This window comes from Oncorhynchus masou, chromosome 13, assembly GCF_036934945.1.
Source record: "Oncorhynchus masou masou isolate Uvic2021 chromosome 13, UVic_Omas_1.1, whole genome shotgun sequence".
Classification (NCBI taxonomy): domain Eukaryota; kingdom Metazoa; phylum Chordata; class Actinopteri; order Salmoniformes; family Salmonidae; genus Oncorhynchus; species Oncorhynchus masou.
Window position 1 is genome coordinate 54,381,820 of NC_088224.1, and position 144,179 is coordinate 54,525,998.

Genomic DNA, 144,179 nt, shown 5'->3' on the forward strand with positions numbered 1-144,179 from the left:
TCTTACTTGCAGGTTCCTTCTCGACAATGAAACAACAATAAGAAATAATACAATATAAAGGACTACGAAAATAAAGTAAATGGCTCAGTAGAGGAAACAAGTGGTGCTCTGTTCTACAACATACATACATATTCATTTCCTGCAACTTCACAGATAGGGAAGCACCAGGCTTTTAAGAAGACTTTATATAAACTCTCCGTTTAACTCTTGATTATCTTCATCAAATCTAAAGGCCTATTCTATTTCCCGTTATTGATCACTTCCTCATTCTAGGAGTTGTTTGTTTATGGATTAAATGTTTTCTAATTTTGTCCTCTTTTACCTCAGAAATCCACAGGCAGTGGCTGGCAGCCTCTCTGTGTGGGAGATGTCCCAGTGGAGATCGTCACAGACAAAGGCTGGTTCATGAGCACCGCCAGAACTGATGCCATGGTCTGGTTGGCCGACGAAAGGACTACTCTAGCAGGCAAGGGAGAGCAGGAAGAAGGAGAGGACAGAAGGACGAGTCTGGGCAGTGGGGATTGCACTAAATCACACATTTCTGGGAATGGAAACGGAAAGAGCCCGGAAAAGCAAGAAGACAGTGGCTGTGGAAGCCTGGGAGCACCAGAGAGTGCCATCAGCAGCAGGAGTGGAACTGGAGAGCCCCCCCTGCTGGATAGGAGGATTAACATAAACATCAGCCTGAAAGAGGACAGTGGGGTGGGGCTGGGCTGCCAGTTAGGGTGTGCTGGGAGTCTACAGGGGGACGACTGTGGAATCTTGCCTGGGATGGTAATGGTCACAGGGGATGGCTACCGGAGCCAGAGTCCCTCTTCGGTGGACTCTCATTTTACTGAGACAGAGCAGAGTTTTCAACAAATCTCATGTGAAACAATTATGGCTGATCCTGTTGTGGGATACAGGTCAGGTCACATGGCATGTGTTTGTTTAGGGGCAAGCCAATGTGTTTGGTGCCAGACAAGAAGACACTGTGAGGAGAGTGTCGGTGGACAGTCTGTAGTCCTGTTTAGTTTGACAGAGGAGCAACTAAACCGCAGCAGTCTCACAGGAGACATGTGTGAGATGGAATCTCCATGCTCCAGCTATAAAACGAACAATCTCCACATAGAAACGGTGGTGAACTTGGAGGACTCAGTAACCTTTTCCCACCTGCCTACATGCATCGGTGAATCCTTTCCACTCCTGACGGCTTTATCAGAGTTGCCCCCGGCGGAGGGAGGACTGAACTGCAGCGTGAACACTATGCTTCCTTCTCTGGGTGATTTGGAAGTGACATTTGGTTGACATGGTCCACATATGGAGGACACTGTGTGACACACAGAAGAGTTGGTTTAGCAATACAGATTGTGGGGAGTCATGCAATATGTCTACAAGCCCTTTGTATGCCATTTCAAGTAAACAGTCCTTTTCCTAACTGAAAAAAGAAAATCAGCAACCATAATTCTAATTGTAGCTATTTAAATATTTTTTGGAGCCTTTTTTGTTACCTTTTGTGAATAAATTACCATGTTTCTTCACTTTAGTTAACTCTGAGGAGTCACTTAAAGCAGTCACTGACATTGTCAACTATTATTGACAAAGTTCTGTGCGGCAGAAAGAACTTTGGTTGAGCTTATTTTCAAAACAGCACACAGCTGTTGGCTGCTGGCTGCCGCTATTTGGTGGGTCTTTAGAGATTTGAGCAGGAGATGGGAAACCCCCCTTCTGACACCCCTTCACCCATTTCAACTGACAAGAAGCATTTCACCAGAAGTGAAACAAGTGTGGGAGGAAAAAGGAGGGAAACGGTTTTGTCTCGGCAGATGGGGCGACAGGGTGGATTATAACAACATTGCAAAGGTCATCATCATAAAGGATTCTACAAGCTCTCTGTGAAAACAAGTTTTATAAGTTAAAATGTTGAGATATTTATCAACGTTGGTCAGACTCATCTGGTGAGTTTTCCACAGAAAGTGCTCACATTTGACCACATAACCCCCACTATAGATAGCTACAGCGTAGAAAAGGGGAGCCAAAACTGCGTGCACCGCAACCCGAGAGATCATTTGATCAATTTACAAAGAAAACAACCATATCTCTTTCTATTGTGTGGTTTATAGGTCAATTATTACTAATAACTGCAGCTACTGAAAGTCAAACAGAATGTCGTTTGGATCTAGTCCGCTGACGATAGCTGTGAAAATGTTTTAACTGTGACTGGGTTTTCCTATATTTACTGGCCTTTGGACTTCCCAATCCTGTGTTCATTACACGTTCTACATATTTACACAAATAATGTATTTATGAACTGTGTTCATCTGAAGTCACATTGTATTTTGTTTTGTGTTCTTTTTCTGAGTAAGGATCTGATAGTTTCTGTTTATTCATCTCAGTATGTAAAGAGCATACAGACAGTGGTTGAATGGGGGTAAACAGATACACAGTATGTGAATGCGGTTAAACAGACATACAGTATGTGAATGGGGTTAAACAGACATACAGTATGTGAATGGGGTTAAACAGACATACAGTATGTGAATGGGGTTAAACAGACATACAGTATGTGAATGGGGTTAAACAGACATACATTATGTGAATGAGGTTAAACAGACATACAGTATGTGAATGGGGTTAAACAGACATACAGTATGTGAATGGGGTTAAACAGACATACAGTATGTGAATGGGGTTAAACAGACATACAGTATGTGAATGGGGTTAAACAGACATACAGTATGTGAATGGGGTTAAACAGACATACAGTATGTGAATGGGGTTAAACAGACATACAGTATGTGAATGGGGTTAAACAGACATACAGTATGTGAATGGGGTTAAACAGACATACAGTATGTGAATGGGGTTAAACAGACATACAGTATGCGAATGGGGTTAAACAGACATACAGTATGTGAATGGGGTTAAACAGACATACAGTATGCGAATGGGGTTAAACAGACATACAGTATGTACGCTATGTGAAGTAGCACTCAATATCTGTATAATATACAGCGGAGCGAAAGTATGAGTCAGTCAAAATGATGAAAAAGGACAGAGTGGGACGGTAGATGAAACCTCCTCCAGCATGACATGGCATATCACAGAGATACAGCAGGAATTCCACACATGCAAAAATAATGATACTGGGGAAATTCTGAATTCGATGAGCGGTTTTCCAAATTAGATTCTCAACTAGATCAGCGGTTGCACAGAATAGATAGACACTTCCTCTTTCGGTCTCCCCCTAAGTCTCTAACACTACTCATAATGTTTTTATCAGGGGAACACCTTATCAAATGACAAGCAGACAACTCCTACTATATTAATTCACCAACATACATACAACACCCTTTACACATTATATCATAGTTTTATTGAAATAGAAAAGATCAGAATTGAGTACAGGTATTTGGACCATACATTTCAGTTGATGGCATTCAGTTGTACAACTGACTAGGTATCCCCCTTTCCTATTTGCACTTTCTCACTAAAATCAAGAAGACACTTGACATTACCACTTGACATTACCAGAATTAATGTAGTCCTCACATGCTGAATTTTAACTGTCATTTCACATGTATCAAACATATGGAATACAATTTCTACATACTGTGACACATCGCCCTGGTGGTACACCTATAGGCCCTATCTGTGACCTGTAGAGCAGCCATGAGGGTGAGGAGCTATTGTCTGCCCTAAAAGGGAGAAGAGATTTTAGATTACTTGGTATATCAACTGTTATGGTAAACACACTGCCTTAAACTCTCACCACCACAAGAATAACACTCCAACTCGCTTAACCACAGATACAAAAAGCCTAACTTTTCTTTTCAACGTCTAATAAGGTTCTTTGAAACTCCCACAACACCTCCGCCAGGTTTCCAAAATTGCTATGGGTTTCACAGAAAACAGCAGGGTCGAAGGGGGAAATGGGCAGATTAAAATACATCATGCTGTATGTATGGCATTGGGAAGGACCATTAGTATGTAAACATATTGGTGACATGTACAGTAGTGCAACATTTCCCAAGAAAAGCTGCTGTATATCAGAGACCCTCTCCCTCGTCCGAGCAAACTGATGATCTGCCTACTGTGAATATATTAACCCTGATTATCAACATAGATCCAGTGTTCTATGCAATTCTGTACATGTAATGCGCTCGTCGATCTCCGTTCTGTCACACACACACAGGGGAAAGGCCACAAGGTCTTAGAGGAAGATAGCCAGTCAATATCAGAAAGGGAAATATTTTCAATATATGTCAACTACACCATACTGTATAAGAAAACCAAGGCTTCAACGAAATACGATCCACTTTCTTTTTTAAATTACTTTACCCACACACAGTCACACATTTATTTACAAATGAGCGTTATCTGTCATTAACAGATACACTTGATACCAGAACAGAACGGGTATGGAAACATATACAGTGCCTTGCGAAAGTATTCGGCCACCTTGAACTTTGCGACCTTTTGCCACATTTCAGGATTCAAACATAAAGATATAAAACTGTATTTTTTTGTGAAGAATCAACAACAAGTGGGACACAATCATGAAGTGGAACGACATTTATTGGATATGAACTGAAAAATTGGGCGTGCAAAATTATTCAGCCCCCTTAAGTTAATACTTTGTAGCGCCACCTTTTGCTGCGGTTACAGCTGTAAGTCGCTTGGGGTATGTCTATCAGTTTTGCACATCGAGAGACTGAAATTTTTTCCCATTCCACCTTGCAAAACAGCTCGAGCTCAGTGAGGTTGGATGGAGAGCATTTGTGAACAGCAGTTTTCAGTTCTTTCCACAGATTCTCGATTGGATTCAGGTCTGGACTTTGACTTGGCCATTCTAACACCTGGATATGTTTATTTTTGAACCATTCCATTGTAGATTTTGCTTTATGTTTTGGATCATTGTCTTGTTGGAAGACAAATCTCCGTCCCAGTCTCAGGTCTTTTGCAGACTCCATCAGGTTTTCTTCCAGAATGGTCCTGTATTTGGCTCCACCCATCTTCCCATCAATTTTAACCATCTTCCCTGTCCCTGCTGAAGAAAAGCAGGCCCAAACCATGATGATCACCATGTTTGACAGTGGGGATGGTGTGTTGTGGTTGATGAGCTGTGTTGCTTTTACGCCAAACATAACATTTTGCATTGTTGCCAAAAAGTTCAATTTTGGTTTCATCTGGCCAGAGCACCTTCTTCCATATGTTTGGTGTGTCTCCCAGGTGGCTTGTGGCAAACTTTAAAAGACACTTTTTATGGATATCTTTAAGAAATGGCTTTCTTCTTGCCACTCTTCCATAAAGGCCAGATTTGTGCAATATACAACTGATTGTTGTCCTATGGACAGAGTCTCCCACCTCAGCTGTAGATCTCTGCAGTTCATCCAGAGTGATCATGGGCCTCTTGGCTGCATCTCTGATCAGTCTTCTCCTTGTATGAGCTGAAAGTTTAGAGGGACGGCCAGGTCTTGGTAGGTTTGCAGTGGTCTGATACTCCTTCCATTTCAATATTATCGCTTGCACAGTGCTCCTTGGTATGTTTAAAGCTTGGGAAATCTTTTTGTATCCAAATCCGGCTTTAAACTTCTTCACAACAGTATCTCGGACCTGCCTGGTGTGTTCCTTGTTCTTCATGATGCTCTCTGCGCTTTTAACGGACCTCTGAGACTATCACAGTGCAGGTGCATTTATATGGAGACTTGATTACACACAGGTGGATTGTATTTATCATCATTAGTCATTTAGGTCAACATTGGATCATTCAGAGATCCTCACTGAACTTCTGGAGAGAGTTTGCTGCACTGAAAGTAAAGGGGCTGAATAATTTTGCACGCCCAATTTTTCAGTTTTTGATTTGTTAAAAACGTTTGAAATATCCAATAAATGTTGTTCCACTTCATGATTGTGTCCCACTTGTTGTTGATTCTTTACAAAAAAATACAGTTTTATATCTTTATGTTTGAAGCCTGAAATGTGGCAAAAGGTCGCAAAGTTCAAGGGGGCCGAATACTTTCGCAAGGCACTGTATATGAGAAAGATACGTGGGACAAAGATTAAAACAAATATGATGTTTAAACGATCAATCTGACCTAAAATTAGACTTTAGAGGAACTTTACCTCCAGCTTATGAGAAAAATGACGTGTGAGTTTCTGTGGTTAGCTTGTTGACTAGCCGCCAAGGCACCATTCTCCTTTCCGTCATCAGTACTCTTTCCTCCACAACCATCCTCTGAGTTTCACACTTCTCCGTGTTTTCCGCAATCTATAGAGACACCCTAACCCGCCATTCTTTCTTCATCCAGAGAGGACAAACCGTGACAGTTGAATAGTGGTTACATTTCTTATTTTATTTTCTATTAAGAAAAAAAAACAAATGTGGTATTACAACAAAGTTAAAATCAACTCCCCTGTCTGTATTACCTCATGTTTAAACGTGGGCCGGAAGAGAGAGTGAGTTGTTTGAGGTTTGTGTGGTGAGATATGAGTGAGAGAGAGAGCATTAAACTTTGAAATAACTGATATGCTCTGTCTTATGTGAGCGTACCAGAGCCATACTCACGCTCCTCCATTACTCTGCATCAGCCTACAGTGACATACTCATGCGACCCAAAGGCTATGCTATGTAAGTATAAGATAAGATACATTTTATTGGTCCACACGAGATAGACATTTGGGTCTCCCGGTCGCGGCCTGCTGCGACACAGCCCGGGATCAAACCCGGACTTGTAGTGATGCCTCTAGGAACTGCGATGTAGTGTCTTAGACCGCTGCACCACTCGGGAGGCCAGACCTCTTGACTTTTTTTATAGCCTTATTCTAAATTGTATTTAAAAAAATTAAATCCTCAGCAAAATAAAAATCAGAAATACCTTCTTTACATAAGTATTCAGACCCTTTGCTATGAGTCTCGAAATTGAGCTCCGGTGCATCCTGTTTCCATTGATCATCCTTGAGTTGTTGAGGACAGAAGTCGACCTGTGGTAAATTCAATTGATTGGACATGATTTGGAAAGGCTCACACCTGTCTATATAAGGTCCCACAGTTGACAGTGCATGTCAGAGCAAAAACCAAGCCATGAGGTCGAAGGAATTGTCCGTAGATCTCCGAGACAGGATGGTGTCAACGCACAGATCTGGGGAAGAGTACCAAAAAATGTCTGTAGCATTGAAGGTCCCCAAGAACACAGTGGCCTCCAACATTCTTAAATGGAAGAAGTTGGTAACCACCAAGACTCTTCCTAGAGCTGGCAGCCCGACCAAACTGAGCAATCGAGGGAGAAGGGCCATGGTCAGGGAGGTGACCAAGAACCCAATGGTCACTGACAGAACTCTAGAGTTCCTCTGTGGAGATGGGAGAATCTTCCAGATGGACAACCGTCTCTGCAGCACTCCACCAATCAGGCCTTCATGGTAGAGTGGCCAGACGGAAACCACATGACAGTCCGCTTAAGACTCTCAGACCATGAGAAACAAGATTATCTGGTCTGATGAAACCAGGATTGAGCTCCTTGGCCTGAATGCCAAGCACCACGTTTGAAGGAAACCTGGCACCATCCCTACGGTGAAGCATGGTGATGGCAGCATCATGCTGTGGGGACTAGGGGACTAGTCAGGATCGAGGCAAAGATTAATGGAGAAAAGTACAGCAAGATCCTTGATGAAAACCTGCTCCAGACCGCTCAGGATCTCAGACTGGGGCAAAGGTTCACCTTTCAATAGGACAATGACTCTAAGCACACAGCCAATACAACGCAGGAGTGGCTTCAGACAAGTCTCTGAATGTCCTTGAGTGGCCCAGCAAGAGCCCGGAGTTGAACCAGATCGAAACATCTCTGGGGAGACCTGAAAAAAATGCATCAACACTCCCCCATCCAACCTGATTGAGAGGATCTGCAAAGAAGAATGGGAGAAGCTCTCCAAATACAGGTGTCCCAAACTTGTAGCGTTATACCAAAGAAGACTCGATGCTGTAATTGCTGCCGAAGGTGCTTCAACAAAGTATTGTGTAAAGGATCTGAAATCTTATGTAAATGTGATATTTCAGTTTTTTTATTTGTAATTTAAAAAAAAGATTCCCATAAAAAGCTGTTTTTGCTTTGTCATTATGCAGCGTTGTGTGTAGATTGATGAGTAAACAAACTAATTAATACATTTTTGGATAAGGTTGTAATGTAACAAAATGTAGAGAGTCAAGTGGTCTGAATACTTTAAGTGATTGTATATACACACGGTTGGAGAGGCTGGAGCAGAGGGCACCGGCAATGCATAGCCCAAAATAACAGTTTAGGGGGTTAAGTTCCAAAGGAACATTAGCACTATAACGTCGAGGCTACTGCTGCCCTCTACAGAGACATACTGCGCTATATTCACAGGGGACAGAGTATTACGTTCAAATACATGACTGTTAGATCAATATCAGAGAGCAAGAGAGGGAGAAAGAAAGAGAATGTAATCAACAGAGATGTTCTCCTGTGTGTTGCAGGTTCTCTACTTCAAACAGCCACTGATGGAGAAGGGAGGGGGAGACTTCTTTTGGCCAAACTTCCTGTAGACACACACATCAGATAATTTAATAAACAACACAGCTCTCACACACAGCTCACACAGAGGTAGTGCAATTCTGTAGAGGAACGATTTACCACCATTACCATCCCCATTTAGTTAACTGGTTGTCAACACACTCACGTAAGCACTTTTTCTTTCAGTGATGCCTCTGGAGAGAGAGAGAGAGAGAGAGCGAGAGTGAGAGCAAGAGAGAGGTGATTATTTTGGGCTGTCAATCATTGCAATCAGATAAGTCACAGGTGCCAGCTAGCCAGCCAAGTACTGGCCTTTGTATGTGATATTACAGGTGCACACAGGAACAATAGATTCACACTGGATTGCTACATGACAGGTGTGTGAGGTCACCAGACAATTCCCAGACAGTGTGGCAGGCAGTTGTCATAGAGGTGATCTCTTTTAAAAAGGGCAGGTGTCTTGGGTGCATGACAGAGTTCCCAGGTAAAGCTCAGGTACAGTCTGGTGAGTGACGTAGACGTACCATTTCTCTTGCAGCGTTTCCTGCATTTCTTGCAGGATCGATTGCAGCAGAACTGCACAATGCCGATGACGATGAGGAGAGCAAGGAAGGTGCATCCCACAGCCACCCCGATCGTCACAGAGCTTACTTTGGCCTCTGTAACACGGCCAGAAGAAACATTAGGGCCACAGTGAGGCAGTGAGGTTACAGCCAGTACCGCAAAGCCAAGGTCAGGAGGATGTGGTGAATCCCACATGGTTATGACATGCTTGTAGCCAAAGAGCCAGAGAGTCTCATGGAGGATGTTCAAGTCACAGTCAATAATAAGTGTATTATTGACTGCTCACACAGTACTGATCGCAAGCTCAATTCAAGGTCATGGATCATTTTTTCCCCCCTGGCCATCCAAATCGTCACCTGCTGTCTTACTGATTCAGTATTAGCTGTCTGAGGAAGTTGCGTTGGAAAATCAAATCATTTGCAATGTGTTGAGCAGACACACACACACGCGCACACACACACACACACACACACACACACACACACACACACACACACACACACACACACACACACACACACACACACAACTCCCGTTTAAATCTGGTTGGAACTATTTGGTTAGGAAGACCAGCAAATTGATTCCCAAAACACAACCATCTTCGTAGCTCCCATCAGTGTCTGAGGGAAGAAACACTGGACAGTTAATACATTAACAGCCCAACAACAGTAGATGGGGAAGGACTCGAAGGTGCACTCTGAGTTACACTTTACTTACACTGTTTACTCACTGTACCTCACAGGAGTCCCTCGGGGTTTCCCCTATTGACTTTTAGATGAAGAGCTGAATGAGCTAGAGAAGTGTTACATTAGCCGACGGGAGCTAAGAGTTTATGCTAGCGTTAGCAGTTAGCTCGAGACTGAGTAGCTTCTAAGGCTAACGCGTCACAGACACAATAGCAGCAGCTCAACCAATGGCTGTGTAGTCCCGGAGACCTGGCAAACACAGGTAAAGCTTCTGTGCTCCAGCGATAAAGAACAATTAGCCAACAATCTGAATCTCTCATTAAAAGTGCAAAAACGTGTGTGTGGTGGAGGTTCTCTCTGCCGCTCTACAGGTATTACTAAACATGTGTAGAGTTGACAATTCAAAAGCAGTAAATCACCAACAGTATCCAACAGTCTTAGAAAACAATGAGCTCAACCTTTTAAGAGTGGCAAAGCTAATGTTAAATATATTGGGCACTTTAGGCTACATACTGCAGCAAAGGAAGTGAACACACACCAGTCAACATTTGAACCATTACGTTCCTTTAGTAGAAGCAGCGGTTTAGTGTTTCTTACCCTCCATCGCTGAATTGCCCGGCTTTAATCCTGGATGTCCGCCTCTCTCCTCTCCTCTTCCGTGAATGTTCTGTCAGTCACTTGATTCGTGTTGGCGTGTCTTTAGATGTTTGCCACCAGAAACGTCTCCACTCTCGCTAATGTTCTATCACGTGTCTTTCGAGTTCTTCCCAGCTCTGCATAGCTAGGATTCCTCTGGAAACTGGTCCATCTTCATTCTTGTAGCTGTTTATTCTCTGTGAGGTTTACAGCCTACGTACCCTCCATGTCTTTCTTTAGCACCACACTCAGACGCTCTCTCTTCTCTCTTTCACTCTCATTATTTGTCTTCTCGCAGTGAATGGGTAAGCAATGGCTACGGCAGTCATTACCACACGGTAGATGTTCAGTGAACTTTTCTCGGTCCTTTACACACGTTTCACTTTTATTTCTTGAGCACCACAAATTCACGTCACAGATCATCGCTGAAACAGAAGTATTGACACGGCAAAAGCCTTGCAGCCGCCTTGGAGCCTTGAGTAGCCTTCAGACATAGGCCAGAAGCACCTTACCTACTCTAATTTGAACATTACACTTGTGTCTTGAAAATTCCCTATGCATCTATTCTCTCAACATAGTGACATCCTCTTCACATATACTATTTGTCTTAAGCAGGGGCGCAACTTTGGTTTTAGAAGTGGGGGGGGGGGGCATAATTATATATATATTTTTTATCCAGTCGGATAAACACTTCAAACAGCCTACCCGATCGCTCGGAGGCGTCCACATGGTCCTAAAGCACATCGTTGCCCCGTTTTGTATCACATTCCAATGATAAAACTGGGGGGGGTGAAATGTTGCCTCCGTCCCCAGTGAAAGTTGTGCCCCTGGTCTGAAGGGCAGAACAGAATTATGTGTCATTCATTTCCCACTCTGTTGACAACAGGCTTCAATGGTCGGCCTGACACTCAGCTCTATACCTTCCACCGGTAAGTGGGGACTCCCAGTCTGCTGATAGTGAAACTGCATGTTGTGCACGTTCATCTGTGATTTGATGTTGGAATTTCCATGATGGCATCCCAATAATCTCTCCTTTCTCCTGAAGTGTGCAATTGTTCACTACGCCCCACAAAGTTAAAAGCATTGCATAGACGTAAGCCTGGGCTAAAGGGAGTTTCCATATACCTGTCATTTCCTGTCAAACCCACGAAGGGGAGAAAGGATAGATTATTGGAACGTTTGAGGGTTTTCCCAAGGAGGAGAGGGTTTTAAGTTCCATTGCTGAACAGACACACACATGCATTTTGGACCTCCCAAATACAGCGGAGTCAATCACCACCTTCCGGAGACACCTGAAACCCCACCTCTTCAAGGAATACCTAGGATAGGATAAGTAATCCTTCTCACCCCCCCCCTCCCCCTTAATGATTTAGATGCACTATTGTAAAGTGGCTGTTCCACTGGATGTCAGAAGGTGAATTCACCAATTTGTAAATCGCTCTGGATAAGAGCGTCTGCTAAATGACTTAAATGTAAATGTAAATGTACATTTCATACATGTGTTCATGAGCTTGGTTTTTACCTAAGATGTTGTTTTTTTAACCTTGAGTTATGTCTTCACAGAAACTTTGTGTCACAAACCCCGACTCACCAAACCCATTAAGCTCTTGAGAATCAGCCTCTATGCTGTGTAATCATCACCTTTTTCCTTCTGCATGTGAATCACTAGTCACAAACAGACACGGCCCAAATGATTGAGTAATCCTTGCACAACATCATGGGAAAGAGTTGGAAAAAAGTCATTCATATAATTTTATGTTTATTGCCTTTGTGTATCTGTATTATCCGTTACAACCACTGCGTGTAACAGCTGTCTCTACCAATATGAGCTGCTTAGTCGGGCACAGTAGCAGCATAGATGTAGAAAAGAGGGAAGGAAGGGTGAAGAGATGAGCTTGAGAACGAGGGAAGAGTTCACCTCAGGAAGAAGCTTAGGCTTCATGTTAATAGTCAGAGCATTTCCCCTTCTGCCTCATTTCTGGGTAAGGCTGCCAGTAAAGGACAATAGTGATTTACATCACACCAGGAAGGAACATTTTTGGTGAGACGTACAATAATAATGGAGAAAGGTGGGTTGAAGGACACATGGAACCTAGGTTGTCTGATGAATGGTTTCTATGAACTGGTTACCGTCAACAATTAAAGAAATGTAAGTTGAGAAAAGAAACACAACATACAGTGTATTTGGAAAGTATTCAGATCTTCCACATTTTGTTACGTTACAGCCTTATTCTAAAATGGATTAAATACCCCCCCCCCCCCCCATCAGTCTACACATAATACCCCATAATGAAAAATCAAAAACAGGTTTGTAGAAATTTTTGCAAATGTATAAAAAAAAATGAAATATGACATTTACATAAGTATTGACCATTTACTCAGTACTTTGTTGAAGCATTTTTGGCAGCGATTACATCCTCAAGACTTCTTGGGTATGACGCTACAAGCTTGGCACACCTGTATTTGGTTAGTTTCTCAACACTGGGGCCCCTCAGGGGTGTGTACTTAATCCCCTCCTGTACTCCCTGTTCACCCAAGACTGCGTGGCCAAGAACAACTCCAACACCATCATTAAGTTTGCTGACAACACAACAACAAGTTTGCCTGATCACCAACAACGATGAGACAGCCTATAGGGAGGAGTTCAGAGAACTGGCAGTGTCGTGCCAGGACAACAACCTCTCCCTCAATGTGAGCAAGACAAAGGAGATAATCGTGGACTACAGGAAAAGGCGGTCCGGACAGGCCCCCATTAACATCAACAGAGCTGTAGTGGAGCGGGTTGAGAGTTTCAAGTTCCTTTGAGTCCACATCACCAACGAATTATCATGGTCCAAACACAGCAAGACAGTCGTGAAGAGGGCACGACAAAACGTTTTCCCCCTCAGGGGACTAAAGATTTGGCATGGCTCCCCGGGTCCTCAAAACGTTCTACAGCTGCTCCATCGAGGGCATCCTGACCGGTTGCATCACCGTCTGGTATTTCAACAGCTCAGCATCTGACCATAAGGCGCTACAGAGGGTAGTGTGTACGGCCCAGTACGTCACTGGGGCCAAGCTTCCTTCCATCCAGGACCTATATAGTAGGCGGCGTCAGAGGAAAGCCCATAAAATCGTCAGAGACTCTACCCAAGTCATAGACTGTTTTCTCTGCTATCACATGGCAAGCGGTACCAGAGCGTCTAGGACCAGAAGGCTACTTAACAGCGTCTACACCCAACCAATAAGTTTGCTGAACAATTAATTAAATGGCCACTGGACTACTTACATTGACCCCCCCAATTTGTTTTGCACACTGCTGCTACCCACTGTTTATTGTCTATAAATAATCACTTCACCCCTACCTACAAATTATCTCAATCAACCTGTACCCCCGCACACTGACTCGGTACCGGCACCCCTTGTATATAGCCTCGTTATTGTTATGTTATTGTGTTACTTTTTATTATTATTTTTTGCTTTAGTCTATTTGGTAAATGTTTTTTTTAACTCTTCTTGAACTCCACTGTTGGTTAAGGGCTTGTAAGAAAGCATTTCACAGTAAGGTCTACACTTGTTGTATTCGGCGCCTGTGACAAAGTTTGATTTGATTTGATTTTTTACAATTCTTCTCTGCAGATCCTTTCAAGCTCTGTAAGGTTGGATGAAAATCGTCACTGCCCAGCTATTTTCAGGTCTCTCCAGAGATATTCGAAAGGGTTCAAGTCCGACCTCTGGCTGGGCCATTCAAGGACATTCAGAGACTTGTCACAAAGCCACTCCTGCATTGTCTTAGGTGTGTGCTTTGGGTCGTTGCCCTGTTGGAAGGTGAACCTTCACCCCAGTCCGAGATCCTGAGCACTCTGGAGCAGGTTTTCATGAAGGATCTCTCTGTACATTGCTCCATTCATCTTTCCCTCGATCCTGACTAGTCTCCCAGTCCCTGAAAAACATCCCCACATCATGATGCTGCCACCACCATGCTTCACCGTAGGGACGGTGCCAGGTTTCCTTCAGATGTCGCTCTTGGAATTCAGGCCAAATAGTTCAATCTTGGCTTCATTAGACCAGAGAATCTTGTTTCTCATGGACTGAGAGTCCTTTAGGTGCCTTTTGGCAGACTCCAGTGTGCTGTCATGTGACATAATCCTGTCTCAACCTCATGGCTTGGTTTTTGCTCTGACATGCACTGTCAACTGTGGGACCTTATATAGACAGGTGTGTTCCTTTCCAAATCATCCAATCAATTGAATTTACCACAGGTGGACTCCAATCAAGTTGTAGAAACATCTCAAGGACGATCAATGGAAACAGGATGCACCTGAGCTCAGTTTCGAGTCTCATAGCAAAGGGTCTGAATACTTATTTAGATAAGGTATTTCTGTTTTTTTTAATCTTTAATAAATGTGCAGAAATGTCTAAAAACCTGTTTTCATTTTGTCATTATGGGAAATAGTGTGTAGATTGATGAGAAAAAAACAATGATACATTTTTAGAAGAAGGCTGTAACGTAACAAAATGTGGAAAAGGGGAAGGGGTCTGAATACTTTCCGAATGCACCGTATATAACACAACGTCCTATGTTATCTATTTTAGCCTTGACGTTAAATAACATGAATAACATGAACTGTTCCCTTATATTGAATACCCCTTATATTGATTACCCCTTATATTGAATACCTCTAGCACACATACACAGGTGGTGGGTAATATGAGAGTGAGGTGACACAACATACTGACCAGAAACTAACCTGAATATGTTAATAATTTCCCTGGATTCGTTCTCATTCAACCAAGTCAAAAAAACAAACATAAAAAACACAGAGGGGAGAGAGAGAAGTGGGATCACATTAAATGAATACGGTGAAGTCTGCTCCCTAGGGAGGCAGGCTTGAGCAACACTTCAAACCGAGAGAGAGGGAAGGAAGCAGGAAGAGAGGCTAGATTCTGGGATTGAAAACGTGTGTATTTAACAGTGTAGGGACAGAGGGAAAGGCAACCATACTCAAAGCTCACAGCTACCTCCGCAGTCTTACTATAAGCATCCAGGTTGATCGCTGAAGACCACCAGGCAAACACTGACCCCAACAACCAGAGACCACCTGATCAGGACTGAGGGTAAAGGACTGACAGGCAACAGGGACTGCTTAACCTCATGTAAGTGACACATTTTGGTCATGTTAATGTTGTCACATCGTCTATTGTTGAGTATGCTAGTGTCACGAAATCACGTGGGGGGCACCATTGCTTGTGCAGACTTGACCTTCTTTCTACATGACAGTCTTGAGATTGAACGAGCTGTTACACAGCATCCAAGGGGTTAAACGGTTGTTGAACCTCATCAAGTTTGGTGTGTCTGTTTAACAGAAGCCAAGCCAGATTGCTAATATAATCCGCAGTAATAGGTTGGTCAATGCCCCCTTTCAAAATGAACTTGCAATGAGATCCAAGATACTGTTTGTGAGATACTCAAGGTTAGGCATTGTGTTTATTGGGATACAACAATAAACAACTCCACAGATTTAACTAGAGCACAGAGGGTAACATTAGTTCAGCTGTATCAGTATGGTTAATATTTAACCCATCTCAGAGAGTCCAGTACAGACTATGCGTACATAGTGTCCTTGAAAAATGCACCCCAACGCCCCCCGAATCGACCTCATGGAAAGTGTGTCTGTTGTGATGGAGAGGAGGGGATTTTTGACAGTGAAAGAAGCTATAGTTTGACAGATTGTGTCAATGCTGTAGTTCACATCTCTATTTTCTTCCTTCGCACGTTTGTTTTACGAATCCCTCACTCACTATCTCGGTCTCCCTCCTTCCACACTCTCTTTTTCAGCATCTGAACATTTTAGTCACATTGGTGGGTGACAATAACATGGACAATTAATGGCGATATGTTGATTACACTGTACTGTGTATCACCCATTTGTTATCTATTGCTGACATAGGGCGGCGCACAATTTGCCCAGTGTCGTCCGGGTACGGATTTGGCCCGGGTTAGGCCGTCATTGCAAATAAGAATTTGTTCTTAACTGACTAGTCTAGTTAAATAAAGGTTCAATAAAAATAATATTATGAATGTATTATTCAATAGATATCTTGGCAGGAGTCAGGCTCATTAAAGGAGGCCATGCCCTACCTAGTGAACTTTAAAACCAGTAGAACTCTCGGCAACTGCATTACTTCCTCGTTCTGAAGAGGGAAGAAGTAGTGTGGTGAGAGGGTCAGGGGTCACAGCCCTTAACAATTTGGATCATCATAGATTACAATCAGCTTCTGTTCTCAACAGAGGACCAATCTCTTTTATCCTGTCCCCCTTCTCTCTCTCTCTCTCTCTCTCTCTCTCTCTCATATATATATAGTGCTCTGACAATACAAAACCACATAGATTCTGCAAAGTAAACCAGGCAATTTGCACGTGCATAGACTGTTTTTACTGTGTTGACTACTTGAGTACATTGTATACCTCCGGTATAACTCCTCTATCCTTTTTTAATAGGATGACTGCAAAGCCACAGATCTGTATTGAAGTAAGAGATCATGTGTTACTAGCTCGGAAAAGTCTAGCAATTCAGCATGGTTCAAAACTGGCTCATAGGAAAGTAGGTTATTGAGTTATGAATCACTAACAGTATGTAATGGAGCCGTTAGTTGAAGAGAAGCGGACCTACTGTATTGTTGACCATTGACTGGAAGGAAGGAACTGTTGAGAATCCAGTACAAGGAAACTGCCCGATCCTTTACTCCACTGGCACAATCCAAACATTTACAGGAATTTCCTCCATGTACCACATATAGCCTGAGGGGTGGGGTGGGGGGTATTGTAGAAAGCTTTTAGCAATATGACTGTCAAATCCCCTAGTGAGGAGGGTTTCAAAAAAGAGGAGTTACAGTATAAACAAGTTTCTGTCCCCAAAATATTATTGTGATCACGTATCCCATTCCTGGGTTAAGAAGCATATGTCCTCTGGCTCAGAGAGCAATGCCAGACTGGAGCTCCAACTGATACCAACAAGACAGGACTGGCCCACGACCTGACCTAAATGGTGTGTGTGTGCGAGCGTGCGTGCGTGTTTGTCAGTCTGTGCTCGTGTGACTGTTCCTGTGTGTGTGTGTTTTTTGTTCTCATACATTCATGAACGAGAGGTAGAAGAACTGAAAAGGACAGCGCTAGAGCTACAAGGATCCACCGAATCAGGAAAGGATGTTTGTGGGAGGAGAGAGAGAGAGAGAGAGAGAGGGAGAGAGATAGAGAGAGACACAGAGAGAGAGACAGATAGAGAGAGAGACAGCGCAATAGAGACAGAGTGATAGAGACAGAAACAGAGACAGACAGACAGAGAGAGAGAGAGAGAGAGAGAGAGACAGAGAGAGAGAAAGTATGCAGGTAGAGAGACCAAGGCATTAGGTGTCCTATTACAGATACTAGTTTGGTGTTGTTTTGTCAGCAGGGGCTGGGTCATCCACAACAAGTCCATGTGGATTTCAGCAGCACAGATACACACAGAAACACACCGGCAGTCATTAATACAGCAGCAGATTTTTACCGCAGCCGGACAAGTTAGGCGGCCTGCACGATAGATTAAGTTTCACTGCCTGTGAATTGAGGGACAGCGAATAGGGTACGAGAAGGACGAGAGAGAGAAAGACAGGGAGAGAGAAGAACAGAGGGAGAGAAGGCACAAGGCAAAGGGGAAGGGAGAGACTGTGGAAGGGAGTTCTACTTGCTCCAGAGACCGAAAGACAGTGCATCCTCTGTACCCTGTGATCTGGGCCAGCTGAGAGGGGACTTCTGCACCATGGATGTGAGTAGAGATGGAGACTACCGTCTGGGGAAAATAGGAGATCAGGCTATTCACTTGTGGAGTAGTATCGGTCACCTGTCACTCAGCTCTTACTGTGGACTCGTACAGCAGTGGTTTACAAGATCACAGTGATGGGACTTTAGGGAAAACATATGGGATAACATGCCCATGTTTACCTGTGTAATAAATGTACGGTCTGTGTGTTTAGTGAACAATTGTTATATATGCAAATAGTCCCTTGCAAAGCAAGCGATCCTCAAGTGCATTTGAAAGTGTTACCATGTTAGTATTACTGTGTCTCTGCTGACAATATCACATTTTTGTGAGTTCTACACTATTAGTCAAAGGTTTTATAACACCTTCTCATTCAATGGTTTTACATTGTAGAATAATGGTGAAGACATCAAAACTATGAAATAACACGTGGAATCGTGTAGTAACCAAAATATTGTTAAAAGTTCATTTGTAGAATTACTTTCCTTCTTCATGCGTTTGAGCCAATTCATTGTGTTGTGACAAGGTAAGGGGTGGTATACAGAAGATGGTCCTATCTGGTAAAAGACTAAGTCCATATTATGGCACGGACATCTCAAATAAGCAAAGAGAAACAACAGTCCATCATGACTTTAAGACATGAAGGTCAGTCAATATGGAAAATGTGATGTTTTGATGTCTTCACTATTATTCTAAAATGTAGAAAATAGCAACAACAAAAAAAGACAAACCCTTGAATGAGTAGGATGTGTTCTAAAACATTTGGCCGGTAGTGTAAAAGTGGGAAATAGACATAGATTAGTGTTCTTGTGATTGTACACATCTGTCGTGGGTGGCAGAAATGCTAAGTGACCAGTGTTCAGTTTGTGTAGGAAACTGGTGTGTGTTTGTGTGTGCATGTATGGCTGTATGTGATCATGCAAATATGTGTTGTTGGAGAACCCTGCCTTTGATTACAACTCAAGTGTAGCTTCTCTAAAGGTATTTTTTGCTTTAAAAAAAATATATATTTATTTTGGTTGCTTTTACCAGGTAAGTTGACTGAGAACACATTCTCATTTACAGCAACAACCTGGGGAATAGTTACTGGGGAGAGGAATGGGATGAATGAGCCAATTGTAAACTGGGGATGATTAGGTGACCATATGAGGGCCAGATTGGAATTTTAGCCAGGATACCTGTTTCACGTCCCACGTCCCATGTAGGGTGGTAAGCTGCTGGCACTCTAAAATACAATCCACAATGAAGAGAGAGCACCTTTTTATACACTAAAGCGAAACATGCCAATTGATTTTATCGGTTATTAAACCTTCTGTGAGCCAGTTCTGCTTCCCAAGATGCTTTCTCAATGCAAACTGGGTCTAGTCCCATTGTTCACTATCCTGCATGGGCCAAACAACCTGAACACACCTCTGTCTCGCTCCCTCACACAAAGCATAGACATTTGCATACCCCCCCCACCCCTCTCTCTCTCTGTGATTTTATTCCACCCATGTTGTAAATTTATGCCAACTGTCTGTCAAAGTGAATTCTTGCACTGAGGTCATTGACATGGATTGTGTGATTCAGGTTTGAGTTGTGTCTCTGCCATTATATAATGTTGTTTTTAGATATCTTGTTGCAAAGTAGGCGATCCTCAAATAATATATTTGAGCAAATGGATGTGTGCGGCCTGCAGTTAGTGACCTATAGTTTTTATGTGGTCTACAAATCACTCTGAGTCCCTATTTTCGATAGTTTGCTATGTATTGTATGTATATTGCTGGTCAACTTTGATGTATATTGCTGGTCAACTTTGAAACATTGCAGGTATTTTGGTTATGTTTGGTACTGGTCAGTCAGCTGTCAGCTGGCTGACCTTCCTCTTCTCCCACCACTGTACTCTACCATCCATTCTTTCTTTCTCTCCTTCTCTCTTTGTAACCATATTTCATTTATCTCATAGCCTGCTCATATTGACCTAGATTAGTTGACCTAGATTAGTTCCTACATCTACGTGGAGAGTTCCACCAACCAGCAGCATCTCCATGATGCAAATCATACAGGATCTTTCTCTCTCTCTCTCTGTGTGTGATTCAAATGAACACTTAGGTACAGTGAGCACTGTTCCCTCCAAATTGCGCGCGTTCGCGGCCGCGAACCTCCTGCAGGACTACCGCACAGAGGAAATGCCATGTAGCGCAGAGACAGACCCAAGCGATTGAACTTCACTGAGTTCGCCCTATTAGTTTGCACTATATTATAGATCAACTTTCCCCCCCCCGGTGATCGAATCAACATTATATCAGACACTCTTCAATGCACCAAACCAGAACAAGTCTAACTTTGCAAGATTAGGTCTTTGATTTTGTGTAAGGCAGAGTCAGAACGCAATGGGGAAGATTTAAATTGGTGGGTGTAGCCCGCGAGCGGCGTTTCAATCACCGGCGGGTGAACGCGTGTTTCAGATCAGACCGCAAAGCAGCAGTTAGCGAGTTGTCGACCCTTTCCTAGATACATATACGTCAGCAATGGGGAGTTACTGCTTCCGACAAAAGGTGTAGGCTACACGTCAAGCCGTATTTGAAAAGCCAGTCCGGTAAAAAGCTTACAGTAGGTCTTGTTTTTCTGTTGCTTTAGCACCATATAGCTGATACCCCCACCAAAAAAATCAACGTTTGATGATGAGTTGGTTATTTGAATCAGCTGTGTAGTGCTAGGGCAAACAACAAAATGTGACCCCAGGGGAGTGTTTTTAACTGTTTCGGATTGTAGTCAGTTAAATGAACAGTATATGTATATCTCACTTCCCCCTTTCTCCGAAACTGTGGTTGTTTGGCTATTCTTCTCCTCCGAGTTGCCAGAACCCTCTGTTTTAGTTTCCAATATTAGACCAGACTGTCACCATGGAGAAGAGACAGGAAGACTTCACGCAGATGAAGGGATTTCACTCGCAATTGAATTGTTCAAGTGAAATTACGGGACATATATATTTATTTTAAAATAACATTTGAGAATGTCTCACTACCGTATTGCTTCACGTCAACACATACAGACAAGCCTTTGATTTTGGGTTATATTTAACAAAGGTTAACATATTTTGTTTCTGTAATGGTAAATCTGTGAACAAAAGCACTGAGAGCTTTAACTACAGAAGACCAACAGCCGTTTTTACCCAGCCACCTAAGAGCCCTGTCCCTCACTATAGCCACCAACTATCTTGTCCATCCATACAGTATAACCCTCCATATCTGTGTATTGTGTGGCGTTGTCCATATTAGAGCTGCCTCCGTCTCAAAAGGACTTGGGTTCGCTGTTGGTGAGTGTGTCAGACAGTCCGTAGACTGTGCATGGAATGTATTAGTGACAGATTTGTATAGTATTTGTGGACCAGTTGGCGAGATCGGACAGAATAGCCGATACTGTAGATACCTAACAGACTGTTTGAGACACGAGTCACTGGTATTTTGGGATGTTGTTGTTTTTGGTCCTGATGGCTGTTTCACCAGTGAGCAGGTTTCGTTCACTTGAAGCTATGACTCATGACAGTTATGATGGCGGGTACTTGTGCTTGCTTTGCACTTGAATGTGAAAGCTGGGGGGGCAGAGCTGTCAATGACATAACTTGAATTAAGTGGTTTATAGCGTGCATGATTAGAGTGCTGTGTTTATAGCATGCTCCACCATTCAAGATCTATTGTCCTTTAATGGAGTGGAATAACACTGCATAAGGCAACTACACATTGAGCAGAGTACCACACCTGGCGATGTGTCATACAACTATCTCTGTCTTTGTGTCAGACGGGCCTGGGAACTGTGCTCACAGCATTAGGCATGACAGTCACACACAACTTTGATGGGAGGCACGCTGTTCCGTGTGCATGTGTTCTTGATCCAATCTGTCGTGCCTCCCCTCTCCAGGCCCTAGAACCTCACAAACTCTTACCCAATGGCCCACGTTCTGCACCAAGCACAGTATAATCCCCTTTGTCTCATTCAGTCCTCTCTCTCTCTCTCGCCAGACTGACACCAGCCTTGCTGAAGAAAGCAATATACCATTAAATCCTAGGCAACAAGGTAAGCCATTGTAGTGGAATTGATTCATTTTGCAATCACATTGTACAAGTATTACTTAATATGCAATAATTTACTGTCCAATTATGCTTTAGTTCCATGTGTCTATGTGTTTAAATAGCTACAAAATCCTGGTTGTTCCTCTCCCCCAGTTGAAGTACGGCCTGGTATGAAACGAAAGCTCATGACGGCTCTGAACTCCCAGAAAGAGATGTCCTCGTCGAGGAATAGGGTCCTGATCACTGTGATGATGGTACTGGTAGTGCTAGGGATCCTGGCCATGGCTGGCTACTTCAGTGAGTCCAGCTTCGAAACCCATCATCTCTGCATCCCAGACGGCACCCTTCATAGTGCACTGCTTTTGAACAGGGCCCATAAGGATCAAGAGTAGTGCAGTCAAAAGTAGTGCACTATGTTGGGCATAGGTTGCCGTTTGGGACGCAAACCCACCTCTACACCCTCTCCTCCCCCTTAGGTAACACAAGACATACTAGTACTTCTCCCCTGTACAAATACTCAGTGATTCACAATGAAACCATAGCAACATTATGGAATTTGATTCCACAAACTTTTTTTTTTTAATAACCTGTCTTCTGTACTCTCTCCTCCTTTCATCCCTCTTTCCCCTTTCCTTTCTGTCCTCAGTCGCGCAGCTGATCAACAGTAAGTACTTCTTCTGCTCCCGGTCGGTGAAGTTCATTCCCCTGGACAAAGCATGTGATGGGGTGGTGGACTGTTCAGGAGGAGAGGACGAGCTCACCTGTGTGGCCAGCATGACGGTCAACACTACCTTCCCAGGTAAACACACACACACCACTCCATCTATATATCTTTATACATCTGTCTCTGTCACTTCTATATGTTCAATCTCATTCTTATTCTCTCTTTTTTTCTCTCTCGGTCTCTTTCCTTTTCCTGTCTCTCTCTCTGTGATGCGCACCTCTGCATCCTCTCTCTCTGTGTGTTTCTCTCCCTCTCTGTCTCTCTCCCTCTCTCTCTCTCTCTCTCTGTCTTTCTCTCTGTCTCTCTCTCTCTCTCTCTCTCTGTCTCTCTGTGTCTCTCTCTCTCTTTCCGTGTCTCTCTCTCTTTCCGTGTCTCTGTCTGTCTGTCTGTCGTTCTGTCGTTCTGTCTCTCTCTCTCTCTCTCTGTGTTGTCTGTCTCTCTCTCTGTGTTGTCTGTCTGTCTCTCTCTCTGTGTTGTCTGTCTGTCTCTCTCTCTGTGTTGTCTGTCTGTCTCTCTCTCTGTGTTGTCTGTCTGTCTCTCTCTCTGTGTTGTCTGTCTGTCTCTCTCTCTGTGTTGTCTGTCTGTCTCTCTCTCTGTGTTGTCTGTCTGTCTCTCTCTCTGTGTCCTCTCTCTCTCTCTGTGTCTCTCTCTCACTGTCTCTCTCTCACTGTCTCTCTCTCTGTCTCTCTCTCACTGTGTCTCTCGCTCTCTCACTCTGTGTGTGTCTCTCGCTCTCTCTCTCTGTGTTTCTCTCTCTCTGTGTTTCTCTCTCTCTGTGTTTCTCTCTCTCTGTCTCTCTGTCTCTCTGTCTCTCTGTCTCTCTGTGCAGTGCGTCTGGTCTCTGAGCAGAGTGTTCTCCAGATCTACAGTGCTGGGACAGGATGGAGGAGTGTGTGTAGTGAGGACTGGACCCAGCAGCACACAGAGAAAGCCTGTCAACAGCTAGGCTACACCTAGTGGGTTCACTCACTCACTCACTCACTCACTCACTCACTCACTCACTCACTCAGCAGCTAAGCTACAGTTTCCCCATATTGAGCTTCTCTTAAATGTATTGAAAATGTCTCTCTGTCTCCACTCGTTCCCACAGTAAACCCAACAGTAGTAGTATCTCTGTGCAGAACTTGTCCTCGACCCTGAAGACAGGACCGTTCTCAGGGGTCAGGATCGCAGCTGAAACCACCCCCTTTTACCAGACTGTCATTGACCGGTATGTATTAGAAGATTGGTCATATTGGGCCTGTAACTGTGGTGTTACTGTCTATTGTATTCTGATATTCACTCGGACACTTTCCAGCTATGAAAAGGGGAACCGAAATGGATCAGTAAAAAAATGTGTACAGTGTCTTGGTATCAATATGGTTGGATAATTATCTTGATCGGTGCAGTAAATGGAGAATTGAAACAAGTCAAAATAAATTTTACCCACTTTGGGTACTTCTGTCTGTACTTGTTTTATCATACTCGTCTTATTTTTAATTGTAAACAGTAATTTGTTCTTAATTAACCTGCCTTGGAAAATAAAGGTCAAACAAAAATAACTAAATAAGTACATGACTATGTTGACCATGTCTGCATCACGGTCACACTGTTTACTATGCAGTGTTTGTGTTGGTTCCCTCCCATCCTACTGCCACTGTTTGTAGTAGGATGGCAGTTTAGGCTCAGGCAGTTGTGACATGACGAATGGAATGCATGACTGGCACTGATGACAGATGGAATGGCACCGCCCTGTCTGTTTACTCTAAAACGGCACCAGGCACTGGAAAAACAGATTAATTGTCCTCCTTTTTTACGTCTCTCTACTTGTGATGTGCACCTCTGCGACATCTTTCTCTCTCGATGTGTGTCTCTGACTGTGTCCTACTCTCTGTTTTTCTGACACAAACAGTTTTGGAGTTTCTGTTCACCCCCCCCCACCACCCATCCTTGTTTCTGTAATTAGAGGAAACGAGAAGTACGAGTATTTTATGCCTGGCAGAATCTGAACCAACACTGAAGATTAACTCTGGAATCAGACTCTTTGTTTACCTATAATGTTTGGTAATTGTGTTCTGGGTGTGTTTCTTTGCATACAGCATATGCGATGTGTCTATATACCATGTGTATGTACTGTGTGTTGAATTCCCCTCTCTGTTTGATTCCAGCCAAGTGTGTAACTCAGAATCCGTGATCTCCCTGACCTGCTCCGGTAAGTTCTGCCTCTGATACCCCACCTCACACCCTGTCACCTCCCTATGCCCCACTATTAGACTCCTCCTACTCATTGGGAAAGTCATCCAAGTTCTCTAGGAGTTGAATTATACAAAGGGAGAGAGGCAGAAAGACTGAGACTGGAGAATGCAGGCAAACTGGACAGGATCCAGGCAACAAGCCACTTTGTAATGGGTCAGTGGAAGCTTGAGTGTGTCACTTAGCGTTGCTACCTGTCAGTTAACTGCCAAAGGGCTACTTTGAGTTCGCTTCCAGCGCTAATTCTACATTTACTCGTCAAACTACCTTTGTGTGCCTTAGCACTTTACAAAACTCTTCAGTGGAACTAACTGTCAGTGGAACTAAGTGGTGTTGGAGGGCCAGTAGGAGGCACTCTTTCCTCTGGTCTAAAAAAATATCCCACTGTCCCAGGGCAGTGATTGGGGACACTGCCCTGTGTAGGGTGCCGTCTTTCGGATGGGACGTTAAACGGGTGTCCTGACTCTCTGAGGTCATTAAAGATCCCATGGCACTTATCGTAAGAGTAGGGGTGGTAACCTGGCTAAATTCCCAATCTGTCCCTCAAACCATCACGGTCACCTAATAATCCCCGGTTAACAATTGGCTCATTAAGTCCCCTCCTCTCCCCAGTAACTATTCCCCAGGTCGTTGCTGCAAACGAGAACGTGTTCTCAGTCAACTTATAACGGATAAATAAACTCTCTTTCCCCTGTGTGTGTGTCAGACTGTGGAGAGCGGGGCCGATCGGACCGTGTCGTGGGGGGTGTGGATGCGTCTATAGAAGACTGGCCGTGGCAGGTGAGCCTTCAGCAGAACGGACAACACACCTGCGGAGGGTCACTGGTGTCGTCACGCTGGGTCGTCACAGCAGCACACTGCTTCTCTGGGTCAGTACCACTGCACATCCAATACAAACTATATACACTGTAGAATATGTGTTAATATCTACTCTGGATATCTACAACTAGCTTAAACAGAAATAACACATGTAACTCTGACCATCCAACGTGGAAACTCCCACAAGGTCTGAAATTGTATAATAGGCTTAAGTATCTGGTGATAGAGACCGAGGCCCTGCTGTTAACCCCTGTACCTCTTCTCTCTCCTGGTCCTACAGTAGTAAGAAGGAGCTGAGTCGCTGGCGGGTGGTGTCTGGGAGGACTTACATGGGCACCCTGGGAGGCTCATATGTAGACAGGGTCATACTGAACGGAGACTACAATGCAGCCAGCAACGACTACGACCTGGCCATGATGAGGCTGACCAAACCCATCACTGTAGGAAGTAAGTCACTTCCCCAACGTGACATTTTAGCAACACACAGACTGTGGCACTGAATTTACTGGACAGTTCCTAGTTTTCGCAAAGGCTAGACATAGGAGAAGCCCCATCTCCACCTATTCTGGCTTTGAATGACTTCCCATGAGGAACATTTCTCAGCCCTCTCAAAAATGAATGCTACAGCACTACACAATGATATGGAAATATGTATTTGTAAAAGCAGATTCTGGGAAGAGAGAATGCATTCAGGGTAGATTCTGACCTCTAGTGGCCAATTTATCAAACTGTCTATTTCAGTGAGTTGCAACATTGGACATCCCTCTAGGGAAATCCTGTATATTTAGATTGTAGTCTGTGACGTATATTTGAGGAAGTAGATGTCAATAAAGTTCTGTTTCCTCCACCAGACTCTCGTCGGCCCGTGTGTTTGCCCCCTAAGAACCTGGGCCTGAAGGCAGGAGACTCTATGACGGTGACAGGCTGGGGCTACCTCCATGAGAAGGGTGAACATACAACAAACAAATCTACCCTTTCTCTCACCCTCTTCATCTCTATCCAACAAGCACACGTACTGAAATGTTAATAGTTGATTTCCACTCTTCTCCTTCTCATCCCTCTGTCACCTTTTCTCTCCCCTCAGATAAAGTGTCTCCTGTCCTCCAGAAGGCTATCCTTCCCCTTATAGACAGTGATCAGTGCTCTAGTCCCACTGTCTACGGTGACTCAATAACTCCCAGAATGCTTTGCGCTGGTTATCTGGAGGGCAAAGTGGATGCATGTCAGGTACTGTGCCTTACAAAAGTATTCATCCCCTTGGTGTTTTTCCCATTTCGTTGCATTTACAAACTAATTTAACCTCTTGATACTCCCCATCCCGAGTCCGGGATCGTGAATAAAGCATCAGGCTCATTAGCATAACGCAACGTTAACGATTTCTGAAAATCGCAAATAAAATGAAAATAATGCGCCTGCTCTCAAGCTTAGCCTTTTCTTAACAACACTGTCATCTCAGATTTTCAAAATATGCTTTTGAACCATAGCAAATCACTAATTTGTGTAAGAGTATGCTAAGCTAGCTTAGCATTTTGAGTAGCATTTAGCACGCAACATTTTCACAAAAACCAGATAACCACATAAATAAAATCATTTACCTTTGAAGAGCTTCGGATGTTTTCAATGAGGAGACTCTCAGTTACATAGCAAATGTTCAGTTTTTCCTTGAAAGAATCTTTGTGTAGGAGAAATCGCTCCGTTTTGTACATCACATTTGGCTACCGAAATGAACCGAAAATTCAGTCACCAAAACTTCAAACTTTTTCCGAATTAACTCCATAATATCGACCGAAACATGGCAAACGTTGTTTAGAATCAATCCTCAAGGTGTTTTTTCACATATCTCTTCATTGATATGCAGTCCGTGGAAGCCTGCTTTCCCCTCAGAATCGCATGGAAAAATACCAGCAGCTGAAAAAGACGCACCAATTTCGACAGAGGACACCGGGCGGACACCTGGAAAATGTAGTCTCTTATGGTCAATCTTCCAATGATATGCCTACAAATACTTCACAATGCTGCAGACACTTTGGGAAACGACAGAAAGGGCAGGCTCATTCCTCTCGCATTCACAGCCATATAAGGAGACAATGGAAAACGGAGCCTCAAAAATCCTGCTGGTTTCCTGGTTGTCGTTTCATCTTGGTTTTGCCTGTAGCTCCCGTTCTAGGGCACCCACAGACAATATCTTTGCAGTTCTGGAAAATTCAGAGTTTTCTTTCCAAAGCTATCAATTATATGCATAGTCGAGCATCTTTTTGTGAAAAAATATCTTGTTTAAAACGGGAACGTTTTTCATCCAAAAATGAAATTGCGCCCCCAGAGTTTCATGTATTTTTATTTGAATTTCATATAATGGACATACACAAAATAGTCAAAATTGGTGAAGTGTAATGAAAAATATAACTTGTTTCAAAAAAAAGAAAACGGAAAAGTGTTGCGTACAAATGTCTTCACCCCTTTGCTATGAAGCCCCTAAATAAGATCTGGTGCAATCAATTACCTCCAGAAGTCACATAATTAGTTAAATAAAGTCCACCTGTGTGCAATCTAAGTGTCACATGATCTTAGTATATATACACCTGATCTGAAAAGCCCCAGAGTCTGCAACACCACTAAGCAAGGGGCACTACCAAGCAAGGTCAGGGACAAAGTTCTGGAGAAGTACAGATCAGGGTTGGGTTATAAAAATATATCCGAAACTTTGAACATCCCACAAAGCACCATTAAATCCATTATTTAAAAAATTGAAAGAATATGGTACCACAATAAACCTGTCAAGAGAGGGCCACCCACCAAAACTAATGGACCACGCAAGGAGGGCATTAATCAGAGAGGCAACAAAGAGACAAAAGATCTGCAAAGCTCCACTGTGGAGATTGGAGTATCTGTCCATAGGACCACTTTAAGTCGTACATGCCACAGAGCTGGGTTTTATAGAAGAGTGGCCAGAAAAAAAGCCATTGCTTAAAGAAAAAAATAAACAAACACGTTTGGTGTTCAATATATGGAAGAAGATACTCTGATCAGATGAGACTAAAATTGTGCTTTTTGGCCATCAAGGAAAATGCTATGTCTGCCGCAAACCTAACACCTCCATCACCCCGAGAACAACATCCCCACAGTGAAACATGGTGGTGGCAGCATCATGCTGTGTTTTTTATTCTTCATCGGCAGACACTGGAAAACTGGTCAGAATTGAAGGAATGATGGATGGCGCTAAATACAGGGATATTGTTGAGGGAAACCTGTTTCAGTTTTCCAGAGATTTGAGACTGGGACAGAGGTTCACCTTCCAGCAGGACAATGACCATAGCATACAGCTAAATCAACAGTCGAGTGGTTTAAGGGGAAACATTTAAATGTCTTGGAATGGCCTAGTCAAAGCCCAGACCTCAATCCAATTGAGAATCCGTGGTATGACTTAAAGATTACTGTACACCAGCGGAACCCATCCAACTTGAAGGCGCTGGAGCAGTTTTACCTTGAAGAATGGGCCAAAGTCCCAGTGGCTAGATGTGCCAAGCTAATAAAGACATGCCCCAAGAGACTTGCAGCTGGAATTGCTGCAAAAGGTGGCTCTACAAAGTATTGACCTTGGGGTTATGCACGTTCAAGTTTTTTTGTTTCACCAAAAATATATTTTGCATCTTCAAAGTGGTAGTCATGTTGTGTAAATCAAGTGATACAAACCCCCCAATAATCTCTTTTAATTACTTTCACAAGCCACTGTAAAGTAGAATGTTTGCTTTGAGATAAAACAGAATAGAAACTAAGATAGCTTTTGGCGTGAATACATTCAATGCCTTGTCCTGTAAAAAAACTAATGGGACGACCTTAACACTTTATTGAGTATAGAATATCCAACCTCAAATGTGGCCTTTGAAATACGTGTATAGTGCCTCATTCCAGTGTACTTAATGCCACTGTTGTGTCATGTGTTGTAGGGAGACAGTGGTGGTCCTCTGGTGTACCTGTCAGAACAATGGCAGCTGGTGGGGGTGGTGAGTTGGGGGATCGGCTGTGCCAGAGAGGGTCAACCAGGGGTCTACTGCAACGTGGACGAAATGCTCAACTGGATCCACACTGTCATGGAGGTATGTACGCTCACACAGGAGAGGCAAGGAGCTAGTGTATTTTAAGAGTGTTTCATTTTACTTTGTACTATGTAAAGTCTAGATGTTGTATGCTGCTGCCCTGAAAACCAAGACTAATAATAGTGTATCGTCCACTATGCAATGGTTTGACCATGTGTACTTTATTATTCTAGAAAAACTCTTGAAGCCTCAAAACATGACCAAAAGCCAATGCTCTATTGGGTTGGGCCACCTGAATGGATTTCAGTGGATCTACATGGAGCTCTGTTGTGGGAATAGAAGAGGAATCCTCTTCGAAGTGCAATTTAAAACACCTACAAGAATACATAACACACACACACACACAACCACACACACAAATGCCAGCACACTCAGATAGACACAGACACGAACACACACTACTTCTTTACTATAACAGGTTGTTTACAGTGTGACGTGCCATTTTCGGTGCCTCAGGGACCACTGACGTGGTAGTGTAACAATGTCGCTGGAGACGACAGTCGGTCTAGGGCTGTGTCCGAAATGGCACCCTATTACCTTTATAGTGCACTACTCTTGATCAGAGCACTATGGTTCAAATTAGTGCACTATCAAGGGAATAGGGGGCCGTTTGGGACGAAGCCTGGGTTTTCCACATGGCTGGGTACTTTGAGACAGGACTCTCACCAAGTGCCTCTGCTGTCTTTTTGTCAATGAGGTTGCGAGAAGGCCGCCATACACCAACTGTACTTGACCACTTTTTTTATAAATGTAAAGTCATGTGACCACATCTTTATGTGAGTATTGACATGCATTGCACAATGTTCAACATGTTCACCCAACATTTCATGGGTGAAATGTCTTCATGAAAATATATTGGTGAAGTTTTGTGTCATGCAGTTGAAAATCACATTTTTACCTCATATTAAATGATCCTCAAGTACGGTGCAGTGACGTGAACCTTTCTTCATATTATGTGTCATTGGAGGGGGCGTTAGCCGTACTGTACATCCCGTCATGGATTCACTTTTCCACTTTCCGGTGGTCAGACCTATTCACTTTGTGCCGACAGATTTCCATTGGGCAATCGGAACAATCCTTACTTGCACTACATGTACACGGTTCTGATTTAATAGCGTGTATTTTTTTTAGACATTGAACATTTGAGTGTTTTCTGTAAGTATTGTTTACTACATAGAAATGCTTGTCTGTGTAAGATAGAAATGTGTCTATTTGTTGGTACGTTTGATAAAGGGGATGCCTGTGTTCAATAAATTATCAGATTTGGATTGGGATGAACTTTGAGTGATGGGATGTCTCGGCAGTGTCTGATTCTACTGTGTCTTCCAGGATGCTACGTCGGGAAGTTACAAGACCGTAGTCACAATAAAGTTCATCCACAGGCTCACATAGCAACAGACGGACACATCCACAACAGTGACTCCTTTTATGCAAACCTTTATTTCCTGTATATATGCTTTTTTTTCTTCTCTACAATTCCAGAGGAAAAAAACAATTGGGGTGCATAGTAAATGAGGGGAGGACGTTAGACACTATTACAGAAACAGGAGTAGGAGGGGGGTGTTGCACATTCACTTTATAGTTCTTAAAGGAAGCAACACCTCTTGAGACTGAGGGGGTTGAGTCAGGTCAGTCAGTGACTGCCTCACAGTAAGCGGGTGTGTGTTTTGGTGGGTGAGAGGGCGAGCTGTTTTCCTCTGCACGAGCCACATTAGCCCTCATGCTCAGCTTGGGCTTGACAGTGGTCGTTACAATTTAGCAAGACATTGTGGAAGTACAGCACTCGTTAAACCCCAATAACAAAGAGCAAATGCGCTGTACTTCGACATCAGGATGATACTGCCACTTGAGTCAATTCGAGCCTGGCCGTCTCGGGACTTCGACCCTACACCTGTGGGTGAGGCCAGTGAGGAAGCGAAAACAGCCCCTCCTCAGAACCCTAAACAGCTCTGTGGAGTAGAGGATCATGGGTGAAAACTGTGTAAACCTGTGTGTGTGTAGTGATCCTAACAGGCAGTAACCTGGCTACCTTATGAGTTCAGAGTAAATTCCTATATATTAGACTATAGAGTAGATTGTGCTGTGGGTAGCTTCAGTTGGCTACAAATGCACACCCATTGTGTTAAGGATGAAAATAGATACAACTTTATGTTGCTTATTTGTTTGCTTGGCCTTGATGGGCTAAAACTTAGAAAAGGAGTTTTAAAATGCAGTTTGGCCAGAGGACCTGCACTGTACTGTGCAGTATACTGCAGGTTGGAGCAGGAGGTGTTCTCTGCACTGGAATGTGGGAAGCAGAGAGCAGACTTCACAAACTCTTGGCTTGGCAGTGTGAGTAGGAGTTGCTCTGGCAGTGGGCCATAGGAAACCCATATTAGTATCAAATCAGATGATTAATACATCTAGTATATAAGAAGCAGACAATGTTAGGACTGGATATATTTATGTCCCGACTTTCTTTGTAGATCTTTATATTGAACACATATACCTTGTGGCAATGTACAATGCATTATTAGCAAATTGGAGTATTCTTGTTTGAGCTGCAGAGAATTCATGGCATGTATTAGCGTTAATTGGATTTCCCATGCTATAGAAGTATTTTGATAACACTGAACGTGAGATATAGCTCTGTATCATTTTCCCGGTTTTTGCTGTAGTCGTAAAACAGTGAATCATCATTGAAGGCTTGCTGCATTTATGTGTACTGTCGTAATGTGCACAAGGTATCAAAACCAACAGACACGTGACATTTGTTTCATTTCATGGTTGTGCAAGTGTGATAAGATTGTATCAAATGGTGCCTAATAATACTGTGCTGTAAGTAATACTACCAGCCATGCTGTTAGTCTGTGTTGCCTGAGACGTTGGTTCACAGGGTGAGTCGTGTGGATCTGCCGCGGCGACGCAGGCTTGAGCTGATTGCAGCTTTTCGTCCATCATAACATGTGGCCCACAATGCATCACTGCGGCTATGCGACTGCCTCTAGAGGATCACTACACTGGGCATGCTCACTGCTGCGCCCCGCAGCTTAGACGTGCACAATCAGGCTCAGAGCTTGTGGATCTCAGCTCAGACATGGCCAGTTGAGCTCAGAGCTTGTGGATCTCAGCTCAGACATGGCTAGTCGAGCTCAGAGCTGGTTGATCTCAGTTCAGAAATGACTAGTTGAGCTCAGAGCTGGTTGATCTCAGTTCAGACAAGGGTAGTCGAGCTCAGAGCTGGTTGATCTCAGTTCTGACTTGGCTAGTTGAGCTCAGAGCTTGTGGAACTGTTCATACTGAGGGGCTTGAACAGATACTGTTCTACTAAAGATACTGAAGCAGTGAACAGTGAAGGACAACTCTGTACTTCGTAACACACAAGAAATACTAATGGTATTTTTGTACTTTGTCAGATCTGATTAAAGTTACAGAAGGGACAATGAATCTGCAAACAAGATACGGATACAATAACTAGCCTTATGAATAATTTTCTTCATCGACATGATCCTTCCGAATACCTCAACGGAGGGCTTGATTATACAAAGACACTGACAGACAAGAATCAACTGAATAGTATTGCTTTTCTCCCAGAGGCAGGCTTTGTGTGCTTTTCCCCAATGTCAAAGGAGTAATGGTTCACTGACTACATGGAACCAATAGAGAGAGAGTGTGTGTGTGTCTCTGTGTGTCACTGGTTTTCAATGGGGTAATACAATGGACAGGAGTGCCACCATGGACCACATCAATGCAAGCAAATGGTACACCAGTGCATAAAGCAGGTAGCACACCTCCGTACCCAGTATCTAGTTTCATAGGTTGACTATTGCATCATCTGTTTTACCACCACAACAGTACATGAAAGTTGCCGGTCGTATTGCTTCCGTTAAACACAGGTCATGTATGAGTAGAATACAGAAACGGCAGTGACGGTAAAGGGTGAACAAGGTGATTCTGCAAGAACCTGCTGGAACGATGGCGCAATATCATGTGTGTCACCTTATGCTCTCTAAAGCTAAGACATTACATGGCAAACGTTAAGTCCAGTGCCACGACTACATCCACTAAATGACCCTATAGGATTCAAATCACAACCATGGGATGGATGTGGGTATGGCAGCGCTCGGTGTAAAAGCATTCCCTGGCTCTCCATGTCACCGGGGCCCCTGGTAATAAAAAAAAAAGGTACTGCAGGTCAAGTGATGAGGGAGACCTTTCCAAAGATGCTAACCTCAACATGGTGAGGGAATAGAAGGAGGGAGGTCGAGAAGGGATTATCCCTAGACAGACTAGTTGTCCAGATCTAACTTATCTATCTATCGCCACACACAATACGGTTATAATCAACCGGGGCAAACATCACCTTCCCTGCAAAGTCTACTAGCACATCGCTCTCTACTCCTCATATCAACCACAGTCTGGATGTCCATAAGGATACTCTATACAAGTAAGGTTGCTATGAACACCCTTCTGAAGTCTACAGCACCACTCTCTCCCTAAAGCCCTGTACATTTTACTGTCTCAGGACGAGGAGACGGAGATGGAGGGGCCTACTACATTTCCGTCTCAGATGAGTAAAACCTACGAAGTGGACATTCATGTATGGGTCTTAGCTCTGCAACTACAATGGTGCTTTACACACACCTAGATGTATAAAGGTGTGGTCGTCACTTCAAGTGGCACCTCTGAATTTGAACAAATATGCATGTACAAGTAACCCATTTGCTTTAGAAACAGTTTGAAAATGAGGCCTACTACATTTCCGTCTCAGATGAGTAAAACCTACGAAGTGGACATTCATGTATGGGTCTTAGCTCTGCAACTACAATGGTGCTTTACACACACCTAGATGTATAAAGGTGTGGTCGTCACTTCAAGTGGCACCTCTGAATTTGAACAAATATGCATGTACAAGTAACCCATTTGCTGTAGAAACAGTTTGAAAATGAGATAAATACATTTAAAACAGATGAGTTATGGCTTGGCCTGGTTTGAGATGCTCGCTTTGAGAATTGCATGTTTCCCATCGAGGCAATATGACATTCAGTCTTGAGGGGCCGGAGTCATAAAGGAACGCCTTGATTACGGACAACGAACCTTTGTAGTAGCTACATTCTGCAGCTCAAACTCATGCATACCAGTAGTGGGCCTTTTGGTTCATATGGCAATTGATTTGAATACGGGACAGTGTAGGCTACACAAGGTCAAGGGGGTAGCGATGATGAGCCAGCTTGGTAGTTGGCATCCGAGTCAATGGTGCAATGTTTTGCAGTATTGAAGATGGAGGGCATTATCCTGTTATAGGGCTAGTCACCACATTAACATGTTAGTGCTATGGGGGTTTGCATCGAATGAAATGGATGTGAAGAAACTGCAAGTAGCCTACAGATCCACTATGCATGCAGGCCAGGTGATGACAGAACACTAGAGAGCAGTCTTTCCTGTGGTATGGACGTGTCGCATATATATATATATATATATAAACAACATTCACATGCTAAGAAAAATGCATTGGTTATTTGTTAGAAGCAGCATCAAAAATGTTCATTCATTTCTACAGGGTTACGCGGGAATTGTCTTTACTTTAGGTCTGGATCTTTTTGATATTTTCAGTGTTTTTTTTTTTCATCTTTTTTTTCTGTGTGTTTTTCATGGCGGTTTTAAGGCTCCCTAAAAGCGAAGGGAGCAGGAAGTGAGTACAGGCACCTGTGTTTCATCTAATGCAAAAATGAGTCAAACCAATTCCGGCCTGGATCTAATATACACTCCAATGACTCCCTTCTTCCTCTTCTCCTGTATCACAGTCCTTTCCTCCACAGTGACATTGTGCTCATGACTCAGCCCACTGCGTTGCCGTCCAAAGGACACTATTTGTACTCTGTACGCAGATCTAATGAAGAGTCTTGGCCTTAGTAACCGTAGCAGTCGTTCATCATAGTGGTGAAGATCTTTTAGTTACTGTATATCCTATTGAATAGGCACAATTGATACTCTATGGAATTAGTTCCGGATCAGCTTTCAAGGCATTGCCTTTCTGTCAAAAATGGACTGTGAAGGTTCACTATGGTTAAAGGAGGGAAGCTGTTTGCCCCCTGTACAAGGTGCGCAGAGTACAAATAATCTCTATCGGGCAGTAGGCTACCATAAATATGTCTCGTAATCAAAAGAGCTGCAGAGATGGTCAGAATATATTGTGCTGTTGTAGAGTATACAATATGGCAGTTCGTAGAACTTGGCAGTGTGTGAGTTACTGTGTGTGTGTTTATTGGGACAAATCTTGTCCTGGAGGAGGCTCTGCAGGGTGGTCACTAGCTGGTTTAGCCACAAAGTAAAAATCTGATCATAAACCAGAGGAGGCTGGTGGGAGGAGCTATAGGAGGACAGGCTCATTGTAATGACTGGAATGGGAATGATGGAAAGGTGTCAAACACATTAAACATGGAAACCACGTTTGACTCCATTCCATTCCATTACAATGAATCCATCCTCCTCTAGCTCCACCCGGCAGCCTCCTCTGTTTTAAACCTAACCTTAACCTTAACCCTAACCTTAACCACACTGTTAACCTTATGCCTAACCTTAATCTTAAATCTAGCGGAAACCGCTCAGCTCTGCCCCCAGGACAAGATTCATCCCAATAAACGTCAACCAGATGTTTTTACATAGTGTACATGAATGAGTAACTGGTGAGACATTGATGTTGATTCCAGAAAGGTTCGGAAAGCAGGCTTTCGCGCGATTCAGATAAATACCTCAATAAACTCCGAATCGGATACACAATCTTTAGGGTGTGTCATTGGAGTGTCTGATCCAGCCCTGATCAGTTATCATGTTCCCCAAAATCTCTAGCACAATTTAAAATATACATTTGACATACTATTTCACATTGGTTTATGTTATACATGTGTCATTAGATAAAGATAAAACAGTTCATTGATAATAGCTTTCTTTCTATGCCTGTTCAATATATTTTCATGTGTACATATATACATGTACAAACATATATGTACATATACATAGGTGCACATGTTTCATGCCTTTGGTGTGGCTTTGTTGTCCGCTTTGGCTGCGCTGAGTCCATTTTCTGTGTTGTCCTGTCCTGAGCTCACAAGGCACTCTTTACTGTGATAGGAGAGGAAGAGGAAGAGAAAGAGAAAGAGGAAGAGAGAGAGGGAGAGAGAGAGAGAGGGAGAGGGAGAAAGACAGAGAGAGACACAGAGAGAGACAGAGAGAGAGAGAGAGACAGACAGAGACAGAGAGAGAGAGACACACAGAGAGAGAGAGAGAGACAGAGAGACAGAGAGAGACAGAGACAGAGAGAGAGACAGAGAGAGAGACACAGAGAGAGACACAGAGAGAGACACAGAGAAAGAGAGATGACGCAGAGGTGCGCATCACAAATAGAGAGAGACAGGAAAAGAGAGAAGGTCAGAGTCAGTGTGAAGAACTAAAGGCAAGTAAAGAAATGTTGATAAAGGCATGCATACCAATGTTCCATGACAGTTTCAAAGGGGGGAGACGGTAGCCGAAGAGCTGTCGGTTCGAATCCCAGCGCTGACGGGAAAAATGTGAAGGGGGTGAGCTGGCAACCAGAGGGTTGCTGGCATTAATATCTCAGATGCCCTTGAGCAAGGCACTTAACTCCCAAACAGCTCAATGGGTGCCACTCTGTGGCTGCTCCTGTGCTGCTCCCAGGCTGCAGCCGCACATACTCATATAATACATACTAACTGCATACTCTGCCATCTCTTATACACCTGAGCTTTGAATCACTTACTTCTTCTCTGCAGACTTTTTTAGGATGAGGAGCACCACAGTCTTTGTCACCATGACAACAATGATCAACCCGATGACTCCGCCAACGACAGACACGATGATGGTGGTTACGGTATTGTCAACCACTTTCACTGGGGAGAGGAGGTGGATAACAAGAGAGAGGGTGGAAGGGAGGGAGGAATGGTGAGAGGAAGAGAGGGTTCAATAATGATGAGTATTAAGCTGTTTCCCTATAATGATAGTCAGGTTTCCGTTCTATCTAGGAGAATATGAAGAGGTCAATTGATGCACATCTTTGACATCATGCATCAAAGAGCTGGTGTATCTGTAAAACATTCAAGAAAAACAAACGGGCAAACATGTTTTACCAGGCGACGAAGAGAGAGAAGGAGGGAAGAACAGAGGAGGTGTGGATCAGTCTCACAACCACAGCGCTGGGAGATCGAGTGATCCGCTCATGAGGAGATAGGATACATCTCCATGTAGCTTTTACCTCCAAGGAATTGATTCTAGTGCATACTGGGTACACACCACAAGCAACACATCCGGTTGGACAATAAATAGATTGTGCTGCAACGTAACACTTGACCATGGAACGGATGTCAGAGTATTCTTGAGCCATTACACAATGTGGAACTTGGACACATGACAAATGTAGCCGATATGTGCCCCTACTTCCACTAGAAGACGTCAAAAAGACTGGTGACCGGGTGGCCTAAAACCTAAAGTAGGGAAATGTCGTCAATGGGTACGTCGTATGCAGTCAGGGACTGTGCCGTGTCTTACGTTCATCCACCACGAACAGGGTGAAGACGGCGCTATGGTTGCGGTTCTTCTCCTTGGGGTTCCGGGCGAAACAGGTGTACTCGCCCTCGTCCTCGAAGGTCACGTTGAACAGCAGGATGGAGATGTTGTTGTGCTTGCTGCTGCCCACAAACTCTATCCGCTCCTGGTACACCTGCACCCGTGGTTCCACACCTTCTATAGGGATCACCGCCTCACACAGCTGGAGAGGAATAGGGAGGGGGGGGGGAGAAGAGGAGGGGGTGGAAGAGGGATATGGAGAACAGGAGGAAGCGAGAGAGGGGAGCAATGAGGTGGAGAACAGGGGCGAGGGGGAGAGATGTTGAGACAGGAGTGGGATGTCACGTTGCTCATTGAGGGGGTGTTAGTGAGGGAGATGACCGTGTCAGTCGGTGCCGTGCCTTCGCCATGGTGCCGTTGTCGTTGTAGTGCCAGTTGAAGTAGAGGTTCTTGATGCCGATGCAGCTGGAGTAGATGCAGGGTAACAGAACCGTGCTGCCGTTCATCGCCTCCATGAAGGGCACCTTCCCCACTGACACCTCCAGCGCTGAAGCACACCATACCCCTGGAAGGGACGGAGGAGGGAAGGAGAGAGAGAGAATATGATTAGATTTGTAAGTAAACAATTTGGGATTCAATGATTTGGCACACTGGAAGACAGAAATTGAAATGCTCGACAGAGAGAGAAAGAGAGAACGAGGAAGAGAAAGAACGAGGACATCATTTGTTTTTCACCAACAGCAGTAGCCTACATGACCATTCCTCTCTTATCTCCAGCTATTTTTATAGTGGCCTGGCTGTTAGATGGCTGTTAGTATTATCACTTACCCAGCTGACACTGGGGCACAGTACACACAGGTGTGTACATACATACACACCTCAACTAGCTCTCACAGTCTCATGTCAGAATTAGATGTTCATCGATGTTTCTCAAAATTCAAAGGTGTTGCAAATGTCAAATAACAAAGTATTTAAGGTTAAGTAAAGGCATGAACTCTGAAATCTTAAGGTTAGGCATTAATTCTGAATGGTTAAGGGTTAAGGTTCGGTATAAGGCTTAAAACAAAAATCTAAAAAATAACTTTCTATTGCCGAATTTCAACTTGCAAAGTGGAATCTGAGGCAGATGCTTACGCCCAACTGCTATCCGCTAACAAATCAAATCAAAACCCTCAGCGCTCACTGTTGCCCCTAGCGGCCGGTTTCCACGTCGTCGCCCAATGTCCTCACACATGGACGGACGTCGAATACTGATTTGTGTAACGGGTGACCTGGCTGGTCAACCTAGGCCAATATAGCCCTTGTGTGTTTGTTTGTGTGTTTGAGTGTGTGTCCATCACGAGTCAACATGCCTCCCTAATCACAGCATCGGCGTGATCTCCAAAATATCTGAGTCCTTTCTATTCTACTGCATCCAAATCAAGTAGCCTATTCAAGTACGTTTTCAAGGGAGAGCGAGTGAAAGAGTGGGAAAGCAGAATGAGAGAAATAATGGACGGATGGGTGTGTGGGTGGGTGGGTAGAAGGAGGAGGGACAGAGAGAGAGGGAGAGAAAGAGAGCGATAAGAGAGTGGAGGAGGAAAAAGAGACAGAGAGAAAGGGCCGGGTTGTTTTCTGTCTGGTCCTGTGGGCCATGCAGTGCAGTACGCTGCAGCACGGCGGGCGGTGGTATTCTCACCACGCGGCTTGGCGTCAGCGCTGAGAGGACTGCACTGGGGCTATTTTTAAATCCTCTCGTCCCATCTCAATATTTCATTCTGGGAAAGAGATAGTGAGTGTGTGTGCTGAGTGTATGGGCCTGTAAACAACCCTGGTGCGCGTGAGTGTGTTGTTTGGACGGTAAATGACTGAAGACTATAGTACTGCAGTCACACCAGCCTTGCTCAACATGGCAATAGATCAGATCAGGAGAACCAAGCAATCCCATCAGCCAATTACCCCAGCCCCTGCGTTACCAGGGGCTGGTAATTAATGAAATGAATGTGTTTGTACTTGGCCAATACTACGGTATGTTAACACACTGTGATGTGATGATAATTGCCAATAGAAGGCTGGGTTAGTAGCCTGGGTACCAGTCTTTTTCTGCTAACATTCCACTCCACACATGGCACATGAGACAGAGTGCAAGGAGTGGAATGTTAGCAGAAACAGACTTGCAACCAGGCTAGTGGGTTGGCAACGCCACGACAAAAATGAAAAAGGCTCTGTGATTGTTGTTACTCTGATCAGTCAGATAGCTAGCAACAACGACTAGAAGCATGAATGCAGATGGCTTGTTTCAGGTAGCTAATGGGGCATGCAAAGCAAGAGTCCCCACGCTAAATCATCAGCATACTTTCTTCTCATTATATTTTTTCATTAGCACGCTATTCCTCTTACACCATTTAATCTAGAAATGTCATTCAAACTTCAAAACGTGCAGACTGGTCTGGACTGAGTTGCTTGTATAAAACGTTACGATATCTTTGATACTTTGTAAGCTACGAAACGTTTTGTCTTTTCTTTTGTCCTCCATCCACTTTCAAAAGCTTTCCTCACCATTCTAAAGTCCTCATTGTGACATCATCACTTTCAACGTTCCATTCACTGTAAATGCAACAATTACGAGGGGGTGTGGTATGGCCAATATACCACAACTAAGGGCTGTTCTTATGCACGACGCAACACGGAACACCTGGATACAGCCCTTAGCCGTGGTATATTGACCATATACCACAAACCCCCGAGATGCCTTATTGCTATTATTAGAGCAGTAGAAATACATGTTTTGTCATACCCGTGGTATACGGTCTGATATACCATGGCTGTCAGCCAATCAATATTCAGGACTCGAACTATCCAGTTTATAGTGCAATTTTTGACACAAATCAGCTACGTCGGCCACTTTGTACAGACAACAATTGCTTTTCAAATCTGAAATTGGAAAATAATGATCTGTTACCAATCTATCGATACAGCTGTTTTAGTAACTGCATTAATACATTTTCCCCAACTTTTTCCAAACAACTACCGTTTTGACCACTCCACCAACAAGTCAGACAAAACTTAGAGCATATCAAGTCTTCCTCTAACTCTCTGATTTTGAAATCTGAAAGCAGAACAGGAAAAGCTTCTACCAATCAATAGGTAGAGCTCTTTTAGTTAGTAACCCATCGACTGCTTTTATTAAAGATGCAGTAATGTCAGAAGCTAGCAGATTCATTACTTACCAACAACAGCTGTAAATATCAATACAACTACATCACATTTTGAAATTAACTTTCCTGTCTTTGACTAACAACACTATTATGAATCTAGCAAAGAAGTTGTGTGGGTCAGAGTGCAGTATTAATTTAGTTTCATAGCACAAATGTTTGCTAGCATGTTTCTCAAACTGGCTTTAGCCAAGCAGGGAACAGGCAGGCTAAGGTAACTGTTGCCTAGCAACATGAGTCTCGGAGGGAGACAACATCTACATAGCATGACAAATTCCCATGATTTGTGAATCTGTTTTGGACCGAACAGCTTGCGTTAAGATTTCTAATGCTTCCCAGGTCTGGGCGACCTGCAATGATACAGTGAAGATCTCTGATGCTCACTGGCTTCGTCCTCATTCTCAGGATCGTGCACCGTGCTATAAATACCTGGCTAGTTTGCCTCTCTGTAAAGAGAATGGTGGGCTGTACGTTGATCCTTCTGCTCTGATTGGATAGAGCAAAGCTGTTGCTGTTCACTCACTTCATATTTCACCCGGACACTTCTCATCGCACGTTACGTTTTCACACGTAACAACTGCAGTTTAGACACTGACCACAACCACACAACTATTGACCACAACTACTGACCACAATTACTGACCACAACCACACAACTACTGACCACAACTACTGGCCACTACTGACCATAACTACTGAATACAACTAACTGACCACAACTACAGACCGTAACTACTGACCACAACTACTAACCTCAAATACTGACCATAACTCCTGACCACAATCACATAACTACTGACCATAACTACTGACCACCACTGACCATAACTACTGACTAAAACTACTGACCACAACTACTGGCCACTACTGAGCACAACTACAGCTACTGAACCACACAACTACTAACTACAACTTCTGACCAAAACTACTGACCACAATCACTGACCACAACCACACAACTAGTGACCACACAATTACTGAATCACCCAACTACTGACCACAACCACACAGCTACTGACCACAACTACTGTGCACAATTACTGATAACACAACTACAGACCATAACTCCTGACCTCAACTCCTGGCCACAACCACACAACAGCTGATGACAATGTATTTGAAAGACAAATAAGTTATTTATTGGGCAAAATGAATGTATGCAGAGAGAAAAAGAGTTTATGTTGTCAATAATCATTTGATTGTAAGCCAACCCTGTCTGTTTTTTTTGCAGCATGTTTATTTTTATTTTTATGTTAGTGGACAACCCACCCGTCTATTATAAAGGTGTCCTTTAAGGCTGCAGTTATGGTGGGGTTGGAGGAATGTCCAATGCACAGGTTCCATCTGGAGCCAGCCCAGCCCAGTCCCACCTAGTCCAGCCAAAACTAGCCCAGTCCCACCAAGGCTCTAGTTTTCCTTCCCTATGCTGAGATGAAGCCTCTCCTTCAGCTCCAAGGTCAATGGTGCTATATATAGCCGAAGCTTTGATTGGCTCATTTTCACTCTGACCGGTGGATGTGTGCCATTATGGAACAATTCATCGTTAGTGATGCCTATTACGATAGGAGTGTTCACATTTCAGCGGGTGTCATGGCTCTGTGATCCACAGAGAGGTGATGATGATGCACAAAAAGATGTCTTCATGATGGGAAGCTGGGAGGGGGGTTTATGTGTCGAAGGAAGGTGGCTGCAGTGGTGAATGGTTGTGTGTGTGTGTCAAAGGATGATGGCTGTAGTGGTGGGTGGGTATGTTTGTGTTTGTAGAAAATGCATTCAACTTGTTAGTGGCATTGATCTATTTCCATTTTCTATACTGAACAAAAATATATATGCAACATGTAAATTGTTGGATCCCATGTTTCATAAGATAAAATTAAATATCACAGAAATATTCCATACGCACAGAAAGCGTATTTTTCTTAAATTTTGTGCAGAAATTTGTTTACATCCCTGTTAGTGAGCATTTCTCCTTTTCCAAGATAATCCATCCACCTGACAGGTGTGGCATATCAAGAATCTGATTAAACAGCATGATCATTACACAGATGCACCTTGTGCTGGGGACAATAAAAGGCCACTCTAAAATGTGCAGTTTTGAGGGAAATTGCAATTGGCATTCTGACTGCAGGAACGTCGACCAGAGCTATTGTTTAGATAATTTCATGTTAATTTCTCTACCATAAGCCACCTCCAACGTCATTTTAGAGAATTTGGCAGTATGTCCAAACGGCCTCACAACCGCAGAGCACGTGAATCCACACGAGCCCAGGACCCGGGCATATAGTTTATACCCATCCAATCCACTGTCACATCTTGGCAGATTGTTATTTTTACTGGGCCGCTGTGGCTAAGAATGACAGAGGTTGAGAATGACAGAGGCTAGCATCAATCACACTTCAGCAGAGGGAACTGACTAATGGAAGCAGAGGGAGAATGAGCGAGGGGTACCTGAGAGGAAGCTGGCGGATGCAAAACAAACTAACCTCCCAAACTAACCTACTTCACGTTTGCCTTCCCTGGTAATCTCCCTTACCTATTTCTAGGGATGCACATGCATAGACATACAGTACACACAAACACTCTCTCTCTCTCTGTCTCCCTCTCTCTCTCTCTCTCTCTCTCTCTCTCTGTAATGCAGCAGAGTAATGCTGCAGCGGCTCAATATATTCTGTTTCTCTCTCTCTCGCTCTCTCTCTCTCTCGCTCTCTCTTATTGGCACTCTATTTCCCTCCTCTTTGTCCCAACCTCCCTGCTCATCTACTCCTCATCTTTACACAATTCATATTGTGGTATTGTGGTGTTGTTGATGTTGGCCCTCAAGGGCTCTGAGGCAGCTATAAGCTGTGTGATGCCAGCAGTGCTGGGCTAGCTAGGTTGGGGACAGCACGGCCGGTCAGTCACGTGTGTGTGCGTGTGCTGTGGGTCCCTGGAGGGCAGGACAGGACTAATCTCTCAGTGGTTTTGATTTTAAAGAACCACTTTTCTGCTCACCAGTCTCAACTACCTGCCTGCTGCCTGGCAAATATATCACCTCCCATCACTCTGTCACACGCAGGCACGCACACACGCACGCAGGCACGCACGCACACACACACACAGAGACAGAGACAAAGAGAGAGAGTGAGAGAGAGAGCGAGAGAGAGAGAGGCTTCCCGTGGACTTTATAGAAAAGGCTTGACTCCTCGTCCATGAGCCATGACTCAGCATACTGTTTAGTCTGTTGATGCAGTCAACTTGAAATTGTGGTGACACTGCTGTTACCGTAGTCTGAGAGTTTTACATGACTGTTTTACAACCCTGTGATATCCATTGAATGAAGAATATTTCTGCACACCTGATACGTGTTATTTGCCTTGAAGTTTAAGAGCTAGTGTCTACTGTGGTGCTCATATCATGACTAAGCACATTTTTAAGCATGTGGTGTGTGTGTGTGTGTGTGTGTGTGTGTGTGTGTGTGCGTCTAAATACTTAAACTTGCCTGTCTGCATCTCTGTGAGGTGTTTACTTGTTTGTCCTCTAAGATACATGTCTAGACTAGCAACCCAAACTCGCAGCCCCTCTGTCCTCTCCTGATTCCCTTAGTGGCCCTTGTGAATGCATCACAGCTGTGATACCTCATGCTAATCTCAGATTAAATCAAGAACAGCTATCCTCGACCCCCCCTTCCCCACCCACACACAGACACACACACACAAATACACACATCCGATAACCAAGCGGAAATACCAGTTACTAAAGTTAGATCAGATATTCCAAAAATGAGCCACAAAGGCAGAGGTTTGTGTGGGTACAAGGCCGGATTATATTCGTAATCTCATCCTTTTGGCATTTATCTCTCGTCCGGGGACTGATCACTGATATAAAGTAACTGCTGACCTGGAACTTCCTGTCAGATGCTCCATTCAAACTTCTGTTGTAATTTCTATTCCAAGGAAGTTGGGAATGAGAAAGGACACCCTTCTCCAAAAACCTCCCCATCTGAACTTGCCTGTTCACAACCCAGGAAGTGGCCATTGGACTGATGCACTCTCAAAAGAACATGAGGAGGAGCTCACGTGTGAGATGTCACCGCCCTCCTTTTGACTTCGCTATCCCCTATTCATCATTCTTAGTTGAGTAGTGGACTCCACCTGTCCCTTCCCCTCTCTTCTCCATCTCAACCATTCTGCCTCTCCTGCCTCTTTGACCTCGGAGCCACCATCACTCAGAATCTCTATCTAGCTGTTCCTCCTCTCCTCACCCCTGCCCTATGCATCCCTTCACATTGCATTAAAAACTCAGTCGGTAAATAATTAATCTCCCCTTGGTTCTCCCTTTTCCTCTAGTCTCTCCTCCCCTCGTCTCCCTCTTCTTCGTGGCAGGAGTGCCCGCCACGTGTCTCTACAGGCTTGGTCAGACACTGGGGAAGACTATTTTCACTCAAACTTTTATTTATCCATTCTTTCATGGGAGCTCCTAAAGTAACTAAGCTCTGGTACAATGCATCTGTTTCTGTCGTCTCTCCATCCCCTCTCCTACTTGCCCCTTCACGTTCCTACTTCTTCACTAAGTTAAGCCTCTCTCATTCAATTTCTCTGACCCTATCTTCCTCTCCATGTGCATTTACTAGTGGCCGCCCTGCCTTAGCCTGGCGATGGGTTCTCCAGCTGGTCCCTTCAGCCCTCCGCTTAGTGACTACAGGAGTAGGCATACGGAAACGCATCCGGCGGTTTTATAACACAGTCGGACAGAAACCTGTGAGTCACTCCTTAGACCTGAGAATGAGCCTCAACCTCAGCCTGAGTAGAGCAGTGAAGTACAATAAGTACACTCAGCCTGTGCAGCAGGCCTCTCTCTCTCTCTGGCCCTCTTACAGGCATACTGCTCTCCTCAGCTACAGCACACCAAAGAACAGTGCAGAGTGGAGGACATTATTCTTGGATCACTGTGGGTGACATTGCTTCAGCTACACTGGCGAAAGACAAGGAAACAAAGAAACGAACCGAAACAGCAGCACCACATAATGACATCAGACTCCCATTAGAACAAGAACAGAATTTGGATTTCTCCAATTTCCCAATATGTGCCCTCCCTTTGGGCATTGCCACTTTGGGAAGAGTCAATCGAGTTTGCCAAAGTCGACCTTTAGTTGTGATCTAACTTAATCATAGAACACTGAACGCGGACCATAATGGTTCTGGATGCCATTAAAGAGATCATTTATCTAAGCATTTTTTGTTGAGCATCATCCTTTATCGTTATCTTTAGAAATGGTTTCCAATTCCAATGGGACTGTGCCATACTGTGTTAGCACACATGAGGCATTGTTCAACTTATTTCAAAACAGGAAGAGACACGAATTCAAGTCCACAATAGACCCATACACCATAGCAAGCGCCCACCAACCCCAGGGATAGGAATTCATTCAAACATCTGCCTTCAATCAACTCCACAGCCGTGACCCTTCGGTGTATACCTTCTATGTGCTGCATTCGGGCTCTCAATTTACAGGCATAACTCATTTCCCTTGTATCCTACATGGGAAACCTCTTGACGATTACTAGAACGTACCCTTCATACAAAAGGAAAATTGAACTGCTATAAATGTCTTTCTGGTTAATTTGGACTGGTTTTTAGGAAATATCCAAGAAAAACATTGATGCAGTCCTAGTTAAAATAAATTACAATCTAACTTATTCTCCCAAGGTACCTTAATTCATGAAGTCGTCAAACATGCCCTCACAACCTTGACATACATAATCCTCCAGTTCAGCTAAATGGCCCAACCACCTGTGATTTTAGTACAGCAATTCAAATCCTCCCCTCAGCAGGTGTGCAATACAAAAACAAGTGCCACTGCAGTGTTTCGGTCTAACATTATAACAACGGATCACAGCAAGGAGTCTATTGTTACACGCTAATCCATGTACTTCAATGTCGCAAACGATGCCCGCACATGGTGTTAGTATTACAACACATTGCTATGTACAGGCCGTCAGCACGGTGCAGTAACACTACACAGGGGAGGAGTGCTGAGTGTCTGTGTGTGGTCTGGGGAGTACATATCTGTGTATGTGGGTGAGGGTTGATGACATTCAAAACTGTGTGTCACTCGCTCTCACTCTACCTGTGCTTGCCTGCCTGCTTGCCTGTGTGTGTGTGTGTGTGTGTGTGTGCGTGTGCTTGTGCGTGTGTGTGTGTGTGTGTGTGGGGGGATTCTTATGGTTTTGGCAGGGCTGTAGTAACTATTTGGCCTGTAAGGGTGGCGTGTGTCTGAAGAGGTTATGACATCATATTGGGGTGTGGATGTGGGTATTAGCAAGGGTAGCTTAAGACGAGTATGGGTTGAACACCTGGTGCTGCTGGCCCGCCCCATGACCGTGGCACAGTCCAGACTAATCTGTGGATCAACAGGACGTCACGAGCTCATAACCAGGACACCCTTTCTATAACACCCGCGTCACACACAGCGATAATTAAATGCACATGCCTCAGCACTTACATGCAAACACACATTTACACACAATTGTTAACCTACACGCAAGCATTCACGCGCTCACAGACACACGGACACGAACGCACACACACACACACAAACACATCCCTTCCCAACGCCATTTCCATTCACAACAACTTTAACAAGCCAACATCACAAGCCGTACCAAAGAACCTCTAAAAAGGCCAGACCCTTAGTTATAGTGGGGCTAAGAGGACAGGTGCAGCTAGGAAGAGAAAGGAGGTAGGCATTACAGTCAGGGAGAGGTTGAAAATGTCAGTGAAGACACTTGCCAGTTGTTCTGTGCATGCTTTGAGTACACACCCTGGTAATCCATCTGGCCCCGTGGCTTTGTGAATGTTGACCTGTTTAAAGATATTGCTCACATCAGCTACCGAGAGTGTTGTCACACAGTCATCCAGAACAGCTGATGTTCTCGTGCATGCTTCAGTGTTGCTTGCCTGAAAGCGAGCATACAAAGCATTTTGCTCGTCTGGTAGGCTCGTGTCACTGGGCAGCTCGCATCTGGGTTTCCCTTTGTAGTCCGTAATAGTTGTCAAGCCCTGCCATATCCGATGAGTGTAAGAGCCGGTGTAGTAGGATTCAATCTTAATCCTGTATTGACGCTTTGCTTGTTTGATGGTTTGTCTGAGGGCATAGCCGGATTAGTGTCTCGCTCCTTGAAAGCGGCAGCTCTAGCCTTTAGCTCAATGTGGATGTTGCCTGTAATCCATGGCTTCTGGTTGGGATATGTACGTACGGTCACTGTGGGGCTGACGTCGTCGATGCACTTATTGATGAAGCCGGTGACTGAGGTGGTATACTCTTCAATGCCATTGGATGAATCCCGGAACATATTCCAGTCTGGACTAACAAAACAGTCCTGTAGCGTAGCATCCACGTTTGTATCCATCTCTGTGTGTGGAGTAAAGGTGGTGTAGAGTTTTTTTTCCCTCGGGTTGCACGTGCTGGTAAAAAATTTATGAAACTGATTTAAGTTTGTTTGCTTTAAAGGTCCTGGTCACTAAGAGCGCCACTTCTGGATGAGCATTTTGTTGTTTGCTTATGGCCCTATAGAGTTGGTTGAGTGCGGTCTTAGTGCCAACATTGGTCTGTGGTGATAAATAGATGGCTACTAATAATATAGATGAGAACTCGCTTGGTAGACTGTGTGGTCTACAGCTTATCATAAGGTACTCTACCTCAGATGAGCAATACCTTGAGACTTATTTAATATTAGACATTGCGCACCAGCTGTTATTGACAAGAAGACACACACACCCACACCCCTCGTCTTACGAGATGTAGCATCTCTGCTCTGCCGCTGCATGGAAAATCTGGGCAGCTTTATATTTTCCATGTCGTCGTTCGGCCCCGACTCGGTGAAACATAAGATATTAGCAGTTCTTAATGTTCCACTGGTGGGATAATCGTAATTGTTGGTCATCATATTTTTTTCTTCCAATGATTGAATGTTAGCAAGTAGAACGGAAGGAAGTGGGAGTTTACTCGCTCGCCTACGGATTCTCACAAGGCAGCCCGATCTGCGTCCTCTAATCCTCCATCTTTTCTTCACCCAAATGACAGGGATTTGGGCCTGTTCCCGGGAGAGCAATATATCCTTCTCGTCGGACTCGTTAAAGGAAAAAGCTTCTTCCAGTTCATTGTGAATAATCACTGTTCTGATGTCCAGAAGTTATTTTCGGTCATAAGTTACAAACAACGCAAAAAAAATAACAAAATAGCACAATTAGTCAGGAGCAAAACGTCAGCCATCCACTTCAGCGCCATCTTTTTCGTTCAGCGCCATCACTGTTGTTTCCATGTCATTTCAATGAAATTACGTTAAACCGAAGTAGAATAGACGATGAAACTGGTCTGAGAAATTCTTGATATGTTTAGCAAGCTCAGACGGCATGTCATCAGATAAGACCTTATGTGCCTCTGCTACCCTATCATAGCCACTCTTTCGTCCAGGTATGTTTGTTTTATTGTTTTGTCAATGTACCCCTTCAGTGTCATTCAGTCTATTTTTTCATCATTTGCTGCTGCTCAAATGCTCTTCTTCCCTTCTCTCCTTTCTTTGGCTGCACTCTCATGAACCTCAAGGGGGGCTAAACTGCTGCTTGTTTTACATATGCATGCACAGGGCATGTCTGTTCTGTACCAATACAAAATGCACTATCCTGAGTTCATATGCAGGTTATATTGCAAAAATACCATGCATATTATGCATAAAACTGACAAAATATAATCATAATTTGTATGGGGTATGGTAGCCATTGGCTCAACTTGCCCCTTGGCATCCACCCTGTACCCGGCCCTGAACTTTAGTCACTGTTACAAGCCGGCTACCAACCGGTACTCTACCTTGCACCTTAGAGACTGCTGCCCTATTTAAATTACATATAGTTATTGAACACTGAACACTTTAATAATATTTACATACTATTTCACCCACGTCAAATGTATATACTGTATTCTGGTCAAGGCTCATCCTATATAACTACTGCTGTGCACACCTTCTCCATTCCTACACTCTCCATACTGTCAATACAATAATACAGCAGCACCAATTTCCACTCGTAGCACACGCTCCAGTAGGTATATTTCACTGGTCACCCCCAAAGCCAATTCCTCATTTGGGCATCTTTCCTTCCAGTTCTCTGCTGCCAATGACTGGAACGAACTGCAAAAATCTCTGAAGCTGGAAACACTTATCTCCCTCACTAGCTTTAAGCACCAGCTGTCAGAGCAGCTCACAGATTACTGCACCTGTACATAGCCCATCTGTAATTTAGCCCAAACAACTACCCCTTCCCCAACTGTATTTATTTATTTATTTTGCTCCTTTGCACCCCATTATTTCTATTTCTCCTTTGCACATTATTCCACTGCAAATATACCATTCCAGTTTTTATATTGTATTTACTTCGCCACCATGGCCTTTTTTGCCTTTACCTCCCTTATCTCACCTCATTTGCTCACATTGTATATAGACTTATTTTTCTACTGTATTATTGACTGTATGTTTTGTTTATTCCATGTGTAACTGTGTTGTTGTTTGTCGCACTGCTTTGCTTTATCTTGGCCAGGTCGCAGTTGCAAATGAGAACCTGTTCTCAACTAGCCGACCTGGTTAAATAAAGGTGAAATAAAAAATAAATAAATCAAATACACACCATCATATACATATGGTACCAGTCAAATGTTCTACATTTTAGAATAATAGCGAAGACACCACAGCTATGAAATAACACATATGGAATCATGTCAGCAAAAAAGTGTTAACAAATCAAAATATATTTTAAATTTGAGATTCTTCAAAGTAGCCACATACACCTTAGCCAAATACATTTAAACTCACTTTTTCACAATTCCTGACATTTAATCCTAGTAAATATTCCCTGTCTTAGGTCAGTTAGGGTCACCACTTCATTTTAACAATGTGAAATGTCAGAATAATAGTAGAGATAAATATTTATTTCAGCTTTTATTATTTCATCACATTCCCAGTCAGTCAGAAGTTTACATACACTCAATTAGTATTTGATAGCATTGCCTTTAAATTGTTTAACTTGGGTCAAAGGTTTTGGGGAGCCTTCCACAAACTTCCCTGACAGAGCTCGTATAAGTGAGTCAGGTTTGTAAGGCCTCCTTGCTCGCACACGCTTTTCTTGTTTTGCCCACACATTTTCTATAGGATTGAGATCAGGGCTTTGTGATGGCCACTCCAATAAATGGACTTTGTTGTCCTTAAGCCATTTTGACACAACTTTGGAAGTATGCTTGGGATTATTGTTCATTTGGAAGACCCATTTGCGACCAAGCTTTAACTTCCTGACTGATGTCTTGCGATGTTGCTTCAATATATCCACATCATTTTCCCTCATCATGATGCCATCTATTTTGTGAAGTGCACCAGTCCCTCCTGCAGCAAAGCACCCCCACAACATGATGGTGCCACCCCGTGAATCACTGTTGGGATGGTGTTCTTCGGTTTCCTTTTTCCTCCAAACAAAACAATGGTCATTATGGCCAAACAGTTCTATTTTTATTTCATCAGACCAAAGGAAATTTCTCCAAAAAGTACGATCTTTGTCCCTATGTGCAGACTCCCTAACCGTAGTCTGGCTTTTTTATGGCGGTTTTGGAGCAGTGGCTTCTTCTTTGTTGAGCTGCATTTCAGGTTATGTCGATAAAGGACTTATTTTACTGTGGATATAGATACTTTTGTACCTGTTTCCTCCAGCATCTGGAGGTCCTTTGCTGTTGTTCTGGGATTGATTTGCACTTTTCACACAAAAGTACGTTCATCTCTAGGAGACAGAACACGTCTCCTTCCTGAGCTGTATGACTGCTGTGTGGTCCCATGGTGTTATTCTTGAGTACTATTGTACAGATGAACGTGGTACTTTCATGCATTTGGACATTGCTACCAAGGATGAACCAGACTTGTAGAGGTCTAAAAAAAAATTCTGAGGTCTTGGCTGATTTCCTTTGAGTTTTTTCGTGATGTCAAAAGCAAAGAGGCACTAGTCCAGTTTACTGAAATGATGTCAAGAAGCTTCTAAAGCCATGACATACTTTTCTGGAATTTTCCAAGCTGTTTAAAGGCACAGTCAACTTAGTGTATGTAAACTTCTGACCCACTGGAATTGTGATACAGTGAATTATACGTGAAATAATCTGTCTGTAAACAACTGTTGAAAAAATTACTTGTGTCATGCACAAAGTAGATGTCTTAACCGATTTGCCAAAACTATAGTTTGTTAACAAGAAATTTGTGGAGTGGTTGAAAAACAAGTTTTAATGACTCCAACCTAAGTGTATGTAAACTTCCGACTTCAACTGTATGTTTTCATAACTGTTATGTTTACATGAATTCTGATTATTCCCAGGGACACACAACATCCTGAACTATATGTAGATATATTTGTTAGAAAGAATACAACATTTCCCTTGACATTGTGATGCCCAATGTAAAACCAGCTCAACTTACCCCACTCTACCCTACGTTAATTACCCATTGGTCTTTCTGAGGCTGAGAGTTGTTTTTCTCCATTAGACTTTCAGGAAAAATAGACAAAGTTTGTAATGCCAGAAAAGATGTTGGCTATTTCACCCCTGCTCTCTCACTCCTAGTGCAAACAAACACACAGATGAGAAGAGGCTTGGATTTTCATCAGGACTGCACAGCCCTTCGTAAAGATGCACTCCAGGATCTTAAAGGTGCAATATGCCGAAATTGCCATTTCCTCGTTGCAAAAATTCTAATAGTTTGCATTATTTCAGTTTATGTGACAAAACAAGCATTCAGAATGTAGATAGTTGTCGTGACGTTGACTATCATTAAACGTGAAGACTGTATATTATCAAATCAACCGTCTTAAAAGGGGGAGACACTCTAGACTCAAACTGTTACAGACTTATATCCATCCTGCCCTGCCTTTCTAAAGTCTTCGAAAGTCAAGTGAACAAACAGATCACCAACCATTTTGTATCCCACCGTACCTTCTCCGCTATGCAATCTGGTTTCCTAGCTGGTCACGGGGGCACCTCAGCCACGCTCAAGGTCCTAAACGATATCATAACCACCATCGATAAAAGACAGTACTGTGCAGTCGCCTTCATCGCCCTGGCCAAGGCTCTGTCAATCAACGTATTCTTATTGGCAGACTCAACAGCCTTGGTTTCTCTAATGACTGCTTCGACTGGTTAATTAACTAACTATTTCTCATATAGAGTTCAGTGTGTAAAATCGGGGGGGCCTGTTATCCGGACCTCTGGCAGTCTCTATGGGGGTGCCACAGGGTTCAATTCTTGGGTCGACTCTTTTCTCTGTTTATATCAATGATGTCACTCTTGCTGCGGGTGATTCTTTGATCCATCACTAAGCAGATGACACTATTCTGTATACATCTGGCACTTCTTTGGACACTGTGTCAACACATCTCCAAATGAGCTTCAACGCCATACAACACTCCTTCCGTGGCCTCCAACTGCTCTTAAATGTTAGTAAAACGAAATGCATGCTCTTCAACTGATCACTGCCCACAACTGCCCAACTGACTAGCATCACTACTCTGGACGGTTCCAACTTAGAGTATGTGGACAGCTATAAATACCTAGGTGTCTGGCTCGACTGTAAACGCTCCTTACAGACTCACATTAAGCATCTCCAATCCAAAGTTAAATCTAGAATTGGCTTCCTATTTCACAACATACTACCCACCACTGCGACCTGTATGCTCTCGTTGGCTGGTCCTCGCTACATATTCATCGCCAAACCCACTGGCTCCAGGTCATCTATAAGTCTTTGCTAGGTAAAGCTCCACCTTATCTCAGCTCACTGGTCACCATAGCAACACCCACCCGTAGCACGCGTTCCAGCAGGTATATTTCACTAGTCATCCCCAAATCCAACACCTCCTTTGGCTGCCTTTCCTTCTAGTTCTCTGCTGCCAATGACTGGAATGAATTGCAAACATCACTGAAGTTGGAGACTTATATCTACCTCACTAACTATAAGCGTCAGCTGTCAGAGCAGCTTACCAATCGCTGGCCTTCCATGGATAAATAAAGGTGATTTTTTATTTCTCTCTATGTGTAATTTCATTACGTGATTAAACTAATCATGTAACTTTAATTGAATAGAATGTCGGGGCACCACGGAATTCATTTTCCCAAATACAACTCTTCAGATTTTTTCATATATTATCAAACAGTCGCTTATTAATGAATTGTACTTCATCAGTCTCATTACTGAATGTCGCAAACCCTTGGATATCTGAACAAAGCCTAGCATAGAATAATGAATCAGCGATATACAAATTGGATTAATTATTTATTTACTAACGAACTTAATCAATCACAGAAACACATGATAAACACACCATTAGTTATGCATTGGGTACTAAACATGACCCAAGGAAAAGTCCCTAGTGGACGAAACCGATATGACGGCTTGGTAGACAAAGGAAAGGGGGTGTGGAATGCTCAAGAGTTGGAGACTCATAGCTGATAACTACACCCATAGAAATTGCAAATACTTTGAATATGAACAACCGCTCATTCGAAAAGAAATTGCAATTGACATATTTACGTGCGTATGTCTTGTTGTCTCTCTCTGTGGTCGCCTGTCTATTTGCCGGAGAGAGTCGATTTGCTCCTTCTGTGGAAATGGTTTAGAGTTTCACAATTTCTTGCCGTGTACCAACGCTACATGCTGTATGGTCTCCTCGTCCTGTAGAGTTGCAGTTCTTAACCATTTCACATGTAGCTACCACTCCATACTTTTCTGGTCTCATGGCCTATCGTGTTGTAGTCATTTCAACATGGGGACTCTGTTTTGATGTTCTCTGACTTTAGTTTGTACATTTTCTTAACCATTCCAACATGTAGCCACCGCTTCGTGCTTTTCTGGTCTAGTAGGTTTAAACCATTTGTCAGCGGTGTAGCCACCGCTGCACGCTGTCTAATGTAAATGTTGTCGGAAGTTGCTTTTATAGAAGAAGGGGCTGTTCCATGATGCCTAATGTAATGTCTGGCGTCACGGGGCGTGGCCACTGGCTAGTTAAAACTTTATACCCAAACAAGTATCTTGTCAACATCACATTACATCTTCTCACAAATAGTTTCATATTGAATCATATATTTTACACAACATTCAGGAAGAAAACTAATAACTGATGTCACAAAATAAAACATCTTTGACATAAATTACCCACGGACCATTCCCACATTCTCAAAAATAGAAATATTGTTTAATTCTGAAATTTTGTGGATTAGGAGTTTTGGCCAGAGAAGCTCTTTAGTCTCCCAGAGGTTTCTTTCCCCTCAATATTCCATGGCAGCAAAGAGAGTTTCTACCAGGAATTTATGATCGTTGTAAAACCTGACGTGGGAGAGAGAGTGGGAGAGGGGAGGAGCCACGATATACACCCAAAAGGGTCACGTCGTGACACAATCAAAGTACCATCTAAACTGCTGTGAAATATTTGTTCAATAATCCCCTCCAAAAATGTTTCAGCTGTTTCAAGCTGGTGTACAGAACCGAAAGTAAAAGACACAAAAAAACTAAACTTAAGAACAGGAAGCATATGAATAGCACACATAGAACAGATCTACCACTTCTTAGACTTGCTTTCAATCTCACAGTTCTTTGTGAATTTGGTCAGGTCGCCCAAAAAAGTTACATATCTTTAAGCACAACAAATCTGTAACATATAGTACAAATTGGATTTGTAACTTAATACAAATTGCAAAAAAAACAACTTAAAAAGAAATTCAGGACGTAATGTATCATATGAAATGGATGACATAGTACACAATTGGATGACGTAGTACACACAAAACGGGGACCACAGTTGGCTCATGAGCACCACTTTCAAAACTACTGGCTGAAATTATACTAAAGTTTGAGAGTGCATCTTCAAGCCTCATGTTTTTGTGTTTTGTGTTTGGCTACATTCTGATGTGCAACTAGGATGTCCTAATTCCCTGACCTTCTATCCATCTCCTGATGTAAATAACAAGTCTCTCATACTGTAGTCTAGTAGTCTCTCTCTCCACTCTGCCAATGTAGAATGACCATAGGATCTAATGATATTATATGGGACATACAGGCACACAAACATGCCAACAACATTATAAATCCTTCCCTGGTCTCTGATGGGTGGCTCAATCTTTTCTGTTGGAGGTTAAACCATCCACCATACGCTAGGGGTTTATATACGAACATATACCCCCCCCAGCTGTAAAAAAATGACCTGTCGCATTATAGTATTATAGCCTGTACTTCATCTTGACGCAGAGCCAAGGAGAGCCACAAGGCAGAGAATCTAGAGAAAACTGGCCGTGGATACACACAGACAAGAGAGGCTACTTAACAGGGACGTCCTATAATCTAATCTAATATCATGTCACATTCCATCTCAAAGAAATATGCAAACGAAAAGCCTATTTATTCTTGGTAGCTCTCTGCTGTGTTAGCCTCCTTAGAATCGTATGCTAATTTAGATTCTAACAATTACTTTAAGATGTTTTGTGCAATCTTGTGACCTTGCTCTTATTTGATTGGTGGGTTGATGTCAGTGCCAATAAGGCACTCACCTCAAAAGATGCTGAGGAGTCTTAGGGTTGCCCCACTAAAAATTGCGTCCATATTACAGTAGGTGCTAACAATCAGCATTAACAAACTGATATGATCTTGTGTGGATTCTCAAATACATGGGGTTTAGTTGGTCTAAAGCTTGAGTAACTATATTGTATTACTGTACATTTTACAGCACTATGTGTTGAAAGCAGTCAGGTACTCTACTACAAAGCAAACCTATAGAGCAATGTGTATCATAATATATCATATCACCCAGACATACAAATGTAGGGTACCATGTGGTTGTTGGATCATTGTTAAGTGGTCAGACGAGTCTGTACATATCTAAACAAAACATGTTAAAAGGATAATAAACAGATTGCAGGACGAAAACTGAGGAGAATGAGAATGGATATCCTATGATTTGAGTAGTTATTGATCCAGCCTGCTCATTATCTGACTTTAAAAAATATGTATTTAAATATATTTTCCCCCAAAAAATATATTTTCCCCAAAATATATTTTCCCCAAAATAAGATATTCCTCCATATATTCCTATACACTTCCCTCACTGTAGTAAGACCTTACACTTCATCCCGTCAGCTGTATAAGTTAAATATGTCCCTGATTAAGTGATATGTGTAAATGTACCGTGACAGAATGAAGTGCGTAGTTGAATCTGCATCGCTGGTTCCTCTGATGAGAAGACAGCGTAAAGGGCTGTCTTTTGACAACTACACTGTGTTCCTCACATGACAAATTCCATCCCACTGCCTCATCTAGATGAATATTGGTCCCATGGACCATTCCCTCCATTCCCCCCTAAAGATGTAAACATTGGACATTATGACACTCATTGACTTGGCAGGGACCATTGGCAGTGCCCATAATTCCACTTGCGCTAAACAGGATCCATTGTTACCGGCATCCTCTTATTGACTCTGGATCTACGCCTTGCTATCTCAAATTCATCCCCTCCACTCACTCTCTTAGTGAAACAGCAAGATGCAGCACTTGCTGCCCTGACCTGGCTAAAACACATGACTCTGTGTCTCCCGATATAGAAAAGCATGAGCCATGTAAGCAAATAAACCCCCGCCTTACAAGCAACAAGTAAATGAGCATGCAACCCTGTCCTCCGGCGTCGGACACATTTCTGCAAGCTCGGCAGAACCTGCAGTGATTTGGCTGGCACCCCAGGGGTAGATGGAGGGAGACGGGTGCAGAGAGAGAGAGAGAGAGAGAGAGAGATAAAGGGATAGAGCAAGAGAGAGGAGACGAAAAATGCCAGTATAAAGTCAGCTTTTGGACTCACCGAGCAGAATTGTGACGACAACACTGGCGTGGACGGTGTCTCCTGGGCGCAAACACCTGGACACAGTGAACTTGCCGCTTCCTTTGGACTCCATATCCTACTGGGTCCGTCTGGCAATCTGTCAGTCCGTCTGTTTATCTGTATGTCTGTCAGTCCTCTCCTGGATACACTCTCTGGGTGTGTGTGTGTGTGTGTGTTGGCTGAAGCAAGCAGGGGTGCGGGTGGGATAGAGGGGAGGGGCAGGGTGAGGTGGGACGCAGAGCGAGCAAAGAAATAAAAACGCAAGACTTGTCAGTCTGCAAAGTCCTGCTGTGAGTGTCTCCCTCCTCTTCTCCCTCCTTTGCGGTGAGTCCCAGAGAAGGAGAGTGAATTGATGGCTTGTTCCTGGATTATGAGTCCTGTCTACCCTTCTGTATGTGCCAGGCTGAAGGCAGACTGAAAGAGAGCGTAACAGAAAGAGACAGACGAAGGGAAGGCTCCTGCACCTGATCCAGGCTCTCTCTCTCTCTTTGCTTCAGTCGCTCACTCTCACTCGCCGACACACTGATTATCTGCTGAATCCCTCAGCCTGAGAGCTAGAGCAAGCAGAGGAGAGGAAAAAAAACTCACTCGGAGAGAGCGAGCGTCTGCACCGCAGAGCAATGGAGCTGTGGAGGCAGTCGGGGGATGTCAGCGTTGCCCCTTACGGAGAGCTGCATGTGGGGGGAGGGAGCGGCGAGGACAGCAGAGCCTGGAGCTCAGGCAGACAGGCAGCAGGCAGCAGGCGGTATGTGTCTCCCTAGCCGGCACAGGGAGGAATAAGCGGGGAGGGAGAGCCACTGCAGCAGAGGCATGGAGGACAGAGTGAGCGAGCAGGAGGGAAAGAGGGGAGGGGGAGGGATGGGAGAGGAGAGGAGTTGAATGGGGACCTTCAGCCTGATTGCATCTGGGGGCTATCTCACACTAGAGGGTCCTGCAACCCACCCTGTCTATCACTGCGCCCGTTGCCGGGTTTAGGAGGGTTTCTCTGGGTACACTGCCATCTATACCCCCCTCCATCCTGGATCACCTCCCACCACTCTCCATCAACTTTCCATATATTTTAGAATAATGACTTTTCCTTGAAAGCTGTTTTTATTTCACCTAGCCACACACACTTGTGTTTTGTCTCCATGACTCATCTAATTCCCCCTACATGTACCATTCCATGACTCATCTAATTCCCCCTACATGTACCATTCCATGACTCATCTAATTCCCTCTACATATACCATTCCATCAGTTCTTGTTCAATCCAGTTGGATTTCGAACAAAGAGAGTTCATTTTTTCTCTCGGTGAGTTTTAAAAACCGAGGGGTTCCTGCAATGCAGGCTATGACCAGTGAAGTCACTGAGCTCAACTACCAGATCAGATGCCACGCCAGATAATTGATGTGCATGCATGCACAGTAACATGCCATTATTGACACATGTTCAGATTGTATTGGGTCTTCATAGTCCTGCTAAAACATTCCTGTCGCATCTGCTGTTTCTGCCGCAGCATTGACGATACTTTATCACAAACGCATTTCACTCTATCAACAAACTCTCCAAATAATGACCAAATCAGAAAATACCACTAAAATAACCAACGTTTAAGAAAGGCTGTCGTAATCGCAATCACGTTGACTGATTTCCGTGTGCACGCACAAAATGTCCTGTACATGTTGCTTTGAACTGCCCATGCCTCGCGCTCTGCCTCTCTCCCACCCCCACCCTGTCATTCATATGATTGAGGGCCCTGAATGCGTGACCTCCACCACCTGTCACCGGTTGAGTGGGAGTAGGTGTCGGGTCACCCATTCCCATGGCAGTGGGTGCTTGATGCCTGGGGAGGGTGTGTGAGATGAGGGATGTGGGTGTGTGAGAGGGGTGTGGAGATGAGGGGTGCGGCAAGGTGAGAGGGACAGAGACCCCTTAAAAAAGTCTCTGTAATTGGCTTATGAGGGTTCACATGACATAATCCAGAGGGGCAAGGGTCAAAGGTCATGTAAATGGGGATGCCAACAAAAACACTAAATATTGAGTAATATTGTAGCCGAACATCCCCACTTTGATAAAGGCACTCCCATACACTCCACCAGTCCTTCCGACTACTAGCCTTGAGTGTGTAAAGGGCTGTGTGTGTGTGTGTGTGTGTGTGTGTGTGTGTGTGTGTGTGTGTGTGTGTGTGTGTGTGTGTGTGTGTGTGTGTGTGTGTGTGCGTGTGCGTGCGTGCGTGCGCGTGTGTGTGTGTGTGTGTGAGAGCTGCTCTATATGAGGTGATTGATGCTTGTCATTCAGCATGATGTCAACGTTGATCTGAGAACAACTTTCACCCTGGCATGGGAAGTGTGTGTGAGTTTGTCCGTGCACATGTGTGCTTGCGTGCATGCTTCCGGGCTTGCGTGTGTGTAGCACGCAATGCAGGGGTCTCCTGGGGAAGGTGACTCCATAATTAGTTTGTAAAGAAATCTTTCGATGATTAATATATAGAGGAAACTTAGCCAGGTGCAGTCCAATAATAGAGCAGAATTCACCGCAATAATGAATATAACTGCGTGTGTGTGTTAATTGAATTGATTATTATGAAAACACTTGCGCATTCCTCACATAACACATTACATTAGCACATCAGCAGTGGATCATCTTCTTGAATTATTAATTGTTCCATATAAATAAAACCACCATGTTCACCACAATGAAATTGTTTTCACTGATGACGGACGTAAGGAGCTTCATGAGTGGTTTGATAGGGGCATCTTCACTGAGGCAGTGACAGTGCTGTCTGTAGAAGTGACACGTTCCTGGTGGGATTGACAGATTTATGAGTCTGCACCTTCCCACCACACACACATAAAACACATGTGCACCTACACATGTATACACACACACACACAGTCCTTCTGAATTCAGGACGATGTGACCTTGGGCTAGATATTGCAGCATCATGTGTGTTGAGGAAGAGGGGCGGGGGGAATTAGGAAGGGAAGCAATTATGTAGTCTGCAGTATAGCGCTGGGGCAGAGGACGGAGGGCGGGTGTGACTGCTATCAACTCAGAGAGATATGAGATAGGGGAGAGAGGAAGGGAAGGAGGGAGGGGAGTCGGGCGGTCGAGACGGGATAGGTGAGACTATGGCGTGTGGCGGGATGGTTGGAATGGCGATAGGGTATAAATGAAAACAGTTTAGGGAGTATATTTGGGGGAACGGACAGTGAAGAGAGTGGCTAAAGTGGATGATACGTGCCCTAGTATCTATAGCTCTCATGACTTGGAGCAAGGAAAACAACACAGAGTTCCGTGGATTCAGAACTCTGTCATTGTGCGCTGTCGCCGGACTTAAACGGGACAAACGTAACATTTGGATTTCTGAAGCACACAATGGAGACCTATGGAGAATGAGAAAGAAACGCATAGAGATGCTGTCACGACTTCCGCCGAAGTCGCCCCTTCTCCTTGTTCGGGAGGTGTTCAGCGGTCGACGTCCCCGGCTTTCTTGTCACCACCGATCCATGTTTCAGTTTCGTTTTGTTTTGTCTGTATTACACACACCTGGTTTCCATTCTAATATCACGTTCCTTATTTAACCCTCTGGCATACATTTCTGTTCTGTCCGCGATTGTTTATTGTCAATAGTGGTTGTGTTTTGTGCGAGTGTATTTTGTATGTTCCTATTTGGAATTTTGCTTGATTCTTTGAGTAAACTCAGTTGTGTTACTCAATACCTGTGCCCTGCGCCTGACTCAGCTATAACTCTGCACCAAATCGCTGACAGATGCCCCTCACCTGGAGACTGAGTGAAGAATAAAGCACTAGGTGCTGAGGAGAGGGAACCATAGTGATCCTAGGAAATTACTGTCTGTAATTCTATGGACGGAACAACATGGTGGTGGGACGGACAAGAAAGGGATATGCTTCCCTCTACTACTGTGACTGAGGGGAGCATGATGAAGCAACACTCTTTGGCAGAGTGAGAGAGTAGGGGAGGGTTGGGCAGCGGACGGATGCAGAGGGGAGGGGAAGCGAGGGAGGACATGATTGGAGGACAGCGGAAGGGGAGACAGAGGAGGGAAAGTCTTCAGAGACATTTACGCATATAGAATGCTCAGCACTGACCTAGCATTCACGCTCCTTAGTCTCTCTCGATCATTCCGTCCCTCTCAGTCTCTGCCTTCACTATGTCCCCTCCCTTTGCAAAGGTAAAATGGTGCATCGAGCCTCGCCTACCTGAGATTTAGAACTGTGACCTTAGCCATCCCAGTAAGAACTCAGGGAGACATAGAAAGGAAAGGAGGACAGAGCTGCCCCCCCCTTCCCTCACCATCCCTCTCTCCCTGCCTTCCTCCCATCCACCCTCTGCTTCTCCCCCTCCCTCTCTGTATCACACACACACACACACACACACACGTTCTCTCTTCCTCGTAGCAGCCAGTGCATGTACAGAGCTCAGAGTAAGGCCTATATGCGAGGACACGGATGAAGATTGGGCCGTAGTTCTCATTTTTGCTCCTTCGTTTACTCTTTGCTTTGCACGTGTGGTGTCCGTGAGATTGTTGTATTTCTTTGTTTTCCGCCACGGGGACCTTGACAAGGTGAGTGACCGTCTTGTCTGAAGTTCTGAACCACTATGTTGTGGCAAAGGTGAAAGGTGTTGTAGCCACACATTCCTAATTGTAGTACTACTGCTGTACGTTCAGTGTTTTGCATCGTGTGATGGTGATCAAATGTGTGTGTGTATGGGCGATTGCTATGCGTGTGGAGTAAAATAAAATGATGACCGGTTCTGGAGGTAGTTTATCCAAATTATATGTTCTTGTGTAACAGCTGGCAGTGGCATCATTGTGTAAGGAGCAATACTGTGTGTACCTATAAGTTCTGATAGAGGTATTACTTGCTTTATTGCAGTTAGCTGTTGAAAGGGCAGTATTGCAGTATGTCGTGAATTAGGCCCTAAAAAACATAAACTTCGTATTCTTACGGTAAGCAACTGTAAACTGAGTCTTCTCAGGTGACCTCTCAAGATCACTTCAGCGTCTCCATTTTCAGCACCACGTGGTGTGCTTTTATGCGGGATAGTGAGAATTTGCATGGAATGTTATTACCATAGTGCAATGTATGTAAACCGCATTCAGCCGATAACCTCTGTTTGTGGCGTACATCATTGAAAAGACCTGTCTCAAGTGAGAGTGACAAGTATGGCTACTAAGAGCCCGAGAAACGTACTGTTCAGTGAGATGGACTGCGGCGTTCACGTTGGTGTGTTTAGACGTTGGAGTCAGTATGACTGTAGTAGAGGAAATGGAATACAGCATGTCAGAGATTCAGTAACTCCATGACGGGCTACTGTGAGACATCAGCGTGAAAAAAATGGTTTCTACTGATGTTTTTTTTTGGGGGGGGGGCAACCAATGACCCAAACATCTGACGATTTAACTGACGTAGAAATCTGACCGGTGCCTGATTTATTGCCAGGATCAACATGTTTGATCTATCTTGGCACGGCACTAAAATGAAAACATCTGGGCTGTAAGAGTCGCAGCTTTTTTTTCTGATGGACACGATCCGCCTACAATTTGGACGCAATCGTCGCATAGGCACAATGCATTTTGGGGAGTAGACACAATCTTTTGTTTGCAAGACAGGATGTACCACTAGATGTCCTGTCAGGTCATCATGGTGGATTCGAGCTTTTAGGCTTGTGATGGGTTAAGTTGTTATGTGCATTGATGGCTAACCCACTAACAATTTGAATACCCCGTAATCATCAAGATTAGACAAGTAAAGATACACTGCTGTGGTTGTTTTTAAAAGCAGTTTAACAGTATCATTCAGGAGGTGTTCGGAAGTCCAGGTTGCTGGCTTTGCTTAAACACTGCAGTCAGATATCTGTTTTGAAATGGCTGGGGTCCAGGTGGGATGTGTCCTCTGTGGACAGTTCCAGCATCCACCACCATGTTCTCTAGGGAGGCTTCTTCAGACCTGCCCAGGGCCTTGGTACTCTGGGGAAGAGGAGACTAGGACTCATGTGGGGTTGACTATTTTCATGATCAATTGCGACTGGGCTATTTCTTCACGAACCAACCAGAGTAATCCACAACGGAACTGAACCTCTCAATAGGCCACAACATGGAGTTCTCTCAAGTGGGTAAGACGAATCTGGTCTAGCACTGAGTAGCAACAGTCATGTATCTGGCGCTGCGTGACTGGGTAAGTTTGTAACTATTCAATGTTTTGACGCTCATTGTTAATATTTCTCAAGAGCGGTTTGGAACTATTCCATCTTTAAAAAGGAAATAGTACTTTCCTCTGAGACTGAAAAGTACATATTTTTTCAGTTTGTGAAAATAATAATTTAAATTCATCATTGGGCTTAGTATTCCGTATATGGCTCTCATCAGACCCAGTTCTGTTGAGGTATGTCTTTTATAATAAGCATGACTAACAGGAACTAAATACAGGCCGATTTTCAGATGAGCTCAATTTCTCTTGATCAGGATTTCACGGAATTGAGAGGAGGTGTTTTAAAGGGGAGCGGAGGAAGGAGAAAGAGCGAATAACTCCAATGGGATGATGACTTAAGAGCTGAAGACTGGAGAGCTGGAGGAATTATAAGTATTGTGTGTTATGTAATGCAGTTAGGATCCCAATAGAGAAACCAATAAATAGCTTGGCTATGGTCTTCCGAGTTGTATATTCTGAGACCAGATTTACTGACGGCTATTTAGGAGTTTTAACTGTTTCAGTAATACACTCCTGGCAAAATACTCCAGCTTTTAGTGTTGGCAGCTCCCTCTCCTTCCACGAATACACACCTCCAACACACATGCGCACGCACGCACGCACGCACGCACGCACGCACGCACGCACGCACGCACGCACGCACACACACACACACACACACACACACACACACACACACACACACACACACACACACACACACACACACACACACACACACACACACACACACACACACACACACACACACACACACACACACACACACCTATACCTAACTGACTCTAGGGCAAACGGCTGAGGTGATATAATTACTGGCACTGGACAGCAGCTGCGGCATTTTTGACCTAGTAAGTCTGAGTAGGATTTGACCTGTGCAACGGAGTACTTGTGTGTGTCTATAACTGAGTTTGTGAGCATTAATCTGTCCCCTTCAATCCTGTCTGTGCCGGAGACCCCTCAGTTGGCTTATCAAGCCACAATTTGCAGTGACCTTTTGACCTTGCTGTGATCTAAACCCCCGCCAGGCCTATTTATTAAGAACCCTGCCACTGAGACCCAGATACCTGCACTACGAGTATTACACATTCATCCTCTGTCCCTCTCCTCCTCTGTCCCTCCACCTTCCCCCCTCCCTTCTTCTCCAGGATCCAGTGGAAAAGCTGAACTTCCTCCCTCTATTTGTCTCACTTTAAGAGAGCCAGAGGGAGAGAAAAATGGAAGTGTAGAGCGAGAGAGAGAAAATCTATCTGCAGCTTGAGTCACAGTCCCCCCCCTCTGCCCAGCAAGATTAAGTCTTTGGATGTTTCTACAGTGCTGCCCAATGGTAGTAGCTACACGCAGCACGCTGGTACATTGGCCATAACCCAGCCTTACAGCCTCCACACTTCACCTGCTATCATTAATCACCCCTTCTCACCAGTAGTAATTCCACGCCGCAGTTTTCGAGCTAATTTGCCAGGGCTTAGTAAAAAAATAAAGAAACTAATTTGCAGACAATAAAGTGCACACTGTAATATTTATGTACTCGTTTTTATTTCAAAATACAATATTGATTACAGCTCATTCTTAGAGACACAGTGCAGTGCAAGCATTTTGGGTGTCCGGTGCGAGAGGGCCTGGTTAGAGCCATGCGTCACAGAGGAACACTGCAGTAAAAACATGCATGATCACACAGAGACAGACAGGGAAAACTCCGGGACCTCCACTATAGCCCAGCTAGCTACCCAGCAAACAGGACTCCAGCGGAGATGTCAGAGTGAGTGACAGGAGAAATGGAGGTCATGTTGATTTCATTAGGCTACACAATTTATTTATTTTTTTCGGATCATGTGCTTTGTCCCCTACCCATCGGTAGCACTGTGTGTGTGTGTTCGTGTACTGTATTTTATACAATCTAAATTATAATTTTTGGGGGTTTAATTCTTGAGGTACCATCATTACTTTGGAAATTAAGTCTGATTGTGACCTAGAGATATATTCTCTGGTTAGGACAACACGCTTCCCAGACTTCTAACCATGCATCTAGCTGATGTCTCAGACTCCATACAAACTGATTAACACCACAGTCACAATTGCACAGAAGTTGAATTAATTCATATAGTAATTAGTAATGAAGTCATTCTAGAAAGGGAGCGTGTAAACCCTACAAGTGGAGATCAGCATTGACCTTCCACTGTTAAATTAATGATCTTTCAGACGTGAGCTCCCCAAACTTAGGCCAACTTACCAAAGACCAAGTAATGATGGCTACCACAATGTCAACAGCTAGGACAACCACAAAGTCACATCATAAAGTACAAATTACATAACTGCGTGGTACAAAATTCAACAATGTCAAAATACAATACTCAATCAAATGAAATCTAAACTAGGACGGATCTGAGGAGACAAATAATAAGAAACAAAGTGTGCAAGAAAGAAGCTTTAGCAGTGAATAACGTAAAGGCAGACTATGAATGCAGTGCCCATTGCAGAGACAGGGCGAGACTGTCTCCAGATGAGGTAGGGCACTCCTGGGCACAGAATCAGCGTGGCTCCCGGCTTTAGGCCTTAAAACCACATCAGACAACACCAGAGGCACCCAGTCATATTCTGCCAACCTAAAGTCACACTCCCATAGGCTATCTGCTCCCCCAACACTGTCTGTTGGAAAATACAAAGCCAAGACGTTTAAACACAAGGAGCAAATGAAGGTAACATTTGACAAATTTTCACTAAAATAAATAAATGTTACTATTTTAAGGTTGTGATATTGTTTAGCAAATCCACAGTTTATACTTTGTGTGATCCTTCACAGACTTACATACATTACAATACTTGTGTGATAATGTAACGTAAGCCCCACATCTGTGAAGGTGGTTTGAAATTCAATGGGCGAGAAGTGGAATGATTGATTGTATATTCATTTCATGAAGTAGTTGCTACGTCAACTTGGACATCTCGCCTTGTCTCCCAAATACATTCACAACCAGTGCAATACTAATATAGCTAAATATGTAACATCCAAAGAACATTCCAGATCAATTACCTCAGAGGAGAGAGGCCTCATACATTCCAACATTGATAGTTTAAGACAGTGAGGACCACACGTAAATAGCGACAACAATCAAAGCACACCTCTAGAGTACAGCTTGGTATTTGGTCAAAACGTATAAATATATGTATCCGATATACATTTTTCTATATTGTACTTTTTTTCTGTTTTCCCTGAAAGTGCTCAGCTTGTATGTATGTGTAGGCCTCGGCGTGTGGACTTCTGGTGTGCAAAACAGCTACACGGCTGTATGTGGTGTTTGAAGCTCATGTGTTGGATCACGTATAGTCAATGTGTCTGTGTGCTCATTTGAGTGTCAACGACCAACTAGGGCCGGACATTCAGGTGTTGTGTAAGGGTTACTGCACGTGGACAAAAGGGGGACATCATTTGGGGATTTGGGGATTTTGTACAATGTCAGTTAGTATATAGTGTCAGACCATTAACGATCCATCCACTGTAGACAGAATTGTGCCTGTCTTAATGTGTGCAAAGAAAATGTCATGCTTATGTATGATATTGTACTAGCTTCTTTCATAACGATACAAATGTGTGTTGTTTCGATGTATGAGCAAGCAACACAGGCTAAAATATCATATTGAAGCAAGGGTTCAGAAGAGTTGACGACTGATAAAATCATGCCTGGCTTCTCCATCAAGGGAGACTCTGAGTTTGAAGGAAAGACACTCGGACACTAAGGACACTAAAACACATTCTCAAACACACACACACACACACACGCACACACACACGCACACGCACACGCACACGCACACACACACGCACACACACACGTGTATACACCCACACTGCTCGTAGTTACATCTGAAGGTCATTCAGCTTATACCCTGTACATAAAAACTAACACACACAGCCAAAAATCCACCCACACCATTATCACACAGAAAGGTAGAATTTGGACACACACACACGAGCTGTCAGAAAAAAAGGGAACTTTTTTGCACCAGCCATTATGCATCACTAAGTAATGTGATAGAGCAAGAAAATTATAGCGAGAGAGAGTGAGCGAGCGAGAGCAAGCGAGAGCGAGAGAGAATTATATGATTTGGAAGTAAATCATTTGTTATCCAATGGTGTGGCAAGTTAGAAGACAACAATTTAAGAGAGCGAAACAGAGACAGCGAGAGAGAGAGAGAGAGAGAGAGAGAGAGAGAGAGAGAGAGAGAGAGAGAGAGAGAGAGAGCAGGATCTTTCCCAGTAATCACAGATGTCAAACCATCCATTTACTCTACGGATGTAGGATCTTAATTTGAGCCAGTTTTCTACAGCAGGAAAATAGTCCTGCAGCAACAGGAAATGTGAATGATTATGTGGATTAGAATGAATTGATCTTTTTCTAAGAGTTGATGCATTTTCCATTAGGGAAAACCTCAGAAGCCTTTTAAAACCTCCAATACAATACACATTTTAAACATACTGCATTGTAGGAAAGTTATGCCGCTACAGGGGGATCAAATTAAGGTCTTACATCTCTATCTTAAGAAAAACCACAAGCGAGAAAAAGGGGAAAGAGGAATGTCGTTTGGAGACTACCGTCTACTAGTCTCCTACACCTTTTGTGGCCCCCCGTCGAAGAAGAGAGGAGATAAGACTGACTGAAGATAGAGGCAGGGGTGGCGTGGGTGGCGTGGCTGGTGGCTGGGGCTTCCCATAACTGCAATATTGTTTGGATGGACAAGAGGAAGGAAGGGAGGCGGCGTGGGCTGAGGCAGATGCTGGACGAGGATTCAAGCAAGGGTCACTATACATCTTCAGGCAGGAATGCTTTCCTGAAGGTTATGGTTCATCGGAAACAGAGAGGCAGGGAAAGAAGAGAGCAGAGATATATATATGAGCTCAGCGATACAGTACATACAGTACATTAAATCCACCTAGCAAGGAAACAACACCCCTAATACCAACACACTAAAGAGATGTCTCACAGAATTAAAGTCACATAAGAGTAGAAGACAAGATAGTTGAAACATCTAGGTCAGTGCTTCCTAAAGTAGGCACTGGTTGTCTTGCCAACCAGTGACTTTTTTTAAGCTGATTTCCATTCTACTGTTGTTGTACAGTATTTACATTCCACTGTCGGACCAGGGTGAAATGTTGGGACATATACTAACTTGTACAATCCCATACATCAAAACACAGACTGCAACACACACACACACATCACCGTATCACATTGGCTAGGACCACAATGTAAGCACATCAATAGCTACTGTGCAGAAACAGGAAGGGGTTGATATCTCATAGAGTTAGTGTGGAAAATGTGTTAGCTACTAGTAACTCAAAACCTAGTTAAAACGCACAAACACATTGACCTGAGACATGGCTGTAGATTGCTATCGCTTAAAAAAGAAGAAGCTATGACACACATTTGGATAGTCTCTTTGTAGACGCTCTACATACTATCTACAGACATTTCAACTAACGCTAACCCTATCTCGAAGCCTAACCGTAGCTCTTATCGTAACCCTAAACTTAACTGCTTACCCCAATCGTAGATCTAACCTTAACCCTCACCCGTATTCTAAACCTAAACCTAACCCTAACCTTAAACGTAACCTTAGCGAGAGGTTTCTTATCAACAGAGAGTTTGTTGATAGAATGACCATGAAAATCCGGACTATGCAAATCAAGCGGGACCCAAATTCATATTGAAACCTAGCCATGTGTCAGGTCAAACAAACACGAGTACAAACTAATGGACAAACACTAACTTGAGATGCAGTGAGCACGTGTAAACTTTTCCTTCTCCGCGAATCATGTTAGACGACAGATTTGTGCAGACAAGTTCTGTGTTTGTGTCCGAAGTCAGGCTTGAGCCCTACATACTTTCAGAATCAGAACTGATCAGATCTAAGGCCCGGAAGAGAGATAATCAGGTACAAAAGAGGTAGAAGGGAGAGCAGACCAGAGGGGGAAAGGCAGGATAGGATTGACCATTGTACTGGATAAGATCAGGACTGAGGTTGAGAGTGAGACTGTGTCTCAACAGTCCTTTCCATGTCTCCTGTCCTTCATGACCACTGACACATGAGATCACGTTGATTTAATCTATCGTCCTTTTACATCAGTGGTCATACAGGAAATGAGCCAAGGATAGACTATTATTTTGAGATTGTCAGGACAGAGCCTCATATTTAAATATCAAACAGAATTTGAAGTTCCCATTACATGGTAATGAGAGAGAGGGATGAACAGCAAGGTTTGGGACAAATGAAAAAGGATGAAGGCCATAAGTGGCCACTTCTTCTTGGCTAACTGGGGTCACATGACCAGCACAAAACACCAATCACAGATTGTTACCAGCGTGAGGGAGGAGGTTGGGCTCCAGCGAACCTTGGGCCTCCAGGACCATGCAGGCCGGTTATAGCTGCCTGGCTCATGGCAATATAAACACACAAACATACACGCACATGCACACGCACACACATACGCGCAGGAACACACATTCAACATACACACACAAATAAAAAAAAGAAGAATAAAAGAAGGGGAAGAGGGGATATTTGTCAGCTTTGTTCAACCACAGCCAGGGTGGTTTCAAAAGAAATGTATGAATCCACTTATACATTACACCGGACATATTTCTGGAATGTGTTTCCATAACATCTATATTTTGTGAGGTTTCTGGGGTTATTCCAGAATGTTGTGGTCTGTTAGGTGTAAAGTATGGACCACCCCGTCAGTGCACATACTATGGACAGCTGAAAGAGAAAGGGAATTGGAGTGGATTTCAAGACTCTCCGGGTTTTGCCTCAAGAGCATTGCCTCGAGTAGATGACAGAAAACGAGAGAGAGAAAAGGACAAGCAGCAAAGAGAAAACAAAGAGAAGGAGAATAGCCTAAATCAGGGGACACATTATTATAATTTCACAACCTTGAGAAAGAGTATAACAATAGACAGATGTAGGATCTTAACATGATCACCCTGTTGCAGGATAACTTGCAGGACATGTTACAGTTATTTGAGGTTTAAAAACTGTTTCTGAAGTGTGCAATTTATACTTAGAAATTTCAGAATTGATTTTTCCTTACAAATGTGTAAAATCCAAGAAAAATGTCCATTAATTATAACACACAAAATAATTCACATTTCATATTGCTGCAGGATTACTTTACAGCTGTAGCAAACTGGCTGAAATTAAGATCCGACATCTGTAGAGGTGTCGAGGAAGAGATAGACGTTCTAGAGGAGGATGGGTAAGTTAAAACAAAGAGGGGATCTCACTTGGTTCCCTCCTCGGGGCCCCCCTCTGCATCCAGCTTGCCCTCTTCCTCCATCTTCTGCTCGTCAGAGATGAGCTCCTGTTTCTTGTGACGCCGTATACACTTCACCACCACCATGGACAGGATGAGCAGAGCCAGCGCACCGCCGACTGACGCCCCGATCGCAACCGCTATGGTCGAGTCCCGCGGGGGAGGCACTGTGGAGGGGGAGAGGAGGAGGGAAGAGGAGGTGAGACAGTTCTGTAGATAGAGTGTATCGTTGGCAAAGGGCTGATTAAACCACAGTGTGAGGAAACAAAAAAAAGGACAGCAATGCCCTTCTATGTGTTTGTGTGAGATCAAGCATACATGTGTGTGAGACCAGCATTTGTGAGAGGCAATGATTCTGAGGTGAGCTGGGTTGGCACGCCCATCAATATTTGTATTACATTTTGTTATTTAACTAGGCAAGACAGTTCTTATTTACAACGATGGCCTACCTCCCCGGCCAAACCCTCCCCTAACCCCGACGATGCCGGGCCAACTGTGCGCCACACTATGGGACTCCAGATCACAGCCGGTTGTGATACAGCCTGGGAATGAACCAGGTTCTGCAATGACGCCTCTAGCACTGCAATGCAGTAACTTAGACCACTGCGCCACTCGGGAAGTAAATAAGTAAAAAGCTGTATAGTGTTGAGTCATCACGTCCTGGGCTGAAGGAAGGTTGAGACCAAGGGAGAACAGAAACACAAGCAGATGAGGAACTGAAGGATGGAGGGATGGATTGGTGAGTGAATGGATTGATGTATGGATGAATGAATGGCAAGACCAGGGTACATTTATTGATGACGTGCTAGCAGACAAGGCCAGAGATGAGCTGGAAAGGGTGGATGGATGGACCAGTTGACCACAGATTAGTGCTGAGCGATCAGTGCTTTTTGAGGTCGGTTCGGATTAGGTTTTATTATAAAAATAATTATTCCCGGTTTTCGGTTTCAACTTTTTTTTTTTTAACAATAACTACACAATGCTTTATGTGGGTTGAATGCTCTAACAACACAGAATAAAACGGCCAATAAAAATCCTATGATGTTAGTGACCGCCCGCCCATTACTGCTTTTCACTTATTAACCATAATTTATTCACATTACTTTACATTATTATTATACTCCAAGTTACCACCTCATCTCTATAGAGCTGCTGCCTATGCGGTCTGATGAAATCACAATGTTCGTAGATCTTCAAAGCATACAAGGCGTACTTTTATGACCGCTGAATGCCAACGATCAATCACTGAGATCAACTATTCTCAGGCTCGCGAAGAGACTGCTCAGTAACTTGCTCCCTGTCCCTGCTATCGCTTGCTCCCTGTCCCTGCTATTGCTTGCTCCCTGCCTTTCCCCCTGCCCTTACATTCTGTGACGACAAACATGTTGATGATTCCGTGGCCCTGGATGCGGTCGGGGGGGTTACGGACGTAGCAGTTGTAGACGCCCTCGTCCGACAGCTGGACATCAGAGAGGGTGATGGACAAGTCGTTCTTTTCCAGGTTACCCACAAACTGCACTCGGTCACTGAACCGGTCTGTCCGCAGGGGCATCATTCCCTTCTTATAGGTCATGAACTGGAAGAGAGAGGAGGAAGAGGGGGATTAGTAGAAAGATAGACAGAAAACATGTAGTTTTTATTTAACCCAGGACTCCCTGGAAAGCAGTGGCAATTGTTACTGAGTACAGATGTAGGACCTTAATTTGACCACTCTTTTGTTGCTGAGAATTGTCCTGCACTGCAGGAAATGCAGATGAGCTTTGTGTCAAAAGCTTGGACACATTCCAGGGTTTTGCTTTATTGTGATTATTTTCTACATTGTAGATTAATAGTGAAGACATCAAAACTATAAAATAACACATATGGAATCATGTTGGAAGCAAAAAAGTGTTAAAAAATTGAAATATATATTAAATTTGAAATTCTTCGAAGTAGCCACCTTTTGCCTTGATGACAGCGTTGCACACACTTGGCATTCTCTCAACCAGCTTCATGAGTTAGTCATCAGGAATGCATTTCAATTAACAGGTGTGCCTTTTTAAAAGTACATTTTTTGAATTTCTTTCCTTCTTAATGCGTTTGAGCCTATCAACTTTAAAACATGAAGGTGAGTCAATCCGGAAACTTTGAAAGTTTCTTCAAGTGCAGTCGCAAAAAAACATCATGCTCTATGATGAAACTGGCTCTCATGTGGACCGCCACAGGAAAGGAAGACCTCTGCTCCAGAGGATACGTTCATTAGAGTTAACTGCACCTCAGATTGCAGCCCAAATAAATGCTTCACAGAGTAACAGACACATCACAACATCAACTGTTCAGAGGAGACTGTGTGAATCAGGCCTTCATGGTCAAATTGCAGCAAAGAAACCACTACTAAAGGACACAAATGTGAAGTAGAGACTTGCTTGGGCCAAGAAACATGAGCAATGAACATTAGACCGGTGGAAATCTGTCCTTTGGTCTGATGAGTCCAAATTTTAGATTTTTGGTTCCAACTGCTATGTCTTTGTGAGACGCAGAGTAGGTGAACAGATGACCTCCGCATGTGTGATTCTCAACCTGAAGCATGGAGGAGGAGGCGTGATGGTGTGGGGGTGCTTTGCTGTGATTTATTTAGAATTCAAGCCACACTTAACCAGCATGGTTACCACAGCATTCTGCAGGAATACGCCATAGCATCTGGTTTGCGCTTAGTGGGACTATCCTTTGTTTTTCAACAGGACAATTACCCAACATACCTCCAGGCTGTGTAAGGGCTATATCACTAAGAAGGAGAGTGATGGAGGGCTGCATGAGATGACCTGGCCCCCACAATCACCCGACCTCAACCCAATTGAGATGGTTTGGGATGAGTTGGACCACAGAGTGAAGGAAAAGCAGCTAACAAGTGCTCAACATATGTGGGAACTCCTTCAAGACTGTTGGAAAAGCATTTCAGTTGAAGCTGGTTGAGAGAATGCCAAGAGTCTGTAAAGCTGTTATCAAGGTAAAGGGTGGCTACTTTGAAGAATCTCAAATTGTTTTGTTAAACACTTTTTTGGTTACTACATGATGTGTTATTTCATAGTTTTGATGTATTCACTATTATTCTACAATGTAGAATAATAGTAAAAATAAAGAAAAACCCTTGAATGAGTAGGTGTGTTCAAACTTTTGACTGGTACTGTGACCGAAACCCGCACCAACACACACTATTTTTGTCCGGCTCATAGTCTAACCACTGATCAAGCAACATTATGGACTAAACGTTCAAATCCTGTTGCGGCAGGATTATTTTGCGATGACAATACTGGTCAAATTAAGATCCTACATCTGTAGACTTTCCTGGCTACATAACTAAAATGAAATGAAACACATCGAAATAGATGGAGAAAGCATGGCATTAAAAAAGCAGAAAGAGAGAGGAGAGAGAGTTTACAGGAAAGCTGAGGATGGAGTATGCAAAAGAAGAAACAAGATAAATCTTACTGTATATCATGGCAGAGTCAGGAGTATGGTGTCCATTTTAGCCTTACACCTTACCCTTCCTTGAATCAGTCCTCACCTTACTTGAGTCAATCTGAGGCTGGGGGTGTCCTAAAATGGACACTGTGCATCGGCCTGACATTGACACAAGACAAGGGCAGACACATGGTCTGGTCTCTCACCATCTCCTCAGTCTCGTTGGTGTTCTCCTGGTATGTCCAGTTCATGGCAAACTTGTTGACGTCCATCTTGTAGCAGGAAGTGAAGATGCACTGGATCCTCACCATGGTGCCGTTCAGGACGTTGATCTCGTTATGGACCAGGACATCCATACTGGACACAGGGCAGGCTAGGAGAGGGAGGGATGGATGGAGGGGATTGGTCAAGAAACATAGATGTGCTAAACATAGAGGTCCCCCCCACCCCTCAGCTACTCGCCCAAGCCTCCCCAGCTTCTCCTTTACCCAAATCCAGATAGCAGATGTTCTGAAAGAGCTGCAAAACCTGGACCCGTACAAATCAGCTGGGCTTGACAATCTGGACCCTCTATTTCTCAAACTATCCGCAGCCATTGTCGCAACCCCTATTACCAGCCTGTTCAACCTCTCTTTCCTATCGTCTGAGATCCCCAAGGATTGGAAAGCTGCCGCAATCATCCCCCTCTTCAAAGGGGGAGACACCCTGGACCCAAACTGTTACAGACCTATATCCATCCTGCCCTGCCTATCTAAGGTTTTCGAAAGCCAAGTCAACAAACAGATCACTGACCATCTCGAATCCCACCGTACCTTCTCCGCTGTGCAATCTGGTTTCCGAGCCGGTCACGGGTGCACCTCAGCCACGCTCAAGGTACTAAACGATATCATAACCGCCATCGATAAAAGACAGTACTAGGTCTTCATCGACCTAGCCAAGGCTTTCGACTCTGTCATTCACCATATTCTTATCGGCAGACTCAGTAGCCTCAGTTGTTTTAATGACTGCCTTGCCTTGTTCACCTACTACTTTGCAGACAGAGGTCAGTGTGTCAAATCGGAGGGCATGTTGTCCGGTCCTCTGGCAGTCTGTATGGGGATGCCACAGGGTTAAATTCTCGGGCCGACTCTTTTCTCTGTATATATCAATGATGTTGCTCTTGCGATTCCCTGATCCACCTCTACGCAGACGACACCATTCTGTATACTTCTGGCCCTTCCTTGGACACTGTGCTATCTAACCTCCAAACGAGCTTCAATGCCATACAACACTCCTTCCGTGGCTCCTTCCGTGCTCTTAAACGCTAGTAAAACCAAATGCGTGCTTTCAACCATTCGCTGCCTGCACCCGCACGCCCGACTAGCATCACCACCCTGGATGGTTCCAACCTAGAATATGTGGACATCTATAAGTACCTAGGTGTCTGGCTAGACTGTAAACTCTCCTTCCAGACTCATATCAAACATCTCCAATCTAAAATCAAATCTAGAGTCTGCTTTCTATTCCGCAACAAAGCCTCCTTCACTCACGCTGCCAAACTTACCCTAGTAAAACTGACTATCCTACCAATCCTCGACTTCGGCGATGTCATCTACAAAATAGCTTCCAATACTCTACTCAGCAAACTGGATGCAGTTTATCACAGTGCCATCCGTTTTGTTACTAAAACACCTTATACCACCCACCACTGTGACCTGTATGCTCTAGTCAGCTGGCCCTCGCTACATATTCGTTGCCAGATCCACTGGCTCCAGGTTATCTACAAGTCCATGCTAGGTAAAGCTCCGCCTTATCTGAGTTCACTGGTCACAATGGCAACACCCACCCGTAGCACACGCTCCAGCAGGTGTATCTCACTGATCATCCCTAAAGCCAAGACTTCATTTGGAATTGCAAAAATCGCTGAAGTTGGAGACTTTTATCTCCCTCACCAACTTTAAACATCTGCCATCTGAGCAGCTAACCAGATCGCTGCAGCTGTACATAGTCCATCAGTAAATAGCCCACCCAATTTACCTACCTCATCCCCATACTGTTTTTATTTATGTACTTTTCTGCTCTTTTGCACACCAATATCTCTACCTGCACATGACCATCTGATCATTTATCACTCCAGTGTTAATCTGCAAAATTGTAATTATTCGCCTACCTCCTCATGCCTTTTGCACACAATGTATATAGACTCTTTTTTTTCTTATTGACTTGTTTATTGTTTACTCCATGTGTAACTCTGTTGTTGTCTGTTCACACTGCTATGCTTTATCTTGGCCAGGTCGCAGTTGTAAATGAGAAACTTGTTCTCAACTAGCCTACCTGGTTAAATAAAGGTGAAATAAAATAAAATAAAATAAATAAAAAGTAGTGAGTTCATTCACAAGAAAGATCATTCTGATTACACATATATGTACGGAGATCGCCACTTAAATAAACTACTATCTATTTCAAAGGTCATTTGTTTCTGGGTCAGTGAAGTCCTCTGTAAAGCAACCACCATCAGCAGAAGGTGACCGTACAATAGTACGTAGATAGAACCGTACTGTAGTAACACCTCGGAGTGACTCACTCCTGCACCGGTTGCTCTTAACGCAGCTCTAGACACACGCTGTACAGCACTTCCCCCTCTGCAGGTGCCCTGACCCATACTGAAGGAGCTGCATGCGAACGAATGCTTAGACAGCACTTTGAACAGCCAGAGCGGTTGAACCGGTGGTTCAGCTGTGGGCACAGAGGAATTCAGCCCGGTAATTCTGCCCCGTAATCATTCCACTTATATTTGTGACGGTAATCGTTGTATGGAGATTGCCGGTTATTGCGGCGATGGCTTATCCACGGGAACGGGCTAAAGCGTCTGAAAAAGGAGTCTGACTGGATCTCCGGAATGTGTAACTCATTGAGGCACTGAGGCAGAACTGTGCTGTATACCTGTGCGTGCCTATAGAGTTGTGTCTGTGATCTGCGTATGATGACGTTGCACAGTATTATCTGTTTGTGTGTGTATGTGTGTGCGTTCGTGTTTGTGTGTGTTGTGTGTGTGTGCAGGGCCGGTACCAGAACAAATCAGTTGGATGGGCCTTTGACATCCATAGGTGGGCATGTTCTTTCACTGGACCTCCTATTTGTGCATACGCTTGTGTTGGAAAGATTTTTCAAATACTGAGGAACACTACTGACTGAACTCTGTACACGTCAGCTACGACAGCGACTGAAATGACTGCAACACTTAACAAAGAGCTGCAGTTACTTGTCCGATGATGCACCTGGGCTACTGTTCAATCGTGTGGTCAGGAGACTTAGGAAAATTGCAATTGGCTCAGAACAGGGCAGCACGGCTGGCCCTAAGAAATACACAGAGAGCTATCATTAATAATATGCAGGTCAATCTCTCCTGGCTCAAAGTGGAGGAGAGATAGTCTTCATCACTACTTGTATTTGTGAGAAGTATTGGCAGCAGATAATGGAGATCCATAATAAATACAAATACAAGGCAAGAGCACCAGTCTCTGCCACATGGACACATTGATACACTGTGGTCCATTGGCGGCTAAAGAAACGAGGGCATAGAACTCAGAGATAGCCTATAGGCCAATGCAGCAGTAGGCCTATAACTTCCACCGGCGACTAAAAGAAAATACATAGGACAGCCAACAAAATAAAATGAATAGAAAATATCCAGGCTGAAAATGCCGGTTCTTTCAATCACATTCATCTCTCTACTACGCCTTCCTTTGACTTGAGTTATTGCTAGTGACGTGTAACATTGTATACAATCATCAACTGGGTCCGGCTACAAACTTGTAACATTGTATCAACAAGCCTATTTCAGGACATAACCTATTTCCCGCGCCAGTGAGCTTGGGACAGACAGCAGTTTTTACGAAGTTTCCACTGTATCATCAGATCATGATCATATTTTGCTCTTTCACACCGAGGCTTGGTGATCAACGACAGTCGTGTTGGAAAGATGTTTCAAATACTGAGGAAGTATCATTCACAATGGATGTTAAATAATACATTTAAAAAACGGACTTAGTTTACAACGCGTGGGGTGAAGAAAGAATTACTGAGAAGATATGCTTATTCGTGGTGGAAATGGTGAGTTAAGACAATCTGAATGCTGCAGGCCAGGTAAGTTACTGTAACTAATACATGCATTAATAGAGATGATTGTAATCAAATGACGGGGGATTAACATTACATTTGTTGGCCTACTGGTGACATACAGTCGTGGCCAAAAGTTTTGAGAAGGACACAAATATTCATTTTCACAAAGTTTGCTGCTTCAGTGTCTTTAGATATTTTTGTCAGATGTTACTATGGAATACTGAAGTATAATTACAAGCATTTCATGACTGTCAAAGGCTTTTATTGACAATTACTTGAAGTTTATGCAAAGAGTCTATATTTGCAGTGTTGACCCTTCTTTTTCCAGACCTCTGCAATCCGCCCTGGCATGCCGTCAATTAACTGCTGTCAATTAACTTCTGGGACAGATCCTGACTGATGGCAGCCCATTCTTGCATAATCAATGCTTGGAGTTTGTCAGAATTTGTGGGTTTTTGTTTGTCCACTCGTCTCTTGAGGATTGACCACAAGTTCTCAATGGGATTGTGGTCTGGGGAGTTTCCTGGCCATGCACCCAAAATAACGATGTTTTTTTCCGCAAGCCACTTAGTTATCATTTTTGCCTTATGGCAAGGTGCTCCATCATGCTGGAAAAAGGCATTGTTCGTCACCAAACTGTTCCTGGATGGTTGGGAGAAGTTGCTCTCGGTGGATGTGTTGGAACTATTCTATATTCATGGCCGTGTTCTTAGGCAAAATTGTGAGTGAGCCCACTCCCTTGGCTGACAAGCAACCCCACACATGAATGGTCTCAGGATGCTTTACAACCCCACACATGAATGGTCTCAGGATGCTTTACAACCCCACACATGAATGGTCTCAGGATGCTTTACAACCCCACACATGAATGGTCTCAGGATGCTTTACAACCCCACACATGAATGGTCTCAGGATGCTTTACAGGACTGATGGTAGCGCTCACCTTGTCTTCTCCGGAAAAGCTTTTTCAGGATGCCCCAAACAATCGGAAAGGGTATTCATCAGAGAAAATTACTTTACCCTAGTCCTTAGCAGTCCTGTGCCTTTTGCAGAATATCAGTCTGCCCCTGGTGCTTTTCCTGGAGAGAACTGGCTTCTTTTACTGCATTTCTTGACACCAGGCCATCCTCCAAAAGTAGTTGCCTCACTGTGCATGCAGATGCACTCACACCTGCCTGCTGCCATTCCTGAGCAAGCTCTGTACTGGTGGTGCCCTGATCCCGCAGCTGAATCAACTTTAGGAGACGGTCCTGGCGCTTGCTGAACTTTCTTGGGCACCCTGAAGCCTTCTTCACAACAATTGAACCGCTCTCCCTGATTTCTTACTGGCAGCAATATCCTTGCCTGTGAAGGACTTTTTGTGCAAAGCAATGATGACGGCACGTGTTTCCTTGCAGGTAACCATGGTTGACAGAGGAGGAACAATGACTCCAAGCACCACCCTCCTTTTGAAGCTTCCAGTCTGTTATTCAAACTCAATCAGCATGACAGAGTGATCTCCAGCCTTGTCCTTATCAACACTCACACCTGTGTTAACGAGAGAATCACTGACATGATGTCAGCTGGTCCTTTTGTGGCAGGGCTGAAATGCAGTGGAAATGTTTTTGGGGGGATTCAGTTCATTTGTATGGCAAAGAGTAACTTTACAATTAATTGCAATTCATCTGATCACTCTTCATAACATTCTGGAGTATATGCAAATTGCCATCATACAAACTGAGGCAGCAGAATTTGTGAAATTTATATTTGTGTCATTCTCAAAACTTTTGGCCACAACTGTACAGTATGTCATGGGAAATTGATAAAAAAGAAACAATCAAAGGGCAAACAATTCACACAATGTATCAATGAATGCGCAAGAATAGGCAGGAGACAACTGAGCACATTCTGGAGAGTTGAGTGCATGCATTCTGGAGAGAGACGAGCCATATATTTCCTGCACACCCCTCCCCTTCTTCTGGTTACAACATTTTAAATTATTCTCAAGACACATTATCTTCACACGTTTTAGGTGCTTTTCACTGACTGCCGCAACTCAATCAGCTCGACCTATTGACACGCCCACTAACCAAATTGCGGGCTTCCCAAATAGTCATTGGCGTACACATTTGTCATTTAAAACAATCCACAGTTATTTTTTATCAAAGAAGCTAATGATCCTCTGTGGCTAAGTCTGGTGAAGTACTTTGAATGCTTTTATTTCGACAGGAGTAAATATGTAATTTTGCAAAACATTTTATTTTAAGGGAAGCCATTATCCTAACAGTGCACTGTGCACCCGCCAAACATTCCTTTCCAATTCTCAAGAGGCTGAAACCAGAGATTAGTATATAATGACAAGATGCTCGTCTCCCCCCCTAACCATGGGAGTCGTTGTCCCAAAGGCGGTAAGGCAGGCGACAAGCTTAAGTCTACATATTATGCTCAAAGAAATGCATGGGGCTTACTCTGGACAGATTTTGGCGAGAGTGAGCCCTCTCGCTTCACCTCTTCCTCTCTGCTGAATCTCCACCGGATAAAGAATCGGAATGAGCGAAGCAGCGCCCCTCTGTCTCACTATATGTAGCCCATGTATCTGATGCTGTCTGGACCAAAACAGTATGGCAGTTAATACTATTTCTTTCCAGACAGCATCAGATACATGGTCTACACATACTGAGACAGAGTGGCAGTGTTTTGTTCGCTTGGATGCTTCATCTGAAATTGATGCATTTTTCTCTCAGCGCACGTCTCGGTCAAATAAATGATCGATATTTCAATGTTTTATTTGGATGGGCAAGGAGGATGGGACACTCCCCCTAAGACCCGCCCTTAAACGACGGCCCTGTGTGTGAGTGCCTCAGTGGGATGTGTGTGTGTATTGGTCTGAGTGTGGCAGTTAGTGAGTACAAGCACGTGCGTGATGGCCGGGGTGGGACGGGTGCGTTTGCTCGGCTCTGCACCAGTCTGCCGAGTTTTGTGTTACTGGACAAGCTCCTCCTGCTGCTGCAATCACTCTTCATCGTACCGGGTCTCTGCAGCAGCTAGACCCTCTAATCATACCCTCATATCTCGCTCTCTCGTTCTCTCTCTCTCTGTTTGTGTGCTGTAGCGGTGCAGTTAGAGTCCTTCAGATAACTCACTTCCTCCCTCTCCTCTCCTCTCTTCTCCTCCCTCCCCTCCCTTCCTCTCTCTGAATCAGGTGTCATCTGGAAGTACCGCATTACAGCACCTGCTTAGAGAGGAGGGAGGGAGGGAGGGAGGTAGGGACAAATAGGCAAACATCCCACAATATACATACAAGCATGACACATCCCCCCCCACACACACATGTGTGCTCACATATAGACCTATAGCTACACATTGGCAAACATATGCACACCCTGTATGTCACACACACACACGCACGCACTCAGCCATGCTCACTATTCTTTACTGATGCTATGTCAATGTCTTCACAGCCTATGCCTATTCCCATTTATCTATATACAGATGTAGGATCTTAATTTGAACTAGTTTGCTACAGCAGAAAGGTTATCCTGCAGCAACAGAAGAATCAAGGCCAACATTTTAAAGAGGAAATTACAAACTTTAGAAGCCTTTTTAAACCTTGAACACATTACAAGTTTGTATTTCCTGATGTGCAGGAAATTCTCAGCAACAAAAGAGTGATCAAATTAAGATCCTACATCTGTACTGTATCGAGTGCATCTGTAGGGTGAGTACATTCCCACACTGAGGAAGGGGTTACTTGACAGTATGTCCATCACATCCTTTAATAAACATACACAATCAGCTAATCCCATTCACACTTAATCAGCTGAAATGTCTTAATGACAATCAAAGTCTACATCTCCAATGTAATGGGAAGCAATTGGAAGCTACTGTGGCTCCCTGCCAATACTAAGAGACAAACTAACCTAACCTGAGTAGCATCTGGTTCTGCAGGGGGAGTCCAATGAAAGTCCCCTCTTATCTTTTGTGCAAGAGGCTTTGGTTGGGAATGTTACATCACGTCAGTAGCGACCACGTATGATGAGTCAACGTTTATCACACATGAACATTGCCTTGAGCTACTTTTTAGCCGCTTCTACACTGCCGAAGGTAATGTAATCTCTGGTAATATGCGAAAAATAGTCCAACTCTATCTTGAGCAAGTGTACATGTATGCTATCTGTACATGTTACTGGGAGTTAAGAATATGTCTGATGCTAAGATCATTGTCTCGAACTATAGGCCTATAAACACATGTACTGAACTATACTAGTACAATATGTGTAGCATTCTGAGAGAGAGAGATTCTGTCATCCTATAAGGCAAGTCTGTAAATGGTTTTAAACACCAACATATGAGCCAATGCTTTTTTTTCTGCACCACTCGATCCGCTATTTCAAGGCAGGAAATACTGCAGTGTACCGCCCTCTCCCTCCCTCCCTCCGTCCTTCTTTACTCTCCCTTACTCTCCCCTCCCTCCCTCCCTCCCTCCCTCCCTCCCTCCCTCCCTCCCTCCCTCCCTCCCTCCCTCCCTCCCTCCCTCCCTCCCTCCCTCCCTCCCTCCCTCAGCACACCCGATATCTCCCTCCTCTCTCTGTCTTTCAGCTTTTTTTCTGAGGCTCAAGGTCATTGTAAAAGAGAAGGTAAAGACTAGGGTTGTGGGGGTCACAACATTTTGTCAGGTGGTGATTGTCAAGTAAATAACTGTCGGTCTCAATGTCATTTATAGTCAATTAATATAAACAAATTGAGCATATTTTAAAAACATTTATTTAACCTTTGTTTAACTAGGTAAGTCAGTTAATAACAAATTCTTATTTAGAATGACGGCCTACCCCGGCCAAACCTGGACAACGCTAGGCCAATTGTGTGCCGCCCTATAGGACTCCCAATCACGGTCGGATGTAACACAACCTGGATCTCCTGGCTTCCACACATAGCCTGCAAGTCAATGATGCAGACCTTTGGAACGTCTACATTTGAAAAATACAAAAGAATCCATGTAATACAGCTTACACCTTCACAGTAAATCCATTATTTATTTTAGACAGGTCGAAATAAGCATGATACGAAGAAAATGTCATCTATTTCAGAAAAACAGAATAGCATACTCTGCGTTGTCCTTATGTTAGATCCTGATCTGGCTATGCCAAGTGGCTGTGGAGTACACCAGTTAATTTAGCAGACAAGATTTGCATAGAATTCTGTGGCATTATTTTATAGTATGAAGAATACTGTGTTGAGCAGTTCTGTGTTGAGCAGTTAACAAAGAAATAGGTACACCTATAAGCTTAATTTAGAGCTATTAATGTAACTTTAGTTGTTCTACAAACGCTGGGATATTTGTTCTGATTTTTAATACATTGTAAGGCTGCATAATGAGAATCTAATGATGATTTGAAAAAGTAGCTTGAAAGGCATGTACACACTTCAGGCTGTACACACTTCATCAGTCTCTCATTCACAATTTTTGACAAGCACTTGAGAATGCCTTGAATTTCATGGTGGCATCCTCTTTGTGTGTCTTTAATGCACTCTAAAAAAATCCATGCCTTTTGCCAGTGGCCGTGGGGCCCTTGGCCCGGAGTGCTGCGTTGTGCTGTATGGTTTGAAGCACCTCTCACTCATATGGCTCTCCATCACGTGATTGGTTCTCGACACATCAGCGACGCAACTGCGTGCGTCCTTATCTGCGTGCGTCCTTACCTAGGCTATTCTGTGCGAGAAATAAATAAACATACTCTGGGACAGTTGTGGGATGCGATAGATCCCAAAATAATACAACCACTAGCATCAAAACAACGTTTTAAGGCAATGTTGTATAGGTTGTCTTCGTCGTCTGACGACGAGTATGAAATATCGGACCAATGCGCAGCGTGGTAAGTGTCCATGTTCATAATTATTTAAAATCAGAACACTAAACAAAATAACAAAGAGAATGAAACGAAACGAAACAGTTCTGTAAGGTGACATACACTAAACAGAAAATAATCACCCACAAAACACAGTTGGGAAAAGGCTATCTAAGTATATTTCTGAATCAAAGACAACGATCGACTACTGCCTCTGATTGAGAACCATACCAGGCTGAACACAGAAATACAACAAAGAAAAAAGAACATAGACTACCCACCCCAACTCACGCCCTGACCAAACTAACACAAAGACAAAATAAAGGAACTAAGGTCAGAACGTGACAGTACCCCCCCCCCAAGGTGCAGACTCCGGCCGCAAAATCTGAACCTATAGGGGAGGGTCTGGGTGGGCGTCTGTCCTCGGGACGTGGACCCCACTCCATCATAGTCTTTGCCCGCTTAAGTGGCGCCTTTGTAGCGGCGTCCCTCGCCGCCCACCTCGGACTGGGGACCCTTGCAGCGGGTCCGGAATAGATGGGAGATTCCGGCAGCACTGGACAGGCGGGAGACTCTGGCAGCGCTGGCATGAAGGGCGACTCCGGCAGCACGGGAGTGATGGGCGGCTCTGGCAGCTCCTGGCTGACGGGCGGCTCTGGCAGCTCCTGACTGACGGGCGGAACTCGCAGCTCCTGACTGACGGGCGGCTCTCGCAGCTCCTGACTGACGGGCGGCTCTCGCAGCTCCTAACTGACGGGCGGCTCTTGCAGCTCCTGACTGACGGGTGGCTCTGGCAGCTCCTGACTGACGGGCGGCTCTGGCAGCACAGGACAGACGGGCGGTTCTGGCAGCTCAGGACAGACGGGCGGTTCTGGCAACTCAGGACAGACGGGTGGCTCTGGCAGCTCAGGACACGGGAGTCCAGAACCCTCTGCTCCTGGTTACCACACTGCTTGGTCCGGTTGTGGTGGGTGATTCTGTAACGGTTGTCTTCGTCTGACGACGAGTATGAAATATCGGACCAATGCGCAGCGTGGTAATTGTCCATGTTCATATTTATTTAAACTCAGAACACTAAACAAAATAACAAAGAGAATGGAACAAAACGAAACAGTTCTGTAAGGTGACATACACTAAACAGAAAATAATCACCCACAAAACACAGGTGGGAAAAGGCTACCTAAGTATTATTCTCAATCAGAGACAACGATCGACAGCTGCCTCTGATTGAGAACCATACCAGGCCGAACACAGAAATACAACAAAGAAAAAAGAACATAGACTACCCACCCAACTCACGCCCTGACCAAACTAACACAAAGACAAAATAAAGGAACTAAGGTCAGAACGTGACAAATGTGGCTGACGCAACAGATCAGAACGTTTAGCTTAAAATGCTGATTAACTATAAGGCTATTTTTTTCACATTATAAGCGCACAATGTGCACATGGCAGTAGACTATAAGTACAAAAGTTCCATTAGCGGGAAAACACCATTATCAAAAGTGACTGCAAATGTGATTAGGCATTTAATACTTTTATTATAAAGGTGCATTTTTATGGTGAAAATGATCCCCAAACTCATGCCCTGTTTATGTATGCCAGTTAGGCTCTACACCCCTTGTAAAGTGGATTAACGTGCTTAATTTTAAGAAGTTATTTGGCCACTTTACTTGTGATACAAACCTTATCAAAGCATACAGGCCTATGGGCTAGGCTAGATGAGGTGTGCAAAGAGAGAGTACAAAAGACAGACAGCTTTCCCTTCCTGGTTATTCCCATAAACTGTACCAAACAGAGCGATCAATGGGTCTGGGGCTAGATCTCTATCAAAGGCTCTAGATAAGTAATCAAAAATGAGAGCCCAGTAAGCATGTAACTTGGGACATGTCCAGAATAAGTGGGTCAACGTCCCCTCATCCTGCTTGCACCTTTCACGCAGTGGTGAGGTGTCCGGGAATATTTTATGCAGTTTTACTTTTGAGTAATGTAACCTGTGTATCACCTTAAACTGTACAAAGTCGTTTCTGGCATTCACTGAACTGTGGTTTATGTTCCTGAGAGCTTCTACCCAGTCCTCATCTGAGATTTCTGAACCAAGTTCTTGTTCCCAAGCCCTATTAATGGTGTCTATGGATACCTCTATGTGGGCAGTCTAGAGACCGACCCTTTTGAATGGGGTTTGACAAGGATCAATGTAGGATCTAATGTAGGATTATTTGGCTTCATGCTATACTGTGGGATATGTGTCCTTACGAAATTCCTGATTTGGAGGTATCTAAAAAAATGTGTTGTTGGCATGTTGAACTTTCCCTGTAATTGTTGAAATGAAGCTAACTGACCATCTATGTATAGATTACCAATTGTTGTGAGCCCCTTCTCCCTCCACTGTGAAAACACCATATCATCCAATGCGGGGTGGAAAGCATGATTCAGGCATGCTGTCTTTGTAAACTGTCTTTGTAAACAGTGGGTATGTTAAGAAAGTACCTCATCGGTTTCCAAATCCTAAGCGTATGACAAATAACTGGGTTAGAGTCATAAGTGGATTTTTTCACATATGATGGGCTATTAACAAGTGCAGGGTGTGAGGAACGTTGACAGGAGGCCTGCTCAATCAAAAGCCATGCAGGCATATCCTTCTGTCTCGTCGCAGGTAAACTTTCCCTCCAGAAAGACACAATGTTCAGATTAACAGCCCAATAATACAGTTTAAAGTGAGGAAGGCCAAAGCCCCCCTCTATTTTGTACTTGCATAAATGCTTTTTTGAAATTCTGGCTGCCTTTTTATCCCATAAAAATGGAGTTACTATTGAATCCAGTTTCTTAAAATAGCTTTGTGGTATGAAATTGGGTAGACATTGGAAGAGGTAAAGAAACCTGGGTAGGACAACCATTTTAATAGCGTTTATACGACCAACCAAGGAGATAGGCAGAGTTTTCCAAAAATCTATATTTTGTTTAAGCTGGTATATTTTCATGTCCCAATTCGCTTTCAATAGCTGATCAAGGTTTCTTGTCACTACAATGCCAAGGCTTGTGAACTTGTCCATCACTGTTCTAAATGGGGTAGATTGCAGAAATTCCATATCCACAGGCCGTGATATTGGCATCAACTCACTTTTTTGCCAGTTTATCTTGTAGCCAGAGAAGGAGACAAATGTGTTTATCAAGTTAAGTAAGTGTGGAATAGAAGTTTTAGGTTTGGACAAAAACAAAAGAACATTGTCTGGATATAGGGAAATGTTGTGCTGTGTGTCCTTTATTTTAACAGAAGCTATATCGGCACATTCCCCAATGCGAGTAGCAAGGGGTTCCATGGCTATAGCGAAGAGAGCATGCGAAATAGGGCACCCCTGTCGGCACCCCTTGAACAAGCGGAATGACTGCGACATTTCTTGATTGGTTACCACGGACGCCATTGGGTGTGCATAAATAATTCTTATTCAATTAATACATTCCTTTCCAAACCCGAAGTGCTCCAGAACCGACATCATATACTTCCACTCAATCCGATCAAACGCCTTCTCTGCATCAAGAGATATTACCACTGCCTCAATCTTATGATCGTGATATATTACGTTGAAAAGGCGTCTCAAATTGTAGTATATATTTCGGCCCGGGATAAAACCTGTCTGGTCAGGGTGTATGATGTCGGAAATACAGTATATGTTTTCAATCGGTTTGCCAATATCTTTGTCAACATCTTGTCTTCTATGGGGAGTAACGACACGGGGCGATAAGACAACATCTCCATGGAATCTCTATCTTTTTTACAAGATCAGTGCTATTGTAGCCTCATACAGTGTTTGCGGGAGTTTGGCATTTTCTTTGGAGTGTTTAAACATTCGCAACATAAGTGGAGATAGACTGGCGCAGTACTTCCTATAGAATTCTATTACATATCCATCGGGCCCAGGGGCCTTGCTGTTTGGAAATTGTGCTATGGCTGTGTTAATTTCCTCTAAAGTTATCCCTGCATCGAGTGCAGCAGCTGCCCCCTGTCCCATTAGACTATTCTTGATTTAATCTTGTCTTTACATATACTACATAATGTATATGTGACATTTGTTTTGATTTAGAATGGACCATTATCTTGCACCTGTCTCGAAACAGGGCCAGGGGGAAAAAATACATACATACTTCAATAGCGAATAGAGGACGCTTTTTCCGTGGTTCATTTTCATGCCAGGTAGGATATACTCCTGTTGCAAATATAAGCAATGTGCTGAATACTAGATGCCGAGCAGTTTCCATACCAGGCGGTGATGCAACCAGTCAGGATGCTCTCAATGGTGCAGCTGGAGAAATTTTGAGGATCTGGAGACCAATGCCAAATCTTTTCAATCTCCCGAGGGGGAAAATGTTTTGTTGTGCCCTCTTCACAACTGTCTTGGTGTGTTTGGACCATGATAGTTTGTTGGTGATGTGGACAACAAGGAACTTGAAACTCTCGACCCACTCCACAACAGCCCTGTTGATGTTAATAGGGGCCTGTTCCGCCATCCTTTTCCTGTAGACCACGATCAGTTCCTTTGTCTTGCTCACATTGAGGAAGAGGTTGTTGTCCTGGCACCACACTGCCAGTTCTCTGACCTCCTCCCTATAGCCTCTCTCATGTTGTGTCATCAGAAAACTTAATGATGGTGCTGGAGTCATGCTTGGCGACACAGTTGTGGGTGAACAGGGAGCACAGGAGGGGATTAAGTACACACCCCTGAGGGACCCAGTGTTGAGGATCAGCATGGCAGACGTGTTGTTGCCTACCCTTACCACCTGGGGGTGGCCGTCAGGAAGTCCATGATCCAGTTGCAGAGGGAGGTGTCTAGTCCCAGGGTCCTTAGCTTAGTGATAAGCTTTGTGTGCACTATGGTGTTGAACGCTAAGCTGTAGTCAATGAACAGCATTCTCAGATAGGCGTTCCTTTTGTCCAGGTGGAAAAGGGGGTTGTGGAGTGCGATTCAGATTGCATCATCTGTTGATCTGTTGGGGCGGTATGCGAATTCGAGTTGGTCTAGGGTATCCGGGAGGATGCTGTTGATGTGCCTTTCAAAGCACTTCATGGCTACTGACATGAGTGCCACGGGGCGGTAATCATTTAGGCAGGTTACCTTTGCTTCCTTGGGCACAGGGACTATGGTGGTCTGCTGGAAACATGTAGGTATTACAGACTCAGTCAGGGAGAGGTTAAAAATGTCAGTGAAGACACTTGCCAGTTGGTCTGCGCATACTTTGGGTACATGTCCCAGTAATCCATCTCGCCCCGCGGCTTTGTGAATGTTGACCTGTTTAAAGGTCTTGCTCACATCGGCTTCCCGAGAGCATTGTCAAACTGTCATTCGGAACAGCTGGTGCTCTCGTGCATGCTTCAGTGTTGCTTGCCTCGAAGCGAGCATAAATGGCATTTAGCTTATCTGGTAGGCTCGCATCACTGGGCAGCTCGCGTCTGGGTTTCCCTTTGTAGTCCGTAATAGTTTTCAAGCCCTCCACGTCCGACGAGCGTCAGAGCCGGTGTAGTAGGATTCAATCTTAATCCTGTATTGACGCTTTGCTTGTTTGATGGTTCATCTGAGCTTATAGCGGGATTTCTTATAAGCGTCCGGATTAGTGTCCCGCTCCTTGAATGCAGCAGGTCTAGCCTTTAGCTCGATGAGGATGTTGCCTGTAATCTATGGCTTCTGGTTGGGATATGTACGTACGGTCACTGTGGGGACGACGTCGTCAATGCACTTATTGATGAAGCTGATGACTGAGGTGGTATACTCCTCAATGCCATTGGATTCATCCCAGAAAATATTCCAGTCTGTGCTAGCAAAACGGTCCAAACGCGCAGCATCCGTGTCGTCTGACCAATTCTGTATTGAGCTAGTCACTGGTTCTTCCTGGTTTAGTTTTTTGCTCGTAAACAGGAATTCGGAGAATAGAATTATGGTCAGATTTGCCAAATGGAGGGTAAGAGAGATTTGTATGCATCTCTGTATGTGGAGTAACGGTGGTGTAGAGTTTTTTCCCTCTGGTTGCACATGTGACATACTGGTAAAAATGTGGTAAAACTGATTTAAGTTTATGAGCATTAAAGTCCCCGGCCACTAGGAGCACCGATTCTGGATGAGCATTTTGCAGTTTGCTTATGGCCCTATAGAGTTGGTTGAGTGCGGTCTTAGTGCCAGCATCGGTCTGTGGTGGTAAATAGATGGCTTGGAATAATATAGATGAGATCTCTCTTGGTAAATGTGTGGTCTACAGCTTATCATAAGGTACTCTACCTCAGGCGAGCAATACCTAGATACTTCTTTCATATTAGACATCGCGATCCAGCTGTTTTTGACAAAAATACACACACCCCCACCCCTCATCTCACCAGACGTAGCATCTCTGTTCTGCCAGTGCATGGACAATCCCGCCAGCTTTATATCTGTGTCGTCGTTCAGCCACGACTCGGTGACACATAAGATATTACAGTTCTTAATGTCCAGTTGCTGGAACCAAAAGGGTTCTACCTAGAACCAAAAAGGGTTATTAAAAGGGTTCTCCTATGGGGACAGCCGAATAACTCTTTTAGGTTCTAGATAGCACATTTTTTTCTAAGAATATAGAGACAATACTGTACTACAGTACTACACATATCACTTCAGACTCAGCCAAAACACTAATAGCATGGAAGAGACTGCAAGCTTTTATTGAGTTTCTACCATACCTCCTTTACTAATCTCGGAGTGTTTTGTGGGGAGAGTGGGGTTGTAGTTTCCTGTGGTTTCTTAGCCAACAGGACATTGTCAGCAGAATGTTGCGCAGTGTGTATACAAAGACCAGACTTAATGGTTCAATAAGTGTGTGTGCGTTTGTGCGTGCGTGTGTGTGTGTGTGCTTGTACGAGTATAATTGTGTGCAAAGGACTTTAAGGTGGTAGATCAGTATTGGGAAAGCTCACTAACTAACAAACAACAGCAATCCACTGAGACTGTGGTTGTGGCTTGGTACCCTTTCATCTGGTTCATTACTAGTTTGGACCAGAGACATGTATTTTGAGAGTTGGGCCAACTTTTAGAATTTGGAATAATTGTTCTAATTCTACACATTCAGTTACATACAGTTGGAAGTTTACATACACTTGGGATGGAGTTATTAAAACTTATTTTTCAACCACTACTTGTTAACAAACTGTAGTTTTGGTAAGTCGGCTAGGACATCTACTTTGTGCATGACACAAGTCATTTTTCCAACAATTGTTTACAGAAAGATTATTTAACTTATTATTCAGTGTATCACAATTCCAGTGAGCCAGAAGTTTACATACACTAAGTTGACTGTGCCTTTAAACAGCTTGGAAAATTCCAGAAAATGATCTCATGGCTTTAGAAGCTTCTGATAGGCTCATTTACATAATTTGAGTCAGGTATACATGTGGATGTATTCCAAGGCCTACCTTCAAACTCAGTGCTTCTTTGCTTGACATCGTGGGAAAATCAAAAGAAATCAGTCAAGACTTCAGAAAAAATTGTAGACCTCCACAAGTCTGGTTCATCCTTGGGAGCAATTTACGAACGCCTGAAGTTACCATGTTCATCTGTACAAACAATAGTACGCAAGTATAAACACCATGGGACAACACAGCCGTCAAACCGCTCAGGAAGGAGATGCATTCTGTCTCCTAGAGATGAACGTACTTTGATGCAAAAAATGCAAATCAATCCCAGAACAGCAAAGGACCATGTGAAAATGCTGGAGGAAACAGGTACAAAAGTATCTATATCCACAGTAAAACGAGTCCTATATCAACATAACCTGAAATGCTCCACTGCTCCAAAACCGCCATAAAAAAGCAAGACTACGGTTTGCAACTGCACATGGGGACAAATATCATACTTTTTGAAGAAATGTCCTCTGGTCTGATGAAACAAAAATATAACTGTTTGGCCATAATGACCATTGTTATGTTTGGAGGAAAAAGGGGGATGCTTGCAAGCAGAAGAACACCATCCCAACCATGAAGTACGGGGGTGGCAGCATCATGTTGTAAGGGTGCATTTCTGCAGGAGGGTCTTGTGTACTTCACAAAATAGATGGCATCATGATAAGGGAAAATGTTGTGGATATATTGAAGCAACAGCTCAAGACATCAGTCAGGAAGTTAAAGCTTGGTCGCAAATGGGTCTTCAAATGGACAATGACCCCAAGTATACTTCCAAAGTTGTGGCAAAATGGCTTAAGGACAAGAAAGTCAAGGTATTGGAGTGGCCATCACAAAGCCCTGACTTCAATCCTATAGATAATTTGTGGGCAGAACTGAAAAAGCATGTGCGAGCAAGGAGGCCTACAAACCTGACTCAGTTACACCAGCTCTGTCAGGAGGAAGGGGCCAAAATTCACCCAACTTATTGTGGAAGCTTGTGGAAGTCTACCCAAAACGTTTGACCCAAGTTAAACAATTTAAAGGCAATGCTACCAAATACTAATTGAGTGTATGTGAACTTCTGACCCACTGGGAATGTGATGAAAGAAATAAAAGCTGAAATAAATAATTCTCTCAACTATTATTCTGACATTTCACATTCTTAAAATAAAGTGGTGATCCTACCTAACCTAAGACAGGGAATTTTTACTACGATTAAATCTCTGGATTTGTGAAAAACTGAGTTTAAATGTATTTGGCTAAGGTGTCTGTAAAATTCTGACTTCAACTGTAGCCTTATTTCAATATTTGACCATGTAAGGTAATGGGGCGTTAGGTCTAACATGGCTGACGTATCATTTTTTAAGTGTCATGTGAATGAATCATAATGCAGAAAACTCAATGGCACAAGTCTCTAGACACATGGCTCTGGTTTGGGCTATAAGCTGTTGTCTCCTTCTCTACCAGTGGCATAGATGTCATCTCACCCCCATGTCGATTCCATTTCTCATCCTGTAGGTGGGTGATTGCAGCCCAGGACGGTTCATACCTGGGTTGCCTGCTGACGGGGAAGGTGTTAACTGGCTGATGGATAGGCCGACCCAGGTAGTTGATGGACATGCCTTCTCATAGACATTGACTGCCTGTAACCTCTGGGCCCATTCAGCCAATGATCCATAGCCTTGAATAAAGGTGATTGCCAATGTTCATGGTCCTGTGTGTGTTCAGTGTGAGTGTGAGTGTGTGTGTGTGTTTGTTTTGCTGTGGGCAGTGGCTCAGCATACTTAATGACTAGTGGGTTCAATAGGGGAAGGATAATGTTGTATAATACCTTACTGAGGGACCTTAATATGGGTGGTCATAATGTTATTACGTTTGGCTATATGGAGGTAACAGTGTTCAAGACTGGTCAAATATACTGGATCTCTGTCTGACGACTGAGATATGTGTCTTTGATATGACACAGGGCACATGATTCGGTGAACCTGCTGACAGGCAAGGTCATTATGCAGGCTATGGGACTACAGACTACACACAGTAGTCTCTACCTCACAGCTCAATCTAAACATGTACTCTACAGTGTCCCTTCCACGAGGAAGCAGCTACTCCTCCTCTCTACTTCCTCACATTCAAAAGGAGCAGCCTGGTTACACCATCCGGAGGATGGGAATTGATGATCTATCCCATGACATCAATGCTGCCAGCTCTGAGCTTAACTGCTGCATAGCCACAGTAGTCTACAGACTGCAGTGTGGGCTATACAGTGGCAGTGGATGTGGATTAGCCTGCCCCCTTGTGGATAAAAAAAAGTATACTCAAAGATCCCGATACCAAATCACAAATACTGTTGGTTGTTCGTCAGCACCCGGTGGTCATCGAGTGTAGCCTAGTCCTCTATATCAATACTAGTCCTCTATATCATCCACACTGATGTTAAATAGCATTTGTGAGCTCCTAAACGTCTACAATTACCAACTGCTCCTTGAAATAGTATGAGAGGATGTATGTGAGCTTGTCAGCGTTGCCTATTAGACATCATCATCGCTGCTGGTCTAGAAAGTAGACCGTCTGCGTGGCACTGTCTCCCCCTAGTGTAAACGTCTAGGAGGTGCAGCATCATGACAATACATGATTGTTCTAAAATGGTGAAGGTTTCAGAGGCTGGTGTGGTATTAGTCATCTCTTCTGCTGCAGACTGCACGGTGACCAGACACTGTGAACTCGGCGTCATCACAACAGTTTGAAAGTGATAGACTATAGACACTGCATGGCAATTATATTTTTTCCAATATATATTTTCTACATTTTTAACCTACCTTTTATTGTAATATCCTACAACATTACGATAACACAGATATGAACAGACATATGTGGAAAATACAGGTTTAAGCTACTGTATAGGCTTAATGGTGTCATGGCATCAAAATCCCAGATCGGGAAATTCATCTCATGAGCTGTCATTACGCACCAGTAGCCTGTTGCCAAGCAGGCCTTTGCTTAGCACAAAACAGCGCTCTCACTATCCATCTTTATCTGACTGTTCTTTGGGATACGAATAATAAAGTGTTGGCTATGTGAATAAACGGGAAATATAACCTACACTAGTGAGGAAATGTGAATTGATAAGTGTATCCACCCAGATGCGCTAAACTCAGTATAGTTTGGCTTCGTCATAGCCAGCCGACCGAGGCAAAGCAAGCTGCCAGTCACGCTTCGACCCGCTATTGTGATAAAGCAAACACTATGACGAATTCTTTATTTGTAATTGAGGAGAAACGAGCATTTATTTCAGATTCAAGGCCTGTTTACAAATAGCCTGTACGCAAGGCGATGTTGCTAGCGAAGCGTCTCTAGTGCAGAGATGATGAAGATACGCGGTGTCCGTGCGTCAGCGTCCATCCACTCCACTCCGCACCTGCATCAGTAGAGAGAGCATCACTGGACCTGCCTGAGCCCTGATACTTAAACGAGTGTTCCACATTCTGAATAAGCTATAGGTAGAGAGCGGGCCAATAATAAATCCCCACGTTGTTTCAGTTTAGATCAGGCGTTGGGACGCTGGAATTATGCTTTTTGTGATTCACTGCACTTTATCTCTGGATTTAAAACAACCGCACATCGTTTAGCCAACTGTTTGCACCCTTCACTGAGTCTGTTGACATAGCCTAAAGTGTGAGGCTTAGAGGTGATGAAGTTGGCAATTTACAGTGATGGCAAGCGGCGATTTTCGTGGGCCACTAGTCTATTAACTAGGTAGCCTACAATAATCATACAGCGTTTCAGGAATATCTTAATTTTGCTCATTTACAAACACACACACACACACACACACACACACACACACACACAACGCGCGAGGAAACGGTGCACATTTGATCCAAGATAGTAAAATCTCTGTCGTCTCGCGTCTCTGTCACTCATCTTTCAAAAGTACGATCCGCTGTTACATGAGACGTTTCCGTTATAGCCTACTTACCCACAATATAAACCACCAATCCCACGATGCTCAAGTTGATAGCTGGCATCCACGTCTTATTTCGCTTTTGTAATGTAAAATGCATTGTATCTCCTTGTAGTAAAACGTCACGCTATATGATTAAAATACAAATATCGTCAAATCTTCTGTTGTACTTAAAAAAAAGCTTAAAATGTGTTATTTTGTCAGTGCTATGATATGGCTGGCAGTGACTGTAGCTGTAGAAATAGTTGATTATATGGTTGTGGGTGTCTCTCCAAAGAAGGCGGGGAGGTTGGAAATGGAATAAAAGCCTCCACTTAGCTCCCTCCCTCTCTATCCCTCCATTTACCCTTTTCATATCTTATATTTTAATGTACAATTATTAAATTACATTTACTCGCAACGATCTGCAGTTTCAACTTAACAATCATGGAAAAGCACTTGAATTTCATAATTTACAGATGCCCTTAGATAAACTAAGGAGATGTAATCATATAATAGTTTGTTTGATCAGGCTCAAAATAGAATCACATCACATGTGTTGACTATCATTTTCCCATGCTGTAGACTATGTGCCTGTATTGTGCAGTCAGTATAGGAAATAAATATAAATGTGGAATATAAATAGGCTATAGGCTAGCTAACGGAATCAATTATATTGATCTCTAATTATCTCTGTGTGTCCGAGACCAGGGATTTTCCAACCTTTCCTTGGGGGACGTAAAACCGTTCCATGTAATTTGACCTATTCCACAGTTATTAACATACCTGATTCAACTTGTCAACTAATCATCAAGCACTTAAATAGGTCAATCAGGTCAACATAATTGTGAAATGTCTGGGGGCCCAGAGGTTTGAAGGTCTGTCTGTCTGTCTGTCTGTCTGTCTGTCTGTCTGTCTGTCTGTCTGTCTGTCTGTCTGTCTGTCTGTCTGTCTGTCTGTCTGTCTGTCTGTCTGTCTGTCTGTCTGTAAGAAATCAAAGTCTATATAGAGTGAGTGCAAATAAGGTCAAGTAAGGGAGGGGCAATAAATAGGCCATGGTGGCGAAATAATTACAATATGGCAATTAAACACTGGAATGGTAGATGTGCAAAAGATGGATGTGCAAGTAGAGATACTGTGGTGCAAAAGGAGCAAAGTAAATAAATACAGTATGGGAATGAGGTAGATAGATGGGCTGTATACAGATGGACTATGAACTGCTCTGAAAGCTAGTGAGGGAGATGGGAATCTCCCATTGAGTAAAGGACAGGAATATTTTCATGACATCATCCTGAGACGAATGAATAAAAAACACTGTTTGATTGCGGTCATGGAAATAGAATTCTGAATTGTATATTTGCACTGTTTTTGACAAGTGTGTTTCAAATGAGGGCGCAGGACAGTCGGGCCCAAATTGAGCTTTGAATGGCAAGTCAAAAAGAATGTTGTTCCCACCTTATTTTATATCAAAGTTACGGCCCTGCTTTGTGTGTGTGTGTGTGTGTGTGTGTGTGTGTGTGTGTGTGTGTGTGTGTATTTGTTTATAGAGTTTCCACTTAACGAAATACCCTGGGCATTTTCATGAGTAAAGGATGTTAGTTGTCAATAATTGATGTCCTGATTAATTACTGAGCAGTTGGACTGCCGTACACATAAACGATAACCTATAACACAGACAGAAACGGTCTGGGATTGAATCTGTAGCACGTTGACCGACAAATGCATTGCTCTTGTTTAGGTGATGTCAGAGGTGCCTTTTAATCGCTGAAAGTCAAAGCCCTTTGGCGTTTACAACTATAGCCCATAGAAACGCATTGAATGACACATTTATAACAAGACAGTAAACATTTTTATCATAAGGTATAAGGTTTTGAGGTGTTTGTCCTATATCTAGGAGATATAAGCTCAGGAAATATTTTTGGACACATATTTAACACTTTTTTTTTTGTTGGCACAGAACTACCTCCATACAGACAAGTCCCGTGACACTTGTCGGGGTCATGGAGCAAAATAGAGAACACCACCGTGTTCATGAATGATAGTCCCATCTTTCCATCGAGTGGTATTAGTTAGTAGGCCAAACCGTTCGGACTCTACAGACATTTTCATGAGAAGATCCCGGTCGGACAAACGGCGCTGTAGTCCTGCCACTTTCCGCAGCAGATGCGGAAGGTCAAAGTAGGTGGACGTGGCGGATTGAGACGCAGCCCACGCATAAAACTGCTACGTCTATCTTCAACAGACACATTTTATGGATATTTTTGTTTTTGTTTTGTTTTAATTCGATTGACACACGGGTGGTAATTGACACCTGAGCTGACATTCACAGCGTTTACCATCTCCACGAACGCTGGGGAAATTCCATTTAAAAAAAGGCATTGTTGGAAGTTCAGTGTCCAGCGGTAGAATGCACTTTCGCAGTGGTAGAGCACGATTTGAATGGATATTGGCCATCTTCTAATATAGCCTGTAGACAACAGGCCTCCTGGCTTTTTAGACTGAACTGAATGGGATTATAAAAGGTATCAGAAAAGCTGATATGATAGATGATAGATGATAAATGATATATGATCTTGAAGGTAATGTAATTCTGAACATTTTAAAAGTGATATCTCTGCAAAGGGTCATAGACTTAACAGAGAAATCCAAAGACAAAGGATGAAGATGTTTAATGAGCACCGTCTCTCAGTTTCCGGGGAGGATGAGTTTGGGAAGTCTGTGAAAAGAGAATACGAAGAACGAAGCAGTCGTGGTAGCCAAACAAACAAAAAATTCAACCTGCTCGCAGCAAGACCAGACCCCTCCCTTTCTGTTCATCAATAGCAAGTGCAGGAATAAAGAGGTACCTAGGAAGAAAACAAGGGAGGAAGGGGGCTCTAATATGGATGCTAAGGAGTGGGGTGATGGGGGGGATGGGGGAAGAGATAGATAACAGGGAAAGAGTGGGATGTACTGTGAGCTCCAGATGAACGGATGGGGATGAAAAGATCAATACCGACAAAAGAGAGATTTCGGTATCAAAGCCCTCGCTGGTCAGTCAAGCACAATGGAGCTACACACGAATAGCTAACGCAGAGGAACATAGTGGGAAAGGCTAAAGATAAGAGGATGAAATAAATAAAGTGTGACAAATATAAAAAAGGGATGAGCAATTCCTCATGGAAATATTGTGAGTCTGGATATAATCTTGCCAAGTACAACCATAGCCTTCTTCGTAGAACAGCAGCAGAACCCACAGGGTACTCAGGTATGCAACTCCAGTGGAGATCATGAGTGTAAAGGACTCCACGGCTCCAGTTTGGCCTTTCCAACAGATTGCTGTGTGTGTATGTGTGTGTGTGTGTGTGGTGTTTGTGCGTGCCCCCTGGGAGAAGGCATCATTTGACAGCAGGCAGTGCCATTTGGCATAAACCTTCACGTAGATGAGAACGCAATCATTCTGGGGGATTCAGGGGATGAGTCGAGAGGCTTTAGAGCAGAAACAAATAAATAGACAAGGATGTTCACACATCACACTGGAAAAGGGCAGAGAGATAGAGAGACAAAACAAGAGAGGGAACGGTAGGCATTAGATAAACAGTGGAGGAGATTGATGGGAAGATTAAGCAATATAATACATTTTTGTATAAATTATCACGGTGTGACGATATACATTCCAAAGTTGTCTTTTTAAAGTCTGCTGTTGATGGTCATCAATGACATTGATCTGTATTGAAACTGAGCTGCCCAATAATTTTGAGCAACAAGCATTCAGCCACACCTCTGAGATAGGAGCACTCTGGGATTAAGGGATAAGGACACATTGTGTAACGGTCAAGTCATTCCAGACGGGACATGACCTATTTCTAAAGGCTACATCAAATGTTGCTCCCCAATTAGATAAAAAAGCAAATCAGCTTACCAATAACAGAGCTAGTATGCTTGTTGAATAATCAAACAAAAACAATCTAGCATCTCAACAGAAGTATCTACCTATTTCTCTAACTGTCATGTGCAAGACAGGCAAGACCGTTTTGAAGAACAGTTTTAGCCAGTTTTAGCAAAATAATTGTTTATTTATTTTCAGCTGAAATACTTCACACCAACAACAACAAAAACAAATCACATCCTTGCCAAAGTACCTAAAGGCCACAGGTAATGGATTGTCCTGTGCATGGTCTGTGAATGTTCTGTACATATCCTGTGGAATGTCCCCGGGATAATTGCTACAGAGAGAGCCAGCTGGTGGATGAAACCATGTGCAAGATAATCCCTCTACCCACTTCCTGTTTTTTAAAAACCCTACCTATCAAACATAATAACTGTCCATCTCTGTTAGGGTTACACTTAAGAGCTGAGAGGACTCCTCGGCACCCAGGGGACCATTAGCAAGAGGGATGGATCTTCTAAGTGATACTAATACATTATATTTATATAGCTAAATTATAGGAATCTTAATCAATTACCACTCTGATTATAGTGTCAGAGATGAATGTGGATATAAGTGGTTCTGGATTCTCTTCCAAAATAACAGACTTTCACCCCTTCTGAAATGACTCAAACACAGTGGTTCTTCGGGCAATGTCACAAAGGAACAAAGGGAGATTTGGTCATTCTCTCCATTTGAAAAAGCCAAGCTATTAGCCTCAACACAGCAGTTCCCTGTGTGAGTCTTTAGGGAGGGTTGGGTAGGTTCTTGACTCTATCCCAGTGGAAATACTTGCATTGTTTAAAGGACAAAAAACACCACTGTTATTATCTCATCTGGGAGAGTCTTTCTGCTGGGGTGAGTCTTGGGCTGGGAAGGAACACCTGGAGGCCCAGCGGGAGTGCCGTGCTAGATGAGGAGGAGAGAGATACGCAGGAGATTACTCTGATACATCGCAAACACACATATATGCACATGAGCTCACGCACATACAGGCACACACACACACACACATTCAGTCAGTCAAGTGGCCAAACAAAAAACCTGTGTATTATCAAGGACTGTATTGAGTGTAAGAAATGGCTGTATGATCATCTCAAAATAGAGGAATTAAAGCCTCTGTTCTGTACACAGTGTGCTCACCATGGTAACGTGGATGCCCTCTCCTCTAGATGGTGTGGGAGGGGGCGGGGCCCTGAGCCTCTGGAGTGTGACATAGCAGTTTGTGTCCTGTGTTGTGTTAGAGCGAGCAGGTACAGTCTGTCTCCGGATGGGTTACATCAGGTTAATGGGAATCTCCTGGGAAATCAAGGTGTAAAGGCGGAAGATAATCTGTCAATCTGACTTGAATAGCACAACTCCTTTACCCGCGTATACACGTTGATTATTATTATTCCTTTTTTACATACCGTAATTTCCGGACTATAAGCCGCTACTTTATTCCCACACTTTGAACCTCGCGGTTTATACAATGACGCGGCTAATTTATGGATTTTTCCCGCTTTCACAAGGTTCATGCCGCCAAAAAACTGAGCACCGTCACATAATGTGGCGTAAATCGAGCGCGCTCAAACTTCCCATCATTCTGATTACGGTAGTAATTTTGTCACCCTCATCATGGCAAAGACATGGAGAAATGCATATGATGCAGCTTTCAAGTTGAAGGCGATCGATCTGGCTGTTGGAAAAGGAAATAGAGCTGCTGCATGGGAGCTTGGCCTTAATGAGTCGATGATAAGACGTTGGAAACAGCAGCGTGAGGAACTGACTCAGTGCAAAAAGACAACAAAAGCTTTCAGAGGGAAAAAAAGCAGATGGCCCAAAGTATTTGCAGCCACTCGACATCAGTGTAAATCGTGCATTTAAGGTGGTGCTCCTTGTTCCGTGGGATGCTTGGATGACAAGTGGGGAGAAATCCTTCACTAAAACGGGCCGCAGGCGAATAGCATCTTATGGTCAAGTCTGCCAGTGGGTCCTGACAGCGTGGAGCATTGTCAAAAAATCCGCTATCATCAACGGGTTTCGAAAGGCTGGACTGCTGCGTGTTGAAGGGACAGCATGAGCTCAGCGGGGTATTAGCCTCCGGATAAAAGTGAGGAGAGCGACAATGAAAACGATCCAACATCGGATGAAGCAATTCTGAGGCTATTCAACTCCGACACCGAAGGAGATGACTTCAGTGGTTTCAGTGCACAGGAGGAGGAAGATAGTGACCAATGACTTTATTGGTAGGCTACTGTTTTAATTTTTGTTACAAGCCGTGTTTCGTTAAAGCCTATTTATTTTTGTTACAAGCAGTGTTTCGTTTAAAGGCTGTGTAAAGTTCATTTGTTTCAATGTACCGGTAGGCACCTGCGGCTTATAGACATGTGTGGCTTATTTATGTACAAAATACATATTTTTTAATAATTCTGTGGGTGCGGTTTATATTCAGGTGCGCTTAATAGTCCAGCAATTACGGTATATTTGTATTTAATGCTTAGTCAAACTGTTATCTTTATAAAATAAAGTATGTACCTGATTTCTTCACCACTCTGAGCTGTGTGTGACTCTCATGGATGTCTGGATTGCCAGGTGGAGGACATAGGAGACACAGGTAGGTGCCACTACGTTGGACTGTCACCGACAGCAGCAGGAGCGAGAAGTCACCTTCAGAGATGTTTTCGAACCAGAAACACTCTTGGTTCAACGGTGACAAGTCGGTCTTGGTAGTGGTATATGATATGGTGACTGTTTTGTCCATTAAGCCCTTTTCTTGTACATTTTGTCATTATCTAATCATGGCATGTGGTTGTTCAATGACAGACATGTATTTGTTTCAAGTCTGTCACTGGTTTCATTTCAGAGAGACAAATAATCATGGTTTTATTAGCAAAATGCTATATACCCGCCTCACTCTCAGAGACCAGTCCGAATATAACAAACAACTACATTTTTCATAAGGAATAGTACAAATGATACATTTGAGACATCAATATTTAAAAAGTGTTAAAAATATTCAATACAGATGTGATCTGTACTGTATGTAAACCATTTAGATTTGACAATTTAGCAGGCGATCTTATTCAGAGCAACTTACAGTTAGTGCATTCATCTTAGTAAGATAGCTAGGTGAGACAACCACATATCACAGTAAAATATATAGGAATCAAACCTTGCATTCTAGCAAAACAATGGACATATGGCATTTTACACACACACACACAAAACATTTTTTATAAAAAAAACAGAACAGTATTGAAACATGTAAACATAGGCAATCATTTCTGATGAAAAAACACAAATGTGAAAAAGTTGTGGGTATAGCGTTTTAAAAATACACTCTTCATTTAGACTTGTACCGCAGTAGAATGCAACTAGCATATAATTGCAAACATACAGTGTCTTCGGGAAGTACTCAGACCCCTTGACTTTTTCCACATTTTGTTACGTTACAGCCTTATTCTAAAATTGATAAATTAAATAAATAACAAATCCTCAGCAATCTACACACAATACCCCATAATGACAAAGCAAAAGCAGGTTTTTAGAAACGTTTGCACATTTAGAAAAATAAAAAATAAAAATACCTTAATTACATAAGTACAGTATTCAGCCCCTTTGCTACCTGACTCGAAATAAGGCTCAGGTGCATCCTGTTTCCATTGATCATCCTTGAGATGTTTCTACAACTTGATTGGAGTCCACCTGTGGTAAATTCAATTGATTGGACATGATTTGAAAAGGCACATACTGGTCTATACAAGGTCCCACAGTTGACAGAGCATGTCAGAGCAAAAACCAAGCCATTTCTGCAGCACCAATCAGGCCATTATGGTAGAGTGGCCAGACGGAAACCACTCTTCAGTAAAAGGCACATGACAGCTAGCTTGGAGTTTAACAAAAGGCACCTAAAGACTCTCAGAACATTCTCTGGTCTGATGAAACCAAGATTGAACTCTTTGGTCTGAATGCCAAGCGTCACTTCTGGAGGAAACCTGGCACCATCCCTACGGTGAAGAATGGTGGTGGAACCATCATGCTGTAGGGATATTTTTCAGTGGCAGGGACTGGGAGACTAGTCAGGATCGAGGGAAAGATGAACAGAGCAAAGTACAGAGATCCTTGATGAAAACCTGCTCCAGAGTGCTCAGGGGTGGGGTGAAGGTTTTACCTTCCAGCAGGACATCGACCCTAAGAAAACTGTCACGACAACTCAGGAGAGGTTCGGGACCAGTCTCTGTATGTCCTTGAGTGGCCCAGCCCGAGCCCGGACTTGAACCCGATCGAACATCTCTGGAGAGACCTGAATATACAGCTGTGGAGCAACACTCCCCATCCAACCTGGCAGATTTTGAGAGGATCCGCAGAGAAGCATACAGGTGCCCCAAGCTTGGAGCGTTATACCCGAGAGGACTCGAGGCTGTAATCACCGCCAAAGGTGCTAAAACAAAGTACCGTTTAAAGGGCCTAAATACTTATGTAAATGTGATATTTCCATTTTTGTATGTTTTATCAATTAGCGAAAAAATATTTACAAACCTGTGTTTTTCTTTGTCATTATGGGGTATTGTGTGTGATTCAACATGTCAATTGCACCAGTCTGCCAGCCATATAAGTATTTCTCCTAGAACAGCCATGTTGCCAATGTGCAAACCACTATATTTCCATGTTCTTGGGTGACCAACAGTTTCAACAATGTTCCTTACTTACATTTTAACATGACCATTATCTTACCTATCCTTGACTCTGCGATGCATTACATATAAATGTAAATGACTTAAATGTAAAATATTGATTTATCTGGTTTGGCTCATGACGATAAAAGGCCTGGTCTCTATGGTCAATGTGCCTCTTCACTTTGTCACTGTGGACATGCTTACAGCTACAAGGTGCAACAAGTTTCAGCAACATACTGGTGCTTCCCCTTCACTAAACAGTGCGTATGTGGGTGTGGATTGGAAGGGGGTGGGGGGTTTGGCACATCTGTCCGTGGTCAACAGAGCCCTTTCATTTTGGAGAAAAGAAGAAGAAAAACACACGCCTCAATAAAGTGTCTGGGATGTGTCATTGTCATTCCTCTGGTACACCCACACGTGCTGTTACGAAAGACGCTGTCATCAAGGCACAGGGAATCTAAAATAAAATAAATAAATCTCAAATATATTTGGAGGTGTTTAACACTTTTTGGCTTACTATATGATTCCATATGTGCCATTTCATAGTTTTGATGTCTTCCCTATTATTATACAATGTAGAAAATGGTACAAATAAAGCAAAACCCTTGAATGAGTAGGTGTGTCCAAACTTTTGACTGGTACTGTGTATGTATTAAATCACATGTGTACTGTGTTGGAAACTCAAAGAGCAAACATATTACTTGTCAGAATTCTCTCTATTGTGGTGGGTATATAAAATAAGGATCTGCTGGACTCCAAGTCAAACCAACATACACAGCGCAGTGGAGACAGTCTGAATTCTGAAGCATTGGGTGATAAGCATATCTCTTTATAGTTTCCTGTTCTTTGGCGGGACTAGAAAGCGTGTGCCCTCAGGCCTGGAGGGAAGCTAAAGTCATTCCGTTACCCAAGAATAGTAAAGCCCCCTTTAATGGCTCAAATAGCCAAACAATTAGCCTGTTACCAACCCTTACGTGCAGACCAGACCGGACACGTCACGTGTGCAAGCGTCGCAAAATAAATGTAGAAAGCCATGTTATTCAATTATTGCACCCACACTGCTCGCATGCCCCAAAGGGGCGTTGCCAAGGGCTAAAATAGAAGTCATTCCTATTTCTGACGCAGATCGCGCTGCAAGTCCTGCCTCTCCCATCTCCTCATCAGTTTATAGAAGCAGGTACCCACGTGACATCTCCTCATTGATTATACCCACGTGGGTGATTGAAAGACGAAATGCTTTGCCGGTTGTCGTGGTAACACTATGAAAGTGTAGACACCAATCACCATATAAGTTCAAAGATGAAAAAGCCTGGAAGGAGTAGAGATGACTAGAAACGATTCAGTTGGCCGTTTTATGTGTGGATTAATTGTCGGAGTAGAGGACCGTGCATTTCAGGTAAAATAAAATATTTTCCAAGTTGAATAAAATATGAAAAATATTTCAGGTAAAAAAAACCTCAATGTTTATATCCCAGGACAAATTAGCTAGCAACAGCAAGCTAGCTAAATAGGACCAATTAGCTTGCAAGTGCAAGCTAACTAGCTAAATTGCCATACATGTTTAATTATTTTTGATTAATGTCATTGGTTCAGAGTTTGTTTTGATATTTTAACCTGCGTGTTGTGATCGCGTTTGGTGTAGGGGGACAAAATACATTTATGCACTACAGCGCACAATGGCACACGGGCGCAGCCGGTTTGGGTTCCATGTTAGTAAACTTTTGTAAAAAATAGTGTTTGACCAAATACAATGTTATTTCACAGTAAACAAATTGACAACAGATTTTCAGCACGCATATAGGGAAGGACACTTAACAAGCACAGACAGCACTTACAGAAATGATTGATGATTGGCTGAGATCCATAACAAATACAAATACACATATACGATGACACAGGTGCGAGCTGGTTTGCAACACGGGATGATAGTCCCAAGAAGAGGAGATTTGAACAGGACAGTTTCACAAGGTTAGTCACACACTCAGTTATGTGGACATAACATTTAAAATGTCCATTTACACTGTCTTTCTCTCTCTCTCTCTCTCTCTGTCTCTGTCCCTCTCTCCCTCTGTCCCTCTCTCTGTCCCTCTCTCTGTCCCTCTCTCTGTCCCTCTCTCTGTCCCTCTCTCTGTCCCTCTCTCTCTCTGTCCCTCACAGTTTCCCCTTCCCCAGAAGACCCACTGACGAAACCACATTGTGTGTTCTCAGTCTTCTGATTCAATTCATGGGCATTTTAAAGGCTGTTTTAAACACATATTTTTTTGTTCCAGTTAGAAGGATAAAAAAAGTAGTAATATCTTCTCACCATGTGTAGTTCCTTTGATAATACTCTCAAATCATTCAAACTCTTCCTTCAGTGTGGCTCCTGCAGACTGTAGAGTAGCCTTTAGCTCCCTCTGTCTATGAGGAAGCGAAGTAGAGCTGCTGTTTCCATGGAGATGAAGCATCCCCTTTGATTTCTGTTCCACAGATCTGGGGTGTATTCACTAGGATCCAAACTGAAGCAAATAGAGTCAAACGTAATGAAATGGGGAGTGACCTACTTGAATTTGTCCAATAGAAACCCTTGTTGCGGAACATTTTGCTATGGTGTTCACTAATGACTACAATCTGCCTCAGGTGAGAGGAGGTCTGTCCTCTTCTCTGACTGTGATGAATGAGGCTCATGATGCACACTTCACAGACTCTCTGAATGATCTACTTTAAGATACTCCAGGCAGATAGATATGGGATAGAGCAGCTGCAAAACCCATGGCCCTCAGAGTAGGCCTACGTTGGTTACACTGTAGCATTTTAATCAAACAGAGACGGAATCTGTCATTTGCACACCAAACACACTAACTTGTCGATTCATTACCTAGCAGCCACAGGAAAAACAACATGATCAAATAACCATAAAAAAAGGTACAGCTGAATCATGAGCCCTCAAAAAAAGCATAATCAGGAAGTGAACTGATATGGTCTTCAGAGGGACTATATTTGCCGATCACAGTAAATCCCTCCCCACGCTGGCAGCGTGGTGCTGATTTTAATTCCACTAGATATCAGAATGGCATCATATCACACTCCTCTGGGAGGCCAAAAACAGACGAGCACCTCAATGTGTCGTAAATGTGTTAATAATTAATCAAGAATTCATGCGCTTTCCTCTAATCATCTCATGAATATTCATTGAGACCACACACACTCATGAAATCTGAGATGCGCCACAGTCAGGAGATAGGAGAGAGGAGCCGCACACCGGGCCCATCCCACTTCATCATGTGTCTAATGTCTCTATAGCCTCAGGGTAAGGTTGGATCCAAGCTTGTAATGGGCACTGGGATGGCATCAAGGATACAGATCACACTTATCAGCTTTTGGGGATTTTGGAACACACTAAACAAAGAACAACACGAAGAACTAACTATCCAAAATGGAGGTATACTGATAAAGTACTTATCCAATCTTTTTGGCCACATAACAAAGAACCAAGAACAACAACTTTTAGATGATCATTTACCAAACTTTAAATCAGCTATTAAAGACTACCAGAACACACTGGATTCTCCGATTACATTGGATGAGTACAGGACCAAATACAAACCTTCCAACCCAAAAAGGCCTGTGGTTTTGATGGTATACTAAACAAAATGATAAAATACACAGAGCACAAATTAAAATGGGCTGTTCTTAAAACTCTTCAACACTATCCTCAACTCTAATATCATCCCCAATATTTGGAACCAAGCTTTGATTTGACCCCAATAATTACAGTGGAATCTGCGTTAACGGCAGTCTCAGAAAAATCCCCTGCACAACGGCAGACTCCAACATTTCCCCAGTGAAAACAATGTCCGGAGCAAATGTCAAATTGGCTTTCTACCGAAATACCATACGACAAACCATGACACTTATTGACAAACAAACAAAACAAAACAAAAGCAAAGTCTTATGCTTGGTTGATTTTCAGGGTCTGCTATACAAATTGACGAAAAGCAGGGTTGGGGGGAGCATGTGACATTATAAAATCTATATACAAAAAAACAAACAAGTGTGCAGTTAAAATAATCACATATTTCTTTCCTCAGGGCCATGGGGTGAGAAAATAATGCAGCTTGAGCTCCACCCTCCTCGACATCAATGATTTGGCAAGGGCACTTGAACAATCTGCGGCACCCGGCCTCACCTTACTCAACTCAGAAATCAGATGTCTACTGTTTGCAGATGATCTGATGCTTCTGTTCCCAACCAAAGAGGGCCTACAGCAGCACTGAGATCTTCTGCACAGATTATGTTAGACTTGGGCCCTGACAGTGAATCTCAGTAAAACGAAAATAATCCAGGACAACAAATACAAATTACATTTAGGTACTGTTGCCCTAGAGCACACACATATACTAAACAATAATATGATAAGAACATGTAACAATTTCAATGATTTTACTGAGTTAAGGAAATCAGTCAATTTAAATAAATTCATTAGGCCATAATCTATGCCAATCAGAATCTGTTTTTCCCCACAGGCAGAAATACTCCTCAGTTTTATCAGCTGCCCGGGTGGCTGGTCCCAGACGAAGACGCCGGATGTTGAGGTCCTGGGCTGGCGTGGTTACACAAGGTGTGCTGTCATGAGGCTGGTTGGACGTACTGCCACATTCTCAAAAAAAACGATGGAGGTGGCTTATGGTAGAGAAATGAAAGTACAATTATTTGGCAACAGCTCTGGAGGACATTCCCGCAGTCAGCATGCCAATTCCACGCTCCCTCAAAACTTGAGACATCTGTGGCATTGTGTTGTGTGACAAAACTGCACCTTTTAGAGTGGCCTTTGATTGTCCCCTGCTGAAGGTACACCTGTGTAATGATCATGCTGTTTAATCAGCTTCATGACAGTGCTGGAAAAAGTATCACTGGTCACACTTGTGTAAAAGTGAAAGTCACCCAGTAAAATACTACTTGAGTAAAAGTCTAAAAGTATTTGGTTTTAAATATATTTAAGCATCAAAAGTAAATGTAATTGCTAAAATATAATTAAGTATCAAAAGTATAAATCATTATGTTACGCAAAACAGACGACACCATTTACACATAGACGTGGGCACACTCCAACACTTAGACATCATTTACGAACAAAGCATGTGATTTGTGAGTCCGCCAGATCAAAGGCAGTAGGGATAACCAGGGATGTTCTCTTGATAAGCATGTGAATTAGACCCTTTTCTTGTCGAAATGTAACACATACTTTTGGGTATCAGGGAAAATGTATGAAACATGGGACCGGTCCTTTACATGTTGCGTTAATCTTTATATTCAGTATAGATCATTCGGAGAGAGTTTTTGAAGGAGAGAGCCTTGATTTATTGCTGTGAGGAATGCATCATGAGCCCCATCCATCATAGCCAGAGAAAAGGACAGTCTTCCTCTCACCTGAGGCAGATAGTGGACACCGCCAGGGATATATTCCATTATTGCACACCGTAGCAAAACGTTTTGCCGTGGAAATTGTTTTGCAATAAAAACAAGAGTTTCCAATTCTACAAATTCAGTCACTCCGGTTTCATTCTGTTTGCTTCTATTTGCTTCCGATTCGTTCCTACTGTTGTGAATACACCCCATATCTTCTCTTAGGACAGCTGGAAAAAGGGGTTGAACTGATATCTGGAGGGGCTCAAAGTATGAGGCAAGGCGGAGCACTTTTTCAAAGGTTTGAATGAACTGCTGATGTGTAGTCACAGGGGACATCAACGTGTCGGACTTCAAGGCCCCTGCTGTGATCGTCGGGGGGTCGTGGCACTTCAGAGAGAAGGTCCAGCTTCACCCGGGAGGAGTTTGCCCGCCTGCTGCAGTTCACCCTGTGTTCCTCTCGGCTGCCCACCGAGGGTTTTGACACTCGCCCTCTGGCCCCTCATTCCAGGTCATCGCTGCTCCCACACACAGCATCCTGGCCACTGCACACCTGTTTGAACCAGATGTGCCTTCCGTGACTCCTATGAGGAGCTGACCAATATTCTGAAGCTGTCCATCAGTGCGGGAAGTGAGGGCTTCAGATGGCGTTATTCCCAGAGGTCTTTTACCTGGTGTTCACCCAAAGACCCCAGACCCAGGTCTGTGGTCCAGCTCATGCAAAAAAAAAAACGGAGGAACCTTTCAATGCAAAAGCAGCATACACAAAGTGTGGAGAAGTTGTTCACCCCATAGCACTTTGGCCTTAACTGATCAGGGAAGGATGTGCGTCAGTGGAGGCTGGTGGGTGAAGCTATAGGAGGACGGGCTCATTGTAATGGCTGAAATGGAATAAATGGAACGGTATCAAACCAACCACGTTTGACTCAGTTCCTTTTATTCCATTCCTGCCATTACAATGAGCCTGTCCTCCTATGTATCCTCCTACCAGCCTCCTGTGATGTGTGTATATAGTACAAAAAGTATGAGGATATGTGCACTAACTACTGTAAGTGAACTCATCAACTTGAATTGGGGTATTTAGAGTACTATGTCAGTACAGGACAATAAAAGAACAAGGCTATCTTATCATCATGAGTTGGGGGTATTTAGAGTACTATGTAGGTACAGGACATTGAAAGAACAAGGCTAGCTTATCATCATGAATTGGGGGTATTTAGAGTACTATGTAGGTACAGGACATTGAAAGAACAAGGCTAGCTTATCATCATGAATTGGGGGTATTTAGAGTACTATGTAGGTACAGGACATTGAAAGAACAAGGCTAGCTTATCATCATGAGTCAGGGGTATTTAGAGTACTATGTAGGTACAGGACATTGAAAGAACAAGGCTATCTTATCATCATGAGTCGGGGGTATTTAGAGTACTATGTAGGTACAGGACATTGAAAGAACAAGGCTAGCTTATCATCATGAATTGGGGGTATTTAGAGTACTATGTAGGTACAGGACATTGAAAGAACAAGGCTAGCTTATCATCATGAATTGGGGGTATTTAGAGTACTATGTAGGTACAGGACATTGAAAGAACAAGGCTATCTTATCAACATGATTTTGACAAAACTGCAGACAGAAGCTCTCAATATCTCTGTCAGTAATATTATTACCCACGACACTGGACCCAAGTGATTCTGCTGCAATTTGTCTATTTTTTTCCCACATTACAACTGTCTTGTTTTGGTATAACTGGCATACTCAATACTTAAATGGCAAATGTGAGAAAGTACAGACATGCTACTGTAAATATACACATTTCTGGGATTCTGAGAATGTGGCAACCATGTTCTGGGTACTGATCAGAAGCTAGCACCTTTAGCACTTTATTGCCTAAAATGACATACCCAAATTTAACTGCCTGTAGCTCAGGACCTGAAGCAAGGATATGCATATTCTTGATACCATTTTAAAGGAAACACTTTGACGTTTGTAGAACTGTGAAATACATGTAGGAGAATATAACACATTAGATCTGGTAAAAGATAATACAAAGAAAAAAACATGCATATTTTTAAATCTTTGAAATGCAAGAGAAATGACATAATGTATTATTTCAGCCCAGGCACAATTTAGATTTTGGCCACTAGATGGCAGCAGTGTATGTGCAAAGTTTTAGACTTATCCAATGAACCATTGCATGTATGTTCAAAATGTTGTATCAAGACTGCCCAAATGTGCCTAATTGGTTTATTGATACATGTTCAAGTTCATAACTGTGCACCCTTCTAAAACAATTGCATGGCATTATTTCACTTTAACAGCTACTGTAAATTGGACAGTGCAGGTTGATTAGCACGATTTTAAGCTTTCTACCCATATCCGATATGTCTATGTCCTAGGAATTGTTGTTGTTACTTACAACCTCATGCTAATCACATTAGCCTACGTTAGCTCAACCGTCCCAACGTTCCCGTAGAGTTTAAATAGCCATTACTAGCCAGCTACCACCCGGTTACTCAACCCTGCACCTTAGAGGCTGCTGCCCTATGTACACAGACATGGACTCGCTGGTCACATTAATAACGGAACACGAGTCACTTTAATAATTTTTACATTCTGTTTTACTCATTTCATATGTATGTACTGTATTTTAGTCAATAGATGTTAGATGTTTCTTAATTCCATTATTTTATTTTAGATGTGTGTGTATTGTTGAGAAGTGTTAGATACTACTGCACTGTTGGCACTAGGAACACAAGCATTTCGCTACACCCACAATAACATCTGCTAAATATGTGACCCATAACATTTAATTGGATTTAATTGGATTTATCAAGGGACATCAATAAGAGATCATAGCTTTCAACTAGGTAGAGTAGACGTTCTTAATGTTTTGTACACTCAGTGTGCATCTCAGGTTTAACTAAAGAGATCTGTTGATCACAAATTGACATGCACAACTGCCCCCTCCCAACACACCTACAGACACACCCACAGACACACCCACAGACACACCCACAGGCACAGCCACAGACACATCCACAGACACACCCACAGACACACCCACAGACTGTTTTGTAAAGGTGAACCACCAGTGTGTTGCTGTAACTTGTTGCACCTTGTAGCTGTAAGCAAAGTGAAGAGGCACATTGACAATAGAGACGGATCAGAGTGGACTGCCTTAATTCAGAATAGAGAAATGAACATTAATATACAGGTAACATCATGTTCATGTTATAATGTAAATAAGGAATATTATTGATTGTGGTTTGATTGCATGTTTATTGTTTTTGTGTGTGTGTAGTATCAGTAGTATTAGTAGTAGTAGTAGTAGTAGTAGTATTCACAGTTTGTAGCACTCCAGGTTGTGTGGGTAGCAGCCCAAACCAGACAGTTGAAGCAGGCTCTAACGTCCATCTGTCCTGCCTCCTCACTCAGTGTTTGAGAAGTCTGGAACATCACCATCTCCTTGTGGAGTGGGAGTTCACTGACAAGGTAAACCCCTCAAACAATACTATGTCACAGCAAATTTGACATGCAGGATTTTCTACATTAATATTTTGCAATAAAAAATGTATTGCTAAAAATGCACTTATAGATATAAATCACATACCTGGAGTAATCTGTGTATTTGAACTAGAAATGTGCTCATCTGTATGCAATAACAGTGCTGGCTGGATAAAGAGCTGCACCCTCTCATCTACCATTACTAAGACCGGACTGTGCCTGTTGAAGCCAGAGTGATTCTGGTCAGGGACATGTGGGAATGTGACTTCTCCGTCCTGCTGCTGTCGGTGACAGTCCAAAACAATGGCACTTACATGTATCGCCTGTGTCCTCCACCCGGCAATCCAGACATCCATGAGAGTCACATACAGCTCAGAGTGGTGGAGAGATGAGATGCATTCTTTATTTTTCAAAAGATAACAGTTGGATTTTCAAAGGATTTACCGTAATTATATAGACTGGAAATATATTATATAAAATGTATACAAATCAATGCGTATCTGCTAAAAAGGAGTCGGGCTATTTAAATCGAAATGACAGATTGTCTTTTGTCTTAACATCTTAATTTCCCAGGGCGCCACAGGAGTTTCCCAGGTGATTTCCATAAACCTGATGTAAACCCATCCTGATTGGCTGTTGCCTCTGGCGTGTGCTGGTTTTGCTGTGCCTGGTGGGCTGAGCCACACCGGGAATGTGGGCATGACGCAGGAGGTCACAGCGGTGAGACAATGCTGAGAGAAACCAACAGGTGGGCATGAAAGAAAGAAGAAGACAGGGAGAGAGCATAGTCAGGAAACACACACAAGATATGCCTATTTTAGAGGTGCAGAAAAATGGGACAAAGGTAGTAATAGGCTACAATAAAACGAATGACAAAGAAACATTCGGTAAATAGTTTGTTTAAAGCTCTGCTTCAGTGCTAAGTCTTTGGCATTTCACATGTTGAACGGGTGGCATGTGGTGATGAGAGTTAAAGATTCTTTGAAATCAATTATTATCCAGCGATTGAGCGGTGGCTTTCATGTAATTGTTATGATGTTGATGGATGTTGACGGTGTAACACTGATGATGATGATGAAGATAGGTATGAAAATGATGACACAATTAAAACAATGAAAACGAGGAAATGGTGGTGATGATGATGAGAAAGAGGAAATGGTGATGATGCTCGTGTTGATGTCAAAGAGCAAGATGACTCCAACAACAACAACGATCCCTTTCCCTGCTCACAAAAACAACTTCAGGTGCTATGACATGAAATGGTGTTATGAGCCAGACTCCAACACACAATCGATAAGCCAGCCTCCATTTCTCAGCCCCGATATCCTTTGAGAGGGTTAGAGGATGTGTCTGGCCCGTTCTTGTATAATACATCATTTCTGTTATGTTTGTAGGAAGGGTGGCTGTGACACAAACACTCTGATGTCATTCCCAGACTTCCCTCTTCCGCAGGGCCAAGAGGACCTGGCCTTGATGTCAGTGATCCTCCACAGAGACGAGGGAGAGACGGCTCACGCCAGTATCCTGCCGGACCAGGAGGCCAGGAGGCAACTGCATTCTCCCCATCCAGGAGACTGTTCAAAAAGTAGCTACAGATTATAACCAGGTAATGAGATATAACCAAAGATTTTTGGTATCCATTACTGGGCATTACAGGTTTGCCTATACAAAACGTTGCCATAGATATTTCAACTAACCTAGTATTGGCGATACTATCTTTGTTCTCGATTCGGCCGAAGATGTATCTTCTACAATGTCAGTGTCCAACTGCAGGTGGTTTGTTTGAATTGAATTCTACATCGGGCAGAAATGAGCGTTTGATATATTGGCTCACATTACGACCGCCAAAAGGACCAAAAGGACAACCGGTAAAGTATGTTCAAATATAATTCAATTCAACATTCTTGCTTGTAGAGGTTGTGAGAGGAAACTTTCCTGATTCAATGCAATTCAGCATTGGCTTACAGGCAAAGACATGGTAGGCTATCATATATCTTGCCCAAAGTGCCAAAGCTCTTTGAAAGTTTCATCCTCAGATTTGTCGCCTCAACAGGATTCCTAAAGTCTGACGGAGGACTTGAGACAGGCACCTTGCAGATCACAAAGAAAAAAGAACCACGGTGCTTGGATCCAATTGGTTAAACAGCTCTAGGAAGTGAAAGAAGAAAATCCCACAATCCTACAAGCTCTATCTCCCGCTGGGCTGAACATCCACACCTGCTCTCATACATCAAACAGATACAGTATCAGTGGTCCTCCTCTGCGGCCTTTTCAAGGTGCAGGGGAGTGCTTAAGCCATTTGCCGATCCATCGTTTCCCTCAGCACAGGGTCAACCAGTGCACCCACCCACACCGGCCCCGTCACAACAAGGGTGGAAGTAGTACTACTACTACCACCCTCTCACTCGCTACAATTACACCCAACCTACAAAGCACATGGCGCCTGAGATCTCAACCAAAAAAGAGCAAGTAGCTTAAACCACTGCAGTTTGAAGCGTAACGACCAATCCGAGCACATGGCCGAGTCCAAAACTGATGGAGGATATGCATGTGAAGGACTTTACTTTTACAATCCTCTCGTAACCTCCGGTTAATTTGGAAGTTGTACATAAACCTTACCAAAGGGTATGAACAAGGGATATGTGGCGGCAGGGTAGCCTAGTGGTTAGAGCGTTGGACTAGTAACTGGAAGGTTACAAGTTCAAACCCCCGAACTGACAAGGTACAAATCTGTCGTTCTGCCCCTGAACAGGCAGTTAACCCACTGTTCCCAGGCCGTCATTGAAAATAAGAATTTGTTCTTAACTGACTTGCCTGGTTCAATAAAGGTAAAATATATATATATTTTTTTAAATCATCAATCATCAGCTGTCATTACTACCAGTTGTTGCAAGAGTGTAGATTGCTGAAGTGTGGAAACATATTCTAAAATACATCTGTGAGTCTCTGAAATCCAACCGAGCAGAAAGCCGTGCATGTGCCAATAATCGCTAAAAGACTGAGTATAATCCGATGCAGACACTGCAGAGTAGAGGTGGACTCATTGTACCAATAAACTGCAAAATAATCCCTTGACTGTGCCTCACAGCAAGCCTATAAGCCCCTGTGTTTTGTGCGTGTACAATATTTAGCCTTTACAATGATAAGACGGAGACGAGAGGAATGGATGGCACGGAAAAAGTATAGTCAGAGTGAGCGAGATAAGGAGGAAGGGAGGGAGAGAGTTACAGAGGGAGAGGATGAGAGTGGTGAGTGAATCAGAGGAGGAGAGTTTAGAGGAGTTGAGTGGAAAAATAGCACATGGAACCGGTGGGAAAAAAGAGAGAGCGAGAGAAGGGGAGGTAGGGAGTAGAAAGACAAGGCTGGAGATGGATGCAAAACTTGCACAGTGAAAGGTTTCGACTGCACAGAGGATGAGAGAGTGAGTGATTCGACGAGAAAGAGACTTGCATAGATAGATGAGGAGAGGAGAGGAGAGGAGAGGAGAGGAGAGGAGAGGAGAGGAGAGGAGAGGAGAGGAGAGGAGAGGAGAGGAGAGGAGAGGAGAGGGAGAAAGAGGGCAGTGCGGTGAAAGATGACGTGTAGCCTAGACAGATGATGGGGGAACTAAGGATAGATTGGATGTTGCAAATAAACAATTAAACATCCTGAAAAGACAAGTGGTTGCATTCATCAAGGAGTCTTTTCATGAATGAGGTGGTATCCTGCTATGACTTCAGGATTTAAAAAAATATATAAACTTTATGGTATGGATTATTTGTGTAATTGTGTGGGTATCGCTTCCTTTCAGGTGGTTGTAGAATTTTAAGATCTCATTTCTGAATTTTGATAACTAGCGGTATAGTCCGAATTCTACTCTGCATGCATTGTTTGGGGTTTTGCGTTGTACACTAAGCATATTTTTTGTAGAATTCTGCATGCTGTCTCAATTCAGTGTTTGTCCCATTTTGTGAACTCTTGGTTGGTGAGTGGACACCCAGATCTCATAACCATACAGGGCAATGGGTTCGATAACTGATTTAAGTATTTTTAGACAGATCCTAACTGGGATGTTGAATTTTATGTTCCTTTTGATGGCATAGAAGGCCTTTCTTGCCTTGTCTCTTAGATCATTCACAGCCTTCTAGAAGTTACCTGTGGTGTTGATGTTTAGGCTGAGGTACTGTAGGTGTAATTCTTTGCGTGCTCTTGGGAAACATGTCTAGATGGAATGTGTATTTGCTGTCTTGGCTACTAGACCTTTTTTGGAACACCATCATTTTTGTCTTACTGAGATTCACTGTCAGGGCCCAAGTCTGACATAATCTGTGTAGAAGATAAGGAAGGCCTACAGCAGCACCATGTTTGGGGACAGAAGCACTAGATCATCTGCAAACAGTAGATGTGTTTTCTGTGTCCAGTACGGTGGTACTTCAGGCTGTTCTAGTGCCCTCGCCAATTAATTGATATATGTTGAAGAAATGAAAAGTAAACACTGCCCTCACAGGTTTGAAATAGTTAAAGACATTTCAAGTGTTATTTTATCAGCTATGTACAGTGTTTTAGCAATGTGCAAATAGCTAGTGGAAGGTAAATTAAAAGAGAAATGTTGGTGGTATTTACAATGTTTGTGCTGCACTGGGTTGCCCTTTTCTCATGGCAACAGGCCACAGGGCTTACTGCTGTGATTGCACACTGCGGTAGTTTGCCTAACAGATACAGTATGGAAGATTATCATCAATGTTTGATTTGTTTTCAAATTCTTTGTGGGTCTGTGTGATCTGCGGGAAAAATGTATCTCTAAGGTGGTCATACATTTGGCAGAAGTTTAGGAAGTGCAGCTCAGTTTCCACCTAATTTTGTGGGTATTTTCTAGAGAGCCAGGTCTGCCTATGGCAGCCTCTCTCAATAGCAAGGCTATGCTCACGGAGTCTCTACATAGTCAAGGATTTTATTAATTTTGGGTAAGTCACAGTGGTCAGGTATTATGCCACAGTGTACTCTATTCAGGGCCACATAGAATTCCAATTTGCTCAGTTTTATTGGTTGACTCTTTCCAGTATGTCAAATATACTGAACAATATATAAATGCAACATGTAAAGTGTTAGTGACATTTTTAATAAGCTGAAATAAAAGATGCAATAAATTGCTGAGGAGTATTTCTGTCTGTAATGCACCCCTGCCCAGTCATGTAAAATCCATAGATTAGGGCCGTATAAATGTATTTAAATTGACTGATTCCTTCTATGAACTGTGACCCAGTAAAAACTTTAAAATTGTTGCATGTTGCATTTATTTTCTTGTTCAGTACAATTGAAGATACTCTGAGCAGGTAGATATGGGACAGTGCAGATGCAAAACCTAAGGCCCTCAAACAGTGTAGGCCTATACTGGTTCCATTCTAGAATTGTAATCAAATATCCGAGATGGAATCTGTATATTGCTAACCAGGTAAATTATATCTCTGGCACATAAAATACACAATGAATTCATTAACTCGTTCAAATTAACTGGTCAATGAATTACCAGGTAGAGACAGAAAAACAATAGTATCCAAAGGACTGGACAGAATCATAGAAACAACTCTATAAAGAGAGGGTAACTCTGAATAACGAGCCCTCAATTAAAGCATAATCAGGACGTGAACTAATAATGGTCATCAAAGGAACTGTGTTTGTTCGTCACAGTATATTCCTTCCCATTCTGGAGACGTAGTACTGATTTAATTCCACTAGATGTCAGTATGGTATTATATCATACTCTGGGAGGGAAAGAAACTAACGGAAGAGCTCATCCATGTGTCACAAATTTGTTAATAATTTATCAATAATTAATAAGCTTTCCACTAATCACCTCATGAATATTCCATGAGACCACAGTCGGAGGAGTCACAAATCAAGCCCATCCCACTTTATAATTTTACCCATAATCATTGCCCAGGTTGGACCATATGTCTCTAAGTATAGCCTCAGGGTAAGGTTAGGTCCTAGCTTGTAATGGGCATGAGGTTGGCATCAAGGATACAGATCACTCTTATCAGCTTTTGTTTTTTTCTTATCTCCTCTGAGCTTCCATGGTGAGAGAGAGAGAGAGAGAGCTGACAGAGTGATTTTCCATGTTGCAAATGCAATGCTCAATAGATTCAAAGCACATTGTTTGCTACTTGAGTTCTCTAAACAGTATTCATGGTTATTTAGTAGGGTGATCTATCTGAATATGATTAACCCAAAAGGTCAAAATAAATGATTTTCATATTATTAACACAATCACACCAATAATCAATACAATTCAGTTTACATTTTTTGTTGTTGTTAAATCCTGAAGTCATAGCAGCACCAGTCACTCCCATACCACATCATTCATGCAAACGCTGCTTGGTGAATGCAACCATTTGTCTGTTCATGATCTTTCATTGTCTATACTTAGTCCCCCCCCCCCCCCCCCAACACCATCATCTGTCTAGGCTTCTTGTCATCTTTCCCTGCCCTCCGTCTCCCTCCCCTCTCCTCTCTCTCCCCCTCAAAACCTTTCACTATACAAGTGCCTTTCACACTGTCCATCTCCAGGCCTCTCTTTTCCCTACCTCCCCTGCTCTCACTCTCTCTAGACCGGGGACATCCAGGTTTTGTAACATTATTAATCAGGGTGGATGGCTTGCTCAGGGTCGACTTCAGACTAAAATACTTTTCCTTCATTCATTCATCCCAGGCTACAGAGAAGCTGCAGGCACTGGCCCGGGGCAGAGGCTATGGACCAGGGCACCCCAGCCCAGTTCTCTCTAGGGGTGGTGGTCATCTACATCAGAGAACAGACCTACAGGACGATCCCCTTGTCAGGCCACGCTAGAGACGTCAGTCTGCAGGAGAATGCCGCCGAAGGTAGGAACAGAGAGTGATATTAAGGTGTATATTTTTTGTTGGGAGTCTGATGTGTGTGTCATGTAAGTAATCAGTCTGAGACCGCGGTGTGTGTCATGTAAGTAATCAGTGTGAGACTGAGGTGTGTGTCATGTAAGTAATCACTGTGAGACTGAGGTCTGTATAATGTAAGTAGTCAGTGTGAGACTGAGGTCTGTATAATGTAAGTAGTCAGTGTGAGACTGAGGTGTGTGTTCAGTGCCATCCATTCCCCTAGTCTCAGGCTCATCATCGTAAAGGCTAAATATTGGTCATGCACAGAACACAGGGACGTATGGGCTTGCTGTGAGGCACTGTCAAGGGATTATTTTGCAGTTAATTGATACAGTGAGTCCTCCTCTATTCTGTAGTGGAATACTTTTGGACAGTGTCTGCACTAACGCTGATTGTCAATTCTGCATTGGATTACACACAGGGTTTTCATGCTTATTGGCACCAGAGGAGGCTGGTGGGGGGAGATATAGGAGGACAGGCCCATTGTAATGGAATAAATGGAATGGTATCAAACACATCAAACATATGGAAACCACATGCTCCATTTATGCCATTCCAGCCAATACAATGAGCCTTTCCTCCTAAAGCTCCTCCCACCAGCCTCCTCTGATTGGATTGCAGCTCAGTTGTCTGTGTAGCAGCCATTACTGCCAGTCGTTTCAATATTCGGCAGATTGCAGAAATGTGGAACAATATTCTAAAATAAATCTGCAAGTCTCTGGCAAACTGCAATACGTCTTGCCTATACACTATGGTTAACTATAGTTACACTTCAGAATTAACCCTTGATTATGAGAGGATCGTAAAAGAAAAGTCATTCATATGCACATATCCTCCATTGGCTTTGGCCTCAGCCCGGGGTGGGCATAGTAGTCATGCGACACAAAACGTATTGGTCAGTGGCTCAAGCTGCTTGCTCTTTATTGGTCATTGTAGAGGGAGAGGGTGAGGAGAGGGACCCTCCCACCTAGTTGTGAGAGGCCGAGGTGGGTGCACTGGTTGACCCTGTGCTAAGCTGTCTGTCTGTGGAAAGGATGGATCGGCACATGGTTTAAGACCTCCACTGCAACTTGAAAAAGCCTCAGAGGAGGATGACTGATACTGTATTCTGTGTTATGTAGGAGAGCAGGTGTGGATGTTCAGAGCAAAGTGAGATAGAGCAAGGGATTGTGGGATTTTGTACCACTTCCTTTTTTCCCTTTTCTCTTTTGACTTTCGAAAGTGTCTGCCTCGAGTCTCCCGTGAAGACTTTATGAATCCTGTTAAGGCGACAAATCTGAGGATGAGACCTTCAAAGACAAGTGCTGTGTTGGCAGTATGGGCAAGCTACTTGATACCATGTCTGTGGCATAACATCTCTCAAGATGGACATGAAAAGAGACGCTCAATTTAGACCCTGTTGTGTGTAACATCACAAAGCCAAGAGAGGAAAACATCAATAAGTGTACTGTTTAAAAAAATATTTTCTAGAGTTTTACCACGGTAACCAAACACCTTATCTACAATGTCAGAAAGTGATACCCAAACCTGAGGGAGGAATGCCTTTTTGAACAGTCTCCTGGATGGGGAGAATGCAGTTGCCTCCTGGCCTCCTGGTCCGGCAGGATGGTGGCGTGAGCCGTCTCTCCCTCGTCTCTGTGGAGGATCACTGACATCAAGGCCAGGTCCTCTTGGCCCGACGGAAGAGGGAAGTCTGGGAATGACATCAGAGTGTTTGTGTCACAGCCACCCTTCCTACGAACTTAACAAGTTGATATATTATACGAGACACAGGGAACGTGCCAGACACATCCTCTAAACCTCTCAAATGATATCGGGGCTGAGAAATGGAGGCTGGCTTATCGATTGTGTGTTGGAGTCTGGCTCATAACACCATTTCATGTCATAGCACCTGAAGTTGTTTTTGTGACCTGGGAAAGGGATCGTTGTTGTTGTTGGAGTCATCTTGCTCTTTGACATCAACACTAGCATCATCACCATTTCCTCTTTCTCATCATCATCACCACCATTTCCTCTTTTTCATTGTTTTAATTGTGTCATCATTTTAATACCTATCTTCATCATCATCATCAGTGTTACACCGTCAACATCCATCAACATCATAACAATTATATGAAAGCCACCGCTCAATCTCTGGATAATAATTGATTTCAAAGAATCTTCAACTCTCATCACCACATTCCACCCGTTCAACATGTGAAATGCCAAAGACTTAGCACTGAAGCAGAGCTTTAAATAAACTCTTCACTAATTGCGCCATCCAGGGATTTGGTTGTCGCATGGTGCCGATCAACACGACCATTCATCTCCTATTCCCTTCATCTGTCCGTATGTGCCATGTGAGCAGGGATATCATTGCTTCCTGTCAGCCTGTGCTTTGCAATGGCACGTCTATTGTTCTGTTACAGGTATCCACATTTATTTTTCGTGTCCTCCGGCTGGGGATTTTCAACCGGCAGTTTCTTCCTGTCATGTGACCATAGTAAACAGGATGTGTGTGCAGTAATGGAAGATTATCATTTCATTCTATGTGCCTGTGGAGGCTGCTGAGGGGAGAATGGCTCATAACCGTGGCTGTAATCGAGTAAATGGAATGGTATCCAAAACATGGTGTTCATATGTTTGATACCGTTACATTCACTCCGTTGTACTTCACTCCAGCCATTATTATGAGCAGTCCTCCCCTCAGCAGCCCCCACTGCTATTTACAGTACCTTTGCAATCTCCATTAATCTGCAGGTGTCTCATGTCTTCCATAGCATCATTGTTGCGTAACGTTATTTATTAACTACTTATCAGATGATTATTTTGGTGTACTTTGTTACATTTCAGTGATTATATTTGTTCAGTTTCACCATTTCCCAGTCAATAAACCCAAGTACAAGCAGAAGTCTCTACATACAAAGGTGGACAGAACATGTATACAGTTTCTATGGAGTGGTCGACGGTCGTTACCCACGGAAGATTTAATGGCAGGAAAGGACATCAGACATCTGTCAGGTATTATGACCGTTCAAAACAACTGGGAACTGGGAAATCTCAGAAAAATCATTTTGAATGGTCATCCAACTTGGAATTCCAAGTAGGAAACTCAGGCCTTTTGAGAGCTGTGACTTTCTGACCTGAAGATCACTGACATCATGATTTTTTTCCCAAGTTCCCATGTCGCGTTCAAGGTGTAGCCGGAACTAGGAAACTCGAAAATGTCAGACTTGCTAACTGGTTGTAGTTACACACGTTCCATATTCAACCAGTTAGCAAGTCGAAAATGTCAGAGTTCCGACTAGCACGTGAACGCGGCACCAGTTGTCTTGAAAGCACCATAATGGGGATGACAGGATGGGATAGGTCAGTTTCAGGCATAGACTTAGATAGACATCGCTTCATTGTATCTGATCCATTTGGCGTCTGTGAGAGCATGGGCAGCACCGCTGAGGTTATTTGAACAGGCACAAAGCCAAGGTTGGTGATTTACTGCTACCTGCAGTTATTGAATGTTTGCTCATGAGTATAATCATTGGCTGTTCCCTCCTGATGACCCAGATGGAATCATGTCATCCTCCCTTAATCTATAGGAAGTCCCACCCAGTTGACTACTTCACAATGATTAAAGTCCTCAATGGCTCTACCCATGCTAAAATGGGCTTTTGGGCACAAGAGTCCTCTATCTACAGTATACTGAACAAAAATATAAACACAGCAATGTCTATGATTTCACAGTGTTACAGTTCACATAAGGGAATCAGTCCATTGAAATACATTCATTAGACCCTAATCTCTGGATTTCACATGACTGGGCAGGGGCGCAGGCGTGGGTGGGCCTGGGAGTGCATAGGCCCACCCACTTGGAAGCCATGCACACCCAATGGGAAGCCAGTCCCAGCCAATCACAATGAGTTTTTCCACAAAATAGGGCTTTATTACAGACTCCTCGGTTTCATCAGCTGTCTGGGTGGCTGGTCACAGACGATCTCACAGGTGAAGAAGCTGGATGTGGAGGTCCTGGGCTGGTGTGGTTACACGTGGTCTGCAGTTGTGAGGCCGATTAGACATACTGCCACATTCTCTAAAATGACATTGGAGGTGGCTTATGTTAGAGAAATGGACATTACATTATCTGGCAACAGCTATGGTTGACCTTCCTGCAGTCAGCATACCAATTGCATGCTCCCCCAAAACTTGAGACATCTGTGGCATTGTGTTGTGTGACAAAACTGCACATTTTAGATCCGCCTTTATTATCCCCAGCACAAGGTGCAGTTGTGTAATGATCATGCTGTTTAATCAGCTTCTTGATATGCCACACCTGTCAGGTGGATGGATTATGTTGGCAAAGGAGAAATGATCACTAACAGGGTACACACAATTTGAGAGAAATAACTTTTCTGTGCATTTGGTTAATGTCTGTGATCTTTTACTTTAGCTCGTGAAACATGGGACCAACACTTAACATGTTGCGTTTATATTTATTGTTCAGCATATTTCTATGGTGACATAACGGTTCTGGCGGATGACCAGGAAGATGCCTGACCTCATGGTGGGGGTCAGAAAGGACATGTGCTGTTCATAATGGGTGGGCATATTGAGTCACTCATTGTTAAATCAATAAATAGAGCATGTGTTCAAGCAATGCGAATTCGTAATGGAGTGGTCGGTGGTGCCGGTTTTGTTTTGTAGATCGATTGCAAGCCTCCATATATATTTCTTTACCTTTCTGCAGGTAATGATCTGGCGGTATTGCCTAAACTGGTAGAATAACTCCATTGATAAGTGGGCGCAGAAATTTGAAATCCACTAGTGTGGGTAGCTATTGCCGGTCATGAGCTTGTTGAACACAGCGATCAGCAATCTCAATGAGCTGATTTTCGGACTCAACTCTTCAATAGTCAGTGTCTCTCCATGTACAGCGGACTAGAGGCTATCAGATTCAAAAAACATTCACATTTAATCCTGACGACAGCACAACTTTTGTCCATATTGTAATGGTTTTCATGCGGTGAAGGAGAGTCGGACCAAAATGCAGCGTGTAGATTGCGATCCATGTTTAATGAAAAAACGTAAACACGAATCAAATACAAATACTACAAAACAAAGAACGTAATGAACGTAACGAAAACCGAAACAGCCTATACTTGTGTAAACTAACACAGGAACAAGGACACTAAGTACAATCACCCACGAAACACACAAAGAATATGGCTGCCTAAATATGGTTCCCAATCAGAGACAACGATAATCACCTGACTCTGATTGAGAACCGCCTCAGGCAGCCATAGACTAACGCTAGACATCCCACAAAACCCCAAGACAAAAACACACCACAATAACCCATGTCACACCCTGGCCTGACCGAATAAATGAAGAATAAACATAATATATTTCGACCAGGGCGTGACACATATAGTTAAACGATGGCGTTTCCCCAAATCTTTCCTGAGGCGAAAGATGCTCTGCTAATGAACAAATATACGAAACTTCAGACTTGTCTGACGATGTTTGAACTGACTGAGAAGTCTCTTTTTCTTTTCATTTGCATATGAGAACGTCTTTGATGGAAGTGAGAGATAAGCTCCCGAGAGTTCAAAGGGCCATCTTAATTGCTATAAAAAATAAAAATAAAAATTGTTTCTTCTGCTCTTTCAATGATCTTGTTATTTGACGTTTGACAGTCTGTTGAAATGTATTTGCTGTACAATAATGACACTGGTAGGTTTTAATGTTGCAAATAAACCAAAGATGACACGACATTGTTTTTTATGATTAATATATTTCTTCTACAGATTGCTACAGATACCTGTAATTTGAGTGTGGAGACTTGCTTCAAATATGTAACCTCAGTGTAACCTACATGTCAATATGGAGGCACTCAATTTATCTCACCCCTGGATGGTCTGGAAGAGGGGGATGGAGGTTCCTAATGTAAAAGCCAGTGTCTGATCTCAGCTTCACAGAGGTGCCCTCTGCTAGAGAAAGCCTCCACTCCATCTAAGCTGGCCTTCAAAGCATTAACAGCTAGCCACATCAGCCCACTGTAGACTCCTCGGTTATCTATCCCTATGGCTCCATGATTAGGATCTGATGTAAGTACCAACGTAGGTTTGGTTTGTGAACTTTGAAACCTGTCCAACTCGATCGCAAAGCATTTCAGTGGAAATTGGTGTTGAAGACATGGTTTCAATGTAGCTGGTCCTAAATGATAACAGCAGCAACACCGTAGTAATTAATGAGGGCCCAGAGCCCTCCAGACACTGTTGTCTTGTGGGACATGGACTTACCATCCCTGAACAACTCAGCCCGCTGTGACTTTAAGTCAGTCTGGGCCGTGGCATTGTTCTGGTTTTGAATAATCAGTCCTGTGAGAACAACAGAAACTCTTCAGACACCTGCCTCTGACCAAGGTTAAGGGGAATTAATATGAATAATTTATTAAATGGATACTAAATCATCCTTGGTGATTAGCAAAGTGATACGATTGGTGGAGGCATCAGGTCATTAGAGCACTGTTGTGTTAACATCTAACATGACACGACTTCTTGTAATCAACCCAAATCTCATCTGGAGGACACAAATCTGGTCTCAGAGGAAGAATAGATTTTCTTACTTTGAATGCTTAGCTTGCAAGAGTAACATCAACAGCTCTCCTCGGGTTATTAGAGATCAGCCAGCATACCCTCCAGTCAGAAGAGTGTGCACGCCGGGCAATGGGCGCCAGGCGATGCCATGTAGACGGCCGCTGATGAGGTGGCATGACAGCGCTCCGTTTCAAGAGGTCCCAGTTCGTTAGGAACGCACAGGTTGGTGACCCGCATTTTGGAACCTCATCCGAGCACGCCCAAATGTCAATGAGTCTTAGATAAGGTCAAGGGGCGGAATGAATTAATATGGAGACCACCCAGAGAGAGGAGGGCAGTCTGGAGAGCGCTGGCATGGATCTAACAACAACTTTGTTGGGTTGTCTGGAAGACGTTGCTTTTCCAATCAAAACAGGTCGTTTCGTTATGTTATTGATGCAGTGTGGTGTTTCGGAGTTCCTGTTATATTGGTACACTGAATGTACGTAGATGACTAGTATTTGAGGGAATTTCATACACACCCACTGTGGACTCTCTCAGAAGTAATTTGACACCTTTGTGGGTGCTCACTTTGGAGCAGTTACATCACAGTCTCTTCAGCGGTCTCCATTTGATCACTTTTTTTTCATCAATTTGACGTGACAATATGAAAATGTGCTATGAAATCCTGGCACATTCAAACATCTGTCCTGAAATGTTACGTTTCATTTGTGATTACACAATGTTCTATTCATTAAATAAGTACAGGTAACGCACGCACACACACACACAAAGGAACTTTAAAAGCCCCTATGCTCCTTTGAGACCTCTCTTTCAAAGTCACTGAGATCTCCTCTTCTAACCCTGGTGGACACATTTATGAGCAATATGGGCGTAGTTATACCCCTAAACATGATGAGATGTTAATTGCTTAATTAACTCAGGAACAAAGGGACAAATGACCATTGGTTTAACCAGGTGAAGTCCACGCAAGACTATAGCTCCACTATGCAGTGCAGATGCCCTCTAATAGTCCATGTTAAACGCATCCCAAGCGGCCTGATGGGAAAAAGCCATCACTGTCCAAAAATATGTTTCATCTCAGGAACAGATATTTGCACTAGGGTTGTGTCGGGCCAGACGAGGAGGACATCTCTCTGGCTTTGTGTTTGTGCCTGACCCAGATGTGATCCTATGTAATGATTTCTGTCTTCTGCCACCGTGTCTCAGCCTCGCCTCGCGCCCTGAGAAATAAGAGAGGCGATGATGGTGTCCTCTGAAGGACCATCCATCCATCATCACCCATTGTCCTCCTCTGTTCTCACGACTTACGGCTGAGCTGTGTACCACGTGTAAGCGTGTAAGTCGTGTCAATTACAGCCCTGAGCATAGATGATTATGTGTAGATAAACCACACACACTGATTCACTGAATAAGGACCTAGTGAATGGGAGATAATGTATGTTAAACACTAATGATTGTCGTGTGTGTGTGTGTGTGTGTAATATGCATGCCTGCACACACATTATTAACCACTCAAACCCTCTTGTTGCGTGATCACTGTTAAGTGTGGTTGAGAGGAGGAAGAGCGATACCTCATTTGTCAATAATCATCATGTGGTCTAAGATTGACTTGTAAGAAATGGGTTAGTGAGGGAGATGAGAGTTACTGACTGACTTGTAGACGTCAATACGTTGGACATGCTGATACAGATGTTTGGGGACGGAAGTTGAGACAAACACAGACTGAATATTGACCCATCACTTCAAACTGAACAAGGTAAAATGCGTCAATGCTATAACTGCCAGTCACTGGCTCCACTCATTTGAAAGCCATGGCTTTTCACTTGCGATGTTGAATCCACAGGTCCACATTGTTAACGTTGTGCCTCTGCTAACCTAGCGTAAGGTTCCCCTGCTGCGGAGGCGTGTGTGGAGTCTACAAGGCTATCGGAAGTAAAGGGAAACCGTGTGATGTAAATAAGGAGAGAGGGAACGAATCACGCGGCGTAATGGAAATTGTCAGGGCAACCTTTTTCCTTTCTTCTTCTCTATTTTTAAACACTGGTTCTCATCCTTTCTCCTCCTGCTCTCTCTCAATATATCTCTCCACCACATTATCCAGCAGAATTAGCATGGGAACAAAAAGTGTATGTAAATCACATTAACACTTTGAGGAGGGATGGGAATTAAAACTTTGCCCTTGTCTGGATTACCAGGCCTCGTTCAAATAATATTAATTTGAACTAATTCAAAATCATAACATGTGAACATTAAGCAGTTCTCTGGCAAATTATTACACATTGTTCAGCGGATGTCTGAGCAAATTTAAGAGCGTGTCTTTATCCATGAAGTATGGGTAGGATATGGTGTGGCGCGGAGGAAGGGGCATTAGTATTGTGTGTGTGTGTGTATGAGGAGAGTGCTGCTGGCTTTGTACGAAAGCAGACTATCTTCATTCCCAGACATAAGCCAAGGACATGGAAAGAAATTAATATAGGAGAATGTACGAGCCATTTGAACAAAAAACTAGCCATCGCGTGATATCATTTCATAATCGCTGCTCGACTTTCAATCAATTTTCATGGCCTTCAAAGAAATTGTAAATTATTCAAATGTTTCACTGATAATGAATGAGGTGGGCGGTTACACAATGGATGAATTGAGTTCTCTCCCCTACATGATAAAGTACATTGGGCACCTCAAGGAATTGAGAAATAGCATAGTGTATAGCTGTAGTGTTATTGTGTATCGTTTTCCCACGTCATCAGCAGGTTTGTGGGCCTATTATTTTGTTAATATTCACTGTTTGATGCCTTAACATATACAAGAAACAAGCAATGGAAGTATCACTAAGGTTAATAGTAAGAGGTGTCATGAGTAATCATCTGAAAAGGTTCAATTGCACCCCATGTGGTCAGCTGGACATATGAAACATTGATTCCTCATTTAAATTCCACTGTACCAAATAACAGACGAACCAAGATAAGATCAATGGCATAGATTTCTCTTCTATTGCTCTGTGAGAGACATATTGAAGCTACTCGGAGGGAGGTGCTGAGGAAGGAGTTGACTCAAGATTGGGACTGTAAAGCAATCAAGGAGTCAAACAGTGCAGTGTCAATACTTTTAATCGGGCAAAAGGACTGTCAGTCACTCAGAGAGTCAGAACGTCACGGAGTGTCTAGCCAGCAGTGGGACACCCTCCAATATTGATCCGCCCCCCTACGGGGTCTTAGTTTGGGCACATTGACCATGCCTCACTTCACTCGGGTAAAGTAGACTTCAAAGTACAGTATAAAAACAGAACTTTAGGGTCAACGGCTTAAATTTACAAATTGAGTTGCCCATGAAAATGTGTGAAATGAAACCCAGATACTTTCAGTTGTCGGTGGGCGGTTCCAACACATCATTTGTACATTCCCAACCCCGTACCACATTCTAATTTCACCTCCATCTCCCTTCTCTATAATTCATGGTTCTACTTTTGACTAAAGTCATCATCAATATGGATGAAGCCTCTCACTGAGCATCCAACCAGATTTGTGCTCCTCCTCTGTGTTGATGTTTAACAGGTTCTGATGTGTAGCCCACTGTTCTACATACCTGCAGGAATGGCAGATGGCAGCAGCCTAGCAACTCTGGACGAGGATGCCTCTCTCACTCTCTCTTTTCCTCCGTGCACATCTCATCTCTTCTTAGAGCATATAATAATTCTACATCAGGATGTGTTAGTGGCCAATCTCAGATCTTCTCCCAATGGGCACAGACGTCAATTCAACGTCAAATCCACATTCGCTCAACATAATTTCATTGAAACGAGGTGGAAGTAACATTGATTCAAAGCAGTGTGTGCCCAGTGGGCCCTGTCTAAAGCCACTCTATCCTGTGCCCTGTCTTCTTGTGTTTTACGACCTAATCTTGGCCTGTCGTTGCATTTGGCCATCTTATCTTCACCCTGATCATGCTCAGCCATGGTTGAGTATTCCATTCTCCCTGGGCACATGCTTTATACTTCAATTTATTTACCTATTATTCCGCCACTGCACAGTCCCAGGACTCGTCCTTCTCCTCAGCCAGAGTGCACAACATATCTCCCAGCTGAGGTGTCAGCAAGTTGTACTTATTGCAAGGCCAGCCACATTTTTTATGCCTTAATCTCCGAACACAAGTGTTTGTCATTGGAATATTTATGTGGCTCAGTTGTAAAACCCGCAGATATACATACTGTGCAGTGCTGTACATGCGAATCTACTCCAAAGGAGGGAGGGAGACATAGTTCGAAGAGAGAAGTCGATGTCAAAACGATTTAATTAGTTAGCTAAAGTCCTTCGGGGACGAACTGTTAAAGAATGTAGTCGAAGCAAAAAGTAATTGGATAGCTCTCAGGGATTTCTTTCTTAGTTTGGGAAAGAGAATGAATATTCTCTTTTCTCGATTCTTCTGTTCTTTTCCCGAGCTGCATATACATACAGACATCTGCCTATTTGATTTGGAGAAAGGGAGAGTTGATGTAAAGGGGATAGTACAGCCAAGAGTGTCTTACAAGATGATGCGTTTGACATTTCTCTGAATCATTATGTGACTAGAAAGAAGCCTATGCCACCCATACCATACACGAGATTTGAGGATGATCAGGCCATCTAACCATACCCCATCCGGTATTCATGCAAACCCTCTGCTGATTGCTGGTTGGCTAGTCAAAGTTGGGCTTGGGATGCAGGGAAAACCAGCCATTCTCCTTATATGAGCTTTAGCAAATCACAGAATGCCACTTTTATCTTAGTGCGACAGGGAGGATCCCTGAGCTCTGGCGACATGCCATTATATCTGCACCAAAACCAATCCCTGATGTCCCCCATACTGTGGGATTATGGCTCTGTCACAGCCTCCCACTTAAATCTGATCAAAATGTGAGAGTTTGTACACCGTCTGTCTCCTTCAGTGCAGGTGGAGTTTATTGTGTTAAAAAAAACATATTTAAGCAAAGATTTGAACTTTGTTTGGTTATTATTAACATTTCAATTTATGGCATTGGTGACATGGGGAACTTTTTTGTTGTTGTCCAGATGCGGTCTGAGCGATTTGAATCAAAGCCATGGAAGTGAGAAATACAAGCTTATCTTAATTTCACATCCTTCACACTTACATGCAGCATGTCTATTTGATGTGCCTAACACCAAGGCTCTGCAATATGAGAGTCACATGAGAAGGTGGGAACACTGAGCTGACGACAACACGCCACTCAAGACGTACTGAATGGCATGCTGCCTGAGATTAGCTGCTTTTAGCTATGACCATATATTGTGTGTGTTTGTGGGGGACGGGGGTTCTGTGTGTGAGCGTCGTAGTCCTGTGCGTGTTCTAGTTACATCCTCTAGATGGGTTGTGTGGTGTTCACACTTGCATGGCAAAGACCTGCACAATTTTCTGTCCGCTACCCTCGCCGACATGCCCTAGCATGAATGCTAACAGTGTGAGCCTGAGCCTGCTCTGCCATGCTTCAGTGAACTAGCATCAGAGACCGCCAGCAGAAAGAGGCTCAGGAAGGGTTCTAGTGTATACTGCTGGATTGGAGTGTGTGTCCTGTTTTGGACCACTCTCCTGCCTGTGTGAAAGGATGCATCCACCTTTGACGGTGTCTGTAATGGAAATGTATTACTGTGAGTGCTGTTCAAGTGCTGTTGGCCTACTTCTGAATCCAGATACCATAAACAGTCTATGCACACACACTTGCACACGCGCACGCACGCACACGCACACGCACACACACACACACACACACACACACACACACACACACAATCTGCCCAGCAGAGGTGGGCACATCACAGCACGCAGTGAGTCTTTCCGTGAGGATGCCAAAACTCATCACTGCCCATGACCATGCTAGAACATGGGCTGAGAGGCATGTCTCCAGGTATTACACAGCATGGGGGAGCCGGACCACCGGAAATATGCAGGGGTCAAAGAGAGAAAAGGTCAAATACAAGCGAACAAAGTGATAACGTAATCACGTGTGATAAAAATAATCGATTGAAGCACCGGTGCATTAATCTAAGTTACAAAACAAACAAAACATCCCGTACACTGGATTAAAACCTCTAGTGACTCCCCATCCCGGGTCCGGGAGCGTAATCATCGACTGACACTAATTAGCATAATGCAACGGACATAAATATTCCTAGAAAATATTCATATTCATGAAAATCACAAGTGAAATATATTGAGACACAGCTTAGCCTTTTGTTAATCACCCTGTCATCTCAAATTTTAAAGCATTTGTGTAAGTTTATCGATAGCCTAGCATAACATTTTGCCCGGCTCGCAGCAGGTAACTTGGTCACGGAAATCAGAAAAGCAATCAAATTAAATTGTTTTCCTTTGATGAGCTTCGGATGTTTTCATCACGAGACTCCCCGTTAGATAGCCAATGTTCCTTTTTCCCAAAATATTATTTTTGTAGGCGAAATAGCTCCGTTTGTTCTTCACATTTGGCTGAGAAAACGACCGGAAATTGCAGTCACGAAAACTCCAAAGAAGATTCCAAATTAGCTCCATAATATCAACAGAAACATGGCAAACGTTGTTTATAATCAATCCTCAAGGTGTTTTTCAAATATCTATTTGATAATATATCCACCGGGACAATTGGTTTTTCAGTAGGACCAATTGGAATAATGGCTACCTCTGTATTTTACACGAGAATCACTCTGAGAGCCATCAGGTGACCACTTGCGCAATGTAGCCGCTTACGGGTATTCTTCAACATAAAAGCGTAAAACTACGTCACAATGCTGTAGACACCTTGGGGAATACCTAGAAAAAGTAATCTGGTTGATAGCCCATTCACTGCTCAATAGGGACGCATTGGAACGCAGAGCTTTCAAAAGATGAGTCACTTCCGGATTGGATTTTCTCAGGCTTTCGCCTGCAATATCAGTTCTGTTATACTCACAGACAATATTTTTACAGTTTTGGAAACTTTAGAGTGTTTTCTATCATAAGCTGTCAATTATATGCATATTCTAGCATCTTGTCCTGACAAAATATCCTGTTTACTATGGGAACGTTATTTTTCCAAAAATGAACATACTGCCCCTAGTCACAACAGGTTCAGAGGCATTATGACGCATCTGCGGTGAAAAGTAGCAGAGCTAGAGCGGTGTTTGTCAGACCATGAGACATCTTGAAAATCAATGTTCTAACAAAAACGTCTGTAGCGCAAAAACGTCTGTAACAGTTTGACCTGCAAACTATTTTGCTCTACGACCCCCACACTTTTCAGGAGACTCGTTTGAAGTCGGTACAGTCAATGTGCCAACTTCTGTTTGGTAGCATCCGGGTCACACCCTGACCAGTTTCACCTGTCTTTGTGCTTGTCTTCACCCCCCTGCCAGGTGTCGCCCATCTTCCCCATTATCTCCTGTGCATTTATACCGGTGTTCTCTGTTCGGTTGCCAGTTCGTCTTGTCAGGTCTTACCAGCGTGCTTTCCCGTTGTCCTGTTTTCTCAAGTTTCTATTTCCTAGTTTCCTGCCTGCCTGTCATTCTGTACCTGCCTGACGACTCTGACCCGATTACTAACCTCTGCCTGCCCTGACCCAAATCAAATCAAATTTGATTTGTCACATACACATGGTTAGCAGATGTTATTGCGAGTGTAGCGAAATGCTTGTGCTTCTAGTTCCGACAATTCAGTAATAACCAACGAGTAATCTAACCTAACAATTCCACAACTACAACATTATACACACAAGTGTAAAGGGATAAAGAATATGTACATAAATATATATGAATGAGTGATGGTACAGAACGGCATAGGCAAGATGCAGTAGATGGTATCGAGTACAGTATATACATATGAGATGAGTAACGTAGGGTATGTAAACATGAAAGTGGCATAGTTTAATGTGGCTAGTGATACATGTATTTTATAAAGATGGCAAGATGCAGTAGATGATATAGAGTACAGTATATACATATGAGATGAGTAATGTAGAGTATGTAAACATTATATTAAGTTGCAACGAGCAAACAACGAGCAAACCCGTATCCGGGAGCGTAATCATAGTCTCAAAAGCATTAGCATAACGCAACGGACATAAATACCCCTAGAAACTTTTCCTATTCATGACAATCGCAAATGAAATGAAATAAATATTTTCAAACACAAGCTTAGCCTTTTGTTAACAACATTGTCATCTCAGATTTTCAAAATATGCGTTACAGCCAATGCTAGACAAGCATTTGTCTAAGTTTATCATGGCATAATGCTATGCTAGGCTCTGCTGGCAGCAGGCAACATTTTCACGAAAATAAGAAAAGCAACCAAATTAAATAATTTACCTTTGAAGAACTTCAGATGCTTTCACTCAGGAGACTCCCAGTTAAATAGCAAATGTTCCTTTTTTCCCAAAATATTATTTTTGTAGAAGAAAAAGCTCCCGTTTCTTCATCATGCTTGGCTGAGAAATCGACCGTAAAATGCTACAACTATAATGCCAAACTTTTTTCTAAATTTGCTCCATAATATCGACAGAAATACGGCAAACGTTGTTTAGGATCCATCCTCAATGCGTTTTTAACATATATATTCGATAATATATCCATCGAGGCAATTGGTTTCTCATAAGAAGCGATTGGAAAAATGGCTACCTCAGTATTTTACGCAAGATTTTCTGCGGGAGACACCATGTGACCCCATGCTATATATGGTCCCTTACAGCCATTCTTCAATGGAAATGCCTAAAAAGACGTCACAATGCTGTAGACACCTTGGGGAAAACGTGGGAAACGTAAGCTCATTCGTAGCTCATTCACAGCCATATAAGGAGTCATTGGCATGAGGCGGTTGGATCTGGTTTTATCTGGGTTTCGCCTGTAACATCGGTTCTGTGGCACTCACAGACAAAATCTTTGCAGTTGTGGAAACGTCAGAGTGTTTTCTTTCCAAAGCTGTCAATTATATGCATAGCCGAGCATCTTTTTGTGAGAAAATATCTTGTTTAAAATGTGAAAGTTTTTCATCCAAAAATTAAAATAGCGCCCCCTAAATCCAAGAGGTTAAAGTGGCTAGTGATACATTTTTTACATCAATCTCCATCAATTTCCATTATTGAAGTGAGCTGGAGTTGAGTCAGTATGTTGGCAGCAGCCACTCAATGTTAATGGTGGCTGTTTAACAGTCTGATGGCCTTGAGATATAAGCTAATTTTCAGTCTCTTGGTCCCTGCTTTGATGCACCTGTACTGACCTCGCCTTCTGGATGATAGTGGGATGAACAGGCAGTGGCTCGGGTGTTTATTGTCCTTGAGGATCTTTATGGCCTTCCTGTGACATCGGGTGGTGTAGATGTGCAGACCTCACTACCCTCTGGAGAGCCTTATGGTTGTGGGCGGAGCAGTTGCCGTACCAGGCGGTGATCAAGCCCATCAGGATGCTCTCGATTGTGCATCTGTAGAAGATCGTGAGTGCTTTTGGCGACAAGCCGAATTTCTTCAGCCTCCTGAGGATGAAGAGGTGCTGCTGCGCCTTCTTCACAATGCTGTCTGTGTGGGTGGACAAATTCAGTTTGTCCGTGATGTGTACGCCAAGGAACTTAAAACTTACTACCCTCTCCACTACTGTCCCATCGATGTGGATAGGGGCTGCTCCCTCTGCTGTTTCCTGAAGTCCACGATCATCTCCTTTGTTTTGTTGATGTTGAGTGAGAGGTTATTTTCCTGACTGCTGTTTTGTACCTTACTGACTCTGCCCTGGATTACGATCATCTGCCTAACCTTGACCTGTCTTTTGCCTGTCCCCCAGTTTGGACCAATAGAAATGATTCTAGCTGTCCGCATCTGGGTCTTATCCTGAGTTCTGATAGTACGAACTGGCCATGACTGACAAAGCAGACTCAGACCAGCTCCACAATGCTGTCTTCCAGCTAGGAGCCACCATTGAAAGACACAAAGTCATACTGCAATGCCTTATGGAGGGACTCCATACCCTGGCGAAACGCCATGACCAGGCATTCGATACATTGCTGAAGGAATTCCGCGGATTCCCTACAAGCCACACCAGTATTTTCCCAGACTCTCAGCAACCCCGCCACCGGCAACGATTCTTCCCAGGCTACGCCAGTGTCCCGAGAACCCCGTTTACCACCTCCGGAGTGTTATACTGGAAATTCTGGAACCTACCGGGCCTTTCTCTCCCAGTCCTCCCTCGTCTTCGAGCTGCAGCCTTCCTCGTTCCCCTCGGACCGCACGAGGATAGCGTACAACATTACGCTGATGTCCGGGAGGGCACTCGCCTGGGCTACGGCGGTGTGGGAGCAACAGTCTGCAGTCTGCCGCAGTCTGGAGGAGTTTGTGGCGGAAATACGGGTAGTGTTCGAGTCTCCGTTGTCCGGGAGAGAGGCTGCTTGTAAGCTTCTCCAGCTACGTCAATCGCCGAAGGCGGTCAACTCGCCTCTTTCAGAGCCTAAGCTACTGGGAAGGGCTTGATTGTCTCCGGATTAACGTTTACGCAGACTGAACACCAGGAGCTGTCTTTATTGAGGGACTACAGGACATTATATTTCCACCTGTCCATTAAAAAGACCAGGCTCATCAGTAGGTATGAGTACTCTGGTGAGCCATACGGGGTTTTTCCAATATCCCATTACTCGCACCCCTCTCCATGCCACCCTGTTATGGGGTGACCAGGCCAAATCACTATGACTGTTCATTGACTCTGGGGCCGATGAGAGCTTTTTCGATGTTACCTTGGTGTCGGAGCTTGGTATCTCCACGCAGCACCTCTCCATTCCCATGGACGTCAGAGTGCTGGATGGGCTCTCTATTGGCAGAGTCACCCAGAATATGATTCTTATCAACATGTGAGTATCAGGAAATTGGAACAGTGAGTGTATGCAGTTCCTTGGGTTGGAGCCAGTTCTGCCATGCTCATTTTCTGAAGTCGGCCCAGCCTGCCCCAGGACGTTTCCTGCAGGCGTGAGAGAAGCGCCGGATCTCTCAGCCGTTCCCGCGGACTACCTGGACCGCTTTTCTCCCTGTCGGGTCCGGAGACCAAGGCTATGGAGGAGTACATTGAGAACTCACTCGTTGCAGGGAGTATTCGCCCATCAGCCTGCCCCGCCGGCGAAGGGTTCTCCTTTGTGGAGAAGAAGGACAAAACCCTGCACCTATATGGTGGATTGGCCTTAACGCACACCCAGAGTGCAGCTGAAAGTTTCCTGGGATTTGTTAACCTCTACCGCCGTTTCATCCGGGGTTACAGAATCCTGGCTTCCCCCCTCTCAGCACTCACCTCTCCCAAGGTTCCCTTCACGTGGTCACCAGCAGCTGACCAGGTGTTCTTGGACCTCAAACATCGATTCACTACTGTCCTCATCTTAGTCCATCCGGACTCGTCCCGTCAGTTTGTGGTGGAGGTCAATGCCTCGTATGTCAGAGTGTGGACTGTCCAGTCCCAGTGTTCTTCCCAGGACTAAAAGTTGCACCCCTGCTTTTTCCTCTCCCATCGTCTTACCCCTGCTATGAGGAACTATGAAGTGAGAAATCGAGAACTCCTCGCTATTAAGAGTGCGTTGAAGGAGTAGAAGAACTGGTTGGAAGGGGCGGAACCCCCATTCTTAGTGTGGACTGACCATGAGAACCTGGAATATCTCTGCACCGCCAAGCACCTCAACTCCAAGCAGGCTCGTTGGGTCCTGTCATTCCCTGGTTCAATTTCACTCTCTCCTACCACCCGGGATCCAAGAACATGAAGCAGGGTGCACTCTCACAGCTGTATTGCCCCGCTGCTACTCTGTCTGACCCCGAGACTATCCTCCCTACCAAGGAGACTGCTCAGCTCATGCTCTTCCAGATCCATTGTCTCCGATCGGGGTCCGTCCTACAAATTCTTAATTACAATGACATACTTGTAAAGACCCCCCCAGCCAAACACTCCCCTAACGCTGGGCCAATTCTGAGCCACCCTATGGGACTCCCGATCACAGACGGTTTTGATAAAGCCCGGGATCGATCCCGAGTCTGCAGTGATGCCTCTAGCATTGCAATACAGTGATTTAGACTGCTGCGCCCTTCAGGAGTCCGAAACAGGGGTGGGGAGCTGTCCCGGTTCTGGAAGGTGTTCTGCACCTACTTTGGGTCATCGGCCAGCCTGTCCTCTGGATGCCAATCAGGACCTGGAGATGGCTACCCCACCACCTGGAGCCAGCAACTCATTTGGTTGGCACCCTTCACTGCTCGGCCACTGGTCTCTCGCCCTTCAAGTGTTCCTTGAGATATCAGCCAGCCCCCCGAGAAAGGGGAAGAAGTCAGCATACCCTCTTCCCAGATATTCATCCGTCGCTGTTGCCGTACCTGGAAGAGAGCCCGGGCCTCTCTTTTGATGACCCCATACAGGTATCAACGACAAGTGGATCACCACAGGACCCCTGCTCCCCGTTATCTGCTCCGGCAGAGGGTATGGCTCCTGTAAACTTTCCCCCCGTTTCATCAGCCTGTTCCCCATCTCTAAAATCCTTAGCCCCTCTGCTGTTTTTCTGTTGCCCCGCACCCTCCGTATCCATCCTACGTTTCATGTGTCCAAGATAAAAACCTGTGTCTCAATGTCCTTTGTCTTTGTTTCCTATCTAGATTTAGGACAGACACTACAAAACCTTCTTTCTTAGGATGTATTTTGTGACTGTCTTATTGCCATTTCTGAATGTGTTATTCAGTGTGTTTCTATGGGTTTTAGTAGTAAAGGCCAAAATCAATATTTTATCAAATAGTTGTTTTATATATATTTTTTGTACTACGGTGGCAAAATTGCAAGATTATGTTATAATACTTTTATTGCGTCACATGGTTGTTTTATTCAACAGAGTATTCTTAACTATTTGGTGTGTGTTCTACTGAGGATGGACCTCTGGGAGATAACGCAGACAGAGGAGATTTACGATGTCTTTTGGGTGATGAAACCTAAAAAGCGTTCCAGAGTATGAGTTAATGTTTCTGTTCTATACCATACCAGAGAGAGAGATGGTTCCAGTTTGGAGACAGAGGGACAGACATTGGTCTATACAATGAAAACTGTTGACACAGCAGATACTGTCTGCTATGTATTATAGGTATCTTTCATACAGACCTTGTGACCCATTCTGTATATCTGTTGTTCATCATGCAGATTGAAAGGGGTGTAACTTGGCTATAAAAGACCTCTCTGCGCTCTCAATGAACCATTTGACCGTGAATCATCGACCAGCCAACATTATGATAAAGCACTCAATCGATTAACTTTATATGTGTGCGTTGTATTGATCTGCTCCATTATTAATAAGTGATTAAATACTTAGTTTAAGTATATCTCTGACTTGTGTGATACGTTTGCCTCTCCTCATTTGATAGTAAAGAAATGAACCACCACAGTACCTAAAGAGGTCCTAAAATTCCAAATCAAATAGCTAAATAATCCATTGTATGACCTTCTTAAAACAATTCCATATGTCAGCTCCACACCCCTCCTTCCCCTACGTCTTAGACTCGAAAGTATTAAAAAGCATTTTCTCTTTAGAGTATTTCCATCGTGTTGTAAGAAGCCACTTGCATTCAATTTAGAAATTATTTGAAAAGTCAGCATGTAGAATAATTGGGAACACAATGACCTAATGGATCACCTAAACTATGCTATTTAATGTACATATGCAAAGTCTGCTTTTAAATCAGACAAAGACAATCCAATTCCCATTCCCAGACGAATAAAGAACTAAATGTTTTAGGTGATTCTCAACTCCTTGGGGGGAATGGATTCATTCATTAATCAAATGATAATTCATTGGACATTAGTATGCAATATCCATATACATCTTCACAATTGTCTTCTTTCTCTTATGAACAAATTAAAGGGCAATCTGCAGTTTCTTCATCCATTTTTGACTTCTGAATTATTTAAATGTACCCATTGATTCTTGAAGTATGTAAATAAACTATAAATGCCCCATTAGCTTAGTTCAACTGTCGTGCCCCATCAGAACCCTCATTTTTTATTTAACATTTATTTTACTTGGCAAGCCAGTTTTGAACAAATTCAAATTTACAATGACGTCATACTTGTAAATTCACCCCGGACATTCACACCCCTAACCCGGATGATGCTGGGCAATTGTGCGCTGCCCTATGGAACTCCCGATCCCAGACGGTTTTGATACAGCCCAGGATCGAACCCGGGTCTGTAGTGACGCCTCTAGCACTGCGATGCAGTGCCTTAGACTGCTGCACCCCTCAGGAGTCCAAAACAGGGGTGGGGAGCTGCTTTGTTATTGTTTCAACTGCTGATTGCCTTTTAACACATGAAAGGCTGGTCATGGCTCACATCAACACCATCATCCCAGACCCACTGGACACACTTCAATTTGCATACCGCCCCAACAGATGATACGATCTCTCTTGCACTCCACACTGCCCTCTCCCACCTGGACAAGAGGAACACTTATGTGAGAATTCTGTTCATTGACTACAGCTCAGCGTTCAACACCATAGTGCCCTCCGAGCTCATCACTAAGCTAAGGACCCTGGTACTGAACACTTCCCTCTGCAACTGGATCCTGTAGGTTCCTGATGAACTGCCCCCAGGTGGTGAGGGTAGGCAACAACACATCCAGGAGTGTGGTGCAAGGACAACAACCTCTCCCTCAACGTCAGCAAGAAAAATGAGCTGATTGTGGACTACAGGAAATGAAGGGATGTTTCATCCCACTTCACATCAATAGGCCTTTAGTGGAGCCGGTTGAGAGCTTAAAGTTCCTCAGTGTCCACATCCCTAAGGATCCATACTGGTCCACACACACCAACACAATGCCTCTTCCCCCTCAGTAGGCTTAAAATATTTGTCATGGGCCCTCAAGATCCTCAAAAAGATCTACAGCTGTACCATCGAGTGCATCTTGAGTTGACTGGCTGCATCACCACTTGGTACAGTATGACAACTGCTTAGCATCCGACCGCATGGCGCTCGAGAGGGTAGTATGTACGGCCCAGTACAATCTGGCAGTACAAACTTCAAACCCACATATTGATTGCCTCCCGTTACATAGTGTGTTACTGATGGTAGGCTTTGTTACTTTGGTCCCAGGTCTCTGCAGGTCATTCACTAGGTCCCCCGTGTGGTTCTGGGATTTTTGCTCACCGTTCTTGTGATCATTTTGACCCCACGGGGTGAGATCTTGCGTGGAGCCCCAGATTGAGGGAGATTATCAGTGGTCTTGTATGTCTTCCATTTCCTAATAATTGCTCCCAGTTGATTTCTTCAAACCAAGCTGCTTACCTATTGCAGATGCAGTCTTCCCAGCATGGTGCAGGTCTACAATTTTGTTTTTGGTGTCTTTGACAGCTCTTTGGTCTTGGCCATAGTGGAGTTTCGAGTGTGACTGTTTGAGGTTGTGGACAGGTGTCTTTATACTGATAGCAAGTTCAAACAGGTGCCATTAATACAGGTAACAAGTGGAGGACAGAGGAGCCTCTTAAAGAAGAAGTTACAGGTCTGTGAGAGCCAGAAATCTTGCTTGTTTGTAGGTGACCAAATACTTATTTTCCACTATAATTTGCAAATAAATTCATTAAAAATCCTATATGTGTGATGTGATTTTCTGGATTTTTTTTCTAATTTTGTCTGTCATAGTTGAAGTGTACCTATGATGAAAATGTACAGGCCTCTAATCTTTATAAGTGGGAGAACTTGCACAATTGGTGGCTGACTGAATACTTTTTTCCCCACTGTATGTACACACACACTAAACCATATAAGCACCTTGTGACATCTGCTGGTGTACAAAGTGCTTTCGAAATACATTTGATTGATTGATTGATCGATTTGATTGATAAACATTTTGAGCTAACACATTTCCGATTTATACAGAACAAAAGAATTTAAGCAACATGTAATGTGTTGGTCTCATGTTTCATGAGCTGAAATGAAATATCCCAGCAATGTTCCATACGCACAAAAAGCATATTTATCTCATATTTTATGCACAAATTAGTTAGTGAGCATTTCTCCTTTGCCAAGATAATCCATCCACCTGACAGCTGTGGCATATCAAGAAGCTTATTAAAGAGCATGATAATTACACAGGTGCACATTGTCCTGGGGACAATAAAAGGCCACTCTAGGTGAAGTTTTGTCACAGCGTGCAATTGGTATGCTGACTGCAGGAATGTCCACCAGAGCTGTTGCCAGAAAATTTTATGTTTATTTCTCTACCATAAGCTTTTTAGAGAATTTGGCAGTATGTCCAACTGGCCTCACAACTGTAGACCACAT

The 144,179-nt window shown here is 43.5% G+C and overlaps 4 protein-coding genes and 1 long non-coding RNA gene across 9 annotated transcripts in view; 3 read left to right on the plus strand and 2 right to left on the minus strand.

The window, feature by feature from the left end:
- The window catches only part of LOC135552596 (uncharacterized), an 8,108-nt gene extending 2,750 nt beyond the window's left edge, over positions 1-5,358 (plus strand). Inside the window, exon 7 of the mRNA XM_064984309.1 lies at positions 328-5,358. Coding sequence (XP_064840381.1) covers positions 328-1,287 — 960 coding nt within the window. The 3' untranslated portion in view covers positions 1,288-5,358. The remainder of the gene's footprint in view (positions 1-327) is intronic.
- A 9,893-nt stretch (positions 5,359-15,251) lies between these two features.
- On the plus strand, positions 15,252-31,363 carry LOC135552597 (transmembrane protease serine 4-like). 2 transcript variants are annotated; one of them, XM_064984311.1, is made up of 13 exons: positions 15,252-15,529; positions 22,176-22,230; positions 22,380-22,523; positions 22,873-23,025; positions 23,780-23,906; positions 24,041-24,160; positions 25,098-25,141; positions 25,889-26,051; positions 26,282-26,448; positions 26,853-26,948; positions 27,086-27,228; positions 29,946-30,095; positions 30,269-31,363. In XM_064984311.1, exons 3-13 carry the CDS (start codon positions 22,397-22,399, stop codon positions 30,278-30,280), a joined length of 1,302 nt encoding a protein of 433 aa, XP_064840383.1. In that variant the 5' UTR covers positions 15,252-15,529; positions 22,176-22,230; positions 22,380-22,396; the 3' UTR covers positions 30,281-31,363. The 2 variants fall into 2 exon arrangements, with proteins under 2 accessions (XP_064840383.1, XP_064840382.1); XM_064984310.1 differs by lacking the exon at positions 15,252-15,529 and adding an exon at positions 17,603-18,180.
- A 152-nt stretch (positions 31,364-31,515) lies between these two features.
- LOC135552598 (sodium channel subunit beta-4-like) lies at positions 31,516-59,508 on the minus strand. Of its 2 annotated transcripts, XM_064984313.1 has the most exons (6): positions 58,736-59,508; positions 39,056-39,219; positions 38,637-38,856; positions 37,852-37,981; positions 37,562-37,628; positions 37,121-37,196 (listed from the first exon to the last, which is right to left on the minus strand). In XM_064984313.1, the coding sequence occupies exons 1-5, from the start codon at positions 58,827-58,829 to the stop codon at positions 37,580-37,582; spliced, it is 657 nt and encodes a 218-aa protein (XP_064840385.1). In that variant the 5' UTR covers positions 58,830-59,508; the 3' UTR covers positions 37,121-37,196; positions 37,562-37,579. The 2 variants fall into 2 exon arrangements, with proteins under 2 accessions (XP_064840384.1, XP_064840385.1); XM_064984312.1 differs by lacking the exon at positions 37,562-37,628 and having other exon boundaries at positions 31,516-37,196.
- Positions 59,509-63,148: 3,640 nt separating this feature from the next.
- On the plus strand, positions 63,149-111,066 carry LOC135552601 (uncharacterized). Of its 2 annotated transcripts, none has more exons than XR_010457482.1 (3): positions 63,149-63,327; positions 109,620-109,899; positions 110,055-111,066. It is a non-coding gene; the product is annotated as an uncharacterized LOC135552601 (long non-coding RNA). The 2 variants fall into 2 exon arrangements; XR_010457483.1 differs by lacking the exon at positions 63,149-63,327 and adding an exon at positions 94,674-94,736.
- Positions 66,493-97,235, minus strand: scn2b (sodium channel, voltage-gated, type II, beta). Of its 2 annotated transcripts, XM_064984315.1 has the most exons (6): positions 97,021-97,235; positions 75,932-76,098; positions 73,650-73,860; positions 72,256-72,451; positions 71,331-71,401; positions 66,493-69,802 (listed from the first exon to the last, which is right to left on the minus strand). In XM_064984315.1, the coding sequence occupies exons 1-5, from the start codon at positions 97,103-97,105 to the stop codon at positions 71,392-71,394; spliced, it is 669 nt and encodes a 222-aa protein (XP_064840387.1). In that variant the 5' UTR covers positions 97,106-97,235; the 3' UTR covers positions 66,493-69,802; positions 71,331-71,391. The 2 variants fall into 2 exon arrangements, with proteins under 2 accessions (XP_064840387.1, XP_064840386.1); XM_064984314.1 differs by lacking the exon at positions 71,331-71,401.
- Positions 111,067-144,179: the final 33,113 nt, after the last annotated feature.

What these genes read in the sequence shown, in the direction of transcription:
- LOC135552597 (XM_064984310.1), top strand. An exon ending in ATTAAATCCTAGGCAACAAG is followed by an intron (nt 22,231 to 22,379) that starts GTAAGCCATTGT and finishes CCTCTCCCCCAG; the next exon opens with TTGAAGTACGGCCTGGTATG. An exon ending in TACCAGACTGTCATTGACCG is followed by an intron (nt 24,161 to 25,097) that starts GTATGTATTAGA and finishes GTTTGATTCCAG; the next exon opens with CCAAGTGTGTAACTCAGAAT.
- LOC135552598 (XM_064984312.1), bottom strand. Translation starts at nt 58,829, where the DNA reads ATGGAGTCCAAAGGAAGCGGCAAGTTCACTGTGTCCAGGTGTTTGCGC. An exon ending in ACAACGGCACCATGGCGAAG is followed by an intron (nt 38,857 to 39,055) that starts GCACGGCACCGA and finishes ATTCCTCTCCAG; the next exon opens with CTGTGTGAGGCGGTGATCCC. An exon ending in AAAAAGTCTGCAGAGAAGAA is followed by an intron (nt 37,197 to 37,851) that starts GTAAGTGATTCA and finishes CTCCTATCACAG; the next exon opens with TAAAGAGTGCCTTGTGAGCT.
- scn2b (XM_064984314.1), bottom strand. Translation starts at nt 97,105, where the DNA reads ATGCATTTTACATTACAAAAGCGAAATAAGACGTGGATGCCAGCTATC. An exon ending in CATGTTTGTCGTCACAGAAT is followed by an intron (nt 72,452 to 73,649) that starts GTAAGGGCAGGG and finishes CCCCCTCCACAG; the next exon opens with TGCCTCCCCCGCGGGACTCG. An exon ending in GGCCCCGAGGAGGGAACCAA is followed by an intron (nt 69,803 to 72,255) that starts GTGAGATCCCCT and finishes CATAACCTTCAG; the next exon opens with GAAAGCATTCCTGCCTGAAG.